The 121,896-nt window shown below is 47.7% G+C and overlaps 4 protein-coding genes across 8 annotated transcripts; 2 read left to right on the forward strand and 2 right to left on the reverse strand.

The window, feature by feature from the left end:
- Positions 1-21,792: 21,792 nt before the first annotated feature.
- Positions 21,793-27,607, reverse strand: LOC135890522 (zinc finger protein 70-like). The gene is made up of 3 exons (XM_065417946.1): positions 27,545-27,607; positions 24,562-24,663; positions 21,793-23,860 (listed from the first exon to the last, which is right to left on the reverse strand). Exons 2-3 carry the CDS (start codon positions 24,638-24,640, stop codon positions 23,409-23,411), a joined length of 531 nt encoding a protein of 176 aa, XP_065274018.1. The 5' UTR covers positions 24,641-24,663; positions 27,545-27,607; the 3' UTR covers positions 21,793-23,408.
- Positions 27,608-27,790: 183 nt separating this feature from the next.
- On the forward strand, positions 27,791-61,832 carry LOC135895182 (tetratricopeptide repeat protein 38-like). Its single transcript, XM_065423255.1, has 14 exons — positions 27,791-27,862; positions 31,483-31,560; positions 34,939-35,020; positions 37,466-37,637; positions 38,792-38,965; positions 40,016-40,091; positions 41,350-41,469; positions 45,061-45,120; positions 45,806-45,844; positions 46,807-46,888; positions 47,852-48,017; positions 56,924-57,083; positions 57,369-57,442; positions 60,171-61,832. The coding sequence occupies exons 1-14, from the start codon at positions 27,839-27,841 to the stop codon at positions 60,262-60,264; spliced, it is 1,401 nt and encodes a 466-aa protein (XP_065279327.1). The 5' UTR covers positions 27,791-27,838; the 3' UTR covers positions 60,265-61,832.
- Positions 61,833-70,921: 9,089 nt separating this feature from the next.
- Positions 70,922-111,516, reverse strand: LOC135885257 (zinc finger CCCH-type antiviral protein 1-like). Of its 5 annotated transcripts, XM_065412886.1 has the most exons (14): positions 111,184-111,516; positions 100,950-101,082; positions 94,595-94,856; positions 94,338-94,469; positions 92,149-92,250; positions 89,973-90,096; positions 88,078-88,246; positions 87,428-87,475; positions 84,416-84,536; positions 83,223-83,319; positions 82,274-82,352; positions 75,218-75,348; positions 73,799-73,950; positions 70,922-73,056 (listed from the first exon to the last, which is right to left on the reverse strand). In XM_065412886.1, the coding sequence occupies exons 1-14, from the start codon at positions 111,468-111,470 to the stop codon at positions 72,773-72,775; spliced, it is 2,121 nt and encodes a 706-aa protein (XP_065268958.1). In that variant the 5' UTR covers positions 111,471-111,516; the 3' UTR covers positions 70,922-72,772. The 5 variants fall into 5 exon arrangements, with proteins under 5 accessions (XP_065268958.1, XP_065268964.1, XP_065268973.1 ...); XM_065412892.1 differs by lacking the exon at positions 87,428-87,475; XM_065412901.1 differs by lacking the exon at positions 73,799-73,950 and having other exon boundaries at positions 70,922-72,648.
- Positions 111,517-112,730: 1,214 nt separating this feature from the next.
- On the forward strand, positions 112,731-120,138 carry LOC135883575 (large ribosomal subunit protein eL38-like). Its single transcript, XM_065410816.1, is given in 4 exon segments — positions 112,731-112,739; positions 116,272-116,390; positions 116,392-116,445; positions 120,010-120,138. Coding segments are annotated over 4 exon segments (249 nt in total). The 3' UTR covers positions 120,077-120,138.
- Positions 120,139-121,896: the final 1,758 nt, after the last annotated feature.

Genomic DNA, 121,896 nt, shown 5'->3' on the forward strand with positions numbered 1-121,896 from the left:
ACTATATCTCCCTTCTCCGTCATTTTCATAATCTCTTTTCTGTATAGGATACAAGCCTGTCTCAAAACTTTGACATCTGCTCACAGTAATACGCGAGCTCTTTCTGCAAGTCAAACATCTCATACCTATGGTCCCGATACCAGTCAAGAAACTCTGCTTTTTCCCTGGGCATCATGCTTTCTACACCACAGTGCTCCACGCCGGGCATAGGTCCCATGTAATTTTGATTTTCTCAAGTGTTAAAAAAATGTGGAAAATACCCTTTGAACCCTTCAAACCCCATCGCCTGTGGGAGCTTGCTAAGCTTCATGGGCAAGAAGTTTAAAGAGTCTATAAAACGAATGCCCAGGACCTTAACTTCCACATACATTAGTTTACTGTCCTGAGTGATCAATTCTAGGCACATCTTTTCCTTCAGTAACTGTCTAACGATGAAGTACACATCGTAACCTTTGGAATTGTGCACTAGGAATGTGTAGTCCTGGAACTCTTTGCCAATAAAGGTCTTAACAACCATAGAAAGACACTCATCGCCCTTAAATTCCCAGGACTTTTCCGGCTTTAGGGACATAGCAAAAATGTAATTGGGAGTGTGCAACCCAGTCTCCTGCGTGTATTCAAAATCATAAAAAAATATACTTTTCTGAGGATTCAGGCTTTCTAAGGCTGTCCCCTCACCATTCTCTAACTTAATCCTATTAGATTTCTTACAAAAAGTCTTTTTCTTAAGCAGGGTTCTGTCACTTTTTGTGCGGACCAGACGGTCAACATAACGCTGTAAGCAGGCATCTTCCGGTTTGGGCATTTTCTTTAAAACATGATCAGGGTCTCCACTGAATTGCACAGCATTTATCAAGGTCACCCCTTGTGTTAAATGTTCTTGGGTTAGGCACAGAAATTGCATAGCATAACCTATGGCAATAATAGTGTTCAATAAGCTTTCCAAACACAGCTCAGCACACAGGCCCTGGAGCTTGCAGTTTATATCCATTGAAGTCCAAGTCAAATGGTCATGGTGCCGGCGGGCTGGTGCATCTATAACACAGCCCTCAGAATCTTCAAAAAGCTTTTCCCTAAGACAGTGATTAAGAACAGCACAAACAGCAACGCGTACAATAGTCCGCATAATTTTTTACGCTCACAACGTGGCACTGGCTCAGCGAGTTCCATGCCAAACCTCCTCCTAAACTACTCATAGCCATCATCCTCGGAGTTCATCTTCGCTGCTTGATGCAATGCTGACCAGGGCCTCCGGGTCCTCTAGAAAGGCATCGTCGAGCTGTCAAGAGATTTTCAGACAAGAAACAAGTGTAAGTTCCCATTGCTTGTTTTTAGATTTACACAAACCCAGGTTCCTAACCCCATTACACCCCATCATCGACTGTCGCTTCTTAATCATTCATTTACCTGAGCGATGTCTTTTCCATTCACCTTGTCCACCGGTGACTCCCCCAAGCCATGATCCCCTTCCTCCTCCAGGGCGGTGGACGACGAGAGGCCACCATGCTCATCGGGGTGTCTCATGAGTGGTTGGGCTTCGGGTTTGGCTTCTGGCATATCCATTAATGGCTGGGCCAAAGGAATCCCCTCGGCTGCTCCCTCATCCTCTTCGGAACTGTCGCTGCTGTAACATTTTCTCCACACAAGTCCAAAGGTCCTCGGGGTTAAAACAAAGTCCAAAGTTCTCATGGGGGTGGCAAAGGAGTCCATGTTTCCTTTCAGCCTTTCCACGATTTCTAAAGCACGTCTTCTTGGTAAGAGATGGCCTCCTCTGCCCAGCGCTGGGACTTATGGGGTGATGGTGCTGCATTCTGATTGGCAGAGGGCATTGGGAGGAGTTCTTAGAGGGGTCACACGACCCTCTTCTGGGTGGTTCACCCCATCCCAGAACCTGTCCTATTTTGGTCAAATCTCCTTTCGGGGCAATCCTCTGCAGCCGAAACCCATCGCGATTGGTAGAGAGTGTTGGGAGGAGTTCTTAGAAGGGTCACATGAACCACTTCCGGACTGGTCACCCCACCCCAGAATTCCCCCCAATTGGTCAAATCTCCTCTCGGGGTGGTCCCCAGCGGCTGAAACCCCTCCTGATTGGTAGAGGACAGTGGGAGGAGTTCTTAGAGGGGTCACATGACACACCTTGCTTCCGGTCATGTGTCCGTCTTGACCCCGTGACTTTAGTAGTAAAGGTGACTTTACTACTAATCCCACCCCTATTTATGCACCTACATGTGATTGTTAGGAGTCAAAGTTTAGGTATCCAGGTTTGGAAAATTCACTCACCTGGCATAAAGTTGTCTGATGTCAACCAAAGGACAAATATGCCTATAAACATCAGTCCCCTTGTTTTTCAAATATCTATTTTAAACACCACAATGCTGATAGAGATTTAATCAGCACGGCTGCAGGTGGCTATAATGAGTATTTAGGCATCTAACTGCAGATTTTAGTGCTTAACTTTAGTCACCCAAGGCCTTTGTATTTGTATTGCCCAATCCTATGAGTTGCTGAGTGTTCTCAAACTCCCACTGATGTTATTGGGAGATAAGGATGCTCTGCCCTTCAGAGAAGGCGCTCAGCAGATAGAACTCATCCTCCAAAGTTAGCTACTATGATCCTCCACCTCATAGAAAAAGGTCACTGAATGATCAGGCTTCTAGTCTCCATCACCACCTCATTCTCCAGTTTACTGTCCCCCTGGGTTCAGGGCCTGTGGGGATTCACCAGGCAGCAGTTAGCAGAGGAGGGCGAAAGGCAGAGGGAGTCTGGGATGTTATTGCTTATAGCTCTCAATGGGGAGACAATGTTCCTGTAACAGTTGAATATTGGAAAGAAATCAATAGAGATCCCTGCTGAATTGACACATTCCGCTCATTCAAAAGCGACTATATTAAGTAATATGCGTTCCCCATATCTTGTAGTGTTTCCTGTTTTGGTGATTGCTTTCTATACCGTATCCAGCAGCTTATTCCCGGTCCATGTTATCAGATTGGTATTCCCTAGTATTCTCCACTCTGTTTATGTGTATTAAGGGGCACTGGACAAATACTCATGACTCTTCACATTTCTTTTCCAGGTGCTGGCCAAGTATCTCACAAAGAAGGTCATATGTAAATAACCCAGCCCCAGATTTTGGATTTACTGTGCACACATTTCCTACTAAACTGTTTGAAGTATCTGTTTCAATTGCTCAGAGGCCTGATTTCTTCTTTCAGAGAAATTGGGGCTTCCTGCATGTCCACTGTAACCATGATGTGGGGGCTTCCTCCCTTACCCTTTCTCTGCAGAGATGGAAGAAGACCTCAGTACAGTGCCTCTCTGGGGTTCCTAACCACTCTTCCAGGATCTCCACTGTGACGAAATGGGGGATTTTCTTATATTTTTGTGGTTTTCCAATGATTTGCATGCAGAGGGAGTGGGACTCAGTGCCCCTGGGTGTTACTGGTTTAACGAGGTGAGGGGAGAGGGAGTTCGTTGTTACAGAGGACCGGAGAGGGAACTTGGGACCCCAGCCGATGGCCTGGAGGATGGACACCCCAGCGACCGGTGACCTGAGACCCTGACCCGGAGACCCAGCTCAGGAGTCACAGCCGGTTCTAGCCAGTGGGAGGACAATGGGCTGTGAAGAGAGGACCCCATGACCCAACCAGCCGGTTCCAGCCAGAGGAGGGCAGAGAGGAAAGGAGGCCCAGACGACCCTGTTTACCTGGAAAGAAGACAATGGACAGAGGGGGGCTTGGGGCCGGTGATCTCAGATGCAGCTGGGAAGCAGGGGGGCTCTGGGCTGGAGAGGAGGGGCAGGCAGAGCCCACCTGGATGCAAGGAGACTGGGATGTACTGGGCTGAGGGAGGTCAGGCCTGAGGCCCTGAGTGTTTCCTGTGTTGTGTTCAATGCTCAATAAACCTTCCTGTTTTACGCTGGCTGAGTCACTCCGGTCTAGAGAACAGGGTTGCATCATCCCCTTCAGGGGGAGGGAGGCCCGGGGGGGTCCAGAGCAAGTGGACTCCCTGAGGGGGCCCACGGCGAGAGACAGACGTGTTAAGGCTCAGAGAGGTGTGGCTCCAGGAGGTGGAGGGGCCTAACCCCGAGAGAGAGTGGACCCCCGAGAAGGGCTGTCTCACTGAAAGGGGTGCCCCCCCCCCACGGACCACACAGGGCCATGAGTGGGCACGATCTGTGAGTCCATGACACCAACAAAGCTAGATCTAATCCCTGTAGTTAGTGATCTGGGGTCTGGTTCTTAATCATATTCTCATCTTTGTTTTTCTGGGAATTCAGTGTTGCTGATGAATTCTGGGTTGTAAGTGGAATGGACTGTGTTCTGGTGAGAACAGCAGAGAATCCTAGAAATGTAGGGCTGGAGGGGCCTAGAAAGATCATCCCGTCTGGCACTATACTTAGACCGTCCCTGACAGCTCTTTGTCTAATGGGTTCTTAAAAACCTCCAATGATGGGGATTCCACAACCTCCCTTTGAAGCCTATTCCAGAGCTTATCTATCTTTATAGTTAGAAAGGTTTTCCTAATATCTAACCTAAATCTCCCTTGCTGCAGATTAAGCTGATTCCTACTTCTCCTACTTCCAGTGCACACGGAGAACAGTTGATCAGGGTCCTCTTTGTAACAGTCCTTAACATATTTGAACACGGTTTGAACATATTTGAGGTTTGGCTAAGATAAAGAGGCACCTGGAGGAGGGAAAGCAGGTTACAGGGGTATGTGTGCAGCTTTCTTGGGGTGCCCAGGCTCTGAGTCACCTTGTTACCCATCTGGCTAGAGGAAGATTTTCTCAGGGAGCTGATATCTAGTCAAGCATAACATCACCGGTCTGTTAGCCAGCCTACCAATCTCCACAGGGCTCTGCCAGCCCTTGCTCTGCCTTGCACGGTAACAGTAGTTGCACCGCAGCCCCCAAGCCCCTCTGAAAGTGTCCCCCAGTAGCATCGGGTTACTGTCACAGGACACTCACAGAAATTACCAGGGAACAGAATCCAAACAGCTTGATTGGTACAGCTCAAGATCAGATCGTTTATAACCTCGCAGCAATGAGATATATGTATAGTGGAATAATCCTAAATTTATTATCAAAGATTAAGATTTAAGAGGTACTGAGTCAGGATAATGGAAACAGAACTGGTTACATATAAAATGAAAATCATAACATGCTTCTTAGAGTCTAAATTTTACATTAACAGGCTAAAATCAATTATTACAGCAGTTTTTCACCTAAAGCAATCTCCCAGCATCCTCATTAACCAACATGCCTGGGATCCAACTTTCCTGAGGAAGGAAAAAGGCTTTTTGCATGCTGTTACCAGATGTGCCTGTCACTTTGGGTAGGCTCATTGATTAGGGTTACTCTTCTGGGGGAGGGGGTCTGTAATTCTATCAATGTGCTGCTTATGTCACTTGTGTGTTCATATGGAGCTCTACTCCTTCTTTCTACAAGTCCCCTCCCAATGGAGCTATCCTGCAGGACCTAGGTTCCCCAGGGCTGGGTTCCTCCCGCCCTAGAACTAGAGCGTCCCCTACCACATTGGCTGGGAGAGTGCATGCAGTGAGCGGTGAGTCTGAATGCTGAGCTGGTGTCTGCCCGAGGGAGAACGCCCCCTACCGCCTGGGCTGGGAGAGCACATGCAATGAGTGGCGAGTCTGACAGCCCCAGCTGGCACCCGCCCTGGGCTGGGACACCCCCATCCCCAGAGCACCCGGGCTGCTCTCAATCCAACATCTGCAGCCAGGAAGGGATTGAAGTGAGGTCAGCCCAGGTGAAAACCTGAGTCCCATGGAGGGGTCAGAGGCAGCTGGTCAGGTCTTGCCTTGCCCCTCTGGAAACAGCACGGCTGCTGGCCTGGACAGCGCCCGCCCAGAGAGCTGGGATGCCTGAGTCATTTTTGCTGCAGGAAGGGCATAGACGAGGCTGAGAGTAACAGGGGTGCCCATTACCCTGGTGCAGAAGGGGTTAAACACAGCAGGGAGAGTTGGTCCCAGCTGTGCCCTGGGCTAGGCAGAGAAACTGGGGTTCTCCAGCCAGGGTCTCCCAGCACCCGCCCCCCCAGCACAGGCCTCACTCTCCTGTACAAGGCCCGTCCGGTCTCCACTGCCATCCAGTCGATGGCAAAGTCCATCTGGCGCACGAATGGGGACAAGCGGGCGGCCACAGTATGGGCAACACTCAGCACCACACTGGGCTGTTCCCGCACGATCCTGGGGAGAGAGCGGGCAGCTCGTCAGTGCACAGGTGGCCTCGTTGCTGCCAGTGCGCTGCTGACTGCAGCCGCCCCATCCCTGAGTCACCCACCTCCTCTGGAACAGAGCCAGCCAAGAAAACATGGCACCAGGACAGATCACAGCCCAGGGCAGGAGAATCCAGGCCCATGCAACAGGTGCACGATTGGAAGACTGGGACATGGGGCCTTTCCCCTCTAGGGGGAGGCAGCTCCAATCCAGGCCAGGGCAGGGGACTGGCTGGTTTATGGGGGTGGGGAATGGGACACGGTGCCTTTCTCCTCTAGGGGGCACTGGTCCCAATCTGACCCAGGCCACCAGCCTAGATGGAAGTGGGGTGGGAGGTGGGCAGAGCCTGCCCACAGGATGTGGAGGGGAAGGGGGACACCAACTCGTAGAAGTCCGACGTGGAGATCTTGAGGAAGGTACAGTCACGCTTGGCCTTGATGGTGAAGATGAGGGGCTCCCCGGTCAGCACAGCCAACTGGCCCACCATCTCGCCAGGCTGCGGCAGAAAGAGGCACAAATCCTCCGCCTTGTCAATCATGTGCTGGTAGACGTGTAGGCAGCCCCACAGCACGAAGTGAAGGCTGACGTCCTGTTGGGGGGTGGGGGCGGAGGATAGAGAGGAACGTCAGCCCCAGCACCAGGGTGAGGGGCAGGCCTGCCCCCAAGGTGCGCACCCACAGATAGGCGGCCAGGAGACCTGGAGGACAGCCTACAGCTCCGGCTGAGCCTGAACTCTCTGGAGCACCCCACTAACCTTGGCAGAGCCACAGCCCAGCATAAATTCCCCCAGCTCCCTGGAAACCAACCCCTCCCCATTCCAGCTGTGCGGGGGTTTAATGTTTCCTAGGCCTGAGGCCCAGCACGCGGGGGGGGGGAATGAACAGGGGGGGCTGCCATCCCACCTGCCCAATAGGCATGTAGCCTGGGGGGGGAACAAGCGGGGGGGGCTGCCATCCCACCTGCCCAAAAGGCATGTAGCCCGGGGGGGGGGGGAGCGCACAGGGAACCTCTGGCGAGGGCGCTGCCAAGCTTCCCTCCCCGCCCCCCTGCCCCAACTCACCTACACCTCTGCCTCCGCCTCCTCCCTTGAGTGCGCCAGGTCCCTGCTCCTCCACCTACCTCCCAGCACTTTGCCGCCGCAAAACAGCTGTTTCACGGCATAACAAGCTGCAGGAGGAAGGGGGAGGAGCGGGAACACGGCACGCTCAGGGAAGGAGGCAGGGGTTGGCAGGGGATTTGGGGAAGGGGTTGGAATAGGGGCAGGGAGGGGGCGGAGTTGGGGTGGGGACTTTGGGGAAGGGGTTTGAATGGGGGCAGGGCATGGGCGGGAGGGAGCAGGGCAACGGTGGAGTCAGGGCGGGGCCGGGCGCAGAGGGTGGCAGCACCCACCGGCGCCAGCAGAAGTCAGCACTTATGGCCACAGTGCCATTGACCTCCGCAAGGAGGGACTCAGCGTGAGAGGCTGAGGAAGCAGCAAGGCCCTGTGACGCTGGCAGACCAGGTGCCAGCTCATGCCAAGGCCCCCAGGCCTCACTGAACACTGACAAACGCAGAGCTGGTAACCAGGCTGGCTCACCAGTGTGTTCGCACTGTTAGAATAGATGTGAAGTTGATGCGAATGTGTTTGGTGTTCAGAAATGCTGAAATGCTTGTAGGATGCTGATCTCACTTATCACATCACTGGAGCCCATGGTGTAGTTACATCAAGCGTTAGCATTGTAAACCTCTTATTGTGTAACTCAACTTTCTTGATCCCACACACACCCCGCCCCCAGACACACTCATGAAGGGGAGCCAAGCACCGACCGACACTCGTTCCATCTGTGTGAGCTCTGGGGGAAGGAAATAAGGCCTGACCAGAAAGATCTGTATCACTGCCGGGGATTGGCATTCAGGGAAGGCAAGATTTCTAAGCATAAGCAAGGGATCCACAAGCAGCTTAGCTTGGGTTAGCCCTAAAGGTCGCATAGAGCAGCAGTTCTCAAACGTTTGTATTGGTGACCCCTTTCACACAGCAAGCCTATCAGTGCACTCCCCTTATAAATTAAAAACATTTCTTATATTTAAAACTATTATAAATGCTGGAGGCGAAGCGGGGTTTGTGGTGGAGGCTGACAGCTTACAACCCCCCAGGTAATAAGCTTGCAACCCCTTGAGGGTTCACGGCCCCCAGTTTGAGAACCCTGGTATAGAACTTGCACATTACAGCAGCTTCTACTGCCTTTTGGAACCTGACTATACCTCACTTGTGTGCGTCTGTTACCTGCTTTCACCTAGTGAATAACTCTCAGTTTTTTTCCCTACTTAATAAATCTTTAGTTAGTATCATAGGATTGGCTACAAGCATTGTCTGTGGTTTGAGATCTGAGGTACAATTGACCGGGGGTAAGTGACTAGTCCATTGGGTGAGGGAGTAACCTGAATACTGCTGTGATTCTTGGTGTAAGGGCCCATCTATCACAAAGGCCGGCTTGCCTGGGTGGCAAGCTAGACCCAGGTGCAGCCAAGGACTGTCTGTGACTCCATGGTAAGGCTGTTATAGTGCTTTAGGAGTTCACGCTTGTTACTTGGTGAAATCTTTACAGAGCACAGAGCCTGTTTGGGGTTTGTGCCCTGGTTTGTACAGTCTGCCCTGACGTTGGCACACACGTTCGTGAGCCACTCCAGGCAGCTTGGCAGCCCCATGACCCTGCTCCTCATGCAGCCATCAGCACCGGTGCAGAGTGGGTGAGGTGCCCCCACCCCAGCAGGCAGCATGTCCTGCCCACTCCACACTGGGGCTGCTGCAGGGCAGTGGGGATCAGGCCCCAGCTGCCAAGAGACAACAGCAGCACCAGCTCAGAGCACCTGCTACCTGCTTAGCTTGGGTTAGCCCTGAAGGTCGTATTGGTGACCCCTTTCACACAGCAAGCCTATCAGTGCAATCCCCCCTTATAAATTAACCTGGTCCCATCCTGGCAGAGTTCCACTTACCTGAGATATCAACTGGCATGGAGATGCAGCGGCTCAGCAGTGGCACTGCAGAGGGCTCCAGGGACCCCAGCTTGAGCTGATCAGCTGTGAGGGTGCCACACACATCCCGTTACACTGGCACAGCGAGCACACGGAGTCCAGAGCCTCCCCTGCCCTGGGTCGGACCCTGTAGCCAGGCCACCTCCAGGGGCAGGATTGGTGATGAGAGCCACTCCACAGCTGTCATGGCATATGGAAGGTGTGGACCAGTTCCGTGCAAGGGGAGTGCCCGGGCCTCCACCCCGCTCCCTGCAGCACAGCACCCCGTACTGAGCCCTTCTGCACCCTTGACTTCTTTCACCCCTGTCCGGTCCATGCCCAGCTCAGTTGCTCTGAGGGGGAGCACAGCTGCTGTGTTCCCCTCCCTGAGCCAGGGCAACCCTTACCCAGGTCCTTGGCGCTGGCATCTGGCTGCCTCCAGAGCTCTCCTTGTGGTGGTCGATGGAGGAGACGCTGATGACGCACTTGCTGTGTCTGACAGGGCTGGTGCGCGAGGCATGGCTGGGCTGGGGGAAGAGCCGCAGTGGCTGCATCTCCTCCATGACACAGCTGGCATCAGCACCAGGCCAGGCTGGGCAGTGCCAGCCTGGGGACCAGCCACACGCACCACTCAAGGCCAATAGGGGCCATTCAGAGCTCTTGTCTGACCTCCCCCATCACGCAGGGGGCAACACCTCCCCCAGCGAGTCCTGCCCCCACCCCAGAGCAGAGCTGAGGCAGAGGGACGGGGACGGGCAGAGGGACGGGGACAGGCACAGGGACGGCTTGTCTCCCCTCACTTGGCTGATGGCCCAGGAGGGAACATGCTCCACGCCAGCAGCCGCATGGCTTGTGTGAGGGAGACCCGTGTCCATGGAGCTGCGTAACGTGGGAGGGGCCAGATGTGCCACTGTAGACAAGGAGAGCGCAGAGCCCAGCTGAGCCCAGAGCGCCAGGTGCTGCCGCCACACGATGGCCCCGCAAAGCTTGCTCTCGGCTGCTGGCTCCCTGGCAGCTGGGGCACAGGGGGTCACAGCGCCAGCCCAATGACCCATCTGAACGCTGGGCTGGTTCCTCTGGCATCAGAGGATGGACCCGGCTGTTCCCACAGGCCTTGGCTCCACCCTGAGCCAGGTGCTCCACCCAGCAAGGCAGGGAACGCTGCTCCAGCAGCCAAGTCTGAGGGCAGAGCAGGGCTGTGCCGGGGGAGGGGTACGGCTGCTGGTGCTCCTGTGTGAGAACCCGAGTGCCCATGGGTCCCTGCACCAAGGCTGGGGTGCCCCCGCCTCCTCCTTCAGGTACAGCAGCCTACCAGTGGCGGGCACTGCCAAGGACAGCCAGGGATCCGGGGGATACCCCACGGCTTCAGGCCAAAAGGTCCAGAGAGCAGCCTACAGCCATGTTCACCCGAGCCCAGCAGCCAGCCAAGGCCGAGATCCAGGCCCTGTGGAGGAAAGGTTCATCTCCTCTAGACTTCGTGTGGGGCAAAGTGGCAAGCACGGGGCAGGGTGATGGTGGCATGTCACCACCTGGGACCCAGGCTGCAAACCCATCACGGGATGAGGGGTCAGGTGGGCTTAGCACACACATCCCACAGGGCCTTTCTGGTGTGGGAATCTGTGACCAGCTTCCAAGTCCCTTCTGCAACTTCCCTCCAGACTCCTGCTGGGGAGGGCTGTGCGTGCCATGCAGGGGTAGGAGCTCATCCTGAGGGGGGACCTGGGCAGGGCTGGGCTGCAGCGGCTCATGCTGGGTGGGGTGGGGGGGAATTGCCCGCTGAGGGGGCTGTGCAGAGGCAGGGGGTTGTGTATGTCGTGCAGGGATGGCGGCTCGTGGGTGGCGGGGTGGGCATCTGTGCATTTAGATGGGGCTGTGTGTGCTGTGCCGGGGCGGGGATCATTCCACCGGGGAGTTGGCTTATTCTAGGGGCCCTGTTCTGTCCTTGCAGCTGGAGCAGATGCTGGAGAACACAGCCGTGCGTGCCCTGAAGCAGCTGATTCTGCTGCACCGGGAGGATGGCCCCAGCCCCTCCCGTACTGTTGAGTGGCTCAACATGCGCAGCTGGTGCTCAGGACACCTTCACATCAAGTGCCCACGCCGTGTCTTCTCCCACCGGAGCCCCAACAAGCTGGTACTGTCCCTCTCGTCCCCAGGACCCTCTGGGCTGGTGCAGCATGGTGCCACACGGCGAAGCTGTCTGTGCTAAGGAAGACAAGACCCCATGGGGGTGGGCACAGAGCTGTTGTCTCAGAAAAGACCCCCAGGCCAGTCTGGTCCCTGTGGTGCCTCTGCTGCCTTCCATGGCATTAACCTGGGCAGAGCCTGATGCCAGCCTGGCCTAGGTCTGTGATGGCATCAGACCTCTCTGGAGTGTGGGGTGCAGAGCCAGGGGGTTCCCTGTTATAAGGGGGTGGGAGGGTGCTGTGTGTGTGGGAAGGAGTTGCTGTGAGGTGGGGAGTGGGCTCTGGGGGTGCATGCGAGCTATATGGGGGTTGCTTTGGGGGGTGGCAGCCTGTCTGACTCTCGCTCCTGGCCCTGCAGAGGGAGATGTACGCAAAGGTCTTTGAGAAGGACGCCGACCAGCACAGTGACTGGCACGGGTCCTGGCTGGCAACAGCATTTCCCGGGTGCTGGGAGGAGGAGGGGCCAGGTAGGGGCTCAGACAGGGCCTGGCTGGGGCACTGAATTCCCATGGCACTCCTTTGCACCCAGGCGCAAACCAGCCCCAATGGGGGGCCATAGACATCCACAACCCCAGCTTTACAGTGGGCAGGGGGGACAAACCCAGGAATAGAACCCAGGAGTCCTGGCTCCCAGCCCCATGTCCCTGGGGCTGGGACAGTGACCCTGCCGCCCACCACCCTGCCCGGAGCAGTGCATGCTGGGAGCACCATTGCAGACATCCTGGCCGCCTGCCCCGTTGGAGGCATGGCAGCTGCGTGGCAGGTTGCAGAGTTCGGGGCCATGTGATGGCCCCTGGGGCAGGCTCCCTGCCTGCCATTGGTCTCTGACCCACCTTAGGGTTACCATACGTCCGGATTTTCCCGGACATGTCCGGCTTTTTGGGCCTCAAATCCCCGTCCGGGAGGAAATCCCAAAAAGCCGGACATGTCCGGGAAAATAGGGAGGGAGGGAGGAAGGGGCCGGCGGTGCTCGCCCGGGGGCCGCGGGTGCTGGGCCGGGGGCCGGGGGTGCTGGGCCGGGGACCGGAGCCGCTGGGCCGGGGGCCAGGGGTGCTGAGCCGGGGGTGCTCGGCCGGGGCCCCAGGGCCCGAGCCGAGCCGGGCGGGAGACGCCGGGGGCTGGCGGTGCTGGGCCGGGGGCCGGCGCCCCAGGGCCCGAGCCGAGCCGGGTGGGAGACGCCGGGGCCAGAGCCTCTTGGCATGGGCCGGCTGGCCGGTGTAGCGACACAAACAGACCCTGCTCCCGTTTCCCTACTTTGGGTGTACACCGACCGCCGGAGGGAGCCGCTCGGCTGGGGGGGCCGGACTGAGCCGCGCCCCCCCGCCCCATCCCCATCCCCATCTTAACTGCTACATGCCTGCTTCAGGCTTCCCGCGAATCATATGTTTGCGGGAAGCAGGGGAGGGGGAGGGGCAGGGGGGCGAAGCGTTCAGGGGAGGGGGCGGAGTTGGGGTGGGGCCGGATACCATATAGGGATACCATATTTTAAGTGTCCAAAAAGAGGACCCTGCACGGGGCCCCGGCCTCGCCCCAACTCCGCCCCAGCCCCGCCCCCTCCGCCCCAGCCCCCTGCCCCTCCCCCTCCCCTACTTCCCGCGGTGCTCGGCCGGGGGCCGGCGGTGCTTGGCTGGGGGTCGGGGGTGCTCGGCCTCTTGCAGACTCAGAGGGGCTGAGCTCGGAGCTGGGGGTCAGGGCTGTGAGGGGGATGGGGTCGGGGGGGTGCCCAGCTCAGAGGGGCTGGGCTCGGAGCTGGGGGTCAGGGCTGTGGGGGATGGGGTCGGGGGGGTGCCCGTCCCCATCCCCTTACCATGCCGCTTACCCCCTCTCCCGGACAGTGCAGCAGCCGCATGGTGTCTCCAGCGGGGCCTGAGTTCCCGCCGCTCGGCCGCAGCTCGCAGCCCCGCCCCCTTACCGGTTGAGACGCCGAGGGATGGGGGAAGACGGAGGCGGGGGGAGCCTCGGACATATTCGTGGGGCCCCTCCGGGGTCCGGGGCAAATTGCCCCACTTCTCCCCCCTCCCCCCCGGGCAGCCCTGACTCTGGGTGCCCCTCTCGCCGCCGCCGCAGCCCAGGCTCAGCTCCAGGGGACTCCGCTTCCCTCCCTCCCCGCTCCTCACACACTCTGGGAGCCCCTCTCGCCGCCGCCGCAGCCCCGAGCCCGGGCTGCAGCGGCAGCGAGAGAGGCTCCCGGAGTGTGTGAGGAGCTGGGGGGGGGGCGGGATGCAGGGCGGGAGATGGGGTCCTGCTGCCGCTGCTGCTGCTGCTACGAGTCTCCCCAGGGCTGCGCGGCGTTTCCCGAGTGGGCTGTGCAGGGCGCCGCCGGGCTGGGCAGGGGGCGCGGATCCCGGCTCGCGCTGACAGGGCGAGTGGCTGGGCCAAGGCCGGCTTCCGGCAATGCCGCCCCAAGCAAAAAAATAAAAATAAAAAAAGGGGGGCCGGAGTGCCGCCCCTTCGAATGTGCCGCCCCAAACACATGCTTGGAGGGCTGGTGCCTAGAGCCGGCCCTGGCAGCAGCCATCTTAACACCCTCCACTCACATACACCTGCTCTCCTTGTCTCAGCTGCTGTCCTGCTGTGCTCCCCTCAGCTCCCAGTCTGTAACAGTCACTGTCCGGTCATTGTTTCTCCGAGGCAACTTTGTCCATGTGGGGACAGTTCTTGATAGTTCATTCAAACCACCCCAGACCTGCCTGCGTAACACCCACACCCCATCTCTCATCTCCCCGTCCCTGAGGAGTGATTAACCCCTTCATACCCAGGGGGTGGCATTACACAATAGGGAAACTGAGTCACGCACTTTCCAAAAAATATTACAAAAACTTACAGGGAAGCCTTCAGCCCACGCAGTACAGCGTATGGTTGGCCTTGCCATGTGGCCCACCCAGGGCCTTGGGCAATGGCTTCTGTTTAGTTACCACACTACATAAAGAGGCTTCATTGCTCCTTCCATGCAGTCTAACAGAAGAGACTGCACCCATTGGCAGTCACAGACTTGGGTAAAGCCTTCAGCAGGTCTTTGACAGACAGCCATTTACACACTGCTCCAGCAGCTGTGCTCTGCCTCTGGAGCTGCACTGGGCCCTCCCCAGCACTGTGACGGGCTGTCCCTGTCAAAGCTCCGAGTCCAGAGTTCAGCATGGGACAGTCCTGCTGCAGCCTGTCTGGCCAGGGGTCCTTGCATGGGACGACTTGCTGGTTCCTACTGCCCTCTGAATGTGCCATGGAGGGGGAGCTCCCAGGCAGAACAGAGCCAGCAGGGGCAGGCTGGGTGAGCTGGACCTGCACTTCACACAGAGAAAGTCAGAGGGGGGATGGGGAAGATCTGGCCATGCTGGACCCTGCACTGGGAAGCTCCCCACCTGGCCAGCTGGGCAGTGCTAGTGGGAAGGGGTCCCTGGACTCCCTGGTGCAGCGGAGCCACCCCCACCTACCCCGCCCGCTCTCATGCTGCTCATGCCTCCCACGCAAATGGGGATGAGGGGAGAAAAGTGGTTGCTGCAAACCTGGCTTTGCTCCCCACCTCCTGCTTGTGGCTGGGGTTCTGCTCTGCTCCCCAGCTGTGTTTGAGGGTTGGGGCCTGGGGTGGGGAGCTGCCCTAATGGCAGCAGGCAGGAGCATGGGGAGCCGGCAATGCCGCTTTCTGCTGGGCCGCTGCCCCCGACGCGCTCTCTCTGACACTAGCGGACATTGCCCGGAACCTGGGCCCCAAATCAGTGGTCACCATCGACGTGGGCAGCCAGGACGAGACTGACCTCTGCGACTACGGGGACAGCCTCTCAGGCTGGTGGCTGCTGTGGAAACGCCTCAATCCCTGGGCCCAGAAGGTTAAGGTGAGCCCTGCCCTGCCCTGCTCTGCCCTGGGGGCTTCCGTGCCCGAGAGCCCCCTCCAAGGGGAACCTGCCCCATCTCTCCTGCTACCTCTGGGCACGTCACCCCGGCCACCTGTGTAGAAGTGATCAATGAAATTGTTTTTAATTGTTCACTTTATCAATGTAACTTCATAAGTCAAGTTTTAAGAATGAAACCACATTCATTTTATGAATGAACCACATTCATTGTGAAAAGAAGCAGGGGCGGGCAGGCAGCACCAGGTAAGCTGGGGTGGCGGGGGGAGCGAGAAGGGCTCTGGGGAGGCGCGGCCCAGTCCGGCCCTGGTTCCGGCCGAGCAGCAGGCCCCAGCGGCTCTGGCCCGGCTTGGCTCCAGCCCGGCCCCCGCGGCGCGGCTCGGGCCCAGTGCGGCCCGGCCAGGCCCCCGCGGCCTGGCCCCGGCCCGGCCCCCGCGGTGCGGCTCTGGCCCGGCCCCCGCGGCGCGGCTCGGGTCTGGCCCGGCTCGGGTCCCGCGGCGCAGCTCCGGCGCGGCTCCGGCCCGGCCCCCGCGGCGCGGCGCGGCTCCGGCCCGGCCCCCGCGGCTCCGGCCCAGCCCCCGCGGCGCGGCTCCGGCCCGGCCCGCCCCCGCGAATCCGGCCCGGCCTTGCCCGGCCCCCGCGGCGCGGCTCCGGCGCAGCTGCGGCCCCCGCGGCTCCGGCCCCCACGGCGCGGCGGGGCTCCGGCCCGGTGCGGCCCCCGCGGCGCGGCTCCGGGCCGGACCCAAGCCCGGCAACCCCGGCCGGAGCGCGGCTCGATTCCTGGGGGCAGGGCTTGCAGCAAGCCCCGCCCCCAGGAATCGGGCCCCGCTCTTGCTAAAGCCGGCCCTGATTGCAGGCTCCCCACGGGGTGCTCTCCACACTCCCCCCCTCCACGGGGGGGGGGGTTCCCATTCACACTCTCCATGCCAGCTCCTGGGCTCCTTGCTCTCAGGCTGTGTCACGGAGTGTGGGGGGACACAGGGCCCGGCACCCCCGGCTTCCTGCGATTCACCATGACTCTCAGCCAGCCAGTAAAGCAGAAGGTTTATTTAGACAACAGGGACACAGTCCAAGACAGGTCTTGCAGGCACAGACAACAGGACCCCCTCAGTTAGGTCCATCTTGGGGTCCCAGGGCACCCCAGCCCCCTTGGGAGGTCAGAGCCCCGTCTGCCTCCCAGGCATTCCACCAGCTAGCTCTGAAACTCTCCCCCCACCCTTTGTTCAGTTTCCCGGGCAAAGGTGTCACCTGGCCTCTAACCCCTTCCTGGGTTCTCATGTTACATGCTCAGGTATCTTCCCTCGGCCAGTCTCCCATCCCCCCATGCAGACCATCCTAGCCACACTCCCCTGCCTTCCCAGCCAACACTCCCCACTCAGCATTCAAAGACCACATTAAGAACAGTCCCAGTTCATCACAGGCTGGCATTGCCCAACTCCGGAGCCCAGAGAGGCCAGATCCTGGGGGTGGGGCTAAGAGTCGTGTGGGAGAGGGTGGGAAATGGACCTTCCCCTCTTGAGGGGGGGAACCAGCACCACCCACCGCGACATGGGGCTTGTCTGGACCCAGATGTTGCCCTAGATCAGTGGTTCTCAAACTTTTTGTATTGGTGACCCCTTTCGAACACCAAGCCTCTGAGTGCGACCCCCCTTAGAAATTAAAAGCACATTTTTGATATTTAACACTATGTTAAATACTAATTTTAAACCCTATTGCTTAAAATGAATTGACCTTTGTTGCTTCTTCTCTGTGTTTGAAAAAATCCGTTTCAATTTTTATGCTCAGGATGTTTAGTTTCAAGATGTCACTGCAGTTTGCATGGTTGCATTGATTCAGCAGACAAAACTTCACAGCAAATGACACATTGTGATTTTTCAATACCAGAGGTGATGATCCTGGTAAAGCCAAGTTTAATGTAAGACTCGAGATCCTTTCATTTTTTAGCGGTTTTAGGAGTACAAGTGGCCATTATTTTCAGGAAAAAGTTTGCACTTGTGTCTCTGACTGTTAATTAATAAAGTACTTGTTCAGCTGCGAATCAAGCCCTCTAATGTTGTCTCAGTACCAGGGCCAGCCATAGGAAAAAGGGCGCCCTGGGCAAACTTCTATTTGGCACCCTTTCTTTGGAGGCGGAGCAGCGCTGGAGGTGGAGTGGAGTGGAGTTGGGGGTGGAGCTGGGCTGGAGGAGCTTGGGGCTGGCAGCCCAGCGCAGGGCTCGGGGTTGGAGCTTGCAACCCCCCACATAACCGGGTTGTGACCCCCTGAGGGATTGCAACCACCAGTTTGAGAACCAATGCCCTAGATGACCCTGGTGTGCTCGGGAGGAGGGGGGCTCCTGGCCACGTGGCTCGTCCTTACCCAGCTCTCACTAAACAGGCCTGAATCGTCCCTGCCTCGGCCTGGGAAGAGGCAGGGCGATTGCCCGGGGGGCAGCTCTCTTGGGGCACGGGGGTCTCACTCTGGACTGGATGGAGGGACGGTGGGGGGTGTTCTCCACTCAGCCACTGACTGGACTCGAGTCTGAGTTCACAGTCATCCTGCTGGTCCTTCCTGGCCCTGAGCTCTCTGGCCTGGGGGCAAGGGCCCATCATGACAGCAGCACTGCTGCCCCTCCTGCCGCTTGGTGGCTGGCCGGGCCCCATTCTCCCCGAGGGCTGGGTCTGTGCCATCACACGGTGTCTTCTTCCCGGATGAGGAGAAGAGTCTGCGGCACCGCAACTCCCCACCCCCGGAGCGAGCCCAGCCGCCTGCTCCCAGACTGGGACAGATGGAGCCTGCAGGCCCAGGGCTGGCACTAGGAGACTGCAGCCTGCATGTGGCTGGGGCACTGGAGCACATCCTGCGCTGGAGCCTCCGGCCTGCATCTGCTGCTGGAGTCCTGAGGCCAGCCTGGTTCCACTCGGTTAATGGCCAGGGTTCTGCTGGGGTCAGCAGCCCTTCTACATCTCCCAGTGTGCAGTGGGACCTGGCCCGGGCTCACCTCAGGGTGGAGTGGCGGCCACTGGGCCCAGCACCCTCCACCAGCCAGTACTTGACCCAGGCCAGTGCTGCTGCAGTTCCAGGGGGGCTCACAGCTACCCGCTGTATCAGCTACAGGCCGCTGCTGCTCACTCCAAGGCCCTTCATTTCTCCAGGGACAGCAGGGCCCAGTCCAGCAGCCTCCACTGGTAGGGGGTGGGGATGAGGGCAGGATACTGGGGCAGTACTACCCCAGCCCCCTCCCCGCCACACACACGAGGGCCCATGGCCCTTCCTTGCTGCTCCCTTCGCTTGCCCTCTGCCTGCCTCATGGAGGGCCACGGGGCGCAGCTGGCAGGCAGGGCCCTGCTCCCTTCCCCCATGGCCCTGTGCCTGCACGCTCCTTGCTGGGTGCCAGGGCTCACCTCCTGGCCAGGTGCTGCTGCATGACCCATTCAGGTGAGGTGGGGTTCCCAAGAGGAGGTGCCTGAGGGGTGAGGTAAATGCCCCCAAGCCCTTCTAGGTCCAGCCCCAGCTTCTGCCAGCTTCTCTTCCCCTGGATCGCCAGCTGGGGTCCTGAACACTGCACTGAGTCCAGAACCTGGGAGTCCTGTATCCCCCCACCCAGGCTGAGTGCTTTGGTGAAAACACTGCCTCTCCCTCCTCCCCTACATGCACTGTGTATAGGGGCAGTGTCATTTCCCTCTTGCCCTCCTCCGCATTGCTGCTGTGGGACATGCCCCTCAGCATCTCTCCTGCAGCTGCTTCTCCTTCCCAGCCCCACCTGCCACCCCTAGAGAGGGCCTGGGCTTCCTGGGGCCATGGGGGGCAGGGCTGGGCCCTGCACTCAGGATCAGGGATCAGCAGGGCCTGCTATAGCCCTAGCTTGCCTGGCCTGTAGGGGAAGCCAGGGGACCCACAGCCAGGGGGTGGTGGGTGATTTAGGCCAGAGCCTCGCTCCCTGGCTGTGTGTAACTCTGCCAGCTCAGGCTGCTATTCCTGGGGCAGCCCCTTTCCCCAGGGAAGCAAATCCTGGGCTCAGCAGGCATGGACACCTCCCATCCCCCCAGCTCCTGGGCACCCCCCCATTCCTGGCTGAGCTGCTGTTTGCACCTCCCTCCAGGCACCCCATCACTGTCATGGAGCCCCCACATCCCAGCTGCGGCCAGGGTGGGAGCAATATAACCCTAGATGCTACTGATTGTTAAGTTATTGTTGAGGGTGGGAGCTGCAGGGGGGGAGGGGCTGGCACGGAGAGACCTGGGCACTGGGATTTTGTTATTTATTTTTTATTTAAAAGAAACCTGCTTGTGGCTGCCCGGCTGGGGCGGGGTCTGCCCATCCTGCCAGAATAAAAGCTTCCACTGGCCGGGCTGACAGTCACTTTCGGCCAACTCTCTGATCAGCCCCCAGCTCAGCCTCCTCCCGGGGAGGTGTTTGGGAATAACAAGAGTGGGCCTGTGGCTCCACTGGCCCCAGCTCAGCCCAGGCTGGCTCCTGCAGGAGAAAGCAAGGTGCTCAGGAGCTGCTGCCCCTGCTCTGGGCAGCCTGTGGAGCCGCTGCTGCTGGGGCAGGGGTTGGCTTGTTTTCCCTCAGACCATGAGTCCTGTCCCACCAAAGGTGGGTGCAGCCCCTGCCAAGCTGTGCGCCCACTGAGCCCTGCATGGTTCCCTTCCCCTCGTGGGCTCCAGCATGTAGGAAACTGGGGTTGGGCCTGGCCCCCCAACTCACTGCAGGGGGAGGTGCCTGGTAGGTCAGAGGAGGCTCCAACTCCATCCTCTGTGCTGCACTGGGGCCTAGCTCCTGTGCTCAGCAGGCTCTGTGCCTGCTCATGCCCTTCTCCCTCCCCCCCTCCCCCGCCATGTGGTGCAGGATCAGCTCCCAGCAGATCCATGCTGTGTGGGACTCTTTCCCTTCCGCTGTGCCCACCTGGCTGCATCCCCCATGGGCCCTGCAGCCTACATCCAGCAGCTGGGAAGGTGAATCTACCCCCCTCCCAGCCCTGCAACTGCTCCCAGCTGGGCAGCCCAACCCCCAGGCCTGAATTCCCAGCAAAGCCCTGGGGGCTGCTCCTGTAGGTGGCTTTGGCCCTGGTGCCAGCTCTAGCTGCAGGACGCCCTGGCCTGGGACCGGCTGCAGCTCAGGGGGTGCACATCGGCCCAGGCTCTTCGATGAGATCTGCTGGCCAGCAGTCACTGTCACTTCCCAACCCAAGGAGCAGGACCCATGTGGCCCCAGCTTCTGCAATTAACCTTGGTCTAGTAGCAGCAAGGAGTTGGCCATGGCTGCTGCTTGGCCTGGCTCTCCTGTCAGCTACTCCCCAGTTACTGCCCTTGGATCACTGCACTGGTGGCCTCCCGCCTTTGCAGCAGCACCTCCCACCTGCTCTAAGGGCTTCCCTCTGGCCCGGACCACTGCACCAGTGACTCCAGCCACCCAGGAAATGCGGCCCAGTCTGGCTCCCAGCAGGGGCCAGCGGGAGTCCAGGAGCTGCCCCCCGGCTTTGCTCTAGGAAGCCTCCACTATATGGCAAAGCTCAGGCCTGCCCAGAGACCCAAACTGCAGGCCCCACCCCCCCTTACTGCAACCCCCAAGAGCCCCCTCCCCCAGGCACCAGCCCCCTAGCAGAGAGACACCCCTCAGCTGGGCACCCGTGATGCTTACACTAAATCCAGGGCCAAGGCACCATGCAGCATGCAGGCCCCATTACCGGGAATCGATGCTCCAGGGGTTAACGGCCAGGGTGCCGGCTGCCAGTGACCAGGCCCACAGTAGCATGCAGCAGAGCTGGTGCCCCTCAGCCTGCTGCCTAGCAGAGAGTGTTCAGGTCTAGGGAGCTGGAACTAACAGGAGCTGGGGCTCCTAGGAAAGCCAAGACCCAGTCGCTGCCCCTCTCCACCAGACCTGGGCACAGACCCCCTGGCCTGAAGCCGTCTCCCCTCTGCTCATTGTCGGCCGCATTGCTGACACCAGGCTGTATCCGCCCCTCAGCACTGGCTGCCTGGCCATGCTGCTGCAGCCATGTCCCACCCCACAGGGGGAAGATGAGGCGTAAAGCTGATCTGGAGCTCTGGGCCCATAAGCAAGGCCCTGAGTACCCAGGCCTGCTGCAGGCCGTTCTGCAGCAGCTTTAGACACTTCCAGGCAGAGGAAATGCAGAGCCTGCTCGGGGCCACAGCGTGCTAGTGATTTCCAGAGGCAGCTGACAATGGTGTCCTCATGCAGGCTGGTCTCGCAGCACAGCAGGATTGTGACCAGAGCCAGCCTAGCCCCGTCCCACCTGGCGGCCGGAGAAACTGGGCTGGAAGAGAGGGCACGCTTTGGGACTGCACGCTGAACAGAAACCTCCAGCTGCGGTGCTGAGAGGCTGGGAAGTGAAACAGTTACTGACAGTGCAAAGGATCGTGCCCCGCTGAGATGAGGGAGGCAGCTGGCTCCTCTCAGAGTGACTGGCGCAGACCAGGGAGGTGGCACTGCCCATGTTCACACACAATGTGGTGGCAACAAAAGCCCCCAAAGAGACATGTCTCCAAAATGGAGCCAGGATGCCGCGGCACAAATGAAGCCATAGCAACACCGGGTGCCTGTGCCCAGCTGGCATTCCCCTCCGGGGCGCTTGGTGCAGTCAGGCCATGGGGCCCAGTGCCTGCCCACTGCAGACACGCCACAGCGCCCCTGGGAATGTCACAGGTTTATTTTCACTTTGTAACAAAACATTTTAGAAAATTCATTAGAAGCTGCTCCCGCAGCCCAGGCCCCCATCCCTCCACCCAGCCCCTCCCGTTTCCCACAAGCCTGCATTGAGTACTGGCATCCCCCTGCTTCTGTTCCCCCGCCCCGCACACATCTGGGCAGCTGCAGGGCGGGTTTTGGCTTGGCTGGGCCACACGGCAGGGCCCAGGGTGTTGGAGCAGCAGCCCAGGCAGCACCAGCCAGCAAAAGGGGAGAAAAACAGGGTCTGGCACTGCCTGGGCACAGTCCCCATTCCCTGAGCCCCACCCTGCAGGAAGCTCTGCCCCCATGTTTACTACCTGGGGCTGGAGAAACCATGACTGGTGGCAGCAGCTTCACTCACACTCAGTACCTGGCCAGGCAACGCAGGCCTGGCCCAGCCACCCCCATTCCTGGGCAGTGGGCGGGGGAGTGGCCATGCAACAGTGTGGACTCTGGTCAGGGCCAGGCCAGGACCATCCCAGCGTGAGGGGTGTGGGAGTCACCAGATGCCGGTGATGTCCTGGGGGCTGGGATGTCACTCAGCAGCATGCACCCGCTGGTGCAGCAGGAGGTTGGAGCTGCGGGTGTAGCCACGACCGTACTTCCCGCAGCGGAAGGGGCGCTCCCCAGCATGGGTGCGCTGGTGGCGAAGCAGGGCTGAGCGGTGGCGGAAGCGGCGCCCACAGTGGGGGCACTGGTGAGGTTTCTCGCCCGTGTGCCGCCGGCGGTGCTCCACCAGACTGGCAAGCTGGGCAAAGTGGCACCCACACTGGGTACAGGGGTAGGGGCGCTCCCCACTGTGCGCGCGCTGGTGCGCAGCCAGGGCTGAGCGGTGCCCAAAGGCTTGGCCACACTGGCTGCAGCGGAATGGCTGCTCCCTGCTGTGTGTGCGCCCGTGCTCCCGTAGGTGTGCCAGCTGGGCAAAGCACCGCCCACACTCAGCACAGGTGTGGGGTCGGGCGCTTGTGTGGCCCCGCTGGTGCCGCAGGAGGTTGGCACGGTCAGCAAAGGCACGGCCGCAGTCAGGGCAGGTGTGGGGGCGCTGGCCAGCGTGGGCACTGCGCTGGTGCTGGCGCAGGTAGGAGCTCTGTGTATAGCTGCGCCCGCACTCCCCACAGCGGTAGGGGTGCTCACCCGTGTGCACCAGCTGGTGCCGCAGCAACGTGGCACTCAGGGCAAAGGCTTTGCCGCAGACCGGGCAGGGGAAGGGACGTTCACCTGTGTGCGCTAGCCGGTGCCGGAGCAGGTGGGCTCGCTGGCGGAAGCGGCAGGGGCAGTCAGGGCAGGCGTGGGGGCGTTCGACACAGTGTGTCTGCAAGTGCCGTGCCAGCGTGGAGCGCAGCCCAAAGCTCTTGCCACAGTGAGCGCAGGCCTGGGGGCGCTGGCTGGCGTGGGCGCCCTGCTGGTGCTGTGCCAGGTGGGCACTCTGCCAGAAGCTCGGCCCGCACTCCCCACAGCGGTAGGGACGTTCACCGGTGTGCACTCACTGATGCACCAGCAGCGCCGAGCTGCCAGCAAAGGCCTTGCCGCACGCCAGGCAGGGGAAGGGGCGCTCACCTGTGTGCGCCCGCTGGTGCGTGGCCAGCGCTGCGTGGTCGCAAAAGCCTTTGCTGCAGGTGGTGCAGATGTAAGGCCTCTCGCTCGCATGGAGGAGCTGGTGCCTTGTCAGCGTGGCACTCTGCCGGAAGCTCTTCCCACACTCACTGCATTTAAAGGGCCACCTGACGGTGGGGCCTCTGTGCCGCGCCGGCTCTGCATCAGCGCTACCTCCTGGTACAGCCTCCTCCACCCTGGCACTGTCTCCTTGCACAGTTTCCTCTGCCCCCGCAGCAGGGTCTTTGTGCCACACTCTCCCCACCAGCTCCACATCAGTGCTGGTGCCGCCTCTTCCCGGTGCAGCATCCTCTGCCCCAGCCACGCTCGCCAGCCTCTCACCTGCAGGAACAAACGGGCAATCAGGCCGGAGCCGTCCCCACAGGAGGCCGGCTAGGACAGGGCCCCAACTACGGCAGTCAGAGTCCGAGGCACCACTCAAGTGGCCCCGCCCCTCCCCGGAGCCGGTTTCCGAGCTGGGATTGAAGGAGGCGGTCACACCTCTTGCAGCTTTTTCAGGCTGCTGCAGACTCAGGCAGGTGTCAGCACCACCCAGCTCAGGTTCACAAGCCTTTCTTTGCCTCTGTGTGGGCTGGAAATATTATTTGCTTTTTCAGTGAGAACCAAGACATGGCTCTCATATGGTTCTGGGGACCCTGGCGCAGGTGGTGCGATGGGTGCAGTGGTGCAGACAGATCAGGGAGAGGGTGGTGACAACCTCTGAGAGGAGCTGGGCCAGGAGGGCTTGCAGGGGTGGATGTGGGGGCTCCCCGCTGCCCAGGACCAACGCCAGCTTTTTTGCTGCCCCAGGCGGCAAAAAAGGATGGAAGAGGACAGGAGAGGGGCGGTTCCGCGAGAAGCTGCCACTGAAATGCCGCCGAATTCCACGGCAGCTGAAGCGTCGCCGCCAAAATGCCGCCAAGGGACCCAAAATGCCGCCCCCACAAATCCTGGCACCCTAGGCGACCGCCTAGGTCATCTTGTGGTTGCGCCGGCCCTGCCGCTGCCCCCACCCCTCTCAGCTGGACTTATTTATCCCTCACCTGTTTGGGGGCCCGGCCAGCTCTCATCGTCCTCGCCTTTGCTGAGATCTGGGACGTGCAGCTCTTCCCCTCGCTCCATCCAGTATTGGGATTGGGGCCCTGCTGGGTGAGAACAGAGCAGGTGGGATCCAGGTAAATACCCGCCGAGCTCGGCGTTCATCTGCTACTCGGGGCTGGCATGGACGGGACAGCCAGGAAATGCCCCTGGAAACACAAGAGGGTCAATTCAGACACAAACAATCAGAGTGGAGGGGAGACGACCCCACGGGCTCCCCGAGCCATGGTGCCAGCGTGGCCCCACAGCTGCTCACTAACACAGGGGTATAAAAGCCCACTGCCGGCTTCAGACTTGAACCAAACTGGCTCCGTGCGGCGCCAGGACTGAGCCTCTGAACGGGACTGGTGGGAAACAGCTGGCCTGGCTAATGCCACCCTGTGTGGTGAACACCAACTCTGTGCAAAGGAGCAAGCCCGGGAAGCGCCAGTTACCTCAGCCCACATCCCGTGAGCCAACGGCCCCACCGGGGACCCCACTGCATGGGGCAGAGAGCCAGCGATCCCCTCGGTCACAAGGGGGTGGCAGAGACTCCTGCGCTTTCCAGAGCAGACTGCGTACACAGACCCTGCAGGGGAAAGCGACCACGGCCTTCCCGAAAGAGCCCCAAAGCAGCTCAGAGCTCACAGCCTGGCCATCAGAGCTCTACAGGGAACAGCTCTGTGGTCTTCTGAGCCACAGAGCCCTGAGCGTGCTCCTGCTGGAAACACTTGACAGCATCACCCCACTGGACTCGACCTAGGGAGGAAGCGCCTCACACTAATGAGGAAACCCCCCTCACTCCACAACACGCCCAGGGACCCCTGCCGCTGGGACAGCGCCCCAACTCCTTGGCACAAGGAGCGTCTTCGTTCTGTGCTTGTGCAGGGCCCGGCGCCATAAGGCCTGATCTCCAAGTGGCTGTGAATGCTACCACTGGCCAAAGAGCAATCGCCAGCTGGTGCTGCCATTGCAAAGCAGCCCCTCTCCCGACTCCCCCAATCACAGAATTGGAAGGGACCTCGGGAGGTCATCGAGCCCAGTCCCCTGCACTCATGGCAGGACTGAGTATTATCTACCACCCCTGCCAGGTGTTTGTCCAACCTGCTCTTAAAAACCTCCAATGATGGAGATTCCACAACCTCCCTAGGCAATTTATTCCAGTGCTTCACCACCCTGACAGGAAGATTTTCCTAATGTCCAACCTAAACTGCCCTTGCTGCAATTTAAGCCCATGGCGTCTTTATCCTCAGAGGTTAAAGAGAACAATTTACCTCCCTCCTCCTGGTAACAGCCTTTTGTACTCGAAAAATGGTAGCATGTCCCCCCTCACCCTTTTCTTCTCCAGACTAAACAAACCCAGTTTTTTCAATCGTCCCTCATAGGTCATGTTTTTTAGACCTCTAATAATTTTTGTTGCTCCTCTCTGGATTTTCTCCAATTTGTCCACATCTTTCCTGAAAGGTGGTGCTCAGAACTGGACACAATACTCCAGTTGAGGGCACATCAATGTGGAGTAGAGCAGAAGAATTACTTCTCGAGTCTTGCTTACAACACTCCTGCTAATACATCCCGAATGATCTTTGCTTTTTTTGCAACAGTGTTACAGTGTTGACTCATATTTAGCTTGTGATCCACTCTGACCCCCAGATCCCTTTCTGCAGTACTCCTTCCTAGGCAGTCATTTCCCAGTTTGTATGTGTGCAACTGATTGTTCCTTCCTAAGTGGAGCATTTTGCATTTGTCTGTATTGAATTTCATCCTATTTACTTTAGACCATTTCTCCAGTTTGTCCAGATCATTTTGAATTTTAATCCTATCCTCCAAAGCACTTGCAACCCCTCCCAGCTTGGTATCGTTCACAAACTTTATAAGTGTACTCTCTCTGCCATTATCTAAATCATTGATGAACATACTGAACAGAACCAGACAGAACCCTAACCCAGAACTGATTCCCCGCCCCCACTAACACACACACCCCTGCACAGACACCAGTCACTCCCCGCCTGCCCACACAACCCCCTGCACAGACCACCGGTCACTCCCTGCCTGCCCACACAACCCCCTGCACAGACACCGGTCACTCCCGGCCTGCCCACACACACCCCTGCACAGACCACCGGTCACTCCTGGCCTGCCCACACAACCCCCTGCACAGACCACCGGTCACTCCCGGCCTGCCCACACAACCCCCTGCACAGACCACCGGTCACTCCCGGCCTGCCCACACACACCCCTGCACAGACACCGGTCACTCCCCGCCTGCCCACACAACCCCCTGCACAGACACCGGTCACTCCCTGCCTGCCCACACAACCCCCTGCACAGACCACCGGTCACTCCCGGCCTGCCCACACCCTCCCTGCACAGACCACCGGTCACTCCCTGCCTGCCCACACACACCCCTGCACAGACACCGGTCACACCCCCCCACGCACACACACAGAGAGCTCTGCACAGAGAGCAGCCAACCATCCCCCCCCCACACACACCCCTGCACAGGCACTGGTCACTCCTCCCCACCCCACGCACACACAGAGCCCTGCACAGAGAGCAACCAACCTCTCCCCCGCCCCCCCCCCCCCGCACACACACACCCCTGCACACACACACCCCTGCACAGACCCCGATCACCGCCCTCCCCCCCCGCACACCATACCACCTCTCCCGGAGCTGGCTGGGGGTTGGGGCAGATCCGCGGGCTGCAGCTCTGCACCCCCGTGTAGCGGCCTGGCTGATGGAGGGCTGCTGTCCGCCCCACAGGCTGAGCCAGCTGGGGCCGGGGGAGCGGAGCGGACGGGGCTGGCTGCAGCGTGCCCAGAGCGGCCCTGGAACAGGCTCGGGGCCGCTGTGCTGCTTTGGGTGTACTGAGCATGCTCACCCGAACTGAGCATGCCCAGTAACCTTCGCTGTAGCCACTGCCCTCTCTCTGCCCTTACTTCTGCTTACGATTTGCTGCCTCCTCTTTGGAGGGGTTTAAAAGGCAGGCAGTAGCAAGGAGCCCAGGTGGTCGCGTTGCTGGCAGAAACCGCGCCCAGTTGCAAAACGGGAGGGTTTCTATGCGTGTCGTCACACCTGTACACCGGCTGGGGGCGCGGCGCTCTGACCCCCGGCGTCCCCAGGGCCGCTGCCCGCTCAGCAGAGCCGCCCGTGCCCGGCCCCGCCCGGGGAGGCGTCTCCCTGCTGGGGGCGGGGAGACGGGCCCGACCCTGCAGCCCGAGGGGCAGAGAAGGGGCCGGGAACATGCTGCCGCTGAGAGACTGCAAGGTGAGGCGGGAGCGGTGCGATGGGCTGGGGGCTCTGCAGGGTGCGGGTATGTGGTGGTGGGGGGTCTTTCTTCCAGTTGGCGGAGCATCGCTCAGCCCGGCTCCCTGCAGAGCTTCGCCCTGCCCAGCCCCAGTTAGAAGCCCTCCCGTGCTGGTGTGACAGCCCCCCCGCCCAATACACACAGACTGTCACCACTGCCCCGCGCCCGTGTTTGCCTGGTGCAAATCGGGGGGGGGGGGGGGGTTGTGGTGGTGACTGGGAGCTAAGGGTCAGGACTCCTGGGTCCCTTCCCCAGCTCTGTGTCATGCAAGTGCTTCCATGTGCTTCAAGCTCCCCGTCTGAAAGTGAGATCTGTGTCGCAGGGAGGCTGTAATTCTGACTTGTGCGTGTGAATGAAATGTTTTGAGATCTTGGGTGGGAAATGTGTGGAGCTGAACTTGTGGGGGAGAAATGTTGGTCATCGGGCACAACCTCGGGGGTTGGAGAGGAGAGTTCAACATGTAGCATACAGTGCAAAACTATTACTCTGATGTGATCTCAGAAAACATTATTGGCTGAAACTGCACTGCTCAGGGTTAACAAAGGAGTCCCTTGGTGCTGTTAGGCAAAGTGAACATGTCAGGGCACTCTTCTACATAAAGGAACAGAGACTCCCCATATTTCTCTCCTATGTTTCTATAAACACTTAATTGCACATGTTACATTCCTTCAGTACTAATCAGTCTCTGTTTCTTAAAAGCCAGTGGACATTTATTTCATTTTTAACCAGCTCTGATTCTGAAGGTGCAAATGCTAATTACCAATAGTGTTCACATTTTTATTTATTTTGCTATTCTTTCATTGCATGTCTCAGATTTCACATTATTCTTCCAAATGCAAGTTTCACAAAGTTGTAGTTTGTTCAAGCAAGTATTTAACATTTATGAAAAGTAGCCAGTTGTTTCATTAGAATCTGAGTGTCTGGCCTCTAGATAAAGCTGCCGCTTGTGTAATTCAAAGTAAACAGTAATCCTATAATCAGTTAAGATAGGGCAAATTAAACCTTTTTTGAAGCTTGAAAAAAAATCTGTTAGAGAGACCCTTTCAGGAAATACTAAGGGGATCAGAAGCCTCCAGCATGATTTCCGCTGTCTCCACTACGGGCACAGCCTCATCAAGTTTTTCTCTATTATATTTGCTACCCTTGAATTGGGGCCTTGCTGAGTTTCTTTCGCATGTCTTGTCTCCCCAAATTCGTTACTTTCTGAGATGCTTGATTGTGGTGTAGGTCCCAATATCTTTATGCTGCTTTTAGGGCCCTGATTCTGGCTTAAAGTATTGCTATATCCTCAGTCATGGCTTTGTTTAAAAAAAGTGAGCTTCAGCGTCAGTTATAGCCCCAAGTGGGCTAATATAAAGGGGAAGGGAAGAAAAAGGTGCCATGCTGCTGCTGCTGTCATGTATTAATGAACCCTGGAGGCAGGGGCTTCTCTGTCATTTTGGAGGCCTTTTGAAGCACATAGGAAAGGGAGAGAAAGCAGAGGATTCATCTGCCCAAACCCTGCCCGCACCCCCTTCCCCCCCTTTTCACTCCAGCTCCCAACAAAGTTTGTGGCTAGCAACACTTGGTACCGGCTTCTCCCCATAGGTACTGTCTAAACTAGCCTGCTCCCTGGAAAGTTTCCTGTCATTGCTAACACTGATGCAGCTCTCCCAGTGTTAGCAATGTTGGGAACACTAGGGCAGACACTATGTAACATTCAGTGGTTATAATGCTGCTGCTGGGGGCACCTTTTCTAAACTAGTGTTCTCATGCTTGCTACCGCTAATTGAGGTGTATTAGCATTAGCAACAGTGGAATATTTTTCTGAAATGAAGCTAGTGCAGGGAAAGCCTAAGGGCTTGTCTATGTGAACCTTGATTTTTGTGACACGCTGGGGTGTCAATCTACCCTACCTGTTGTGTACTATGTCTGTCACTGACACGCAATACCATTTCCTCAGTGTGCTTTGATCTGCTCCCTTTTCAAAGTTGGGTTAGTGTCTGTATGTATACTGTAATATACAGCCTAATCGCTTTCCTGCTCCTTTTTGCCATAGACATAATACAAACAGTAAACAAAAGATATACATTTACATTCCAATATAGCTTTTTTAGACTTGTAGTTTAAACACTCAAGTACTTAAGTACTTGCATGTGATCCTTTAATCCAGTCATGATGAGGAAATCTTGAGAATGCTAATAAAAATAGATGTTACTGCTACTTGCTTCAGATTTTCACCCTTGAGTTTCACAGCTGAAATCAGAAAATAGTTTAAGCTGTAAAATGAAACTAGACAAACAATTGCAAAATATGGTTCATTCACAGGAAAATGGATTAAATGGCTCCAGGTCTTTCCATCTGTATTTTTTGTAAATTCTATGTCATGGAAGAAAAATTGGTTTTGACTACTGTTATTTGTCTAGCTCTTTAAGTTTGCCTAGCATTATACAGTGGATAAAATGTGTAAGACATGAATCTTTGCCCTGAGGAGCTTACAGTTTTAAAGGCATTAGTGAGATCATTCTAGAAACAGAGAGTGGGAAGTGGTCAGTGTATATAGATTACATACAAAAAACTAAGTTAGATGTTTAGGTTGCAAAATCAATCATTTGGCATATTTAAGGTTTCCTATGCAACCTTAATTCTGCTCCCTTGCGCATGCATCCTGTGGAAAAGAAATAGTATGTAAGTATGCATATGAACAAGGAAGCAGAATTAAGGTTGCTCAGGTAGTCTGATGGCAGATGAGGGATTTTTGGAATGATCATTGGATTTTTCATCTGATTATTGGGATTCTTGTAGGAATATTCTTAAGGACAGTCAGGAAGCAGTTTGCACAGCCAAACACACCATTGTGTAAAGCATACATCACCTCATCCAGACAATAAGAGGTGTTCTTTCAGTCTTCCTAGTAATAAATTGCCATGGTGGATCTAAAACTTCAGTCATCACAATGAGATGTTTACCATGCAGTTTATATAATGAGGCTGTTATATAATCTGTTTGCAAAACTGTGCATGGCCTAATTCTTTCTTTGTTTGTGTGTTGTATTTTAGCCTTATCAAATGTCCCTACTAGCTCCTATAAATTAATCCTTAGGTCAAATTCTCTGCTGGTGTAACTCAGTTGATATCAGTGGACTTAAACTAGCAAATAATTTGGCCCCAGGTGTCATTGGGGTTGTTGATTTCGACAAGTAGCAAAGCAAGAATTTTGTTTTACCACATATCCGTTTTGAAAGGGGTATATCTGAAGTGATGCGACTAGCATACTACTGCGGTTTATAGAGAGAATGGTACTAAAATTAAAAGAACTATAGCATATCTGGGTCCTTGGCAGATACACAGTATTGTGCAATTTCCCTTGTCTTTTTTCCACCACTACCATTCCGGCCTCTCTATCCCCATTAAGAGGATTCCTCAAACATAATTTTAGTGGAGTAAAAGACTTACATGCGTCTCAAAATGTCCTGTAAATTTTTTAGGTAGATGAAACACTTGCTAGAAATCTACTGTTCTTGTTCTTAGAGCTCAGCTAACATGACCGCTGGAAAATCAATGTATTTAGTAAACAGTCTCACTTTTTGTTTTTTATATAGGCCTGGCAGGATGCCGGACTTGCCCTATCCACCACTAGTAATGAGGCCTGCAAAATGTTTGACGCCACACTGACTCAGGTAGGGGCTGGTTTTTTCTGGGGGCCCCCAGTTGGCCAGGGCCCTTGGACATGGGTCCCATCGGCCCAGTGGCTAATCCGCCACTGGGTATGGCCGGGTTTTGACAAAATGTGATTTGAAGGGACTTTCAAGTATAAAAATAGTGTTTATTGCAGCTAATTTTTAATTTGCTTATCCTCTTTATGAATCAAAAGGAGAGTCTGGTTAAAAAAAATCCTATTTTAAAGAAACAGATTCCCTTATGCATTACTGATGACATCTTAGGCCCTGTCTACCCTACAAACTTGGTCGATGCAAGTTACGTTGCTAGAAAGCCACCATAGTTAGCATATCGCTCATGTGCATGCATATTTGGCTACTTGCGTTGGTAGTGCGCATACTCACCTTGTATCGATGCACGGTGTGGTATGGTATCCCACTGTGCAACCAGCTACTGTCCAGCGCAGTGTCTTTTGGGAAATTTTCGCAATGCATGGTGGGGTAGAAACAAGTCATGCAGGGGTGCCTGGGAACAAGGGTCAAGTTCCCATCATGCAAATTTCTCCATCCCATAATGCTATCCATAGCCCATCATTTTCACACCATTTTTAAAATCTCAGAAACCCATGTGGCACTTTTTGGTATCTGCGGTCTCCAACAGAAGCATGGAGACCCCCAGAGCTCTGCACTATTGTTATGAACACTGCAACCACAGGACAAACAATCCTCCAGTATTTGCAGAGCTGCAGGAAGAACCGTAACAGGAAGGGGTATGACAGTTTCTTTGAGGACAGACTGCTGAGATATATAGTGAAAAACAATTCAAGGTTGTTGGTGGCATTCATGGAGCATCTGCCTATTTTGGCACCAACCCACCTTGCCACAGACTACATCAATAGAAAGGGCTACTTTTCTATGGTTGTGCAATTGGTGGATCACTGGGGATGCTTTGCTGAGATCAATGTGGGCTGGTTCGGGGAGGTATGTGATGCTGGCATCTTTAAGAACATAGGACTGTTTAGAAAGGTGCAAGCAGGGACTTTCTTTCCCGATCGGCGGATTACGGTTGGCGATGTTGAAATGCCAGTAGTGATCTTGAGGGACCCAGCCCTAATCTTTGCTCCCCTGGCTTATGAATCCACTCTCTCAACACCTTGACAGCACCAAGGAAAGAGTCAACTACCTGTTCAGCAAGTTCAGAATGACAGCTGAAGATGCTTTGGGTAGATATAAGGGACAATGGTGGGGTTATTCAGAAGATTAGATTTCAGTGAGAAAAATATCCCGAAGATTATAGCTGCCTATTGCGGCCGCATAATATGTGCGAGGCAAAGGGGGAAATGTTGCAGCCAGGATGGAGGTGTAGTGGCTGTCTGCTGGTGTGAACAGCCAGAAACAAGGGCCATTAGAACAGCTCAGTTCAGAGCTATGCCGCTGAGGAAGGCCTTGAAAGAGCTCTTTAATGGTCAACCACAGTAATATGGTGTGGTGGACTGTGCTTTACCTGGCCCTGAAGTTTTGGGAGGCTGTTGGGGATTGTGTAGTGCTTGGTGTACATTTCTGCATGTCACAACTGTCTTTTAATGCACCTGTGAATTATGCAGTGCTTGCTGTACATTTATAGTTGTTTACATTGTGTTTTTTACTGATCCTGTGAGTTCTATACAATTATAAGTAGTGAGTGCTCTGAGTAGTGCTAGGCATTCTGCAGTATATGTTCTGAAATAATAAAGATGAATTTATTCCAAAAAAACAGACATTTATTGCATACCAAAAACAGTGGAAAAATAATGTGCAATTAAAAAACAAATATAATACAAGCTTCTAAAATAAATTAATGGAACAGAACTTTAAAACTAGAAAGGTAGAAAACATTCCTGTCCATTTCAGTCCTTTTTGGCTACACCCCTCTTTCCCCTCCTCCCCCCAAAATTACTAACCGTACATAGGAATGAAAAGCAAATAGCGATACAAACTGAAGTAGAGCTGGAACCTCTTCTCATACAAGTAAAACAGTGAAAAGTTGATATCTGTGCCCTGCTAACTGGGGTTGGGCCGGGTGCTATCTTCACATTTTAACATGTAAGGAAAAATGCATGCACACACTTACTTGAGTTCTTACCCATACTCAGCTGGTAGGACTGGCTTGACTATGTATCAGAGGGGTAGCCGTGTCAAGTTTCAGAGGGGTAGCCATGTTAGTCTGGATCTGTAAAAAGCGACAAAGAATCCTGTGGCACCTTATAGACAGAAGTATTGGAGCATAAGCTTTCGTGGGTGAATTTCGTGCGTCTGACGAAGTGGGTATTCGCCCACGGAAGCTTATGCTCCAATACTTCTGTTAGTCTATAAGGTGCCACAGGACTCTTTGTTGCTCTTGACTATGGTGGAGTCTCAAAAAGATTCTAGCTCATGGCATAATTGGACCCCCTTCTCCTCCTCCCCCTCCTTGCTGTTCATGGCAGGAGTCTGTGTCTCAGGGTTCTCAGAAGTATCCACAGTGGTCTACTGGGTGCTGGTGGGGTGGCCACCAAGTATGGCATGCAGCTCATTGAAAAAGTGCCAGGTCTGCGGCTCAGCACCAGATAGAATGTTGGCCTCCTGGGTCTTGTCATACACCTGCCACAGTTCCTTCACTTTCACACAGCAGTGCTGCTGATCCTTGTCATACCTCTTCACTTTCCTCCCCTGTGCAATCTCTTCATAGATGTCCATGTTTCTACGATAGGTCCATAGTTGTGCCCACACAGCCTGCTCTTCCCTCAGGCCCAAGAGATCCAACTCATCCTCCCTACTCCAGGCAGTAGCACATCTAGCGCGTGGCGCCAGCATGGTCAGTTGGGCAGTTGCATGCAACAAGGGAGATATGCTAGATGTACGCACCAGCTGGGCAATCAGGAAAAGGCATTTCAAGAATACATGGAGGTTTTAAAGGGGAAGTGGGTGGCTTCCAGTCTCTGACTCCTGATCAGTGGTGTTTACAATTGTGACCAGAGCTGTCATTGTCGGACATTATGGGACTGCTGCTGAGGACTGTTAAGGTTGATGTAAGTCACACAGTGTCCACATTTGCACTGCATCAGCCTCAGTAGGTTGATCATGGCACAATACTGTTTAGGAGGTGGTGTCACTGTGCCGCTGTAACAGGGATAAGCACCCTGCTTATGTTGGCTGGAGACAAATTTGAGTATAGACACATGCACAAATAGGTCGACACAAGATAGCTTGCAACCTAACTTTGTAGTGTAGACCAGGCCAGAGATGATTACTTCTGAAAAAAATTAGTCTCACTTTTTTCCATTGATCTTGTTTACTTTTGAATTTCACTCAGCTGGGACCATGGGGGGTGGGAGGGAAATTTCATTTGATTTCTAGTCAGTTTCACACTCTATTTTACAGTATGCTACATGGACCAATGATAAGAGTCTAGGGGGCATTGAAGGATCTCTCTCCAAGTTACATGCAGCAGATCCAACTTTTAGTAAGTATAACTTTTTAATTGCTGGATATGCAGTACAGTAGTTGTATATGGTTAACTTATTTCATACACACAACTGAAGGACTGGGTTAGTATAACATTGATTGTTTTCATTTAGAACTTTTTTTAGACAGCCATTTTTCTTCCCTTGAGTATTCTCACTTTTAAAAAGCAAATATGAGAAATAGTAAATAGGTTGGAAAAATTGATACCCTATGAACTAAGAAATGTCACAACTAAAAAGAAAAATTCTTAGCTGTCCCAGTAACTTGATGGTACATGTTGAAATGAAGGAGAATTTGGTATTAGAGCTCAGCCTTATTATGGAAAGTATATGGTTAGGCCTTTAAAGGGACTGGAGGAGACAAACCTTGCTATTCATGCTTCTCCTTCTGGCATATGAGCTTGATATGATTAATGAAAGGAAAATTAATGCCAGGGAAAAAGCATATGAAGAGGAAAGTGGTGAATCTCAGATTGAAGGCACTGATGAAGGGATATCTTCTGATGCTCACTATCTTCTGATGCTGAACATGAGGGTTGAGACTTGCAGGCATTTATTTTATTTTAGCTAATTAAACAGAATACATTCAGTATTACAGTACACTTCATTTAAAGCTATCATCGTTTATTTTACACCTTCCTGCGCTGTATCAAGATTTTTTGACATCTTTGTACATATACAAAACAAATATGGCTTCCCTGTTGGGCAGTGTGTGTGAACATTACATCTGCGCAGAAATAACAAGGCAGGGGATGTACCAGAGGTAGAGTGCCTCCCAGTAGCAAAATAGCAACTTTAATTGCCAAATTTCAAAGACTTGTCCCCAGAAAGGAATGCTGGGGGGAAAATTCCTGTCTCGAGACAGCCCTACCCTGTGGAGAGACAGTTGGGCCTATGCAGCCCCAAAGGAATGTGCTTCTCTGTGGGCATGTGTACGCTGCAGTGGGGAGCGTGCTTCCCAGTTTGAGTGGACAGGCATGTACTAGCTCTGCTCAACTTACCATGCTAAAACTAGCAGTGTAGCTGGGTATAGCACGAGTGGCAGCTCAGGCTAGCTGCCCAGGTATGTACCCACAGGTATGTACTCACAGATAGGTTTGTATTCAGATGGCTAGCCCGAGCCACTGCCTGTGCTACCCCCAGCTACACTGCTATTTTTAGGGCACTAGCTCACGCAGAACTAGTGTGTGTCTATCTACCTGAGCTGGGAAGCACTATTCCAGCTGCAATGTAAATGCACCATGTGTGTTATACATCACAGCCAATGAAAGTAGCTTTATGGTCCACAAGTCCTGAGCCACCTTATGCCCATCTTCTTGCTCCACCTCTCTTAATCCTTTTGCACATCTGCTTTTCCTCTTTTCATTGTAAAGTAACTCTTAGAAGTGCCTTGCACTTAGGTAGGGTGTTCTCCACCCCGCTATTCTGGTGTTGGGCAAACTGTTAATTCTCCTCTGTTGTTGCCTCTGGCCTGTCCTAAAATAGTTTCTGTGGTCTTTATTCCATCCTGTTGTACATGGGTCATTATAGAGTACAGTGAGAAATTAGGATCACAAGCTCTGCTTAAGGAGGGGACAGAGGCAGCATTGGTTAACTGCTCCTAATAACAAGGTGGTTGTTTGCGGGGGTTTAGGGGTGTTAAAGAAGAATTTGAAAGTAAAAGATTTGCTTAAAAGGAAAATGCTAGATTCCTGCTAGTAACTTAGACCTAGTCTATGCTAGAAAATTAGATCAGTATAACTACATCACCCAGGGGTGTGAAAAATCCACACTGCCAGCAACACAGGTAAATCTACCTAACCCTCAGTGTAGACGGCTCTAGGTTGACGGGAGAATTCTCCCACCAACCTAGCTACCGCCTCTTGCGGAGGTGGATTACCTATGCTGATGGGGAAAACCCCTCCCATCAGCATAGGTAGTGTCTTCATTGAAGTGCTACAAGCCCTTAATGTATGGTTGTTCCTTAGCTGCCTGGGCTTTCTGTGGGATCCTAACCAGTCTCTAGCACTATTGCCATCTACTACCTGTGGCTCTCATTTAAACTTATCTCAATAGTTTAGCCTAGAGCTTCTGCACCTGCTAAATTACCTATAGCAAGGGTCGGCAACCTTTCAGAAGTGGTGTGCCAAATCTTCATTTATTCACTCTAATTTAAGGTTTCACGTGCCAGTAATACATTTTAATGTTTTTAGAAGGTCTCTTTCTACAAGTTTATAATATATAACTAAACTATTGTTGTATGTAAAGTAAATAAGGTTTTTAAAATGTTTAAGAAGCTTCATTTAAAATTAAATTAAAATGCAGAGCCTCCCGGACCCGTGGCCAGGACACGGGCAGTGTGAGTGCCACTGAAAATCAGCTCGTGTGCTGCCTTCGGCACACGTGCCATAGGTTGCCTACCCCTGACCTATAGTGTCTAAATTTTTCCATGCCGCTTTCTTCAGCAATGGGACACGTGATTGCCAATGGCTTGGTTCTGATTGGCACTGGGAGTTCAGTGAGGTTAGACAAAGAGCTGGACGGTGCGATGAAAAAGATGATGGTACTCTCAGAATCGCAACCACTGACTGAGAGGGAAAAGCTACATGTGTCTGCACTAGACATGTTTGCCAGTGGGTAAGTGGTTGGTTTTTAGGGGAGGGCTGGAGAGGGTTTGGTTTTATCATTCAGACGATGTACAGCATGGTTGCATGTTGCCCTTTCTGTTCACATTTTTACTGTTATGTTGGCATCTTTCATTCCACTTAAATGATTGATTAAATGCTTAGTCTAGAATGGAAAGCAGTGTCACTCAGTAGTACAGCTGGCAAGAGATATTGCCTCCTTTTATCTTGGAGATTCACCACAGGTTACTGTCACAGTGACACATAGAAACTGGTTCTTAAGTTTAGCTCTCCCAAACTATATGCATCTAATTAGCCAACAATACTATAATGAAAAATATTTTTATCATGCCAGTATATTACATGTAATTAGTTTAGTTTAAAGTCTTCTGTATTTTAAAACCTACCAATAATTCCACTATTGGAATAACTATTTAAAACTAAAACCACTCGAGGCTAAATCTTTGGCCATTCTAAACATTGAGCCTAACTTTCCACAGACTTGGACTGTAGAAGCAAAAATACAACAGTCTTGTCTTATTCCATTTATAGACTCTGTTTCCTCTAAAAAGGTGAGACGACATACAAGGTGTTGGAAGCCCTCCACGAAAATGAGGACTTTGGGGAATTGAATGTTTACAGGAATATATTGAGCTTGCGTATTCTCTAGACAATATCAAACACTATTAACTTTTGTTATTTGTTTATTATCCACATGGGAGATATTAGCAGTAAAAGTATTTGATAACAAAGGTAAGAAATGAGATCACTAAAGCTCTGACCCATGGTGTTTGGTTTGCATGGCTGGACCCCAATACCTGTGTGGAGCCACATTGACTTTAGTGAGGCTCTCTGCAGAGGTAATGGTCTTCCCACATGGATCAACATGCAGGATCAGGGCCTAAAAGGAACTCCCTCCCCTCTCCCCGTTGAGGTGCATTACTAGTAACAAACAAAGACTACCATATACGGGTTGTCTAGAAAGTGTTCAACTGTCTTCACGGTGCAATCATGTATACTAAGAATTCAGAAGTATTCTTGCAAGCTAGGGAATTGTCAGTAGATTTCCCACTTGCCACAGTAGTATAAATTTAGAAATAATATTAGATTCAGGCAGTTTGGTCATGCTGGCCTTGTCAATGATTAATATGTGTTTTTTCTCTCTAGGCGTCTTCCTAAAGCTTGTGACATATGGGATAAGATTCTGCAGGACCATCCAACTGACATGTTAGCTCTAAAATTTGCCCATGACACTTATTTTTATCTGGGATATCAAACACAGATGCGAGACTCTGTTGCCCGTGTATATCCTCACTGGACACCTAATATTCCACTTAGTAGGTATGCAAGAGTTGATCTTCAGATGATGTCTGTGGATCTCTACTTCTGGTGTGCATGTGCTTTGTATGCATAAATTCAGATGTCTCTGGTCAGCAATGTCGGTAGGGGCAGCACACAAACCCTGCTTGTTCTTGTAATCTCTATCTGAGGACAGATAAGGGAGTTCTAAATAACCAACCTGGCTTTAAAAATATGCATGTAAAAATTAACATCTCTTCTTGCATTCCTACTGATTGTTTTTAACTGAGCTGTTTCTTTGAATGTCCTCCATGTTTTTCCACTCATGGGATGTGCCAGCCGGTACAGCCTAGATGGTGAAACTTTCTCATAGCATTTCCAGATAGAACCACTCATGTGCCCTTCCTCTCCTTCCCCTCAGTGTTCCAGAACATTCTGAGGGTGAGGATATAAAAGGATGCATGGCGCTTTGTGCTGCCTCAGTTCCTTCCAACTGTAGCAACAGAAGGACATGAACCTCTTCAGATTCCTTGTATCCACAGCTCGCTAACTAGTTTCCTAGCTTAGTTTAGTTAGTGTTTTTTAGTCTTAAATTAGGTTAGTTAGGGTAAATTTATAAGTTTCCTGTAAATTGTTAGTATAATCCTAGATATGTCTTTGGTGCCATCTACTAGTTCTGTAGCAGGTCAGAAGCTATAGAGGCTTTCATTGACTTCACTGGGGTAAATTGCAGGACTTCAGAAGAGGGAAGCAGAGCTGAGGGGGAAATGCAGCCCTGGGATACAGTTTTAATTGTTATCCAATAGAAAATCAATAGTACTCTATATCTTACAAAGGTCTGTGTGATTTTGTAGTTGGCACAACACATGAATACATGTCTTCTCAGTGTTTGCTGGGAAAGAGAAAGTTGGTCATTTCCTGCATATGCTAATTTTTGTAGGGGAAAACAATTAGATTCTGTGCTCTTTTTCCTTCTTCCACTATTTGGTATTACTACTAACAGTGTAAGTGTTATTTTGTATTAAATTATTTTAATGTGTTTTGCAATATTAGCTTCATCTGCTTACTGCTAAATGGGTTTTTCTTGTTTAGCTATGTGAAAGGCATTTTCTCTTTTGGACTGATGGAAACTAACCTTTTTGATCATGCTGAAAAGCTCGCCAGTGAGGTAAGCTGGACATCATTGGTACTAAAAGGTTTTAAATTATTAATCTTATTTAGTATGCAAATGTTTGTTTGAGAGATGGTTTATGACCATTTAAAATTAACTAAACAAAAGTAAGCAACTGTACTGAAATTCATAACTATTCTTGTGCTACATCCTCATAATAATGACTTTGCCATTACAGGTGTTAGCTTTTAAGAACTCAGAAAAGGAGATTTCTCCTTTTTCTTCAGTTTTTGCTGGCTTTTTTAATTCAAGATTGGTCGGGGAGGGGAAGAATGAGAGTGGAGATCAGAAAGAATCTTGCTACGCAAGCTGGAGAGACTAAAATGGAAACTTGTCATTGAGAAATGCAGCATATATGAGACCTGTGTCCACTTGCCATCAAATCTTGGTGAAGGTCACAGAATATCAGCAGTATTCTGATCAGTAGGTTAACCTGATGAGCAACTTGTATAATGCCTTGGTAAATTGGATATAGCTCATTCACGCTTTATAAAGATGATCTCATTATTTGCAGTGGGAATGAAAAGCTGGCAACATATCCATATGACAAAGGGCCCCTGTAATTTGAGAAACCTATGTAAAGTATAGCACAAATAGAATCAGTTGACACCTTGGTGTATTTTCAAAGGTTCATTTTTTTGCCAAACTGCTTTTACATGTCAGATTGCTGAAAGTAATAACAAAAATTAAATCTTTTATTTTATATTAAATTGTCAATAATTGAAATTGGGGAAAATTTTACAGATGAGTGGGAATTGTTGGAATGGTAAAGATACATGTATCTGATATTCAGAAGCTAGCGGAGCCTTTGTTCTTGTTATAGGAAAAGTGGTTAACTGCAAGGAATTGTATTATTATTTTCTTTTAAAGCAAGCGATCAGCTCATATGCTCCCCATATGGATGGCGTGGGGATGGCTTTGTGCTGGCCATGTGACTCTTCTGAGGCTGAAGTGTAAGAGTTTGTAGGATGAAGTGTAATTTGGTGGTCTTGATTAAGGCCTTCATTCTCTAAAACTACTGTGTAACTCTTAATCATTGTTAAGCAGATGCCAACAAGTGAACTCCAGTAAACATTTTTCCCGTTTCTGCTGAAACCAGTCTCACAGGATATGATTGAAGTTATTAGCAAAGATATACTTAATACCTACCGTACCTGAGAAAATAGTCTTCAATTTCTGTACTAGTGACAGTTTGTACAGCTATTTGTAATCTACCCAGTACACATCATGGTGTTTTCTCTTTTCCCACCATCAGGCTTTAGCTATAAACCAATCAGATGCATGGTCTGTCCATACCATAGCACACATAAATGAAATGAAAGCAGACCTGAAGAATGGGTTGACATTTATGAAGCAAACTGAAAACAACTGGAAGGTAAATTTCCTTAACAGTTCCTCTGAAATTGCTGGCCGTGGGGTTTTTCCCCTCCCACTAAATACTAGTGATTCCTCTTTACGTGCTTTTCATCAGATCTAGTACAAAATGCACAGGAATACTTTCACAAAGAAGAGGAAGCTGCTGCTTCAGTGTGGAACCTTTTTTCGTGGCACTTGGGAAACAGGCAGAAAATGCAACCACAGTTCCATGTTTCAGAAATTCACTCTGGGTATTAATCATGAAAAAATTAGCCTCAGCACTTATGGCTGAGATTGGTAATGCACAATTAAAAAAAAAAATAGCTACCCCTCCTCCCTCGATATTTCTATTTTCTTGGCCCGGATAAAGACACTTAAAGGAAATAGATGAAATCCTGGTCTCATTGAAGTCAATACAAGTTTTGCCATTGACATCTATGGAAGTCAAGATTTCCAGCACGCCTAAGAGAATGGAAAATTATTTACCTGTAATTCTACTTCCCTGAAGGCACCATTCACAAAGGATTCTCACTTCTGATTTAGCCCTAACAGAAAACCAGGAGTAAGAATCCTGTGTAAGATGTTGCCAGAAAACAAAAACTGAGAACTGCTTTTTCATTATAAAGACTTGATGTAGAATTCTAAGATTTCTAATTCAGCCATTCAGAATTTGTCCTGAGATGAAACATTGCAGACAAGGGGCCAAATTCTCCTCTTTCACACCAGTGTAAATCTGAGAGTTTGTCTGCATGGAGATCTCAGAAAAATTAATCTGCATTAACTAAAGGTGTGAATTTAAAATGGATTAGTTAAACTGTATTAAATGCCTGTATGGACACTCTCAAAGTGGTCTTAATTTGGTTCAGTTTAATTTACTTTTTAAGAGAATTAAAATAAACTGAATTTCTTTGGCCATTGACTTCAGTGGGGTCAGCATTTCTATCCTCTCCTCAATTCATCTTATTTTACCTAGAAATATTGTGGTAAATCCTGGTCTTCAACCAGTGTCTGATCTTACATATAAAATGTTTTACAATTCATAAGCACAAGAAGATTAGACATTTTAAGTCTTAAAGAGACATGGCCAATGTTGGTAGGTCAAACATTTTACATCCCACTTGTGATTTGGATCTTGAGCAACGACCGCCCTGCAGCTTTAAGCAGGGGGATGTTTGGCTGGCAGGCCGAGTGAGAGTGAAGGGAATAGTGCTTTGACTGGGGGTGGGGGAGGGGATAGATGAAAACTGCTGCAAAAGGGGCAGAGTGGTCACTGACCCATCCCCTGGGAATGCAGGGTTTGAAAAGGGGCAGCACGGTGCCGCGATCCTTTTACACAGACCAAGGCTGAAGCAGGACCCACCCTCCCTCCCTTTTAAGTGAAAAAGACCAGGTTTGGTCAGTGCCTGCTGTGGGCATTACGCTAACAGCCCCATTTTTAGAGGGGCTGGGAAGGAATTTTTCCCTTACCACCATATTGGCTTGGGTGCAGTTGGGTTTTTTTTCGCCTTCCCTGCAGTGGGTTCAGGAAGGGCTCTGTTCATGCATGACATGACGGGCAGTAGGCCATATGTCGCAACTCATTATTTAAATGTAGGGCGGATGTCCAGTGCAGGTACTCCGTAGGGAAGGTATACACTGACCAGATAAATGGCTTGGAAAAGGACTTAAAAAGAGGTGTTCAGTAAAGAAATGAACAGGGGGCGGTTGGACTCCTACGATTGGTACGGCAGGGCCTTGTACCTTTTGCTGTTATTTGATTCTTATACAGTATTCATCTGGCACAGGTCTAGTCCAGTGCGCCTTTTGGACAATCAACAGATTGCTGTGGGAGAGGTCCGTGAATTCCCCCTCTTTGTTTAGCTTCCCTTGGTCTCAATAGGCTGCAGCAGTGTTTCCCCTCTTTGGACACATTTCCTGAGCACCAACTCTCAGTCTCGTACCTCTTTGTGGAAACGAAGCCCCAGAGGCCACTTGACTTATGCCCCCAAGACCACCACTGACCTCCAGAGTACCCCCCTAGCTTAAGCACACCCTTTCCCAGAACTCCTTCCGAAAGTGGGAACCTTCAGGCCCCTCTTCAAGGGGCTATGTGGTAGGTGTAATTGCTTAACACACAAACAGGCAGACACTTTGCATACTGTCCCTCCAAGCACTAGAGAGTTCCACTATACACAAGGAGCAGAGTTGTATAAAAACGGTCTAAAATGTTTTTGGGTTGTTTTTTGAAGTTAGAAATATTAGGAATATCACGATTGGAACTATAAACAGAAATCTTTCTGAGTGCTCATTCAAAGTTCAGGGATGTCATTTTAGAAAGCGCTTTTTAAATTCCCCCTGGCAGAACGACTTTAACAGAACAACAACAAAAAAACCCAAACAAACAAGAACACCCTAAAAATGTAACAATAGACAATTTGAGGAACATTTTCAGAAGCACCTAAGTGACTTAGGGGCCTTAGTGCAGTTCACTTTTGGAAATAGGACTTAGGTGCCTACATCACTTAGGTGCTTTTGAAAATTTACCTTCTATCCTCCCCAGCAAGAGAGGTGTAGATTTTGCATGGACTTTCTTGCTGGTTAGTTTTATTTTGACCAATAGATTCAGGAGCTGCTTGGCTCTGTATTTTATTGTTTTATTCTCTTCACCCAAACTGATCCACTAATGAAATAAAGCAGTTTGCCCTTTTTTTCCTTCCTCTGAATTAGAGCAGCCCACAGGACTGCACTGCCTTGGGCAATTACAGTTTACTTGTGTCTGACCCTCATAATTGGCAGCACTAAGCAGCTATGTTTTATTCATGGAGGGGGACCCAATAATCTTACCTGCATGACATTTGAGACAGATTATTGTATAGGCCGAATTTAGTAATGTCATTTTTTATGTCAGACGCGTAGCCACCTGACTCAGTAGTCCTTTTGCAGCTTAATATTAAACAAGTGATGATAAACTACTGGCTTATGTAAATATCATAAAATGCTGACATCCTGAGAACACGTGTGCTTCTCAGAGGTTTATATTGCAGTGGTCACCTCTTAAATGAGCACATTGTCCTCCTTGTGATAAGATGAATTTTAACCGCCCTGCTGTGCAGGAATAGAGGGGTTTAGAGTCTTTGTGATTTTTGTGCTTATTTGAGTTGTCATAGATGTATTGTTGATGCAGATTCTTGGCTGTTACACTGGTGGAAGCCTGCTGTTTCCAATGGGTTTGTGCCAGTGTGATGGAGAGGAGTATTTGACCTTCTACTGTCAGCTTGTGGCTGGACAGAAAGGTGTGAAATTAGTCCTGTCAGTTTGGAGGTTTTCCAATAAAGATGTTGCAGAATGAGGTAGAGTCTGAGTCAAAGTGCAGTTCTGCTCTGAAAAGTGGCTCTGTAGAACTTGTATTGTGAGATTCCGTGTTTGTGTGTCTCTACCCACAAAGAGCAAGTGTATTGAATAAGAGGGTTCCATAGTTAGTTTTCAGAATGGAACAATCGTCTATGCTCCTTGGTTCCAATATCCACTGATCTATTATGCCCTCTGATTTATTGCAGGAGAAGAGTGCCTTATAAAATCAGCTGGAATATGAGTTTATATTGGAAGTAAAATATTTTCTCTCTTTTCTCAGGACTGTGACATGCTTGCTTGCCATAATTACTGGCACTGGGCTTTGTATTTCATTGAAAAGGTAGGAGCACACTTCTACATCTATTCATCCACCTGGAGCATACAGCATATAGTCTCATATTAGCAGGCAGTCCTGAGCAAAAGGGTATGGACTGCTTTATTCCCTTCTTAATATTTGGATGTATTTATGAATATACTGCAGTATAATTTGTGGTGTTTGGTGCTTTACTAAAGTGTTTTCAAAAGTGATATTTTAGAAGGAAAGAATCTAAAATAATCTGTACGGGAATGCAGAGAAATTACTGAGATGAGACAATTAAATATTACATTAAAAGCAAATTCACTAATTTTGTGATAGAAAGATGAACCCAGTTCTGTAGTTTTTGCATATGCAAAATTCCCATTGAATTCAATAGAGTTTGCCAGCAAAAAGAACGTAAGGGGCTGGAGTTTGCAAAAATTACCTGAGACTGACCAATAGGGCCATTATGTTAAAGAATCAGAGATTTTATGTTGTTAAATTCTCCCTATTAAAAGTATTTCAGATGTATTGAAACCCTTTACAAACATATTTCTGTCGAGCGTATTGGGTTGCAATACGTACTATGTTTTTATGTAGGATGATTTCGGGAGCTCTTTTTTCAGATACTGAGATTAGATATTGGGAAGAAGAAGAAGAAATAAGCCAGTCACTTATGGACACTGTATCCTAAAGGTCATCACACAATCCTCCTTTGCTTTTACAGGGTGATTATGAAGCGGCTTTGACAATTTATGACAATCATGTGAGTCTAAATCAATTTTGTTTTAATTAAACAAATTTCCAATGAGAGAGGGTGCACCTGCCTCATTCTTCATATGACACAAAATATATAAAGGGGTGATACCATTTTCTGGTTTTATTTTTAAGTGTTTAATTGGCATTTTAGAGAAATTATTCAACTCAACTGGGAAAATTACATACGAGTTATACAGGTCATCCTAAACCAGTGCCAAAAAAAACCTTTCTATCACACCATCATATTTATATTTTGTTCAGACCACATTTTAGAAACTACTAATTTTTTTAGTGTTTTCCAATTATTTTTATTGGTACCACTTTCATATCCTGTTATCTTCAGTCACGTTGTCTTAGCTGCTATGAAGAGGCCTTAAGGGCACCAGAAAAAAATATAGATAATTTTTAAGTTTAACATTTTGTAAAATAGTTTTTGTATAGGTCTAAGGTATCATGACTAAGACTGGATCTCACAGATTAACTACCAAGCCAGTTACTAGTTTGGCTCCAACTTCCTTTGTCATGTCTTTTCCTTTTTAGGTGACTTGTTGAAGTTCTCTCCTGCTTGAACTTTAGAGGAATTTTTCTAAAATAATTCACAGTAAATTAACTAGGAGTCAGCATAACAAGTCTGTTTGGGTGTTAAACTTTACAAAAACATCTTGTCCTACCGAGTAACTGTTGCAAAGTATAGTAGAACTTACGGGAAAGCAGAGCTCATAGGAAAAAGCAGTTTTCACACTCACTGTATTTGATTTTATAAATGGGAAAACAGAGAGAAAATAATATGACTATTATGTGTGGATTGTTGTATTTCTGAAAGATGTGATTAGGTTTGTTACAAAATAGCTCTATCTGGAAGAGTAAAGAGACAGAATTAATTTTGAACTGTCATAGTAAGTTTGACTCTCAAATTAACTTCCCACCTAAATATATGTAATGCAGTTTAAGAATGCTTTCTGATTGCAGATTGCTCCCAGATGCATGTCAAGTGGAAGTATGCTAGATGTAGTAGATAACTGCTCCATGCTGTACCGACTTCAGTTGGAAGGTAAAGAACTGTTAGTTTTTACTTCAATTCTACTTGTTCTTCTTCAAATAGTAAGATAAAACTCCTCCTTGTGCTCCAACATGCAGAAGAAGATTTACAAAAATATATAGAGCAACTCTGAGCAGTGGGTTATTTCAAGAATAAATACTTGAAAGAGCTGCTGTTCTTGGGAGCTGAGTTTTAAGTTTCTATTAACATGCATTACCATTATTTCTCCCTAGAGTTTATTACTTTCCTGTGAGTACAGAGTTCCATTCAACTAAGTTAACATAGATCACGTTCTTTTATTTTGGCAAATTTCACTTTCTCTGTCCCCAGAGATCTGTTTTTCAGCCTCAGTTTAAAAGGTCATACATATAAACTGTTAAACAGCTATTGGCTGCTCTTATAGTCAATATCAAGCCAACACTAATATTTAGTTCTTAATTTTGATATTTGAAATAAGTAGTCCACTATAGGTATTGCATCATTCGAACAGTTCCATGAGACTAAATATACAGCCAGCAGAGTTTTTACTTTCTAAAGTAAAGATGAAGTTAGAGTTCCAGGAAAAAAATACTAGTTCCTAAATTGTAAATAATAATTTTCACAGAACTCTGCTACAGCCAGTCATGCTGCACATATTTATAAATGCAGTCAAGTATTAGTAATCAAATGCCACAGGCAGATCCAGAATGACAACTGTGGGCATTATCCTCCTTCATCTGTGTTTGGGGGAAGTCATCTATCCCATGAACCTTATCTAAAGGGGTCCAGGACATCAGTGACCGAAGGTGTTTTTGGAGATAAGCAATAAAGTACTTGCTCAAAAGTGGGAGATACGACACTGAGTGGTAGTTTACAAAGTCTGCTGTATTGAGAGGTGGTTTTTAAAGCTTACAAGGCTGAATGAAACTGGAAATATATGCTAAAGAAATTGCTTTGCAGTGGAGTCTTATTTTAAATCACGTATTTTATTCCTAGGTGTAAAGGTAGGAGACAGGTGGAATGAAGTTATCCAACTCACAAAGAAACACTCCAAAGATCATGTTCTGTTTTTCAATGATGTCCACATTCTCATGTCTTCGCTAGGGGCCAAAGACCACAAAACCACCAATGAGCTCTTAACAACTCTTCAGGAACTTGCAAAGTAAGCAAGTGAATTAAAATGTTGTTCTGAATACATATTTTCCCATTACAAGGTTTATTAGTATTATAATTAATTGCTTCCAGTTTGCTAGGTACCATAATATATTTTTTTTTTTTGGTTTAGGCTGTTATAACCTGAACTCTGGTTTCAGCAGGGTGTTGTCTCTGAAGTTATACAATAAGGATTTCCTAATGGTTACTTTTTACTGTGAGTGTGTGTAATTGTCTAGAGTGTGTATTTAATCTTGTCAGAGAACAGCATACTCATCCCAGCACTGTAGGTTTTTTGCTTTGAGTGGTTGTGGCATCTTAACCTGTAAACAGGGTTGTTTTCCTTACAATGGTATATACTAGAGATGTAAGTGTTCATTGCTGAACAGAGGCATTTCTCTTGTAAAGTAGTGAACAAACTTTACAAAATAAGCCAACTACCTATAAGGGCCCTTTTTGCTCTGCTGCATCAATTTAAAACATTGTTCTGTATTCATTACCAGATATCTATAAAGTGTCCATATTGATAATCCTATATTTGCTATAGGTATACAACAAATTATCATTTTTACATGAAATGGAGTTTAAACTGCTGCCAAAATAATTTTGCTAAGATTTGGTAGTTTGATTCTTCAATACTAATTTTAATATTTTTGTATTTCATCAAAATAGAAAAATATTTATCACATCCTTGTTTATGTATGGGGAAAAAAAATATTTCTTGCTCTTATTTTGCTATTGATCACCATCACAGGCAGTATGAGAATGACAATCCACTCTTACATTTTTCCCGATTTTGTTTTATGTACACAAATTTTCGGTGGGTGAAACTGATTTCCCTTCATTCTTCAGTGTACAATCTGAGCCAATTGGTGCTTTTTACTTCTTACCTTTTGGGGCCAGATGCAAGACATTTGTGGCATAAAGGTACCTCAGAACACTTTGAAATGGACAGGGCTAGTAAATAGGTAGCCACCTACAATGGCAGCTGTTTTCACTTACAAAAAAAAAGGGAGAGCATGTGATTTGTCTTTCAGTTTGCAGAAGAGTAGAGTATTCTGGAGGGAGAAAAACAACAACCCTCCCACACCCTACCCACAGCTTACTAAAAATAGAGATGGTTTATACATAGCATTAGAAAAATGATAGGGCCTTTATATTATGGTTCCATTTATAAATGGTGTATAAAAGGTTACTATGTGATTAAATGATGTTAAAAGCATGTTACAGAGTTATGTGTTAAAGTTGATTATAAACACAGTAGAAAGTGTTTTAGATGAGTCATGGTTATAAGCAACGTATTGAACTCTTGGAATCACTAACAATCTTCCAAAAAAAGAGTAATGCCTGCTACCCTTTTTAGAAATGGAACCTTAATATCAAGTGTGACGGATTTTTGTTTTGGACATAAAGTTGCAGAACAACTCTGATTCACATTCTGTGAATATGATCCACTGAGGCTTTAAGAGATCAAGCAGAAAATGTGAGAAATGTAGAGTTGAAAAACCGCGTAATCTGGTTTGCCTACTACTAGCAGATCATGATGGACTTCTTTTCTTTTCTATAGCTACTGTCTGAGCTGTAGAACTTAAACTTTAGTGGATGGATATTTTGTAGAACATTTAATGAGTTTACACTTAGTACTGCTAACCCTTCACCCAGTGCTACAGTACTTTGCTCTGCTTGTCTGCCTATCTTTACATCTTTTATTGTAACCTTGTCATTGTTGTAGTTGCTGTGCAGTGCAATAGTTTGAACCATTATAACACTTATTTTTACTTTATTTACATTGTAAAGCATATTTGAAAAACTAAATATCCAGTTAAACTTGATGTTTACTAAGCCAAGATGTATTAAACTGGACTAGTTACTCATGTCAAGAATATAAGTTACATTACCTATTTTAGAAACTATTTGTATTTGTTTAGATAACCATAAAATTCTAAGCAACCAACAGCCTGCTCTATATTTTCAAGACTTTCTATTATAGACATGGGATGAGTTTGAAGGTTTTAAAGATATATTTGTCTATTCTCTTTGCTTGCAGCTGTACATTGCATATACATTTTTACCTTGTGAGTTTTCATAAACTTAGTGTGCCTCTTTATCATTATTCATTTGTATTATAGTGCCTAGAATCCCTAGTCATGAAACAGGACCCTGCTGTACAAAAACAAAACAAAAAGACCAGTCCTGGGCCAACTAGCTGACATTCCAAGTAGTTTAGGAGTACTGTCTCTCAGCTATTTGTTGTTAGCTCCTTCATCAAATTCAGTAGCATAAATTTAGCACTCCATTTCCACAGGGTTAAGCTGTTTTATGTAGTTATAAAGATTTCTAATGGTCATATACTAACAAATCTAGAGCTAAGAAAATGATTCAACTGACAACAGATAACTATACAAATTAAGTTTTAAACAGAAACCTATATTCCATAAGACAGACAGACAGGCACAGCTTAATTTCGTTTCCCTTTGTTTTATACTGGGAATTGGTAATAAACTGGATTAATGAATAATCTGTTCTACTGGGTCATTAACCCGTTGACTCTTTCCCCTCTCTTGGGTGGATCAGTGTGCAAACAAAATTCTCCATTGTGTTGTGCTGGGGTGGGGTGAAATCTGTTGAAGTTGCTGGGTGTAAAACCTGCCTTTTATTCAGGATAATGTAAGAATCAGTTAGGCTCGTTTTGGAATAAGATAACTGAAATAACAGGAGCCATTGCCCAAATCACAGGCCATAAGCAAAGCTGATCAGAAACTGAGCTTTGTGGATGCAAAGGTTTGCTGGATATTGGTTGGTGGGTGGGTGTGAGTGGCACTCTGACAGAGAAGGCAATCAAAAAGCCAAGACATCCAGAAAAGCACTTGTAGCATGACTCTGAGGAAAAATCTGAGAGTGCTTTCTGGGTAGAGTGCTGGGTTGGCTGGAAAAAGAGGTTGGGAATATGGAGCAAAAAAACTGGCTTCTGTTGTATGTTCGTTTCCTATTGTGTTGAGGGAAACAGGAATCTGTGTACATTCTTGTTAATAAACAGGTTTGCATCAGGAAATATCTGACTTTATCATTAAGGCTGCAAGTCTATCCTGCAGGTCACGGAAGTCACAGATTCCGTGACTTTCCAGGATCTCCATGACTTCTGCAGCTGCAGTGGCCAGCGTGGTTGACCCCTACAGGGGCGGCCCCGGGGCCAGCTGTGGGGTGCCCCTGGGGCCAGCAACACTGGCTGCTGCTCGGGCGGTCCCGGGCAGCTAACTCCGGAGCAGCAGCGGTCCCTGGAGGCAGTGAGCCACCGGAGCAGGGGCCAGCCATCGGCCCCCCTGGAGCCACAGAGCAGCGGTGCCCGGGGGCCCCCAGAGCAGCTAAGATTCAGTCAGGGGTATTTATAGTAAAAGTCAGGGACAGGTAACGGGCCATGCTTTTTGTTTATTGCCTGTGCCCTGTCCATGACTTTTTTACTAAAAATACCCCTGACTAAATCTTAGCCTTATTTATCATCAATATCTCCTCTGAATGGAAACAACCTGCAAGGCCCCTGATGATTGGCTAACTACTCAGGTCAAAAGAGGTTATAGAAAGGATGTTTTCACTTGTCCAATTAAAATACTTAAGATTTCAGAATTTTTAAAGTTACAGCGAATAAGGTTCTTCTTTGAGTATATGTCCCCATGGATTTTCAGTAAAGGATATGTGCGCTCCCCGGCACTCTTGATCAGAGACTGCAAAGTAGCGTCTATGGGCCAGTGCCTGCGCAGTGCAGTGTCTTGTGCTTTGAATGAGGGCAAATAAGGAGATGTGAGGCCACTGCCACTTAGTTCCTTCTCAAACACCTGCAGCTCAAGGTGGAGCATTCTGCTGTCCGCAGCATTCAGCTTCCTGCCTTTCACCTTGGGAATCCTTAATTTCTTATTTACTTCATTATTTTATAGTTTCTCTATTTAGTTTCATTTGGTTACTCTTTATTTTATTTAGCACTATTGTGCTTGCAGGGGCAAGGAGGGCTTCCTGACTTCTCCTCTCTTTATGGACCTTTCTTTTGTGCCAGAGCACAACTTGTTACGCCCAAACCCCCAGGTTTTAAGCCCTGTCAGACCTGCCATCGGTCCTTTCCCCATAGTGACAGACACTCAAGTTGCCTGTGGTGTTTGGGGGACTCCCAGGATCCTTCTAAATGAAAAGTTTGTCTGGGTTTAAAGGGTAGAGTCAAAGACGGGGAAATTAGATGTAAGTTCCTGTTAATAGAACATGATCTAACTCTGGAGAGGTCTGCTCCCCCCCCACTCATGCATTGGTCTCTGTCACAGGTCGCCTTGGTCTCCATTGTAGTCTTGGTTATGGCCCCAGAGAATAAAACTCGAAAGAAGAAACATACTCCTTTTCCCTGCCTGGAGAGGTATAAACCATTAAACCCGCTCTCGGGAGACCTCTTGTCACTGTAAGGTTACAGTAGAGGCACCGACTGAGTCCGGAATGGAGGGATTGGTACTGTGGAAGAAGCCCCACTTGGACAACCTACCTACCACCAGAGTAACCGCCACGGTTGCACCACTGACAGCCCTGTGTGTATAGCAGCACTGCAAGGTATCATCTATGCCCCAGCACCGGCAGCTCAGTATACATCTAAGGCGGGAGATGATTCTACAACCACCTCCGTACTGCAACAGCCTCCGTCTCACCAGTCAGCATTTCCACCTCCAGTACCGACACACACTTTGTCTGAAGGCTATCAGAGACCTCCACCTCCTTCCAGGTTCCTTTCTTCAGAGGATTTCATAATCTCTGAGCCTGAGTCTCCAATACTGAGTTGATTTATTAGAGCCACCTCTCCAGTACCACCCTGACAGCTGCAAGTTGAAACTTGCTTAAGTCGCCAGCCTGGTTAGGACAATAGAGAGCCACCCCCCCCTTTAGCTCAGAGGAGGATTCGTGGGACTCAGAGATCTCGGTACAGGATGTTATCCTGGTACCGTACTATCCTACTCACATGAGTCCCTTTCATGAAGAGGATTCTAGGGTACTACCAAATACCATAGGCTCAGTGACTATGATTTTCATTGGAGTCCCTTCCCTTATCCCCCTCCCCAGTGGGGTTGCTGTGACTCAGAGGATCCCTACAGTGACCAGTACTATTGGATACCTGAGGAAAAAGTCATTGGTGTATTGTACCTGCAGACTGTCCTCTGGTGTACTGTACATCACGGTACTGCGCACTTCTCAGGTACCAGATGATATACAGGAAGAGAAGAGTTTCAGGTCAAGTACATCTCACCTCCCTCTGTAAGGTCATCTCTGGATGAGGCAATAATGCCACCACTGCAGTCCTACACTGGTGATTTCAAAGCCTTTCAGGACTTCATGAAGAGGCTAGTGGATTCTCTTCAAATCCCATTTGAGGAAATCCAGGAGTTGAAACGTTCCTTGGTGGACATCCTGAATATTAACCCATCAATGAGGCATTGTTATCGCCCGCATGCGCCCTATGGCAAACATCTGCCATAATGCTATTAACGTGTAAGTGGGCAGATAAGAAATGTTATTAAAGCAAATGCTAAAATTATATAATACATAGGTTAAGAAAAGAGTGTCTGTCTGTACAGCTGGGTATAGTGCTTAAATTATCCAAAAGTACAAAGGTTGGTTTAAAAGTAATACAATACATATAGTACATAATCAGCAATAACCCAAATAAGATTAATAAATTTAACGATACAATTTAGATATTAGCATCCAAATATTCAGGTACATCACTCATGAAAAGTTATACAGAGTTGGTTGTGGAAAGCAAATATATCAATAAGTGAAGATTGTCCCTCAATAATTGAGAATTTAGGATAGGTTGTCCGTTAGAAGATGCAATCCATCAGGGAAGTATTTCAGTTACTTTCCCGACTGCGCTTCTCATCAGCACAACAGCTCATCTCTCCTGGTATTGCCGATGTCCGGTGGTGTGTTCTAGATAGATGTCCCTTGACCACCTGATGGCATCCGACACCATGAGTTGCCACATCAGCTGAGCGTAGCGTTGACCGATTCCGTATTCTCTGAACACTCGCGCGTTGCTGGGGTCCCATGCACTCAGGGCTCTGACGATCAGCACGTGAGTTTGAACCTTGTAGCCCCTAGCTCTCAAGGCACATCACCTCAAACTACATCCCACCGAAAGGAATGGAGTACTACTCCCACCCCAGCCCCAATTCTCTTGTAGTCAACGCAGCCAACGAGAGAAGCAGTCAATCTTTCTCTAGGCCTTTTCCATATGACAAGAAATCCAAGCGGCTGGATTTGCTAGGAGGAAAGAGCTACTCAGCAGCTGCTCTCCAATTTTGTATTGCCAACTACCAAGCCTGAATGGCAAAACACAACTTTAACACGTACTCCAAGTTTACACACTTTGTTGAGCACTTGTGACAAGACCAGAAAGATTCAGTTTATCCCCTGGTTGCAAAAGACTTCCTACCAGCTGGTCTACTGCAGCTGAGACAGCCTCCAGGGCCATGGTGGTGATCATGAGAAGAGCATCCTGTCTCCAGTCCTTGGGTCTTCCGAGAGAAGTACAGAATAACATGGAAGACCTGCTGTTTAAAGGGCCTAAGTGCTTCAGTGAACACACAGACTCCTCCCTCCATACACACACAGATTCCAGAGCGATGTTGCGGTCACTAGGGATTTATGTGCCTGTGATTAAAAGGCACTTTAGTAGATCCCAAACTGCTCAAAGATCAAGATCATTCCAGTACCATCAGCACACTTTCCTTAAGTCTCAGGAGCGCTTCTGGAGACTGCTGAAACCACAAAAACGGGGGCCACTCAACCAGACACTCCCTATAAAAGGCACTTTTGACACCTCAGTTGAAGGCATCAAGCAGCCCACTCCATCGGATCAATTATTGTGTGACTACCCTGCCTTTTGGAGACCGACTGTCCCACTACTTACCAGCCTGGGAATCGCTCACCTCAGACAAGTGAATATTGGAGGTTGTCAAAGTGGGTTACTCTATTCACTTCCATTCCACTCCTCCCTCCCCCTCCCCTTTAGGGATGCTTCTCATGAGGAAGTCCTAAGATAAGAGGTTCATTCTCTTCTCCTCCTGGGAGCAATAGAGCCAGGTTCACTAGAGTTCATTGGAAGAAGGTTCTATTCCTGTTACTTCCTTGTTCCCAAGAAAGATGTAGCGTGGAGACCAATTCTTGACCTCAGGAACTTGAACAACTGTGTCCTAGCACAACACTTCAGAACAGTGATACTAGTTACCATAATCCCATCCTTAGATCCAGGAGACTGGTTCATTGCCCTCAACCTACCGGACACCTACTTTCATGTAGCCACCCACCCCTCACACAAGCACTTTCTGTGTTTTGTAATAGGGGCAGATCACTGTCAATATTGAGTTCTCTTTTGGACTATCCACAGCCCTGAGGGCGTTCACAAGGATTCTTTCAGTGGCAGCCACTTGCCTCTGCCACTGGGGACTATGGGTATTCCCATACTTGGACAACTGGCTCCTCAGGAGCCGGTTGCCCAAGAGGTCCACTTGGCAATGTCCAGGGCATTAACACTATTCCGATCTCTGCGCCTCGTATAACTCTGTCCTTATAAAAGGTGGTGTATGGTAGGTCAGCCATATGCGCTCCCAGCTCCCCCATTCATCTTGCTGAGGTGATGGCAATTAGGAATGAAGTTTTGAGGGTGGGGAAGGGAGCAGACAGCCGCTGGTTCAAAGAGGGCTCTCCTTAGGGCATTTAGAACCAGGCTGAGGTTCCACTGTGGAACTGGGTGTCAAATCGAAGCAAACATATTGTGTAGACCCTTCAGGAATCTGGCTGCGATAGGGTGGGCAAAGACTGAGAAGCCCTGGATGGATGTGGGCCAGATGTACCCTGACAGAGGCTCATACGATGCCCCCCTCACTTTCTCCCAAGGGTGTCCTTTGAATATAATGTTAACCAGGAGCTTCCCCTGTCAGTGTTCTGCCCAAAACCGTATGCCTCCATTCCTTGGACATCAAAAGAGCCCTTGCCTTATATCTAGACAGGACTAAAACCTTTGGGCCTCTCCTGGGTTATTTGTGTCATTCATAGAAATGAAGAAAGGTCAAACCAATTTCCACCCAAAAGCTGTCTAAGTGGGTTTTGGGTTGCATCTTGACCTGCTGGTGTGCAGCCTCCTTCCTGAGTAACAGCACATTCCACTGGCACTCAGTCCACTTCTGGAGCTCTACTGAAGGATGTTCCCATAGCAGAAATCTGCAGGACTGCTATTTGGTCTTCTGTCCATACTTTTGCCAAGCATTATGCCGTCTTACCTCTGCCAAAGATGACACCACCTTTGGTGATGCAGTCCTACAAACTGTACTGGACTTCAGTCACTGTTTGGGAGTTTTCAACCATGGAGCACCCACAGGGACATGTACTCGAAGAAGGAGCGGTTACTTACCTTACAGTAACTTGAGTTCTTAGAGAGGTTTTGTCCTGATGAGTGCTCCACCCTCCTTCCACGCTGCTGTGGATCTTCTGGCTTCATGGTCAAGAAGGAACTGAGTGGCAGCCGGCTTGCACCTCCTTATATACCCTCATTCAAAACACAAGGCACTGCTCTGTGCAGGCCTGCACACTACTTTGCAGTCTCTGATTGAGCGCGCACAAGCGCATGTACATCCTGCAGAGCAGCATCCTTGGGGATAAAACCTCTCTAAGAACACAGTTACTGTAATGTAAGTAACCTCCACATTTATTTAGCAAAATGTACAGAGTGTGTGTTTGATTTGGTTCCGTGTAGCACTGTTCCTTAAACTCAGTGAAACTAACTTGCGCCGACAGTATCATGCTGCAGGAGATGACAGAGCAGCACTAAAGAATACAAGTGCTGCAGTCTGACCTTCTGCTTAGTTGGCAGTTAACTCCTTTCCTGTTCTGCAGAGCACCTGGTGAAGACCATGAGCTGGATCTGGCTCCGAAGTTGGGGTTGCCACTTTGCCAGGCTTTGGTAGAGTTTGACAATGGAAATTATGACAAGACAGTAGAATTACTTTATCCAATTCGCTACCAGCTCTTACAGATCGGAGGCAGCAATGCTCAGGTAAAGGGGTTGAAGGGTTTTTTTATAATTGCATTTGGGTAGGGCTTGTTTGTCTTTCAGTAGCATGTGTTACACTTCCCTTTTAGTTTTTTTCTTTTCTAAATTTGTGATAATTGAGACAAATTTACAAATAATAAATACTGTGTCTCAGCTGCTTAATGTTGTTGGGAGAAGTAGATCCCTCCTCGATGGGTTTACCCAGCCCCTAGAAACCAAGCAATTGTTACTTGCAGCATTTATTACTAAATATTAACTTATGTTCATTTTTGTGACTTCTCTTGTCAGAGGGATGTTTTCAACCAGCTATTGATCCATGCTGCTTTAAATTGCAAATCAAAAGCCCATCAGAACCTGGCCAGGTGAGTACCACTTGCTAAAATACGGACTTCTGGATTCCATGATATATATCCATAGAAATAGTATTTATGAAAGCAGAAATTGTCAATGTTTTTAAACATTGTAAATTGTAAGTAAAATTATATGCTAGCAAAACTAAAGCTATGTAGTATTACATTTAATCTTTTAGGGCACAATCTGCAGCAATTGTCAAATATTAACTTTGTTCAGCTGCTACAAACTGGGCTGGTCAATGTTGTCAGTTCATTGGCAGTCAATAGTTCAGCTACAAGAGACTGTGGTGAAGGCTGGGATCCTGGCAGGGCACAGTAGAGACCCCCAGCTCAGGCTGAGAGGAGGAGGATGCATCCCCGGCCACGGAGGAGGCTGCTCTGCTGCTGAATGGCTCCTACCTGGACATGGAGCTATTCAGCAACAGAGTGGTCTCCTCCTCCTCCTCAGAGTGCTGACTGGAGGGTCTCTGCTCCACTGGGCCAGGACTGCAGCCTTTCCCGCACTTTGTGCCTGTGGGGATCGGGTGTCACTGCCCCATTCACACACCAGTCAGGAGTGTGGGAGCTGTCCCTGGGCAGGAGCTGCTCAGCAGTGGGGTGACTGGGCCAGCACGACCACAGCCTCCCCAACACCTTCTGTCTGTGGAGATTAGACTGAGTGTGTCACTGGCCCCACATAAATGCAGGGAGCCTTCTGCTGCTCCACTCTCACAGCCCCACTCTCTCATACCCGTGACAGTGGAGCTGCAGAGGGCTACCTGCATGACCACAGGACCAGTGACACCTGATCCCTGCAGGCTCAAGGTGTGGGCAAGGCTGCCGTCCTGGCAGGGCAGAGCGGACGTGACAGCGGGGCCGCAAAGGACTCCCTGCATTTTAGCAGGAGCTATTCAGCTGTGGAGTGGCCACCCCCATGGCCAGGGGCTCCTAGTCCTCCTCCTCGCAGTCCTGGCTGGCGGTCTTTGCTTGGCCCCGCCAGGATAGTTGCCTCCCCCCACACTTTGTGCCTGCAGGGATTGGGTTTCACTGGCCCTGAGGCAGCCCTATACAGCCACGCTGTTCTGGACCTGCTCCCTCACTCCCATGACAGCAGAGCTACAGAGGCCTCCCTGCGTTGCCACTGGGCCAGTGGCACCCGATCCCTGCAGGCACCGACTGTTACCAATTGATTCTTCCTCCCCCACGCCCCCAATTTCAGTGTGTCAGCTGAAATCAATGTTTGCCGACAGTTATCAGTTAAAGTGGAATGCTGCCAAGCCTAGTTATTGTCGAGCCATATTTCAGCTCTCCGTTGTGCAGTCTGGCACAAATTACAAGAGCTGCTCACGTGAGCAGAGTAGCAGACGCGTTTCCCCATATTGAGGCCTATTGAAGGAGGCTACCTGTGCAGACCAGCAGAAAGAATTGCAGCCTTAAGACCAGATTCTCTTACTCTAGTCTGACACCAGAGTAGCTCCACTGACTTCACTGGAGTTAGTCCTGATTAACACAAGTGTGTAAATGAGTGGTGAATCAGACCCCTAGCTTCTAAGTAATGAAAATCATTCCAACCTCCCAGGTATAAAGAGATTCTTGCTCATTTTATTCTTCTATCTCCCTGGGCTAAGGGGGCCCTGGCCTGTAGCTCTAAAGCCCCTTTTGGAATGCGGCCCTGTGAGCATGGGCCAGAGGACTCAGGAGGAGCAGGGGCAGCCGCACAGCCAGCAGCCGGAGAGAAGCAGCGCTTTCCCCTTCAAAGCGCCGCTTCTCTCCGGCCGGCTTTGAAGGGGAAAGCGCCGCTTCTCTCCGGCTGCTGGCTGTGCGGCTGCCCCTGTGTCCTCTGGCCCGTGCTCACAGGGCTGCATTCCGAAAGGGGCTTTAGAGCTGCAGGCCAGGGCCCCGGGGCCCCCTTAACCCAGGGCCTTGCAGCCCATAAAGCCCCTGCGTTCCGGGTGGGGGGGGGCAGCTTCCTCCCTCCCAGAAAGTCCTAAGCGCCACCAAACAGCTGTTTGGCGGTGGGGGAAGCGCTGGGAGGGAGGAAGGGAGGGGGAGGAGGCAGAGAAGAGGAACTTGTGCAATGCTCCCTTGTAAAATCAGCCAAACAACGATATAAGGGATCATTGCACAACTTTAAACGAGTATGTTCCCTAATGGAGCAGCGATGTAACTTCGAAACAACATTAAATGGGAGGACGGTAAGTGAGGAGTTACTGTAATATGAGCGGGTAGTCTATGTATGAGACCTCATAACAAACATTTGAAATAAGGTTAAGGATTATGAGGTATCGGAGCAGGAGTGGATGGTTAGTGGTAGAAGGTGAGCTGGAACAAGGGAATTTTTAGGATCTTGATGGGAAGAGAGCAAGATTATTTAGCACAACCTCACAGAGTTCTTGTGCTTTGCTATTTTCAGTGCCACGTGGCTGTGAAAACAGGGAACATGTGAAACAGGGTTAGAAATGGGAAAGGGAAGGTCACTGTCTTAGTATATGTCCTGCATTGTGGTCAAAGCATAAATACGGGCATTTAAAAACATAGCTGTTCTGTTTTCTACACTGATTTTCCTTGAATAACTCATTAAAGTGCCAGCGACTAAAATGTTGACCAGCCTATTTGCTGCAGCTAGTTCCTTATTTTCAGATGACACATGACTACTAAACCAGGAAACAGAAAAACCTGCTGTTATGATTTTGAGCACTGTATTTAAGGTCTTTTTTTTTTTTTTTTTCCCCTCCTCCCCCTCCCTTACCTCCTTCAGATGCCTCCTGACAGAACGTGATGGGTTGAGACCAAATTCACCATTGACTGAGCGACTTATTCGGAAGGCATCAGCTGTTCATGCGATGGGATAAATCTTAAATCTGTTATTCCCGTGGAAATAATAATTAGCACTATAATCAGTCGCTTTCTATGACATTAAAAGAACCAAAATAGGGAAAATATTGCATCAGCAGCCATATCAGATCTTCTAAATATCTGAGCTTTGGGAAACTTGTTGTGGTGATTCAGCATCGTTGCTTGAGCTTCTGGACACCTCTGATTCTAGCAAGATTCTGACCTAGCTGTGTTTTGCAGGGCAAAACAGTAGCAAATGAAGTAGATATCAATCATTTGTTTAAAGCATGCTGAGCCATTGCTTTTCAGGAGAGCGCATCAGTCTTATGCTTATCAGGTTGTGGGATAATACTGCTATTATAAAGTTGTGCACTGCCAAAGTAGGCAGTGGTGTTGCTATTCTAGAACATGAGGGGATGGGTTGAGCTGTCACATAAAGAGCCTTTGAAAAAAGATGACATGTGGGATGTACTAGGGAGGAATAAATGGTGCCAAAATGTGTAGAAAGTGAACTAATGTGTTGGCTCAAAGTGACTTTTGGGCCTCTCCCCCATGACCATAGAAGGCCCTAGCTCCACAGAACCACTGCTGCAAATAAGGGCAGTATTTGGGAACCCTTTGCTTCCATGCAGTTCTGCTCCATTGGGCTCCTAATGCATGTAGAGGTGGGGGAGGAGAGCAGGAATTTGAACCAAGGAATCCACTGACAGTCTTCTCCTATAGACCGGCAGTAGCTGCAGGGGGTGCTTCAGCCATGGAGTTGCAGTAAAGGTCTGGGGGAAGGTGAATGAGGGCTTCTACCACACACATAACACAGCCATACCAGAGTGACACTACCCAGCATGCAGCTAGGTCCTTTTGGCCTGCCTGCAGGTTCCAGGATTTGGCTTCCAGTTCCTCAAAGGCATAATTTTGTATCATTTGCTATTAAAGTCATACAGATATGAACTGATCTTGCAAGTCAACTGTTTCACAGTTGTTAATCAAATCTTCTTACTGCTTGATGTTCTTATTGCATTTTTAATGGAAGTTATATCCTAATAATGCGGCACATTTTTATAACATGAGTGGATAGTGTTAGAAAAATCTTTGGGCAATCTATTAAGAATTGTATAGATCAAGGGTCGGCAGCCTTTCAGAAGTGGTGTGCCGAGTCTTCATTTATTCACTCTAATTTAAGATTTCACGTGCCAGTAATACATTTTAATGTTTTTAGAAGGTCTCTTTCTACAAGTCTATAATATATAACTAAACTATTATATGTAAAGTAAATAAGGTTTTTAAAATGTTTAAGAAGCTTCATTTAAAATTAAATTAAAATGCAGAGGCCCCAGACCGGTGGCCAGGACCCAGGCAGGGTGAGTGCCACTGAAAATCAGCTCACGTGCCGCCTTCGGTACGCGTGCCATAGGTTGCCTACCCATGGTATAGATCTTTTTTCGTATGTAACTGTGTTCCTTTGATTAGCATTGAACTGATACCTTACTTCTACATTGCCATAAATTTTGCTCTTACATTTGTAATGTGATTTATGGCATTCCTAATAGTATCCTAAAGAACTTCATTAAATTCAAGGAGATGGTGATTGATTTTTTTTTTTTCTTCTGAACTTAGGCATCACCAAAGTGACTAATATATGAAACTGTGCAGTTTTTGAATATTTTCCATACTGGGTTTTATTTAGTGTACATCTTTCTTTAGCAGAACTGGAGTCAAGCTGTTCTATACGCTCCACCTGTACAAGGAAACTTAAGAATTTAAGGTATCAAGTGGAGCAACATTATTCTCCCTTCCTCCCCCTCCTCAAACAAATCCCATTTTAGGACTCATTTTCAGAAGCGGAATTGGCACCTGAACCGTCTTCCTTAAACAGGTGTTAGGCATTTTTGTTGCCAGATAGAGAAGATTATAATTTACATTTATCTTTCCCTGCCATCACCCCACTCCTTTATTCCTAGAATGAATCTGCAGTGATTTCTTTTAAGTGTTCTAGATTCATAGTTACTCTTTGCCTAGTTAATCTTTGTCAAATTGGAGTGAACTGTAACCACATTAATACTTATGAGTTTTTTATGCTGAACAGTCCCAAAGTGCTCTTTGAACTGCAGACACAGCACCAATGAAATGTAGCCATAGCTGAGGTGGAGAGAAGCAACTACCCCATACACAGCAGGGGAGTGAAAACTTGTCCAAGGACACTGGCGCCAGCTGTGCCTCCTTCTGCATGGATATTAATGTTGACACTTTTTGTAGAACAAACAGAACCTCTCTTTAAGGTCCCATACAGATGAAACTGTGTGGTACTACCTTTATCTGCCTCGGAGGGAAGTTGACCCTACACTGAACTTTGACTATAGCTGATGTAAGCACTTCTCCAGCTGCTGCTTACATTTTATGTTGTAACTAAGCATCATTCCTCCTACCACCACAGCCCACAAGTGTTGCACAAGGCTACAGTTCTGAACTTGTGCTCTCTCTCCACCAAATACCACTAGTGTTCATCTAACAGGCAGACTTCTATCACAAACAAGGACGTTCGTTCATTAGAGAGATGGTTAGTTCAGGGAACAGGTGTGCTAACAGTACTGTGGTCACACCCAAAAGCACTAGGTTGATGACAGTCCTGCCTTTTCTGTGCTTAGTGATGGCTACCACATTCTGACAGTAGATTTGAGACTGAAACCTATTTAACAAGGAATATCAGGCAAGGAGGGTGGTCTCTTCCTTCTGTAAATTACCCTGGCAACAGTCACAAGATGTAAAAAAAGAGGGGGGAGGGGAAAGACACAAGTGGTCCCAACTTTAAACTATCAAACAGCTGTTCAAAGAATTGTCTAAATCCTAAACACAGTGAGCTGTTTCAGGTCTGTTTTGCCTGTCAGGCCTTGATTGTGATACCACCTTGGCCTTGTTTGTGCTTTCAGAGCATTTTAGTTGCATGTTGTTTCTTTTAAATTAAGCTATGCTGCTAAACTTGCCATTTGAAAATACAACCCTAAAGAACAAAGGCTCAGATCCTCTAAGCTAGTTTGGTGTTGAAGTCCACCATTTAAACCCCACTGAAATTTCCCAAATGCTGTAGGCATCTAACTTTGTACCAACTGGCATTTTCAAAGCCACCTAAGCCCTGACATCATCCCACAGCTAATGTGCAGCTCAGGCCTGAAGCAGGATTCTCAAAATTAGGCAGGGGAATGCCTGTTCTGCCAGCATGGCCTTATCCTGTAGGCATAGTATGACCACACTTAAGACCTGTCAGTCCCTGCAGAAGGGCTGGATGCAGGCCATAGATTTGGTGGGAGGGACACAGCACCTGCACAAATAGAGCCTGGGGTGCACAGGGAAATGGGGCAAGCTTGAGAGAGGTATCTAGCATGAGCAGGAGACAGAAAGAGATTGTTTTGGCTATTAATGTAATGGCTGCCTTACTGGCTGACGATGCTTCGGTGCCTAACTGCAGGAGATGGCTTCTGGCTGAGGATCCCAAGCATAGAGAGCTGCCTGTCTCTGGCCCATAAGCCAAGTACATTGTCAGCCATTCAGGTGCCTGCACCCCTCTCCCTGGCATTTCACTCCTGGCTCTGCACTCGGCTTTCTGTCTTCCAAGGATCTCGTTTCTAGGTTTCAAACTCTCCCCATGCACATATTGTGAGGGGAGCCTAGGTGCATAGCTCAGAGCTGAGGATTCCACTAGTCAGCAAGCCAGACAGGGCGTAGGCATTGCAACACTGAGCAGAGCAATGCCTCAGTACCTTTGAGGCCTGGTCTACACTACAAAGTTAGGTTGATATAAGGCAGCTTACAGTGACCTAACTCTGTAAGTGTCTACCCTACAACGTATCTCCCACCAATGTAAGTCGCCCACTACACCCACCTAATAACTCCACCTCCGCAAGAGGCGTAGGGCTTAGGTGGAGATAATTAGGGCAATGCAGTGGATCTGTAGACACTGCATTACTTACCTTGCTTGTTGGCTATCAGCCCCCCCCCCCCCTGCTCACAGGTGGACCCCCTGCTGCCCGGGGTTGTGAGCGGGAAGTGACTTAGGGGCACAAGTCCCAATGAAACAATCATTTAGGAGCTTTTGAAAATCCCACTCTTAATGTAGTTGATTTTTTTTCTTAGGTGAATATTTTGAGGCACTGCAGCCTAGGGTAGGAGGCATTCCTGAAAGCCATGATTATGCCAAGTCTTAATAAAAAAAAAATCTAAAGCAGTATAGCCACAGGCAGATCTCTTGAAGCGCAAGCGAAGAGGGGAAGGAGCTGACTGTGGAGACCACAACTGGAACACTGTGTTCCCTTCTGAGCACCTCATCAGTTGGATATAAATTGGAGAGTTCAGAGAAAAAATCATACAAAGTGATTTAAGGGGCTAGCAGGATGAAAGACACAAATTCAGTTATCCCAATAACTTGCTTGACTGTGGTTACTTTTGTAATGTCTAATAAAAGATTTAGAAATGTCTCTTCACGCTGAAAAAAACCCCCATGATTTATTCCCAAACAATTTTCTGTTTAGCTTTCTAGAAACATATTGCTTAATTGTTCCCTTAGTTTGTCCAAGGGAAATTCCAAGCAGAAACATGTGGGACCATGTTGTCACAGAAGCATTTAATACATGGAAGGGAAATGCATGCACAGTTCTTATTTACTCCAGCAAGGAATCACAGAGGATGGACTTGAACTCTATGCTATGCAGCAATAACTCACCCCTGAGAAATAGGTTACTATAAACTCCAACGCCTTTGTTCTTTACAGCAGGTATTCCTTTACAGCTAGATACTGTGCCTATAAAATAGTTTGCTACAGTGTTCTCGGAAATATTTTATGTGAGCTTAGAGTATTTGCACAAAGTGACTATTACTCTCACTTTAAAGCTGGGAAAACTGAAAAAGAGAGAAGGTAAAGTGACTTGCCAAACATCAGAGTGCATCAATGTCAGAGACAATGACAGAAGCCATTCATGCACCTGCAGGCAGAATCTCACCCATATATCCTCAAAAAAAAAAAAAAAAAATTATGACAATTTCCTGTATTTATTTACTTTAGCTTTCAGTGAATAAATTCTTACCCTTCTCTGAGCAGGTAAAACAAACGGTATTAAGAAGCTTGCTCTTCTAGTCACCATACCCATGACTGAAAGAGTCCAGTAATTTTTAATCTTTCTTCTGTAAGATCTACAGCTGTAAAAATAGAGGTGCCACTGGATCCAACATGTTATTGCTAAGCATGAAGTTAGTATTGAAGAGGGAAAGTGACACCTAGTGACCAATTGAGGTAATCACTCAATACTTTGTGAGCTAGCTCAGCCTACAAGATAAAGGCCAACAAATAGATACCTAAAATGAGGCACCTAAATAAAAGTGGCTGAAATTTCAGGGGTACTGAGGAGCTGTAGTTCCCACTGAAGTATGCCATAGAAACTGGCACTTACAGTACCTTACAGTTTTGAATCCTTGTTTGTTCCAGTGAGAGTTGATGTCTTAGTTCTACGCTGGAAAGGCAGTGTCTGCTGTGTGGGAGCTCTCATAGGTCACATTCACAGAAAGTCACTTTTGGCCAACATGGAATGAAGCTAACCGTATTATCCTTAATATGACTGCCACTCAGCTTTACTGTAGAGATTCTGCCTTGACCCTTTCCCAGCATTCCCTTCCACCTTGTTTCCTGCTTAAGTTTTAACGAAACCTTATACCTAGCCGGCTAGCCTCCGTGTTTGGCAGGTGTTGGATGTCAAGTGCTAGGGAACAAGGGTGGGGGCCATGAAGGGCATTAGGATACTGAGCATCATGGCACCTAGAAAATCACAGGCACAACACTGGGATCCACAGCCTGCATTAGGTGCCTAGGTTCCCTGTACACTGAAGGGGGAGAAGAGTGAGGTGCCTGAGAATGTGACCCACAAAGCCAGCATGATAGGTGGCACCTTGCTTAAGTGAACCAGTGGGAAATGCTGATGATAGGGTTGTGTCCTATGCCCTGGCTCTCTTGCAGACCTAGGTGACTAGGGCTACATCTACCCTGCAAAAGGAAAAAAAGACTGGGCCAACTGACTTGGGATCGCAGGGCTCAGACTATGAGGCTAACATATAGCAGCCCCCCTGGGTCTCAGAGCCCAGGCTGCAGCCTGAGCAGGAACCACTACCCTACCAGTTTTAGCCCCCGCAGCACGCACCTCACAAGCCCAAGTCACTTGACCCAGGTTCTGAAACTTGCTTCTGTAGGCTTTTGGTTTTTTTGCATTGTAGAGGTCCCCTTAGTCTGGGCTGCTGTGAGGCACTTAGTGCTGCTAGCAAGCCCTGATCTGGGAGACATTAGGTGCTCCTCCACCTAAGTTGTGTGCAGGGCCTGAAATAAAACCGTTGCGGGGAGCGGGACCGCTTATAACCTTACCTGAGTAGTGGAGAGGGTATGTGAGTGACCCTGTCCCAGTTCAAGCTGCCCCGCCCCCACTTTCTCCTGAGCATGCCTAAGGGATCAGCTCCTCCACCCCCCTGACTTAGGTGGAAGCACTATCTTCCCCAGTTTGTGAATTGCTCTGGGGCGCTAGGTGTCTAGATGCCTAGTGTGAGGCAACAGCATGCACACCCAGAGGCAGAAACATTGGTGCTCAAGCAATTTAACTGCAAAAACTTAAACTCACCCTGTGCCTAGGCACCTATGGGGTAAGGTGGCAGCCAAACAGCAGTTTTATAGCTTGCAGTGGCACCTAAAAAATGGGACTTAGTGCCGAAGGACTTTAGTGGGTGGCACCCTAACTATATAATTAGCTATTAATTTACCACTTTAAAAAAATCTTTTTAGGGAGTACCGTTTTCTGTTACTGCATGTTTCCTTTAACGGGGGTGGGGGAGAGGAGCTGTATTTGCAGCTAATGTTGCCAGATTGAGCCCAGGAATAGTTGGACCAAAAGGCTATATTCAGTTAAATGAAGAAATTTAATTCCAGATTCCTTGACCCATGCCATATGCCTGTTCTACAGCCCAGCCTCTGAAAGCAAGCCAGTTAGCCTGAGAACCAATCCAGCTGTGTTTCATAGCGTGCCATTAGCCAAATTGAATTACTGAGATGTAATGACCCCTTTTCTTTCTTTTTTCATGTTCTGGCTTAGCTACGGTCACTCATTTTGGAAGCAAAAGTCTGAGTAGTAGCCCGAACAAGCATCTGCTTGGTTTTATGTTGCCTGCAGAAGCGATTCTGGGGTTTCTCCTTGTGCCTAATGCATGCTAGGTGGCAGTAGAATTCCATAGTAGGGGAATGCAGGGCTCTGTTCGTGCTGCCTATGAATTCTGTTCACTACTCTTCTTTGCCAGTGGCTGGAGTGCTGTGAGAACACCCCCAAGACTCCAGCTGATGGATGTTATCCCCATTTAAGCTGATGTCACAATCAGCTAGTGAGTGGCTAGATAAACCCTACAAGAATTTGTCCTTGTCAGCCTTCCCACTTGCTATTTATTATAGACTTTCAAGGGGGAATGGGATAGTGTGCACCTGTTACTCATGGTATTCCTTTCTTGTAAAGAAGCCCACTTACCTTAGCCTTTTGGTTACACATGGCCAGTAGATGGGAGGTCAGACTTTTCTTCCTAATTCTTTGTAAGACCAAGGCCCCATGCAGCAAGATACTGGTTTATGGTTGATGTGTTCAGGTTATCCAGAGGTGCCAAGAGGTTGATGTGATTTCTTCCCTCTTCCTCACACCAGTTGCCTATGGAGGATTTTTTGGTTTTGTGTTTTTAATTCCCCAGGATGATTTCTCTAGATTTTGAAATCCCCTGCAGATCTATAGTCAATACTATGTGAACTTAGTAGCAGAAAGCACCCAAAATACATGCCAAACCCCTCCTTAAGTTATGCATAAATGTTAATTTATTCTTGGATGCCTGCTTTTTTACCCCCCCCCCCCCCCCAGCATCCTACATTGGCCTTTGTTTACAGTCTTAACCGGATTCCAGCCCACAGCCAAGCCCATTTGAATAGAATTTTATTTGAATTTCTAAGGGAGCAGGGGGAAGAGAGAGGAAGACCGTACTCAACTCTTAGCCTAGCTAGTGGTTAGACTACTACCTGGGATTTGGGAGAGCCCTGGTTCAATTCCACCCCCCCCACACACACACCCATCTCTTCCCAAGGGGGAGAAAGGCTTTGAGGAGGGGTCTCAGGCTTTGAGGAGGGGTCTCAGGCAAGTGCCCTAGCTGCTGCGCTATAGGATATTTCTGATGTGACGTTCCCTAAATCTCTCTTGTTGAAGTTATTCCACTGTGGCTAAATAATTAAGTCACTGGACAAGGGATCCTGGTTCTCCTACCTCTCAAGTAATTGCGTTAACCCCCAGGCTACCGCGTCATTCTCATGTGTGCTCTTTCTCGCTCTCTGGCCCAATGATTCTTTCATCATTTAGTCACAGGGGAATAGCTGCAACAAGAGAGACTGAAGGGGGTCCCCCCCTCCCCACAGCAGAATATCCCATTGTTCATTGGTTAGAACACTCCCCTGGGGGGGGGGGGGGGTGTCAGAGATCCCTATTCAAATCCCTTCTCCCCCTCAGGTGAGACTTGAACAGGTCTCCTGCAATCCAGGTGAGTCTCTGCCCAGTGGTTAGAGAAGTTATGGTCTCCCCTCCCCCACCCTGCTTTCTTGCTAAAACAGAATAGGGGCCTAACACCAAGAAGGGATTCTCAGCTGCAAATCCTAAGCAGAGGGAGGCATCTCCCTCCAGCTCAGACGGAGGTCTAGTCTACACTACAGACTGATATCGGTAGAACTACATCACCCAGGCATACAAAATCCACGTCCCCAGTGATGTCATTGTACCGACACACCCCCACCCCCGTGTAGACAGCGCTATGTCAGCAGGAGAGCTTCTCCCACTGACATGACTACCACCTCTCAGGGAGGTGGATTAACTATGCCGATGGGAGAGCTCCCTCCCATCAGTTTACAGCATCTTCATTGAAGTGCTACAGTGGTGCAGCTGTGCCAATGCAATATTTTAAGTGCTGGCCTGCCCTTCGGCCCCAAACTCGGAGGGGGTGGGGCTTAGAACAAATCCATCGCTCTGACATCTCCCACTAGCTAACTTAGGCAGGGAACTGCCTAGTGTGCTAGCTTTTGTGAATCCCATTCTGAGGCACCTATCTCCCTCCATTCATCTTGCAGGGAGCTGAAGCACCAAACTCAGACTTTGTGAATCCCAGTAATTTTTCAAGATGCCTTAAAGTGAGGCACAGTGACGCTCACCATCACCACACCCAAGTTCCTTTGTGAATCCAGCCCTTCCGCACCTAACACTCATTGACAGTCAATGAAACTTAGGTGCCTAAATCAAATCACTAAGGCACTTTTGCAGCTTACAAAATGAATCTACACTGCACTGTATTGATGACAATAAAAAAAAAATCAGCATTGTAGTGTGTGTGTGTGTGTGTGTGTGTGTGTGTGTGAAATCTATAGCAAAAGAGTTACTTGTTGACCAGCCCTTGCCAGAACATTTCCCCCCTTCTGAACAGTGGTTGCTTCCTCTCAATCTTTTGCTTCTTCCATGACTGTCTAAAGCAATTGCTCATAGAAGATAGTGTCCCCAATGTCACATAATTAAACAAAGGATATCCAACAATCATAATTTGATATTCAATTTATTAAAAGACATTGTGATTACAAAGCTCAGTTACACACAACTTCTGTACACAAACCGTTCTGTTTGATGCAGCCCTTCATATTTAGCTGTGTATGTAGAATTATCTGAAGTCTCACTACAGTTGCCCAGATCAAATCAAAGTCCAGAAACACAAAAGTAAAAGCCTGGAATAGCAGTATTAACGGGCTATATTGCCCAATCTGTTTGATTATGGCATAGGCTTACATTACAACATATTACATTTAGGGTGACCAGACGCCCAATAAAATCGGGACTGTCCCGATATTTAGGTGTTTGTCCCACGTCCTGACCGATGTTTGGTCGGGACACAATTTGTCCCGATATTTCGCCCTCCTGTTTTGTTTTGGTTCCACCGGCGGGACTCCGCCTTTTCCCCCCCCCCCCCCCCTCTGCCAGCAGGACTCCGCTTTTCCCGCCCCCCCCCCCGCCCCTTGCCGGCAGGACTGCCCCCCCCAAAATGTGTCCCGATATTTTCTTCATCCTATCTGGTCACCCTAATTACAATACACATTTAACAAAAGACAAATAGAAATATACACTATGTGAAATGTGGCAGAGTTAACATTTCTTTTGGAACTTTAATGATGAGCAACACAGGAGAAAATGTAAATTTGTCTCTCCCCACCCCCACCTTTCTTATGTGTAAAGAGGGCCTGAAAGGTATGTCAAATGTTTCTCCAGCTTTGTTTTTTGCATTATAAATGAAGGTCTTGTGTACCGTGGCTGACTCTGTGGCAACTAAAGGTCTAGTGACATTAATTAATTACAAGAGACAAAAGCTGAGTAATAGAACTGATTTTTATACTCGATCAAATAGGTGTCTAAAAATACTAAACTCCAAAGCCTAGTGAACATTTGGGAGAAATTAGTGTTTCAGAATCAACCTCCACCTCTTCACCCTTCAGCTAAGGTGTCAAAGCGCTCAATACACATCTTGGAATGCCTCCAACAAGTCCTCCATCACCATGGATAACTAGATTCTGTATTTCTGATTTTTTTTTTTTTTTTTTAAAAAGGTTGAAAACAAAAACATTCTTTGATTGTATAAAGGCTTGAGACATTTACTGCATTTTCATTTCCTAGTCTTACACTCTTCTCCCTCAGTGGAAGCTTGTCAATTCCCAGCAGCTCACATGAGCATCTCCAGCCTGGAATTTGTTTAACTCCCATGCCCAGGATGTGGTTACAACTTGACTAAATTCAAAACCAGTTCCCCCTCGCCAAGCCTAGCAAAATGCAATAGTCTTCAAACATGCCACATTATAAACTTCAGTAGTTCTTGCTGTAGCAGTGTTCCCCTCCCACCAGCCAAGGGAGTTTGCTCACTCTTGCCAAAATGATTCACCTTTGAGCAGAGGCATTTCAGCCCAAAAAGGTGAGCTCTTAGAAAGTTAGTAGGGGATGATGGAAATATGATCTTCATTACCAAAAAACCCCTTGAATGAGAGCTCAACAGACTGCAGATCTGTTATTAAAACATGCTTGGTCACTATTAGGAAAGTTACCCATTGCTGACATGGGGTAATGCTAAACATGGTTTATAAGAAAATGTAGACCAGAAAAATCTGGTAAGTCCCAAACCACTTCAGAAGCAATAGTTACAACACTGTTATGACTATGCTTGGCTCATCATTGTCAGCAGTGGGTAATTTTCCTAGCGTACAACTGGCCATAGAAAATGAAGATGACATAGTTAACGAGGAACTAACGAGTTGTCAAGTGAGCACGTTCTTTCTACTGCACCAGAGTGATGAAGAACATCTTTAAAGACGTTCACTCTACACAAGTCATGTGATGTCCCTGGCACAACGAAAATTACTGTCCATCCTGCATGACAGAAAAACATCAAAGCACCCCAAGACATTACTTCTGTCCTACAGCATTTGCTGGACAACTATCCACATGTGGAAAACGTAATACACTAAAGGCAAGGGTTTCAAGTGAATCTCAACCAAGCCTTTAAATTTATGCATGTAAGCATTAGCAACTGAAACAACAAATTCTGGGACATGCCTTTTTCCAGACGGTCCATTGGTATGGTCTACCTCCAGCTTTCCTACCTACAGATCAAGTTGCACAGCAAATCTGCTATAGAGTTGGAAACAGAACCATGGCTGACAGTATTCTGCTCTAACCACTAGGTTGACATTGCTTGTGCAGCAGGAGGAACTCCTCCTTTTGAGACCTTATTCATTACACCAATTTAAAAGAACACAGACTTTTTATTTGTCTAGTTACTGATTTTAATCTAAAATATTGACATCGACATACAGTACTCCAAGAACACCACCCTGTCAAATCCACAGTAAACTAATTCACAGGTCTCTTGGAAATGATAGGGTAGGCAAGGGAAAGAGCCACCTCAGTAAAGTCATCAGAGTTGAATGACTCATCATTCGGAGCGCTACAAAATCTAAAAGCCGTAAGCATACAATCAAGTTGTCAACTATATTAAACTAGAGTTGACAATTTTTCTCTCAGTTGAACGTATTTCTCAAGAGAAATCCTTTCTAGTCATTATTTCCAAAGTTTATTGTTGCTGCACAAAGAATCACAAAATTCCACTCCCACATCCCCAATTCTGACCCCTCCTATGTGGGGCTACCCTAAGGTTTACATATTATGAACAAGTGAAAGTCAACAGTTTGATGAAAAAGAGTAATCGCCTAGTGTGCAGGACGTTCCTCCTGCCAACCTCCTTCAAGGAGCAAATTCTTTGGATGTAGCAGTTGGAAAGGTGCTCTATTAAAAATGAGAGATGAGTATTAGACAATCTAATGGATTGGATAGGATAGGAAACCCTTAAAAACATGTAAAATTAGGTCTGAATGCTGCAGTGAGAGATACAAACGGCTCTCTCCCTTATTTAAGATACAAAACATTTTTTTCCCTCTTCACTATAGTCTATTATATACTCTGGGTAAATCTGATGCTTCTCAAAGACTACAAAAATGGAGGGAACCAGCACATTGTCCACACAGCTGTCGTAAAAGGTGAGCATATCAGTAGCTTTTTGTGGGGGACGAACGTAGGTTGGGTCTCCTCTAACAAAGTCTCCAACTAGAACTCGAGCCACAAACATGGTGTTCCTTTTTGCAGCAGATTGACTATAACAGTGCGCATACTTAGCATCTCTGGCGAAGTAACTTCCTAGGAATGACAAAAAAGGGCACTGTAAGGATACTGGATGTGTATGCTGTACTTTATACATCAGGCACAAAAGAGTTAGCACACCACAATAATTAGGATGTATTTGACTCAAGTTTCAATAAGTGAACTTTCTGTTTAGTGGAGATTTCGCACTAGACAGCTAAAGGATTTTGCCATACAACTCCCATTAATTTCAAGAGGAAGTAAAGAGCAGGCTGGATTATGAAGGAGTGAGATAGAAAGGGAGAGTAAAGAAAAATAGCCTAGGAAGAGTAAGACATTAGATCAACAGGTATAGCACAAGGGGAAAAAAATAATGTTAAGAGTTGAAGCAAAGCCAGCATCATGGGGGGATAAGGAGGAGAGACCTCTTGTCTCCATCTGACAGAGAATTACCATCTTCTTCAACTCCCCCCCTGCTGAGGTGAAGGAGGTAACGGACTGGCAAGTTTCCCTACACTTCCTAGGAATCAAAACATGCCCCTCTCCCCCCCCCCCAAATATAACAATTCTTTTTCAGCCCCCAAATTAATTCTCTCAACCCCATATCAAATTCTCCACCCACGCAAACCAATTCCTTTCCAGCCTGAAAGAACACTGGAGCTTCCCTCCCCCATTGCTTCCCCCATGCACGAAAAAACAAATCACTGCAGCTTATAAAGACCAATTACCACTGTAACATCATCACTGGGTACTTTAAAGAAAGTCTGTGATCTCATATACGCAGTCACTTCCTCCTCACCTTTTCCATAGTTTGTTCCATGGACCCCACAGATTCTCCAGTCAAAATTGTGATTGCAGATGGTTTCCAAATGGGAATTGTTGGTTCCATGGAACAGAAGCTTCTCATCTACATCTTTCCCTCCATTTTTCTTCTTCATCTGCTCTTTTTGCCTGATGTGAAAAATATATTTAAAGACACACTATAACATGGATGAGATTTCCAGCCACCTTCGGTATTCCACTGGCAGTCAAATTAGAGTTGCTAGTCTGGGAATGGCAGTGAAAATTACTTGGAAGATGGTAAAAAGAGAGAGTAATTTTAAAAGTGTGAACATTTATGTTGTCAAAGCCTCATCTGGATTTTCAGAAATCATTTTACTGTGCAAGTCAGCAACACTGTATCCTGCAGAAAGGGCTCAAAGTTAAGGGGAACAGAGAGACTGGGTTCTTGCCTCCCTACATTTGATAAAAATCTAAAGGGAACGTGGAAAAAGCTACAAGGCAAATGGATTAAGATTAGTTTTGAGGTTGTGTTAAATGCTGTCAGTTATTTTCAAGGTCTGTTCTGTTAAAACAAACCATTTCTAGCAAACTCTTTTTTGCTGCTTAGCAATTGCTGTTATTGCTTGGTTAGACTATTAGCTCCATCGTTGCCAAACCCAAACTGTTTTTGAGGGGGAAATGTTCTCTGTCTATCTAGGTAAGGTCTTATATGCTCTCCCCACCCCTAATTGCCACTGCATCAAAGCACTCTCATTAAACGTTTCTGCTGCTGTTCTTAATTGGCCAACTATGCTGTAGATATTTAAAATCCAAAAGGAACTAGAGCACATCAGTAACAAATAACCCAAGCCTCGGGGATTGTAGTTCAATGTAGTTTGGCTGTTTTACACCAGAAGCCCCTAATATGCCTTCAGGAACCTGAGAGGAGTGTGACACATTTGTAAAATACCCATTAAAAGAGACACTCTAGATCCACTGCAGCAGACTTATTAAGGGATACAGTCTCCTTTTGAACCTGTGCAAACAGTGAAGACTCCGCTATCGGGGCAATTCAATATTTAGTAAACACAGATGTACTTGCATCCCAATTGTGTGTGCCAGTCCCATCTGTTAATTTTCATGGAGTAGCTACTCCATGCAGAGTCGGCAGCTTTGCCTAGAGGGAATGTTACCTTTTCCAGGAGGGGGCGCTAAAGCTCAGCAACAATAGCACATCAACAATGAATAGCTAATTAGCCCCAGAAAGGACTGAGGGATATTTCTGAGAGTTCCTTTAAGTAACAGAGCTAAAGTAAGCTTCAGCACCACACTGGGTAACCTCCAGAGTTAACGTCAGTCACCAGCTTGTATGTCCAGGAGACAGCCTTGGAAGTTATGAGACTCACTCCCCTTGTTATTGCCGCAACTAATGTAATGTAATAAAATAGATACAAACCACTGAAAGACTTGCCAAAGGGAGGGGTTCTGAATCCTCCTTATTCTCTGGATAACATAATTGTTCATTGTCCTTTTAAATAGGGTCTCGATTTCAGTGTATTCAGAGGATGGATTAGTGATCGCCACTGCCTACAAAATACCAAACCACAGCCAAAGGTTACAGAAAGTTTCAACTGGGTGTAAGGGGTGACCACGCTTTCATAGGCAGAGCCAGTGAGACCAAAGGTGGATCTTTTGAATGTATGTAGTGCTTGAAATCCTATTCACTCACAGAACAGGAACAGCCCAGATAGTTGCTGTGTGAGCTCCCCCATTCTGTTCTGTGCAGCGTACCTCTCTCTCTTTGGGAAGGACCTCTCAGAGAGAGGAGAGATGAATTCAAGTGTTTGTATACGTTCCATACTTCATCTGTTGAGATGGTGACCTGTCAACTATAAACTAGGCTGAGACTACCAACTCCTGTAACACAGGGCTACCACACAGACATGAGTTGGTAACAATTTTTCAGTCACTGCTGCCTAGGGCAAATATGAAATCAAAACTTGAAGTGAAAGACCCCAGTTCCAACGTGTCAACGGTGCATCTTAAAACGGAGCAGTAGCTGCTCTGGGAGGCCTGGTGAAAGCAGCAGCTTTGTCAGCTCTATCATAATCAGAAATGAAAATTCAAGCAGGTCAGTGATTTTGTAAGTTAAATCTGATTGTGCTACATCTAAATCCTATCTGTATACAGTTTACTTTTGTTTACTAGATATTTATATATTGGACAACCTCTGAATGGACAAATCTTTTAAATCAGTTAATGGGATTTTAGAATGATCCAAGCTGCAGTGGCTAGAATTATTTTTTAGATTTATTAAAAAGCCTACCAGTGTGAAAATTGCAACTCAATTTTCTTTTATGCAAAAAACACTTTACAAAGCCATATATAACTTCACAATATAACTCATCAAGATTACGCAAAACACACTTAACGAATTAGAACTTCCCCTAGGCTGAGCCCGGTGTATTTCACAACGCAGTAGATCCATATTTTGTGACAAGAGAACTGCTGGACTGTGCAGCAATGTGAATCATGTCACTGTATTCTGACACCTTGCAACCACAATTATTCATTTTGTTCATGTATGAGAATAAAAGCATTTTTGTGGTCATCCAGACTAACAGCATCTTCCATACTGCTCATTTCATGAAGGAATTCCCACCCCTTCCTTAGCCTCAGTATTACCCAGAAAGCCTCTTTCCCCCTCCATCATGCTACCATCCCAGGCTTTCCTGGCAGCTCCCCTATTCATGCACCACTCGCTGCTTTGGGTGGTTCACTTGCCCAGTGCTCTCTGCCTTAGAAGTAAGAGAATGGAACTCTCAGTTGCATCTGGACAACAGAGACCAGAGATACCTGGGAGAAAAACAGCTAAAGCACCTGGAGTGGGGTTTGCACAGCCTCGACCTGAGCAACGGAGCTGCTACAAGTTCCCCGGTTCCTGGGCACACATGGCTGGAGGTGGGGAGGGGTGGCCTGAGCCAAACTGGCCCTGAATAACACTGGTACAGCTGGGCCGAGGAGCTCCTGGCACTGCCTACAAGCTCTCTCCCCTCCCCCCCGCCCGCCTCCTTCCCTCTCTCACCCAAACACGTGCCACTTGCCAGGAAGCAGTGAGTGCTGTCAGGAAAGTGTTATGATCTTGCAGAACATATCGGAGTGGCAAATCCTAACTTGCCCATATCCAGAAAAAACAAATACATTGATTGCCAAGCAGCAGAGACACTGGTTCTCATTTGTCTGGATTTTATAGAATCATTCCCATTTCACTGGAGTGGTTCAAGCAAAAATAAAACTAAATTTCAGGCCGGCAGAATGCCACCACATCTAAAATTATAGGCTGGCATGTTCTGTGGTATCACAACAGCTTTGCACTTATAAGCATTACTATCCCCATATTAGAGATGGGAGTAACTGAGGCAGAGAGGTTAAGCAACTTGTCCAAAGTCACAATATCAGTGGCAGAACTAGATCTTCTGACTCCCAGCAGCCCTTTCATCTCATAGCACAGCGACTTCTCTCTGGCATGACAAGAGTCCACAGACCTAACAGAGACACAGAATGGAGACTGGCCTCTGACATGGAGAAGAGAGAGACCAAAGACCTCTTGATGCCAACTGGCAGAGGACACAGGAGTACATAAGCTTACAGGGATCCCCTAGGTTCACCAAAAGGTATCATGTTATGTTATATTCTTCATGCTTTGCAGTTAAAGGCTGAGGTAACCTGCATTGGAGACAGATTTCTCCAGACAGGAGGTGGGAGACATTTATCTCCCTGGTTGACCACTGTGTATTGTGCATCTTACAGTGGAAGTCTATTTGCATACGGAGCCAAATGCTAAGGAACAGATTACAAGTGCTGCAGGAAAAAAGCAAAGACAGCAGGGATTATCCTGTTCATAAGTAAAGACAATGAACTTTTGGGAATATAACTGAGGGCACGGATATATATCTGGCATCCTTCAATCTGGAAAGCTGCCAGTGGGCTTGATCTTATAAAATGAAGATCTGAACCGTCCTGGTTGAAAATGCTATGAAAAGGATTTGGGCTAAGCTATGCTGTCGGAGACAGGGAGTTAAGTTTAGGCTTTAGTGAGCATGTTATGATTTTGTTTTATATGTAACCATTTCCATTATTCTTTCTTATTATCATTTGAATCTCTGTTATTCTTGTTTCCACTATAAATATCTCTGCTCATCACACAGCAGTCAGAGTGATGATCCTGAGTTAAAACTTGTCAGATGTCTGTCCTGTTCCTTTAAAATCTGAGAGTTCTGTGAGTGTTCAGTGGGTCAGGGCCTGGGCACTCAGGAGAGGGGTGCTAGGAGGACTCAAGAGGTTGGTGTGTGCTTATCGCTAACCTGTACAGAGAGGCTTGGAAGGCCTCATGTTGCCAGAGGCTGGTGGATTCAAGGAGCTGATCCACAGCAGGCATGGACAAGGCTGCCTCATACTAAGGGCAGGTGGTATTAAGGTGCCTCGCAACCCTGGGAAGCACCACAACGCGCTCGGACCCTAACATACATTTCCAGATTTACCATTTCTATGTTAAAAGTATAGCGTGCTAGAATATAGACTACAAATTGTTGGGATATGTAAGGGTTAAGTAGCGACCTGGGAAACCGCTGGTGTGCAGACATGGAATTAGGGAGTAGAGGCCCGAGCAGACACCGCTTCTGTGCTTGATAGATCAAGTGCTACCCCTCTCCCTTCCCTTTGCCTTGTTATGGCTTGATAAGCATTGCAGCTGCATAAGGAATGTGGGGATCTAAAGGATAATCTTTGTGTAAAGCAGTGTTCTCTCCCCTCCTCCCTTTCTTTCCCAGCTAGAGCTCGGGGTTATGGCCCCTTCCTCCCTTCCATGAAAACTGCTAATCAAGGGAATTTGTGGCTGCAATTACTGCAAAGAAATGTATCTTCAAGGTAAAATTATTTGTAAAACATGCTAATGCTGTAAACAGTAATTGGGGCAGGATAATTATATTCAGTATATAGCTATTAATATTCATTGTATGGGCGTTTATATTACTCAATAAGGGTTTTGGGGGTATTGTAGTAAATGTAAATATTTACATACTAACAAATAAAAAAAGTGTGCTGTAACTAATTCAGGGCTTACTCGACAATTGGGTCGAAAGGAACAAGTACTGCAATAAAGAAGCCCGTCTACTCAATCCGCCTCCGGGTCAGCCTGCTTATTCTCCAACACAATTATATTATATTCATACATTTTAAGACAACATCACAATTCATTTTTTGCCACTTATCTCTCTTCAGCTACCAATTCCATTTTTCTGCCATTACACAAAGTAAAAAAAAAAAAAAATGGAGGGGGATTCACAAAATCTGATTTACTAATCCTAAAAAGCTATCAATATCTAACAATATAGATCAAGGGTGGGCAAACTATGGCCTGGGGCCTGGATCTGGCCTGTCAGGGCTTTGGATCTGGCCCGCGGGATTGCCACCCCCATGGCGCCACAGATCCCGGAAGTGGCCGGCACCACATCCCTGTGGTGCGGGGGCAGAGGGCTCCGTGCGCTGCCTTCACCTGCAGGCACCACCCCCCACAGCTCCCATTGGCTGGGAACGGGGAATTGCGGCCAATGGGAGCTTCAGGGGAGGTACCCGCAGGCGAGAACAGCGCACAGAGCCCTCTGCCCCCCTCCCCCAGGGGCCGCAGGGACATGGTGCTGCCCACTTCCGGGAGCGGTGCGGGGCCAGGGCAGGCTGGGAGCCCATCTTGGCCCCACTGCGTGTCGCTGCCACCCTGGAGCCGCACCAGGTAAGCGGCGCTGGGCCAGAGCCCGCACCCCAACCTCCTGCCCTGAGCCCCCTGCCGCACCCCTCCTGCACCTCAACTCCCTGCCCTCAGCCCCCCTGCCACACTCCATACCTCTTTCTGCCCCCCAAACCCCTGCCCTTAGCCCCCTTGTACACCTCGCACCCCTCCTGCGCCCCAACCCCTTGCCCTGACCCTTCTTGCACACCGCACCCCCTCCCATACCCTGCACTCCCTCCCCCACATTCATGGCCCTGCATGCAATTTCCCCACCCAGATGTAGACCTCGGGCCAAAAAGTTTGCCCACCCCGATATAGATTATAGACATCTAAACTTTTACTTTGCATAGGATTTTTCATGTCTCAAAATGCTTTACAGAATAAATACTGCAATCTCCAATATTATGTGGGAAGGAGGAAGAAAATAGAAGACCTTATACTAAACAGGGAAGACTTTAAAAAAATAAAATAAAAAATAATAATAATAATAATAATAATAATTTTAAAAAAAGCATCCTTTCCAGTGTAGCAAGATTTTCCACAACAGTTTGCAAGGCCAATGTCTGAAGTGTAGGAAATTCATCAAGGCTGAGGTGTCAGATGTTGTGAAGGCCACCACAGAGGCATGCAGAATCCCAGCCAATCATGAAACAGTGAAAGCGGAGGATTACTACTGTGAAAGAAAAGCCTTATGGTCAGAGAGGTAATGATCAATCTCAGATCAATTATGCTTCTACCTGGCCTACACTTTAAGATGGAAGATGTTAAATAACTGCAAAGTATTATCAATTCTTAAAGCGTCAACTGAGACAAGGTACTTGACTGAAACGCAAGCTGGATTCTTTTAATCTCTCACATCACTAACCACCAGTAATAACATGTTTCTGCCAGTCAAATTCTGTGTGCCTGTGCAACCCCATTGTCTCCAGTGAGCTTAGCACAGGTGTACCTGATTGGATTTTAGGCTGGGATTTGAAAGGGAAAAGGAATTAGGCTCCCAAATCCCATTGGAGTTTAAAGGGAATTTGGCACTTAACTACCTTAGGCTGCTTTGAAAATCCCAGCCTTTGTTAACAATTCCGTTGATAACACACAAGGAGGAATTTCCTAATTCCCCCTCAGCTGCAGTGGCAGGGATAATAGGAGCAAAGACTTATTTTTTTGTCACTGATGTCAACTTTACTGCAGGCCCAGATTCTGATTCCCTTACTTGTGTTGAGTAGCACATTACTCCACAAGTTATTCATGGTAAACGAAACCATCCAACATGAATAAGAGGATCCGAATCTGGTCCATACAGCCTAAGGGACAGTTGGCATAGAACTGGCATAGTCTGCTCTTAAGTCACTCCCCACTACAGCCTGGGAATACGGGGTGAAGAACTGCAAAGAGCGTGAAAGCTCTGCTCTCTGGCTATCACCAGCTGGCAGAGTGCCCAAAAACTGCTTTTAGTGCTATGGAGCTCGGGCTACAATAAAAACAGTCAGAATCAGGAATCCATAACCAGCTCCTGGATGCCTCCCACTTATTCTGTGCCCAAGTGACTTGGCCAATTTCACATAGGACATCTGTGGCAGAGCTGGTAGCGGAGCCTGCACTTAAACCTCCTCTGAAGGAGGAGCTACAAAACCACGGTGTATCCAAGTGCTTGACTCTCGGTCTGTTCCTTAGCCACATAACTATTAGCTAGATGATTCCAGTATTTCTTTTGATCCATCTGTTGAAGCAACATGCAAATACCATCAAAACTGTTAGTAAAAACTCCTAGATGTCCAACAGCTCTGCTCTTACTTGTTAGCTTCGTTTCTTTGTGTATATATTATATGTTTAATACTGTATTTGTTTGAATAGATATGAAAACAGAGGGGCAACTTGACCTAGTAATGACCATATCGTCATCATATGATGGTTCTTTGGCGGCCTATGTGGCAAGAGTTGGTAATCTCAGTCCAGTTCCTATTGAATAGATGTGAACTTCAGGGTACATCTACACTACAATTAAAAACCCACGTTTAACTGCAGTGCAGATGTTCAGGCTCTGGGACCCTCCCACCTCACAGGGTCCTAGATCCCAGGCTCCAGCCCAAGCCCAAACATCTACACTGCAATTAAACAGTCCCTTAGCCTGAGCCCCGTGAGCCCAAGTCAGATGGCACGAGCCAGCCGTAGGGGTCTAACTGCCGTGTAAACATACTGTTTGAAAACCCACCAACTCAACTAGCACCCATATTGGCAGTCTCAGGACACTAATACCTTTTTAAAAATCTGGCCCAGTCACCTAGACCAGTGGTCTCCAAACTTTTTTGATCGTGCACCCCATCAGTAAAAAAATTTTGATCACGCACCCTCTGCTGTGCCGGCTCTACCATTTTTGCCAAAGCAAAAAAAAAAAAAAAAAAAAAAAAAAAAAAAAAAAGTACTCCTCCTGCCGTGCACCCCCAAGGATCCTCTTGCGCACTCCACTTTGGAGACCACTGACCTAGAGATGCAGATGAAATCAATGAGAGTACAGTGCCTAGTGGGGTTTTCAGAGGTGCCTAGACACCAACCTGCAACCTAAATATCTTTTAAAATCTGGCCCTTTGTAACTATATTCCCAAATGGCAAATGTTTCACTAGACATGGACATTTTAATCATGTTTCTTTGGGCTCAGTGCCTTTCCATCAAAAGAACCTGTATAGGAACAACCCAATCTCACTGGAGCAAAAAGGAGAAAACACAAGTACCTTGTACCCCACGTCAGGCAGTGCTGATTTGTCCCAGTTTCTAGGATAGTTTTGATCTGGAGTATCTGTCACTCTTTGGCTGTTTGCAAACAAAAAGAAAATCAGGAATGAGTCTACGGTACTTCCACTCCTGTCATGAACCTTCTCCCAAACTGACAGGGTCCCCTTGGAATAAGTCTATTTTGGTCACTTCCCCTGTAAGAATTTGACAACACAGATTTAATCTTGCTACTTACTGCAGATTGCCAATTAAATAACATCATGTAACTAGGTTCCCAATAGGAATTAGTCCCCTGTTTCTGGTGGGCAGCATTTCTTAGGCCTGATCTATACTAGTGATGAAAGTCAATCTAAGTTATGCTACTTAAGCTATGTAAGTAATATAGCTTACATCGACTTAAAGCGGTGTCGACAACATGCTATGTAGACGGGAGCTTCCGCCTCTCATTGAGGTGGATTAATTAAGTCGATAGGAGAGCGCTCTCCCGTTGACGTATCGTGTCTTCACCAGACCCGCTAAATTGACGTCACTGCATCAATTGCAGTGACACCGACTTAGCGTGTAGTGTAGACGAGGCCTTGGTCTCTTACTATGCTTTTGTAAAAGACAAGTTCCACCTCATCAATGATCCCATCTCCTCTTACACCATATGCCACAGGAACAGGCAGATTCCTGCTCATGCAGCAGAGAACTGCAGTGTTGCACACTGATTGTGGCACTGCTGCAACTATCTGTAAACCAGCAGCGTGTTATATGATTCCACCAAAGCATGCAGTATATTGAGGTGAACAAGAACAGTTGCATTGCAGTACAACCAACCGTTATGGCAATCAGCGAACCAGAATTATCTATGAGAATCAAGAAACTTCCCCATACGCAACCACCATTCCATACGGTGCATTTCGTTTTACAGTGAAAAAAACAAACAAAAATGAACGCATCGAGTACCCTTTCTTCATTTTTTTCACATCTTCTGAGGACACGAACTTTGGTCGCCTGCGGACTTCTCTTTGAGTTTGATAGCGGACATTTTTCTGGACCATTTCTTGAAAGAAAAAAATTTATTTTATGTATTTTTTACACACACACACACACACACACACACACACACACACACACACACACACACACACAAAGAAGAAATAAACATTCATTTGTTGATGGAATGTGGCAGTTGAACTTTTTGTCTGTTTTGCAACCACTATCTCTGCAGCCCTACTACTTTGTTTCAATCTTCTTCCCTATGACACTCTTACTTGAGCTTACCTATCTTTCCAGAAATCACTTGCTCCTTCCATCTCACTTATGCTCTTTCTTCATAGCATGGAAAATGTTCAAATCTACCAGACAATTCGTGGCTTTACTATGTATTTAAATAAGGGCTCACTCCCTCATCTCCTGTCTTCTGCTCCCATTTTAAGGCTGCAGTGAAGTCAACAACTCTGTAGTGGAGCGCTGAAAGAGGCTGACAGACTTTCTGTGCACCCTCCGTGAGCCTCTGTAATCCTTCTGCAAAATGGGCATTATAATAATAGGCCACGGGAATGTTGTGAGAATTCAGAAATAACTAAACCATGGAGATCCCCAGACAGAACTACAGATGTGTGATGGGTTACAAGTATTCCTATCGTAGACTTGTCAGAAGCTCAGAATTCAGGCTGCAGGATCTGGCAGAAGAAAAAGCTGCATGGGATGCTCTCAGGCAAACAGAGCCATCTTAAACAAAATCATAAGTAATAATCATAGCAAAAAACCCAACCACCGGCTGGTCAAGTATTTCTTTTTTGGTTAGATGAGGCCTTCCACATGTTTACTCTAAAGGGAAAAGCTGTCTTTAAAATCTCTCCTCCCCCCCCCCACCACCTCATGCACCTTACCCTGGTCTCTTTGTCCAATTTGTACCTTGTTCTGTCATTAATTTGCCCACATACTTATTTACACCTTCTCCCCTTACAATATTCCACCCTGCATATGTGGACTATTTTCCCTTCTCCGTAAAACTATCCAGCTAGCCCTATTTGCAGCAGTCTCCCTCTGTACACTTCTCCCAGAAAAGTACTGCAATGTAGCATATCAAAGCTACCAGACTAACTATAAACTATAATGCATTGTGTTCAATTGAAATGAAAGGGGAACAGTACCTTTAAAATTGATCTCGTATTGTTGGGCACCAGCCTGAAATTGTAGGAGGTCATTTGGATTCGCCAGAAATAAATTCTCCAAATCATCAGAAGCTAGCGCAGAGGCTCCCTGCAGTCCATCCTATAGAATGGAAATGTGGGAGAAAAATAATGGTTAAACCCATCTGGAAGGACAAAAGATTGCACAACTGCCTTTTTCATTCATTGATAAACATGAGCCATGATTCTGACCTCTGCTAGTAAAAAAACTGTATTGCTTATGTGTCATTAGTGGGCCTGGGCCTACACAGGTAAATAAAGTGACAGCTCCCTGGCCACATCTATATCACGTATAACACAGGATTGAGAGTGGGAAAATCTAGTGGGAGGAGTGGAGGTCAACTTTGGAAAACTAACTGAAGAAGCGACTTTGAAGGAAGCACATGGTCAGGAAGTTTGCTCCGGGCATAGAGGAAAATACAGAGTTGATTGTGGGAGAATGAGGCTGAGGAAAAATAAATAACCGGATAGTAATACTTAGCACTTACAGTGCTTACCGTTCATAGATCTCAAAAGTGCTGCATAAGGAAAGGATGTCATCACCCTACCGCACCCCTCCAAAAATCTATACAACGAAGAAACCCACCCGGAATAGTTCTGGACATGAGAAATGCCACATTCATCTCCATGGGGCATTATCTTTGAAATGTAATGATGCCACGTCCAATGTAAAACTGAACCATTTCACCATTGATCACTAGCGTCCCACAGACCCAAATTGCTTTCCGTGCCGTCCGAGGTTCCAAAAGCCCCACCTGTCCTCTAACCTGCAGCTCCCATTGACTTCAATTGGAAATGTGCTCTGGAAGTGATACTGGGCCCCTACAAGCTACCTGGTGGAGTTCAAGCTGCTCCTGGTTGGGAACAAGCTATGAGAACATTTCTATTCCTGTGCCAGGCTATAGCTGCTTGTGCAGAGATCTCTTTATGATAGATGGAGCTGGCTGGGACACCATAGTTTAGGTTGCTTGAACACTTAGGTTATAGACCCTTTTTTTCCCCAGTTGCTTATAACTTTAACTGTTCGGGCTGAACTTTCCCATGCTAGGAGTCTAACGGAGGCTGAACTATTCAAGGTTTAGCAAAAACAGCTCAGCCATTCTGGAAAATTAGATTAGGATGGGGGGGAAACATTTTGCCATTATTAAAAACTCTTAAAATCATTTTGTTGAGAAGCTCTACAGCCCTCATTCTTTGGGAGCAGAGACTTGAAATTTGGCAGGGTGGGGGACAGCCCTGGATCAGAGAGGTTCCTTTTGTTGTCCTTGTGACAATCCACCTGAATTTGGCCAAGTTTATAAGCTTCTGAATACTGCCATTTTTACAAACTCACATGTGCCATAGAAGTTTGTAACGAGTTTGGCATCTAATTTCTTCAAACATTCTGTCTGAACAGAGCATGCTCCAACTAAGGACTACAGGGGCTCAAAGGGTTTTCCTGCAAACCTTCCTCCCAGATGTCAGGGTCAACTTTGGTGCCAGGCATTTGAACGAGAGCGACTTTCTCCTGCACTCTCAATGCTCCACTGCTGGTGCCCAGGTAGGATGGAGGAAGAGGAAGCAGCCTGAATCACATGCAAAAGGGAAGCAGGGACAAGCTGTGAAGAGCAGAGCGGGCGGGGACAGGTGTGGGAAATATACTAGGGGATGGGCTGAGGGTGACAAGGCAAGAGAGTCTAAAATCACTAGGATACACTCCTTTCCACAACCTGGAACAGAACTCAGGACTCCCAAATCCCAATGTTCCTCTGCTGTCTAGAAAATGCACGTGTAATCTGTTGGCAAAGTAGATCTTTCATTGCCTTCTATAGGGTGGTCCATTTATAAGGCTAACAGCCTACTACTGCTGCCAATTGCTCCATTAGCTCAAGTGGTAGAGGTCTGTGCTGTTCCAACCCTGTTGTAGTCTGTAATATGGGGGTGTGTCGGCATCCCCTTGTGGCAGGACTGGGAACTACACCCACTTGGCTCCCTCCCCCTTATGCTGCCAAACCCAACTCTGCATTTGTCAAGTCCTCATTAAGACCCAATCCCTCCTGGCCACATCCTCAATAGTCTTTTCCCCCATTAGGATAATGGGACAGCAGAAGTTCCATGGCTCCAGTAGGGGCTAATCAGCCCTAGGTCTCCTGGGTTTGGGAATTTCTTCTCTAAAAATCCCTGGCCGAGGTAGGTAGCGGAACCTAGACCTGCTTACTCCACTGGGTTCCAGCTCAGGGACCTTGTTTGGAACAGCGAGAACCAATCCTTCTCAGTCCCATGCTGTTCTCTCAGCCACTTCCTACCTTTGTAATCTTGCCAGCCTCCTGCCCTGTTTATCGCTCTTTGGAGCATTGGTTTGTCTGGCAGCTTCTCACCAGTCTGCTGGAGGGATCATCTCTCTTGCAGCTGCCCCACCCACTTACCCTGCAGCCCTTTTATCTAGCTGCTTTGGGGCTGCCAATCAGCTCTGGCTAAGCAGGCAGGCAGTTGCTTTGTTAATCCTTTGGCTGATGAACCAGCATGAGGTGTATAGACCCTATGACAGACTCAATATGGTTTCATATGGTGAAATTTTTCTTTTGTCAATTTGCCTTTTTTTCCCTCTTTTCTTTTTTTTTTTTTAAATAGGAAATTACATACAGAAAATTACATAAAGAGAACGTTAAGGTTACAAAGCCATATATTAAAATAAATTAGGAAATGCCAGTATAAAGATCAGTGGACACTTGACAATTTTAGTTTTAAGCTCTCTGACCCTCAGCTCCCCATCTGTAAAATGGGGATAATATCCCTTCATCTCACAGGGGTCTTGTGAAGATTAATTCATTAATGTTATGAAGCATTCACATACCATAGTCATGAGAGCCACAGAAAATCCACAGAGAAAATTTAGAATTCTTTATTAAGTGCCGGGTTTGGACAGTGTACAGTAAATAAAACCTCGTCCCACAGATTGAATAAAAATAATATAAATAAATATTGAATAACTACCCCTTCATTGACCACCATCCATCCTGAGCACTCTCTGAGGCTGAAGTCCTATGGGAAAAAATAGTATGTGGTCATGTTGTTAAAGACTGTATCAGTTCATACGTACAAGAGGGCCAAATTACAATTGTACATGCAACTTTCATTCTGGCCTTTCTTAATTTTGGAGTGCTTGACTTTGCAACCTTAATAATGTTCTCTTTGCATAGTTTTCTTCTGTATAATACATAAAAAAGGGAAAAAGCATGCTACTGGAAGGGCATTCTTCATGAATGCTGCATAAATCTTGTATATGATTCCCCATCACTAAGTCTGCTAATGCTTAGATCTCTTAGCCTCTTGGATATGATGCAAGTCTCAGGTTCTCTCATGTTATTTTGGGAAAGGGTAGAGAAATTGGTACAAGATTTTATCAGATGCCTTTTTGAGGGAACATCTATAAAAGCTTACAGTGCTTGCTTTGCCAGAAATAAATACCCACCCACAGTCAATCTGGCTTTATTAATTACTAACTAAGCCATGGGACGGGGCCCATTGTTTTATAAATCAAAAGCAAATAAACAATATCTACAGGTTACTATATAGCAGAGGAGACTATTTGTGACATCCCTCCAGAAGTGGCTAAGAGGGGATGGATGTTACAAGGTGCTCACCTGTTTCCCATATTCAATCCATTGGCCTAGATCATTTTTCCAATACCAAATCCATTTTGTTGTCATTATGAATTTGGGGGGTTTTGTAACCGATGATGGTGTGGAGAGGCGTCGAAGCAAAGCAGAAGAGGAGGTAATTGACCTGAAATTGATGTTCTGATCTGCTACGCTAGAGAGAGAAATTCAGAGAGTTACACCAGTGCTAACTGTGCATACTTATCCTCTTTGATCACCAGTTGAAAGGGCTTCCAAATTTCTACATTATAGGTGGAACTGGTAGCACTGCCTCTAGTTAAGGTTGCTTAAGAAAGGCAGGCAGAAAATTGCCCCACGCAGGCATGCTCTGATTCAGGAGCTTCAGATCCTTGTGACTAGACTCCCCGCAAAAAGAGCTAACACGGTCTATATCTCCAACACAGAGCATGCAAACTACGTGATGCTAGGGGCATCACTGCTGACTTTCTAGGAAGTCTGGGGCTACACCTAATTTATTGATACATGTTTTTTGTAATGAACCACAAATGCACATGATGCTAGTATTTGCTTGCGTTTGTATCCTCCTTGCCAGAAGAGTATAAATTGTGTAGTGTTGGAGCTCACCAGCAATAAAAACCTGCAGTTGATCAGCATTCTTCTCATGCTGCAGTTATGGAGGGAATGGCCACATTTGAGGACTCTGTAGGCTGCATCTGTCCCTCAAGCTGCACTTGGACATGCCTGATTTTAATCCTTAAGACGCTTTGGAATTTGACTTAAAATAAGCCTGGGCTGGCTCAGGCAAAGTGCCTCGAAGTGAGCTTTGCCTGACAAAGATGGATAAAAGCCTCCTGTTCCGGGCTGCCTGAGAACAGGCGTTATAAAAACAGAACAGAAATCCTTTGTTCCTGGATAGGCTATGGCCAGAACTCTCAAGCAATCACATTTGGCCACGCCTGAGCTTCAGAGAGCACCAGTGCTCCATGATCAGAGTGATGTGTCAGTCGAAAGTGGAGCTTGCAGAGAAGGAATGAATAGGATAGTGGGTGAATCTAGAGAACACTCCTATTGCATCCTATATCTATGACTATCTTATCTATGAATAAGATCTACCATCCTTCACAATGGAGAACTTCATAAAAGATTCCTCCAGGCAAGTTCCAAATAATGGCTGTATAGAGGACTGACAGCCATAAAAACAGTCTAGGACAGGGGTTCCCAAACTTGGTTCGCGGCTTGTTCAGGGTAAGCCCCTGGTGGGCCGCGAGATGCTTTGTTTACCTGAGTGGGCCACCACTTCCCACAGCTCCCATTGGCCGGGAACGGCAAACCACGGCCATTGGGAGCTGCGAGTGGCCATACCTGCGGACGCTCAGATAAACAAAGCGTCTCGTGGCCCGCCAGGGGCTTACCCGGAACAAGCTGCAAACCAAGTTTGGGAACCCCTGGTCCAGGAGAAGCTTGGTAATAACTTCAATATGAACTCTATGTTATTAGACACCCAGTCGGTGCACCAAATGCTACATGTTTCGTTAGCCTATATAATCTCAATAGCAAGGCAGAACTCCTCTACGGGTTATTCCACTTACCACAAGAACAGGTAAACATTTTCATGAAGTTATCTACGGTCTATCTTCTCTCTCTTTTCTTATGCACGCTCAGACAGTCTCTCTGTATATTCTCAGAGATCCTGTTCAGCAACCATTTATGTTACTGAGAAGTCTCTAGCAGAAGCTTAAGAGGTCAACACACATCTTTCAGGAGAAAAGTCTTATCTATGGGCATCAAGCATTCATGCCCTAAATTCTCTTGAGGAAAGGAGTTAACCAGAAACTGAGAGATGGACTATCCTTGTGCTACCCCAAAGCTATGTAACCCCTTTACGGAGCTTAGCAAAGAGGTTTTAAGCATTATTATACCTGTCGTTTTGGGGGTCACAATAGGCCTTTTCGACTACCTCCATTCTGGGAAGATCAAGCCAATTGACTCCATCAAACCTCTGCCATCGATAAGGCAGATGATAATGAATCATCCTGCAGTCATCTGCAAAGAGAGCAAACATGCTAAGGAGCTCACATAACCTTAGAGCAGACTGATAGCAGGACACTGAAATGAACCAAGAGAGGAGCAGGAATAAGCAGCAAACCCTGCAATGCATTTTTATCATGATCTCTTTGGCCTTCTCCCCTTCCATTTGATTCTGCTTTCCATGTACACTGGGGTAAATCAAAAGTTAGTCCACTGAACTCAGAGCTAGATTAGAGTAAAACTGAAGGAAGAGTTGAAACATGCCCTTTCTAACTAGCAAAGCAGCGTAAGCTCTTTACATTATTGATTTTAAGTCTGAGTCCACACACCTTTCTTTGCTTAGATATTGCCCTGACAACTGACACTGGCATGTGTGAGAGCAGTGTTGTTTATCACTGTGTCACGTAGGTATGACTCAGCATTTATCAGCTCAGCCCCAAACACGCAAGGGGAGTAAGCACAGTTTCTCTCACAAGGTTAAGCACGCAGGTTACAGCAGGGAAACCCTGGCGCTATTTTTGGTTTTGTTTCTCCCTCCGTTTCTTAAAAAGAGTTTCAGGACCAGAAAGGTGAAACACACTGAAGGCTTGACTGTGCCTTTTAGGCATAGCCCAAAGCACAGGGCAGTATGAACTGCAACACCCAAGGGAAAGCACCAGCAAGAGCGCAGATTACTAATTCATAGGCAGTCAGCTTGCTCGGCAGGCAAAAGTGTTGGGGCTGGATGGAGCCATAGGCCTTGCCTCTTCCCTGCTCTCTTTGGGCCACAATGTGCCCTCAGTGGAGTAAGGAAAGAGAAGTCCATATGAGTCCCTGAGTGCAGGACGGGCAATACTGCCACGTCCATTATGCAGCCAGAGCAGGAGTGGGGAAAGGATTATTATTTGCATCACTGTAGTGCCTAGGAGTCCCAGTCATGGACTAGGCCCCTTCTGTGGCAGGCGCTGTACAAACACAGAAGCAAAAGATGTTCCCTGCCCCCAAGAGCCATTATGCCCATCTCTTTATGCCCAGAATCAGAGCCCGATCAAGGAGAAACTCCCCATTCAGCTCGGTCTCCTCTGCATTTACATCAAACCACTAAATTCAATCTCACTCCTCAATCTCACAGAGGCAGAGTGAAAGTCAAGTTCCTTCCTGTAGCCAGCGCTTGCATTGGTCTTGAGACACTCCAGAGGGAGTCATGGCTAGTCATTCTTGGACGGAGCTAATTTCTAGGACACGATGCTGTATGTAGGAAAGCTTAGAAGGGGTCAATCCTTTAAAGGCATAATATTTTAAAAACAAATGCTGGAATCCTATTACCAAGACATGGAGAGGGCTGTCTGACTCTAACTCTGCATACTAGACAAAGAGCCTTAGTAGAACAATCTTTCACATCTTTCCTGGATTATGAGTCTGGCACAAACAAAAACATAAATTCCCAGGCAACTTACTTCAGTATTATACAACTTTAATCAGCAACATCAGTAATAGAAGCAGCTTGACATAACTCAGCTGGTTCATATAAAAGGAACTAGGTGTTGTGCTACTTCAGGCCATATGGTAAAGGGCTTAATGGGAAATGAACATGGCTGTAATCAGACCCAGGTACTGGTCTGCAAGGACTTATGCTTCAAGTCTGACAACAGCATCTTTCTCCGATTTTTATCTTTTAAAAAAATTAACTCACCAAAAGTATTAGGTTTAGCAGCCCTGGAGACTGACTTACTCTAGCCACAGAAACATGCAAGCAATGACAGTGCAAGCTTCCCCCACCTAGGCCCACCAGCATGACTCACCCCTGATTGGGAGTGCCCACCTCTAAGAGAGAGGGCGCATCAATGTTTCTCTATTCAGCCTTTGGCTTTTCCTCTGAATCTCTTCACAATTGCGACAGCTTTTAGTCCATGTTTTAGACCAACTCACCTTGAAGGCATTAGATATGGGATGGAGAATCATTACCACCAACATTAGCCAGTGATCCAGATATGAAAGTTTCCATATCCCATTACTAGTAGAGATATGAAGTCTGCACAGGGCAGTTCCTGTTGACATTCAATGGATAACACCATTAGTCAGACTTACCTTTATGTTTGCAGTACCTCCAGATATAGTACAGGCATATCTCATCACATTTTGTAATGTCATTGGTCCCAGAAGCATTAATAGAAGGAACAGCTTTGACACCTGTGGGAAAGAACGGTCTAGATCACATCAAACGTATCTCCTCATGCCAAACAACAAAACACCCTGCAACAGAAAAAAATAGATGGTCTTGATTCTCGGTTCTGTCTGAGAGGCAGCAAGGAGCTGGTTGCAGCTTCCTGATTCAGAGCCTGGGCCTGGTGCAAGTAAGGGCTGCCCTACACAGCACTAACTGACACCACTGGCATTAACTTCAGGAACCTGGAAGGGAGGTTTAGTAGTAGTTACTATTTGTAGGGGAGAGAGAGAGAGAGAGAGAGCGCGCGCGCGAGCACGCACGCACCTGGAACACGGGGCCTGAACCATAGTCAGCAAAGTCAGGCCATATATCAAAGCAGATGTTTACGAGTTCACTGTCCATTACATGAACTTTGCAATAGTATGGCTAGTGTTGCTAAACCACAGGCACTCCTAAGTAGTACTAGACACTGGGTATTCATGCAAACACATTCCAGAAGGTTAGCACAGGCCTACCTCAACATAGAGTTACGGCATAAACACACTCCTTGAAGATGGTACAGGGACGCATCGAACCCTCCTAAAATAAGGATGATGGGATAACGGATGGAGATGTTTTGTTCGAACCAACAGGTACAAGGTGCAGGCTGGTAACGAATCACGCCAGAAGTTTAATATGTAACTTGTTTGTATCGTTGTCAGGTGTGTGTGTGTGTGTGTGTGTGTGTGTGTGTGTGTGTGTGTGTGTGTGTGTACGCGCTCTCTCCTTATTCTGTCCCAGCCCTGCGCGTAGTCGGTTTAGCAGACCTCAGCAGTACCACCCAGAAAGCCCACAGGCTTGGTTCAGTGGCGAAGGCACTAGGCCACGTTTATTGTCGATGAAGGACAGTCCTAGTCCTCTATAGGAGTTACAGGTACACTAATACACGTATGCCCATGACAATGGTACCAGGTCAGTCAGCAGCAGGAGTCTCTGCTGTTCCCTAGGTTGGACAAAGGTGCCCCTCCTGTGATTTCTCTTTTATACATTGACACAAACAAGTTACTTATGAATACCCAGTGTCTAGTACTTCTTAGGAGTCCCTGTGCTTTAGCAACGCTAGCCATACCATTGCCAAGTACTGGACAGTGAACTCATAAGCATCTGCTTTGATACATGGCCTGACTTTGCTGCCTGTTCAGGCTGCATGTCTTGCACCAGGTCCCGTGCTCCAGGCTCTTTCTCTCTACTACATTATTCATATCCCAGAGTGGGCTTCAACACAACCTCTCAGCTAACAAAGATGTATAACTATATTTTATACTCTACTTGTTGGGGACAAGAGATGGGGAGAACAGAGATCCACAACAGTAAACCACAATGTGGGATGATTTAACTGACATACTAACAAGCTGCCAAACCACCAACAGATGGGCTATAATGAAAATTAAAAATGAAGAAGTCTTCAGCCTCAAGGGTGAGGAAAAAAGGTGGGAAGGGAGAGCAGGACTCTGCAATAGCCTCTACTAGCTCCGAGTAGTTAACAGACCAAAAAGATAAAAAGTAGTTATCTTCGCTCCAATCACTTCTCAGCTCCAGGTGTCGCTCTAGCACTCCACCACCCCACCGTGACCCGCATCATAACACAATGTAAAACAGCCACTAGACTGGATCCTCCCTGGTTGACTTCAATGGAATCATACTGGTTTACATGAGCTCATGACCTGGCCTTAATGTTCAATGCAAATAAACTGTATTTTTCCCCACCACCATCCTACTACTTATATAATCTATCATTAGTAATTGTTACAAATGAACATGCTCATTCCAGCTAGTGAAATGGAAATTCTATTACTAGCCCTCAGTAGCAGCTTCCTGTACAACAATCACTGGCCAGGGATCTATTATGTGTATAAAAAGATACTGATGCATATTGCCTAGAAGTGCTCTCCGATGCATGGTCTGTGATAGGGTCTAGCCACTGTCTGATCTATTCTTGTGAGCAGAACAACTATTGAAGGCAGAGGAGGGAGTGAATGTCAATACCCAGCCTACGCTCAAGAACTAAGGAAATGGGAAGTCAGAAAAGATGGTTCAACATACAAACTAAGTGGCACGTGTATAGTTTTACCTGGTGGGGTAGACTCATGTGATGTAGAGGCTGGTGTAATGGAAGTAGGCTTAAGTCCAATTTCTTCTGGATTCCCAGCATTTGCTTTCTTTTTATCTCCAACTGGTGTAGTTATGTTGTGTAGGGGAGGCACTGAAAGCAGAAAAGGATGGTGAAATCCCACAGAGATGTAGGTCAAGAATAGCCTCCAACACATCCAAGGGAGGAGGAGGAAGCAACATTCATGCTACAATTTACACTTGTTTGTTAACACTTACTTCTCCTCTGGCCCACATCCTTGCTGAACTCGATATGCTTGTGATCACAGATAACCTGGATGTTCTTTGCGACACAAATATTTAATCCTTCTGCTAGCAGCAACTTCAGCACATTGTTGTCCAGAATCCTGTGGGATCTGTTGCACTTGGAAAACCTACACTCTCCTCGGAGGAAATGTCGGCAAACATGAAGTTTGTTGCAATTGTCTTGCTGGCTGCAAGTCCCATGCGGTCCTCTACCTTTGTTATAGAATTGGCATACCTGGGGAGGGAGGAAGGAGAAATGTCTAAGAGAGACTTTTTTTTCCCCCTTCCAGTCATTAGGCTTTTCTTAATCCAACCTGCATATGGATTCTGTAATGGAAAAGTTGGGAATAAAACAAAACCCATAATCAATTTGATTTTGTAACCTAGGCATATTTCTGGAGTCGAAGGTCACCGAGAACAGACATTTTAAAGAATTTTCATGGATTTCAAAGTCGTGTGAGGTTTCCAGAGGGCATGTCAACCTTTCTAACAATGGCACTTTTGGCCACACCAAATTGTTTTTTATATGTTGTTTATTATTTGTGTTGCAGTAGGGCCTAGAAGCCCCAGTCACAGACCAGGCCCCCGTTGTGTTAGATGCTGTGCAAACACAGAACAGAAGATGGCCCCTACCTCACTCAGCTTACAATATGTTGCATAAGAGTATCATTTCCTGAGGCAGGGTCTGTCTTTTTTTCTGTTTGTGCAGCGCCTAGCAGAATGGGGTCCTGTGATCCATGACTAAGGCTCCTCAATGTTACACTAATTAAAAATATGAAATTCTAATCTGCAAAGGCCAAGTGTCCTTCTTGCTCAGATGACTGCATTTTTAACAGGCTTGTTCTACGCTTTTTCTAGGTCTTTCTTACGTTGGACTGAGAAGTAAATGAGCCACACCTTACAAGTCATACACATATGATGTTGTCTCCCTACTTAACACAGAACGCTATTCGGTCTCTTACCAACATCTAGTATCAAGATCATTGGATGGGAAAAGTGCTAGAAAATGCCAAGTATAACTAGAGTATGTTCTTGTAAAGCAGTATTTCCCAAACTTGGGACGCCGCTTGTGTAGGGAAAGCCCCTGGCGGGCCGGGCCAGTTTGTTTACCTGCCGCGTCCGCAGGTCCGGCCGATCGCAGCTCCCACTGGATGCGGTTCGCTGCTCCAGGCCAATGGGAGCTGCTGGAAGCGGCGCGGGCTGAGGGACGTACTGGCCGCCGCTTCCAGCAGCTCCCATTGGCCTGGAGCAGCAAACCGCGTCCAGTGGGAGCTGCGATCAGCCGGACCTGCGGACGCGGCAGGTAAACAAACCGGCCCGGCCTGCCAGGGGCTTTCCCTACACAAGCGGCGTCCCAAGTTTGGGAAACACTGCTGTAAAGAGTTAAATAGTACATCAAATAATTAGAGAGAAAACTAATATTGCCAAAATAAACTAAGAGAACATTTTGAGATGCATTATCCTTGTTTTCTGTCTGCTCACTGAACAGAGGGGGCACTCAATGACTTGGGGCCAGGATACCCACGGCCACGGCTGAAAGCTCTGCTCCTCTGGCAGAATGGAACTTTCCACTCTAAAGGTGAAGCTAGCAGTGGGATCACTTGATAATTACCTGTTCTGTTCATTCCCTCTGAAGCACCTGGCATTGGCCACTATCAGAAGACAGGATTCTGGGCTAGATGGACCATTGGTTTGACCCACTATGGCCGTCCTTATGTTCTAGCCTGTGCAGGAGACAAAGTTTTCTTGGAGACCACTCCAAGGCTAAACAATAAAATCCCACAGGATCTTGGAACCATCTTCTGCTCCAAGGGCAAGACATTTCTACAACACTGCCTCTGTGTACAGAGATTGCAGAAAAAAATCCCCACACAATTTATCCTGAAAGAGGAAGGGGGGGGGGGGGGGGACAAAAACCAAACAAACAAACAAAAAACAGAAAACATGTGACAGATGCCACTCTTCTTGCTTAATGGCAGAGTGGCCTAATGCAGTGGTGTGCAAACTTTTCCAGGCACCCCCCCCCCCCCATTTACCATTCATGGAATTTGTTGCACCCCCCTCCATTTCTTGTAATCTGAAGTAATCTCTTCTGCACTGCTGCTAGCAGCGGAGCTGCTTTCAGAGCTGGCAGGATGAAGAGCAGCAGCTGCTGTCCAGGGCATACGTGCTGTTTGCGGTGCAGCAGGACTATTGTTTTAATCCCGCTCCCATCCCACCCCGCAATACCCACTCTATTTGTATCCCGCTCCTGCTATTACAGTAGTGGGTCCTGCGGGATCCCAGTTTCTTCACTCTCCCCAGAGAACCTCCTGTGGCCCCCCAAGGGGGGGGTAGGGGGGTCAGGCCCTCTAATTTGCACAACACTGGCCTGATGGATAGAGCACTGGACTGGGACCCAGGAGACATTCCAGCACTGCCACTGGCCTGCTAGGTGACATTGGGCAAGTCACTTCCCCTCTCGGTGCCCCAGTTTCTCCATCTGTAAAGTGTGGGTAATGATACTTGTACTCCTTTGTAAAGCGCTCTGAGATCTACAGATGAAGAACACTATAATAAATTATCTAACTCTTATAATTATTAATACACTTTCAGAAGATGCTCAGTGATGTGGGCTATATACAAACCAGAAAAGCTGGAATGATTCACGGATTATTTTTGGAAGCCTGACCCAGACCTGCTCGGTATAGAGAAAGCTGTTAGGCTTGGAGTGGTACATGTCTGATCTGACTGCCTAAGTACAGAGCTAGAAGACCCTCAGTATTTTCTGTATAGAATGCTCACTGCTACTTGTTTTCCCTCTCCAGATAGGAGGATCTCTCTTCCCCACCTTCCGCTGCTAGGGGCAACATATTTTTGTGTTTCTGTCACTTTCCCATCTCAGACTCACTTTTGCCCTCTTTAGCAGTTCCACCATCTCACTCCATCACCTTATTTACTCACAAAACTGCCTCTCTTACGTGTCAACCAACCTTTCACAGTACTTTAAAATGACTCCAGCACCAGGCTAACAGACATTCATGCTTCGACAGACATTTATTGAAGCCTCCCATTTTGAAAGAAGTATCCTTAGGATTTTTTCCCTGAAACTTCTGCTAACTGGTTTCAGCTGACAACTAGATTTTAGAATGGATCAACCAGTCTATCACAGCATAGGGATTCTGGGGGCTAGTGTCCTCCAGCAGAAACTGACAGACCAGTAAGAAAAGTCTAATGAACTCCAGTGCCAACTAGGGATGTCCTTACACAATGTTGGATTAGATTTTTGCTTTGGCAGATGTGTGTATGCCTCTATAGCACAGGACTGGAATTGTTGAAGAGGCTGCAAGTCATGACTATATACTGGAGAAGCTGTGGCTGTATGCAGAGGGGAAACCAGACATCATGCTGGCCTACAGTCTATCCTTCACATGTTGCGATTACACAAAATTTGTACAAAGTAAATTCATGGCACCAGTTACCACAAGAGGAAAATTGCAGGCAAATCATCTGACTTAGTCTCCACAGCAAATGCAAACACAGCATCAAGGAGATAAAGTAACCAGGAAATACAACAGCACATCTCTCACAAATATGACAAATAAAGCACACATAACAAGTCTCTGGGGACAAATTAAGGTCAAAAAGGATAAAGAACATTAAATCCATGAGACTCACAATCATTCTAGGATTTCAAGCTCATTAATAGTAAATAGACCAGGTGCTGGTATCTTAACTCATTCATAAATGGGTTTGATGAAAGGGGGGAGTGTGGTTTCTCTTCAAGTTTCTGTCCCGGTTGCTGCTTGTTTAATAGATTCCAAGGCCAGAAGGGACCATTAGATCATCTAGTCTGACCTGCTGCATAGCACAACGTATACATTTTGGCTCAGAAAGCCCAATGACTTTAATTAGACCAAAGCATTTCAGTCCTCAGGAAACTGAACTCCTGTGGGCCCTATACCCAAGGCCTTTGCAATGGCAGGGAATTGATTGAAGACACTGAATCAGGCTGGGTCCAGCCTTTGTTTCTATAGTCACAGTAAGAATTAAAATGTGGTGGGGAGGATATGTAAAACAGATATTACTCCTGGGGGCATTCTGCAACAAAACATTAACAATTCTGCACACAGATATTTTAAAATTCTGCAAATTTTATTTGTGAAAATAACACTATATAATCATGCCAGTTTCAATTATTTTGGTAATTTACTTCAAAATACCTGTCAGCAAGTATGTCTGTAACAATACGGACACACACAAAAATTCCCCCAGAAGTAGAGAATTAAAGGAACTACTATAACAACCCAGTTCCTGTTTCTCTGTCTCCTCCCCCCTGCCCAGAGCCAGCCAGGGGGCCAGATACCCACAACCCCTCATCCCCAGAGCCCAACCATAGGCCCTCCCCCCAGAGTCCAGCCAAGGCTCCCCCAGCCCAGACACCCACCCCCTCCTTTGAATCCCTGGGTTCTGGGGGAGGGAGAAACAGCCTGATGCTCGGTCCCAGGCTTGCACGGAGTTTCCTGCGTGCCACCCTCTGCTTCCCTCAGGGCATGCTGGGAACCCTCTAACTCCCTTTCCCTCCCCCTGGCAGCGTCTTCTACGTGCAAGCTGGGCTCTGCCAAGTCCAGTGGTCCCTCGTGGCGGCTAGCAGCACTACAGCCCATTTCTGTAGGGGAAAGGAAATTCTGCGCGCACAACATTAACTTCTGCAAAATTCTGCATTGCACAAGTGGCGCAGAATTCTCCCAAGAGTAAGATATTTGTATGCAAATATTGATATTCTTTCCAAGGAGCTAAAAATATTCAAATATATTTCTAACTCAAGTGAGTGCATATTCATTGTCCATTGCATCTTCAGCACAACCCCTTTTTGTTTTGCAAGATGGCTGAATTTATGGAGATGGCTACACAGAAAAAGTGTCCATGATCTGGTTTGTATGGGTTGAATGCTAACTGTAAAATTTGAACTAAAGAGGTGGAAGTGTTTGGGCTTTTTTGTTGTTGTTGTTAGGGTGTTGGACAGCCCTAAAAACGGACCCTTTCTATTTTTAAAATTATTGTGCCCCTCCTAGAATAGAAACTTTTCTGTCATCACTTCCTTGCATAACTTCAATACTGAATAAGATGTAAGCAAACTCCCCCCGCCACCACCTTTCCTCGCTAATCTAAACCTACTGTAAGCTTTCAGAAAGCAATAATATTTTTACAGAACCATCTTTGGAGTTCAAAGTACTGTTGGCCTTTTTGGCCCAAACAGTTGTCGATATTTGGGGCTTGCAGATTGTTTCCGTTAGGAGGAGAAATTGATGATGAGCGTCAGATGTGTCTTATAGGGTGCAACCCTGTTTATTTACAAAGAATGTACCCAAAGTCCTGGTTCTCTGAACATAGCAGGAACAACCAACAACAGGCAGTTTCCTTACTCACAATTCCAAGCCTCTTTCTAGCCAGCATGCTGCCCATAAGACGCTCTCTTGGCTTCCTTCCAGGGCCACCTACCAGTGCTTCCCTGGCTGTCTCCTAGCTTTTTCTTGTCTTGTCTGCTTCGGACATACATAGCCCCTGTGTTTCCAACCAGCTCCCAAGGGAAACCCTGCCATCCACATTGATCAGCTTCTGATCAGACTTGCATGTAGCCGAGTCCCTTGAATGGTGGCATCCACTGTCCCCAGCTCTCTTACTCCATAAAAGGAGTTTAATTGCTTTTTCTATTTATCTTGAATGAAGGGTAGCTAACATGCCCATCAGCCTCAATGCTCACCTATAGTTCAAAGACATGCCTGCTTGTAGCCACCAAGCACCCTCCAGCAAAACTGTATTTTACAAAACATCACTAAACCTGGGTCTACACTACAAAGTTTCGTTGGCACAGCTGTGTCAGCCGTGGGTGTGAAAAAACACCCCCCTCCAGCCAACGTAACTATGCTGCCAAACCCCCACCATAGACACAGCTATGCCAACAGAGGAGGGCTTCTATCAGCATAGTTAAGATCATTCAGAGATGTGTTACTATGCTGACAAACAAAAACAAACTGCTGTTGGCATACGGCCTGTCTACACTAGAGGGCTCTGCTGGTACAGTATACTGGCAATGCACTAGTAATGTAGACAAGGCCTCCCAACAGCCCTTCATGGTAGGTATTCTTATCTCCAATTTACATAGGCATGGAAACTAAGTCAGAGAGTAGATGATTTAGCCAAGGTCATACAGTGAATCAGTTGCAAAGGGAAAAAAAAAAAATAGGTTCCCTGACATCCAATTCCATGCTTTAGTTTAGCATCATCTCTCACCTCTTCCATCCCTATTTAGCAAACAGCCTTTCCTTAAGAAATCAGTACGACTCACATCAGGCAGGAGGAAAGGGTCATTCTGGAGGAGCAGGACCCGCAGCTCATTCTCGTTGAGGCCACTGACTTCATGGGTCTTCAGCACTTTTCGGTTCCCATCCGTGAAGATATCATGGGAGTATTTACATGCCCTGGAAAGGAACAAACAAAATTCAGATCAAATACACTGATCTTTAACCTGGGTGGCTTACAAGAGCAACCACACCTAAGGGACAGCAAGGAAGGTGAGAGTGGAAGAAGAAAACAGAGAGGAGACTAGAAAGGAAGCTTGGCAGAAGATAGGAAACAAGGGAAGCCTAGCAAGAAATCTATCTTAGTTATATATAATGGCCTCCATTACCATAGACTGTGAAGTGCTCAGTTTCTTTAATAGGATTTATCCTCACAACACCCCTGTGTGCTAGGGAAATGCTATAATCCCTGTTTTGTTTTTAAAACAGATGGGGAATTGAGGCACAGAGAGGCTAAGTGACTTGCCCGAGGTCACACAGGAAGTCTGTGGCAGAATCAGGTTCCCCAAGTCCTAGGCTAATGCCCTAAGCAGGGTGGATAAAAAACAAACAATGAATTTTTTAAAATTGTTTTATTTAAATCTGATTTAAATTAAATATTAGGTTTATTTTTAAAAATAAACCTATTTAAAATTGTACAGTAAATTTAGGCCTTAACATAGATTGTCATAATTTAAAATAATCTATTAAAATCATTTAAATTAAAAAAATAAGTAGTAAGTTTCCTATCAAATCACTGAGCTGATTAAAGTCACTGGCTAAGCACATGCAACCAGCATTTGTTGAAGTGCTAAACCAGCTTTTGACACCAGTAGCCTCTTGTAGGTGCAGAGAGAATTCTCTTTCTTTCTTTCAGTTTATTCAACTAGTTCATTCAAAGTTAAGAAACCAATCTGGAGTTGAAAATGCAGGGATGCTTGTTTTCTTCTTACAATCTATGCATAAAAACGAGGTGTGAGAGGATAAAATCTACTAAAAGCTTGAAGGGTGTGATGACCACAGAAACAATTAGTTCAATTCACTAACAGCAGATACTACTGCTTTTCTTTAAGAAGTCAGTTTTAAAAGCAAAACTTGTTTTGATAAGAAAAAAAATTATGTACCCAGCACATTGAAAGTAGTTTGTTGGGTGCCTCCATCTGGCTGTGTCACATGTGCCAGCTGGGCACATCTTGGGGGAAAACTCTGCCCCTCCAGTCTTTTAATCGATTCTCATTTTTCCGCCTTGCACCCGTAGGGTTACCATATAGAGATTCCCAAATAGAGGACACTCCCAGGGGAGGGGAGAGGAGGGAACTGGGGAGGTACAGTTGGGGGGGCACTGGAGGGGTCCATTGTACTGGGAGGGGGTATTTGAGGAGTTCAGGTTAGCTTCTCTGGCCCTGGTGGCTGACCCAGCCCCCATACATGCTGTTGCACCCCCTGGCTTGAAATGGTTTCCATCATACACAGGGTTTACAGTTTGGTTCTATGGCTCTCAGCACCCCCATTATAAACATTGTTCCAGCACCCCTGCCAGCTCCTGCTCCAGGACCAGCTCTGGCCACTGCTTCTGCCCCAGTCCAGCCCCAGCCATTGCTCCAGTCCTAGGGGCTGACTGCTGGCCAGTGACCCAACCCTGGTTGCTGCTCCTCCAGCGGGGACAGACAGCTGCTCCAGCCCTGCCATTGCAGCGGGGCTGAAGCTCAAGAAGTCACGGAGTCCATTAAAGTCACGGAATCCCATGACCTCTGTGACAAAATTGTATCCTTACTAACAAGAAACAAAATGAACTTGTGCAGAGCTTAGTCAAGGACAAGGAGCTTGAAAATAACATGGATGATGAAAGGAAGCTTGTGAAGTGAGTCAGAGTGACATGGTCAGAACAGCAGATGGGGAAAGATTATTTTAGAAAAAAAAAAAAGTGGCTAGAGAAGGTGGTGGTTACAGAGTACAGAGAAGGACGTGGCAAAAGCAAGGTTGCAGTGGTATGGAATGATTGCACAGAAAGAAGCAACAGTTTGTCAAGAGCTCAAACGTGCATTCAGAATAGAGAAAGGAGTTGAATGGGACAAGGACAGTGGTGCACCTCGCTGACAAGGAAGGTAGAGGAAAGATTTAGAAAATGTTTAAAGAAATATAGAACCCAATCTTATGGGTTGTGTACAAAGAAAGGAGGGGAGAAATGGTGGAAGACATCAGGACTATAAAGTATTAAAAGGGATCTGTTTATCTCAGAGCAACAATAGGCCATTTGCAGTGAGAATGAATGACAACGAAAGATAATCAGGAATGCTGAGGAAACTAGGATAGATCCAGAAACAATGCTAACTGTTAGTCTGAAATGTGACTCAGTAAAGTCCTTTACTATGTGTACCTCAGTAATAAAATATATAAAATAAAACTTCTCCTGTCACTGCTCAATTTAACTACTCTTCAGTGCTTACCCTCCGACGGTCTCATTGACTTTTGAACCATCTGTTCACATGCTGCCATTGATCTGCCCCTTCTCCTGTACAAGACTTGATTCCTGCAGTTTTTTCCCCTCCAAATATCAACATTATAGAACGCTACAGGTTTGCCTGGTGTTCTATTAACAAATTGACTTTATTTTCTGTCTTAAGGAGTTTATGATCTAAGACCCTAATTCCGCATTAGGGCCTGTGAGTATGGGCTCCTGGGCCTGCATGGAATCCTACTTGCACTGAATAAACTGAAAACAGTAAAGTCAACAGAGCAACAGGAGTGTGTGTAATCAAGAGCAGGATAGGTTCAAAGGGTGATACTCATGCAAATTTAAGTGTACATTTTAGAGTAGGGGGGCGGCCCGCGGGGCCAGGCGGCGGCTGTTCTCCCCCCCGGGCAGCGAGACTCGGGAGCAGCCGCTGCTGCAGCTCCCACTGCGTCTGGGCCGGCTGCCCAGCTGGTGCAATCCCGCGGCGGAGGCACCGGCAGCCCAGCCCCGTTCGTTCCCCTGCGGGACCCGAGCGGGATGGGGGGGGGCTGGGGTCTGCTGCCCCCACTCCGGGGTCGCCGCGGGATTGCACCAGCTGGGCAGCCAGCCCAGACGCGACTGGCCAGGGGCTGGGCGCAGCGTGCGCGCTGCTGGGTCCCCGCAACAGGCCGGGGCTCGGGGGGTTCGGGCCCGGGCGCCAGAGCCGCAGCCGCCGAGCTTGGCCATCGGCCGCTTCCTCCCCCCGTGGCAGTGGGAGCTGCAGCAGCGGCTGCTCCCGAGTCCCGCTGCCCAGGGGGGGAGAACAGCCGCCGCCTGGCCCCGCAGGCCGCCCCCCTACTCTCCCTACCGCCCGACTGAGTCCTGCCTGCTCGGGGCCAGGCCGGACTCTCACTCACGGCACCGCGCTTCCCCTGCGTCTCCCGGGCCTCCCTCCAGTGCTTGTGGAGGAAGGGGAGAGAGATTGTTGGGTTTGTTTTTTTTCCCCTCTGCCACTTTTTTTTGTGCCCCACCCCCCCGTCACGCCCTCCCACCTCCACCCCCACGTCCTGATATTTGACCTGGGTGATCTGGTCACCCTACCTTAGAGTCAGCACAAACCCAAAGTAACCTACCTTTCCAACAGAATTTGGATAATTTATTGTAGAACAAATCCCTGTTAAAAATTCCTATGTTAAGAAAAAGTTTGCATTGCCTAAGAAAAGAGGAACTATTTACCCAGGAACAGTTTTTATCCACATTTTATCAAAACGTTGTCTACTTCTTTATGAACCTAAAGGAAATGAATAGATTTGAATATCACCCTATATATGTAAAACAACAATAATGTTATAAGATGCAGATTGTGGGACTTCCTGGGAATGTGCAGTGCCACTGCCAGGACAGGCAGCCAGCCTGCTTTAGCCCCACTGTGCCGTGGACCGGGAGCCGCCTGAGGTAAGCCCATACCCCAATCCCCCGCCCCAGCCCCCTGCCCCACCCCAGAGCCCCCTACCACACCCTGAACCCCTCACCCCACCCCAGAACCCACACCCCCTCCCACATCCCAACCCCCTGCCTCAACCCGCAGCCCCCTCCTGCACTCTGAACCCATTTCTGGCCCCATGCTGGAGCTCTCACCACCTCCTGCACCCCAACTCCCTGCCCCAGCCCAGTGAAAGTGAGTGAGGGTGGGGGAGAGAGAGCCACTGAGGCAGGGGGAAATGTAGTGAGCAGGGGGCGAGGCCTCAGGGAAGGGGCGGGGCTAGGGGTTCAGTTTTGTGTGACTAGAAAGTTGGCAACCCTAAAGCAGAGTCATATCAGGGACACAGTGAGCATACAGCAGGAGCCCGTTCCTTTATGCACCTGTGCCTGGGGCAGGAAAACCACAGCAGAGTGGAGCTGTGGTGGGCCCCCTGGAGCAAGGAGGCTGCCCTGAGGTGGCTGCTGTCCCAGAGAGGAGGCAGAGCTGGTCAGAAGAGGGAATCTGCCTGAGCGGGATGAAACGTCTAAGTGAGGACAGAGTTGAAAGATTGTTTATCTGTTTGTTTACTTGGTTTTATTAAGAAAATAAACCTCCTTGAAAGACACTGCCTGAGGCAGTGTGTATTTTGGAACTGGGGAAAAGCTGTGCCGTGACATACACCCTCATCTAGAGTGAGGTGTGCAGTAGAGGTCACCACATAGGGAGGGTTCAGAGCTGGTCAGTGAGAATAACTAGGGAGCACAGAAAAACTCTCATGAGGAAGGATTGAAAGGAATGCGTTTATTTACATTAGAAAGGAGACATGATAAAATTATATCACATAATGAATGATCTGAATACGTGGGTCAGGAAAGTCTGTTGGCCCAGTCTCACAACACCAGCACAAGGGACATTCAATTAAATTGAAAGGTGGTGCTAAGCTAGCCTTATGGGCTACAGTGGCAAATTCGACACTAATAAAAGAAAAACTTTTTCACACAATGTGTGATTCATGCCCACAGGATGTGATTTAGGCCAAGAATTTAGCAAGATTCAAGGTGGGATTGGATATTTATATGTAACCCTTTTGGGGTTTAGAGAGCATGGCCCCTTTAAATCTTTTTCCTAAGGGGGAGAGGGAGAGTAAGAAAAAAGGAGGGAAACTCCAGGGGGCAGCGCTGGAGCTCCAAGGAGAGGGAGAGGCAGCCTGCAGGACATGGAAAAGTGAAGGAGGGAGAACCTGCCTGAAGCCTGGGAAGGACAGGGCCGATCACAGCCCAGGACAGGAGCCAGGAGGAGCACTGTGCCAGGGAGGAATCACCCGAGAAGGACAGGCCGGAGCTGGACCCAGTATCACGGCTGCCCAGAGCTGCATGGGGCTGTGAGTACTGGGGCTTGGGACTCTGCACTGGGAACAAGGAGGGAGGCTGTAGCTAGTTAAGTGGGGAGGTGGTCGCTCTGTGTGGCTTTGCAGAGCGGCAGAAGAGGGCACCGGAGGGGTTTGTTGGGGAAAGTTCACTGGTGCCAAAGACGACCAGGAGCACCCAAGACTCACCACTGGACTGGAACTTTGCTCAGGACTCCTGAACTCTGTGTGCAGACACATTGCTCGGTGTCTGCCCTTCCAGACTGTGCTACCACTGGGCCTGTGGGGCCTTGGCTTGGATGCAGCCCTGTTTTACTGCTCCCCCTATATTCCCCCTTGTTGTTTTTCTCCTCATCCCTCTGTAAATAAATATTTTCCTTGTTATATCCACTGTACTTTTCCTGTGGGTGTGGGTGTTCACTCTGGGGGGTTTGGAACAGGTGCCCCTGGGGTGGAAGGGATTTCTCCTGCTGCATTCCTGCGCGCGCCTTCTCTTGGCCAGAGCTGCCTGCAGAGCAGACTCCATCTTGGCCACGAGGGTGATAAAGTTACATATATGAACAACAAGAATATCCAGAGTTGTTATATCTTATGCTAAAAACCGTATGGGAAGAGAGAGAGGTTCATGCAGCAAGGATGCAACCAAATTTAACTATGAGAGATTAGAATGAGACCTAATGTGGGGCAGATTGTACCATCTCTGCCTACTGCAGGCTTCTATCTCTTCTCAAACATCTGGTTTTGGCCACTGTCAGAGACAGGATACTGAACTAGATGGGTCTGCTCTAGTATGGCAATTCCTGACTCTACATAAAGCAACCTTTCCATCCTCTAAATTTTGGGCCCTCCGTGTCTTATTTTAGAACAGGGTGGATTGATTTAAATCATCCATTTTTAATCTTGTTTTGCATTTTTTTAAAAGTTTTTTTTCCCCTGAAGATAAAGTTGATTCTCATTAGATGGTGTAATCTGGTATTTCTTTTTGCTAAGAAAGAGGGTACACTACATCTATACACATTTAAGACATTATATAGCTTAACATACTTTTTTCAAATCCATAACATACAAATCATAAGTAACAATTATAGTCTAGTAAATATGAACTGTTATTTACCATTTTATATCAATAAAATGTATCAAGTTGCAGTTAGATGAAAATTGGAATTCAATGCATCTACCTAAAATATGCTGGATTCATAAGAAAAATAAGTTTATCAAAACAGGTTTGTGTTTAAGACTAACTGATTTATTAAACAAAGGAAGTTAGTGAATCCTCAGTCAGTTAAATGAATTGTTTCTGGTCACGGTGACCTTAAAGATTTTAGAACTGGTAGATCTCGTGCTCTTACAAACTGGATTTTATTCAGATTGAAAGAGAACAAGCTTTCCTGCTTTTTCAACTCTCAATATGTTTCTCAACTTTGAATTAACTAGCTGGATAAACTGAAATGAAGAAAATACTCTCTTTGCACCTGCAGATGAGGCTCCAACTATCAGCAGGTCATCAACAAACACTGGCTCCAGTTTAGCTAGTGACTCCCACCCATTCAATGGCAAGGGCGCCAAGTAGGGAGTTTCATACAGGACAGGAGGTGGGCTCCCAGGCAGAATGCTTAACTGTACAGCATTAGTGTGGAATGTGAGTTCTGCAGAGAGGTGCTTCTCCCAGCTTGTGCCCCTGGGGCAGGGAGTCAGTTTTTTGTTTACAAACAGAGGCAGGGTGATTAAGCTAATGTAATTACCAGCCCTTTCTTAGGGGTCTTTTTTAAGGGTCTGGAAGTCCTTAGATGAACCTGTAAAACAGGAATCCCTGGGAGAGGAGGAAGGTGTTGAAGAGAATTTCTGCAGGGGACTCAGAAGAAATACAGCTAAGCCTTCTGAGCCAAGTTTACATTCAGAAAAGAGGGAGATGGGGGAGGGAAAAGAAGGGGCCAAAGCCCAGGGGAGGGATAGCAATAGTATAGAGAAGTTCCCACTCTACCTGTGGTACCCCATCACCGTAGTATCTGAGTGCCTCACATCATAGCCCCACGGTGAGGCAGAGCAGTGCTGTTATCCCCATTGTATAGATGGGGCACTGAGGGGAACACAGACCAAAGGACAGATTTTCAACGGTTTTTAGGCACCTACTGGGATTTTCAGAAGTGCCTAGAAGGTTAGGTGCTTTGTAAACCCCACTAGATGCCTAACTGCATCTTTGGGTGCCTAAAAACCTTTGAAACTCTGTCCCTAAGGCCTTGAACTGAGGTCATACAGGAAGTCCAGGGGGAGAGGAGTAGAACCCAGGTCTCTCAGGGCTTTCTCTCTGCTGCATGTTGCAAAAAAAAAAAAAAAGAGAGGACTCAGATGGGAGCAAAACCAAGGAGGCCAGTTCTCTGAGACTCCAGCAATTGATCCCAGGTGATTGAGAAGGATGTCGTGGTTGAAGCAGCACAGAGACAGACAGACAGAAAGGAGAGCACTTAAACGCCAATGGATGGTAGGTTCTGCCCCAGGCTGGGTTGTACAGCAATGCCTGCTGTGCAATTTTAGATTTTAACTGAAAACCATTTTGTTTTGTCATTTTTTGTTCTGAGTTTGAGAAAAGGAAGGAATGAGAAAGTGTCGTCTGAGTATCAGATGTGATTATACCTCAACTTCTGAGTGTTTCAGCTGTATTCAGGCCAATTTCAGAACAAAGAACAGAAATTGCATCCACAGAGTCCATAAAGTCAACAATTATTGTCATGATTTGTATTATTCACTGGGCACTATCTGTGTGCTCAGCACTGTTCAGGATATGCCAGAAAATGTAGTCCCTGAGCCAATGCATACAAGATATGCAACTCTGGATAAGATGGCTCAGATATATAAATATTAAGTGTATAGTTACTGATCACATATTAACATCACAGTGAACATGTGATAACATATCTATAAGCAGAGGCGCTGATGGCGATAGAAGTTTTACTTGATTAAGGACTAGAAGATTGGACCCTCCAACTTTCTTTCAAGAGGAAAGCTGCCCAGAGCTCCTGTGCCTGTTTATTTTCCTTTCCTGCCTTCAGTGGCCACGATATACCTCAGAACTCTCAATTTTTTTCCTCAACTTTAAAACATGAAATTTTGTTGGTGTTTGGTTTAAAATATTCTCCTGTGAAAACTGCAACTCAATCACTGTAGTGTTGTGTTTAAGACCCTTCTGGAAAGTAACTAGCCTTTAAACAGAAGTGAAAACAGTGTTACCAACGCTCATGATTTTGTCATGAGTCTCATGATTATTGTTTTCCTTAAAGCCTCAACTCCTGGAGTCAAGTGGCTATGTGATGATTTCAGCCGTCATTCTTAAAGAAAAATGAAGTTTCTAACCCTTGTGGCTGTGGAGGAAGCTTCAAAATGTGACCCCAGCGCACCCTAAAGGCTCAAAAAGCAGAATGTAAATAAAAAGATCAAATCTATTATTTTTACATAATCTCATTATTTTAAAGCCAATCTCACGATTTTTGGTGAGCCTGATTCATGATTTTTGAATATTTGGGGTTGACAATACTATGCAAGAGACTATGAGTCAGTTTCACTCCTATTTAAAGTCAGTTTCTAGTCTATTTATAGTGAGGTAACACACCAACAGTCCCAGGAAGGTGCAGTATAAACTCATGGGGACATGCCCTAGAGGAAGATGTTTCCAAAAGTTAAATGAACTATTCCAAGCTTAATGAACTGCAAAAAAGTGATGGAAAGTAACCTAGATTTTTCTACAGCCGTTTCAATTGTTGTATTCAAGAGTTAGTAACAAAGTAAGAATATACATCACATTTGTAAACCTAACCAGTGTCTCTTAAGTGAATTGACACAAGATGTCAGAACATTCAGTATTAGAACTGAGTGGATCTAATATTTATTTAGATTTCTTTCTTTATATAAGAATTAGAAATTACCTGATAGGAATACCGTATCTAAGTTATCTGCAAAAAACCAAGAGTTTTCAGGTGCCCAAGTAGCCTCTGGAATCACAGTTAAAGTTGCGCCCCTTCCCCCACCAAAATCTGAAATGGCGCCCCTGTTCAATGATTTCACCGAATCTCAGAAATGTAGGGCTGCAAGGGACCTCGTGAGGGCATCAGTCCAGTGTTTCTCAACCAGGGTCTCAGGCCCCATGGGGAGCAGGTTTCAGGGGTACACCAAGCAGGACCAGTGTTAGACTCCCTGGAGTCCAGGGCAGAAAGCCTAAGCCCTGCCATGCAGGACTGAAGTCTGGGCCTCTGCCACCCGGGGCTGAAGCAGAAGCCTGAGCAACTTAGCTTTGTGGGACACCCTGTGGGTTGGGGCCCCAGGCAATTGCCCTGCTAGCTACCCCTTAACACCGGCCCTGGCTTTTACATGCAGAAAACCCTTGTGGTGGCACAGGTGGCCCTGGAGTTTTTGTAGCATGGGGGGGGGGGGGGGGGAGAGGGAGGGCTCAGACAGAAAAAGGCTGCGAACCCCTGGTCTAGTCCATCTGACTTTCTTTAAAACTTCAGCTGCAAACATGCATGGCTTAATATTATTTGTCACTTTAAATTTAAATGAACAGATTATACTTGGGCCTTAATATAGGTCATCGTAATTTCAAATATTTCAATTTTAAAAAAGAAAACTATATTTAAACTAAAAAGCCTGATTTTTATGTATATAAATAATCGAGTTTTATCCACCCTTGGTCAGCACAACCACAGGGGTTCCCTTAGTTACATGCCTACCACACTATCAGGAGTGCAAGGCACAACAACCAGGCCCTCTGCCTGTGTTGCCAGAGATCCCCTGCCCTCTCCCTCACTTTGCACCTTGGTGCCTAGCCCCCCCGCTATTGCTCCTGGAACAACCCCCTGCTCCCTTCCCCTCCCCCTCTTTGCACCCTAGTGCCTGTCCCGCTACTCCCTCCCCCACTGGTGCCCCCGGTGCCAGCCTCCTCCCCTCCCCGCTTTTCCTCCTCGTAGCTCCCGTCCCCTCCTTTACACTCACCGGACTCCAAAGTTGCACTTGCCCATGAGGTTGAGCTTGCAGAAGTGGAGGCGCTCGCAGCCCGCACACTCCTTGCGAACGCAGAGCCGCAGCGGGGACACAGCGAACACCCAGCGGGCGCCCCACTCCTGGTGCACCAGAAACCTCTCGTGCCCCACATCCTGCAGGATCTGCTCCAGCTGCTGCTCAGAGAGCCCCACGTGCTCCGGGATCTTGCTGTACTCCAGCCGCCCCCCGTTAGAGCACAAGACCTTGGTAATGAAGCTGCAGACCGCAGGGTCAGACATGCTTGCTCTCGAGTCCAGGAGATTACTGACTGGGCAGACCCTCCCTCCGCTCGCTCGGTTTCGTGGGCGGATCAGGCTCCTCCTCCAGTCCAGCTGAGAAGAAGAATCGAAACTGAAGGCAGAAAAGTATGCCTTTGGGGGATGGGCGGCAGGGCAGTGGTTTAAGGCAGCAAATCAAAAAGTTATGGCGTGCAAAGTATGTAGGAAGAGTGAAGGACATTTTATACCCAGTATTTCCTTTTTTAATATGGAGATATACCTATCTCATAGAACTGGAAGGGACCTTAAAAGGTCATTGTGTCCAGTCCCCTGCCTTCACAGTAGGACCAAGTACTGTCCCTGACAGATTCTTTGCCCCAGATCCCTAAATGGTCCCTTTAAGGATTAAACTCACAACCCTTGATTTAGCAGGCCAATGCTCAAGGTCCTGAGCTCTCCCACCCCCACTTTTTGAAATACAGTTGCCTTTGCCCTTTTCTGAGACATGCGTTTAATCATTCCCATTTGTATAATTGAGGGTGGGGGAGACATTCTCCTCTCATTTACAGAATAAAGTTATCCTGGATCTAAAGCTAAGGGATACAAGTTGCAAACCAGAAAGATGTTGGTATCAGCTTGAACATACAGTGTAGGAGGCACAGCAGAAGGCTATTTAAACTGGGGGGGGGGGAAGGGGGTGTCAGAGTTTTGCCCCTTCTGCCTGACCCTCCTCTTCCCCTCTCTGGCACTGACCACCCCCAGCAGCAGCCTGACCCTCCTGGCCCATGCGTCCTTACACCCATCCCTTCTGAATATTAATGAGTGGCATTGCAACCCGGGGGCATGGCCAAAAAGTAGTCAGCGCCACGCCCTGGGTGGACCCTGGCCTCATGGCCTCTGCAGTGAAGATTAGGATAAACATGTTTATATGCAGGTAATGGGTGTGGTAAGATGAGGCCCTGAAACATAAGCCCTTGTATCAGAGGCCTGGTATGAGACCTAAGACCTGAACTAAAGTAATGGTCAAGACTTTGCTATCATAAAGCAAAGTTAAGCCGTGAGCCAGAGGCTGGCCCTGCTCACAGAAGCTGGCAAGAAGAAGGCTGTTGCAATTATACACATACCTAAAAGGTACTAAGAACTAGTAATATAAACATGTTCCAAGAAAGGTACCAGAACATTCCAGTACAAGCACATTCCACATAGATAACAAGGAACAGCCTGACCCATCCTAAAGATAGGGGCAGGAGCGTAATATGATAGAGTTTTGTTCGAACCAACATGTACAAAGTGAGAGGCAGCACCCTAACACGTAGAGGGGTTGCACCTCTATACGTCAGGAGAGATGTGTAAATTGTTTGTACCTGTGTATAAAAGTGTACCCCTGAAGAGTTGTCTTTGTCTGGCCTAGGGGACAGTGGTAAATCCCGCCACTGACTGAGCCAGTCCATTGTCAGGGAGCACATATGTACTAGCAGAACTGTAGACATCTGATCCAGGGAGCTAGAGACTGTGTTTCGTTTGGCAATAAACCTGGCCGGGTGCCTTCGTACCTTATCGGAGTCTGTGGTCATTGGGGGTTCTCTCGGGGTCTGCTGTGTCAGCTATCTGCACAGAGCCAGGGCAGCACACAGGGAACACACGCACGCAGCCGACTGTTATCAACACTGAACAGAGCAAAACACCACACCGGTGATGTCTGATGACAATGGGTGAAAGCCCAGAATAAATGTAAAAATCCCATTAGTCCCGAGATGGTTCTTTTGAGCCAGTATAATATAACCAACAAAAGCTATGGCACACGTGGCTTGTGGGTCGCATGTATAAGAGTGTAACCAAAAAAACAAACAAACCCAAACCACACACTCTGGCTTCAAATGCACCACTGAAGTCAATGGTGTTATATTCATCTAATGTATCTCTTTCCATAGCCACAATCCCCAACTAGACAAATTATTGTGATGGACTCCTTCAATGAACACTAATATAGTCAGAAATTTCCCCCAGGTTTTGTGTGCGCACATGCATGTGTGTGTGTGTTTCAAAGCTATAACTTAAATAAGAAGGAAGAAAAGAGTGCTACCATTCCGAAATAATATCATTGTTTATGTAACTGTGATGGGTTGGATCACAGAAACCCCCTTGGGAGCTGCCACCCGATGTGCAAAGACTACTCCTGCTTCTGTTTTCCCTGCCAGCTCAGGACTCCAGCACCCTGTTTTGCTGAATTAGACACTCCAGTCCACTTCAACACAGACCCAAGGTCTGAATCACTTGTCCCAAAGCTGCAAGTTTACCTGAAAACAGCGTACAGTAGTGTGCTTGTCTTTAGCACTCAGATGCCCAACTCCCAATGGGGTCTAAACCCAAATAAATCCGTTTTACCCTGCATAAAGCTTATGCAGAGTAAACTCATAAATTGTTCGCCCTCTATAACACTGATAGAGAGATATGCACAGTTGTTTGCTCCCCCAGGTATTAATACATACTCTGAGTAAATTACTAAATAAAAAGTGATTTTATTAAATACAGACAGTAGGATTTAAGTGGTTCCAAGTAGTAACAGACAGAACAAAGTAAGTCACAAGCAAAATAAAATAAAATGCGCAAATCTATGCCTAATCAAACTGAATACAGATAACCTCACCCTCAGAGATGCTTCAGTAAGTTTTTCTCAGACTGGACACCTTCCAGGCCTGGGCACAATTCTTTCCCCTGGTACAGCTCTTGTTGCAGCTCACGTGATAGCTAGGGGATTCTTCATGATGGCTCCTCTCCCTCTCTGTTCTCTTCCACCCCTTTATATATCTTTTGCATAAGGCGGGAACCCTTTGTCCCTCTGGGTTTCCACTCCCTCCCCTCACTGGAAAAGCACCAGGTTAAAGATGGATTCCAGTTCAGGTGACATGATCACATGTCACTGCAAGACTTCATTACTCACTTGCCAGCACACACATATACAGGGAGACTCACAGGTAAACAGCCATCTGCAGACAATGGGAGTCATCAAGATTCCAAACCATCATTAATGGCCCACACTTTACATAATTACAATAGGCCCTCAGAGTTACATTTTATATTTCTAGTTTTAGATACAAGAGTGGTACATTTCTACAAATAGGATGATCACACTCAGTAGCTTATGAGCTTTGTAATGATACCTTACAAGAGACCTTTTGCACAAAGCATATCCCATTTGCATTATAGTCACTTATTATCAAATTTTTTATAAAACTATCCCAGTTACATTATATTCACTTATTATCATGTTTTTATAAAACCATGTAGACTGCACAACGTCACAATGTAGGACCTACACCACACTGTGTTCTTGCAATTCCTTCTGCTGGCCATGAAAGCAGCAGTTAATTAACATAAACTATGTGCAGAGCGGAGCTGATATAATAAATGATGGTGCAGGACCAAGCAAGTAAATAAGTTTTGTTAATTTCCAATGGGGTTTGTTTGGGGGGAAAGAGAGAGCAGTGGGAAGGTAAACACGCATTGAGGAGAAAAGTCATTTGTGGTTAAACTGAAAATTTAGAGTAAATCCATAAAGGAAGAAATTTAAATGTTAAACATTTAAACAATGCAGAGTTATAAGATTAAACTAATGAAGTTAACCAGTCATTTAGTATCAAGAAGTTACACACACACACACACACACACACACACGAAATAATACTGAGGGCATGTCTTCACTGCGGCAGTGCTTTAACATGGCTGTGTAGTCGCAGCATGAGCTCTCTCCCAGCCAGGGCCGGCTCCAGGCACCAGCCGAGCAAGCTCGTGCTTAGGGCGGCAGATTCTAAGGGGCAGCATTCCGTCCAATCTTAGGGCAGCATGGCTGCCCAATTTTTTTTTTATTTTTTTTTTGCTTTGCCTCTGGGTCCAGCCACCCTGCACCCAGGGTTTTGGGTTTTTTTTTGCTTTGCCTCTGGGTCCAGCACACCCAGGGTTTTGGGGGGTGGGAGACTAGGCGCGGGGGACGCGCGCCGCATGTGCCTGGGGCGGCGGGAGGCACGTCCCGCCCGGGAAGGAGCCGCAGCCATGAGTGGGAGGGAGAGGCGCGGGGATCCCCAGCAGCAGCGGGGATTCGGCCCGCACTGCCCACCCGGCCCCTGCCCGCTCCACGCTGCCCCTGCCCAGACCGACCGCACGCCGCATGTGCCCGGGGCGAGCATGGGGGCGGGAGGCTCCGTGGGGAGGGCAGAGTGCGTGGCCGGGGCCTACTAATGCCCCCGACCCCTTTGAAACTCTTTTTTTTTTGCTCCGCCCCCCCCCCTTTTTTTTGCTCCCCCCGACCCCTCCCCCGCATCCCGATATTTTATATCTCTGATCTGGTCACCCTATTTATAGTGCTGAAACTTGCAGCGCTCAGGGGGGTGTTTTTTCACCCCCCTGAGTGAGAAAGTTGCCGCGCTCTAGACAAGGCCTAAGTCACTTGTACTATTCGATGCAAACCAATTAACCTGTTTGGCATGTGAAACTGCTCTAATCTCTTTTTCTTTGAAAACCATTACAGTGCAAATCACAGTAACTAAACAGGTGTTTGTTTTTTGTTTGTTCATGTTACAGCTGAAAGTTAAACAGGGACTTCAGCAGGAGACTACATTGTTCAGGGCTGGGTTACATTCCAGAAATACATACATCTTCAGGGTGTCTATGTTGAGAAATTGTTGAGAAAATTCAGACCCGTAATTCACTGCTGCTGCAGTTTCAACAAACTCAATAGTCCAGTGATAATACTAGTATTTTGCTATGTCTTCACACTACTCCTCCTTTTACAAGCTTTTCACCATCATGTCTGTGGCTGCTTGAGCAACAACTGCCTGGAGCTCTGCCCATCACTACGCCACACAAAACTGAAGAAATTAAAGACTTCCTGATCACAGCCAGGAGGAAGGATGCAGAATTTGTTAATATCAAAAAGAACAAAAACCATGAAATTCAAGATCTGCTGAAGCCAGTACCTATATACACTGCTCATCACAGACAAGGGACTTGGCTACACTGGCGAGTTAGAGCATATTAAAGCAGCCCTGGGTGCCCTAACTCATGATGCATCCACACTGGCAAGGCACGTAGAGCACCCGGACTCTGCGGCTGGAGCACTCCTGGTAATCCACCTCGATGAGAAGCAAAACGCTTGATGCACCCCGGCTGGAGCACTGCAGCACCAGTGTGGACACCCTGGTCTGTTAATGCGCTCTGATCGGCCTCTAGAAGTGTCCCACAATGCCTGGTCTAGACACTCTGGTCATCACTTTGAACTCTACTGCCCTGCCCTCAGGTGACCATCCATCAGACCCGCCCTTTAAATTCTCTGGGAATTTTGAAAATCCCCTTCCTGTTTTGTCAGCAAGGCATGGAGTGCTCTCAGCAAATCTTTCCAGGTGACCACACCTCCACACGTCAGGCGAGCCCCAGTATGGAGCAATGGCAAGGTGCTGGACCTCATCAGTGTTTGGGGGAGGAAGCTGTCCAGTCCCAGCTGCGCTCCAGCCATAGGAATTATGATACCATTGGGCAGATAGAGGAGGTGCCCAGTAAGCGGCTTTTATTTTGGGAAGGAAGTTGTTCAGTGCAGGCTCTTGGGGCGAGGAGGGTTAGGGCTGTATGCATGCCTAGATGCGGAATAGGGCGTTGATGTGCTCTCTCACATCGCGGTAATCAGCCTCAGTGATCTCTTCAAAGGTCTCATGCAGAAACTGGGCAATCTGCTTGCGCAGGTTCCTTGGCAGTCAGGCTAACATGTCCACACCACTGTGCCATGAGGGGCGGGGGGACCATTGCTGCACATAGGCAAGCTGCATATGGGCCAGGGCTGAAGCCGCATTGTAGTAGAAGACCCTCCCTTGCTTCCCAGGTCACCCTCAGCAGCGAGATATCTTCCAGGACGAACTCCTGTGGAAAATGTGGGGACAGTGTTCAGTATAGGGGCCCCCTGCAGCTGTTGACTCTCTCCAAGACACAGAACCCCAGAGGACAGTACGGCCGTGAAACTTGCCCCTGTGCTTACTCACCTTTTGGGGGGCTCCTGTGAGTTATGTGCACTCGCTTTGGGATGGGCAATTTCTGCTGTTGTGTAGACTGTGCTTGCCCTTAAGTATGGGGGAATCATTGCTCTGTCTGGTGTGAACAATGCTGCCTCTGTTAAGTGTTGCATTTTGGCTTTACAGATGCAACCTTGAGATCTCAGTTGTCTTTGTTATCAACAGCCGAAAGACTCCAAAGAATTAGGAAGTGGCCACATAGAAGCAAAGAAGACATGCTGCATGAAGTAATGCAGCAGTCCCTTAATGAAAATCAAAAAGCGCAGGAGTGGCAGGAGAGTGAAAGGAGGGTCCGCCAGCAGAATGCGTATCGCCGGCACGAAAACACAGAGCAGCTGCTAAGCATTATGGAGCGCCAAGTGGACTCAATAAAGGCGCTCGTAGCAATGCAGGCAGAGCACTTCCACGCCTGCGCCCCCCTCCCCTGCAGCCTTATCCCCAAACTCTTTCCTTTGTGCCCCCATGTCACCTCCAACCCACTTCCCTCAACATCCAGGTTCTTATCACCACCAGCTGCCTCCAACACCTGAAGCTTCACCACCCAGCCCTGCAAACTATGACCCCTACCCACTGCACTCAACCCCCATCACGATGCATTTTAGCCAGCCAGAAGTGCAGCACTCATTGCACAGCACTCCAGAGAGGAAGGCTGAGTATGATAACAGGACATACGCAAATCTGTGATTGTACCGTTCCCCACCCCACCCCCTTTCCCTTTCTGTTCCCCAAGCGGTTGTGTTTCTTTTCAATAAATGGATTTTTTGGCTTTGAAAACATTCTTTATTATTGCATTAAGTAAAAGATACCTTAGCCCAGGAAAACAACAGGCACTGCAAGTCAGTGTAGCAAAAACAGATTCCTACTAACATTGGAACCACTGCACTTCACTCTGGTGCAGGGCACCAAACATTACTGGTGGCTTTCAGCCTCAAATTGCTCCCTCAAGGCATCCCTAATTCTTGCAGCCCCGTGCTGGGCCCCTCTAATAGCCCTGCTCTCTAGCTGTTCAAATTCAGCCTCCAGGTGTTGAACCTCCGAGGTCCATGCCTGAGTGAAGCTTTCACCCTTCCCTTCACAAATGTTATGGAGGGTACAGCACACAGATATAACCGTGGGGATGTTGTCATTGGCCAGGTCCAGCTTCCCATACAGACAACGCCAGTGGCCCTTTAAATGGCCAAAAGCACACACCACAGTCATTCTACACCAACTCAGCCTGTTGTTGAACCACTCCTTGTTGCTGTAAAGGCTCTCTATGTAGGGTTTCATGAGCCACGGCATTAAAGGGTAAGCGGGGTCTCCAAGGATCACAATGGGCATTTCGACTTCCCCTACGGTGATCTTCTGGTCTGGCAAAAAAGTTCCGGCTTGCAGTTTCCTGAACAGGCCAGTGTTCCGAAAGATGCGTGCGTCATGCACTTTTCTGGACCAGCCTGCGTTAATGTCAGTGAAATGCCCACGATGATCCACAAGCGCCTGGAGAACCATCGAGAAATACCCCTTTCGATTAACGTACTCAGAGGCTAGGCAGGCTGGTGCCAGAATTAGAATATGCTTCCCATCTATCGCTCCTCCGCAGTTAGGGAAACCCATTTGTGCAAAGCCATCCACAATGTCAAGCATGTTGCCCAGAGTCACGGTTCTTCTGAGCAGGATGTGATTAATGGCCCTGCAAACTTGCATCAACACGATTCCAACGGTCGACTTTCCCACTCCAAACTGGTTAGCGACCGATCGGTAGCTGTCTGGAGTTGCCAGCTTCCAGATTGCAATAGCCACCTGCTTCTCCACCTTCAGGGCAGCTCTCAATCTCGTGTCCTTGCGCCGCAGGGTGGGGGCGAGCTCCTCACACAGTCCCATGAAAGTGGCTTTTCTCTTCCGAAAGTTCTGCAGCCACTGCTCGTCATCCCAGACTTGCATGACGATGTGATCCCACCACTCAGTGCTTGTTTCCCAAGCCCAAAAGCGGCGTTCCACGGTGGAGAGCATGTCCGTGAATGAGACAAGCAATTTCGTGTTGTATGCGTTACTCGAGTCGATATCATCGTCGGACTCCTCACTGTCAGTTTGTAGCTTAAGGAGTAACTCAACTGCCATTCGCGATGTGCTGGTGAGGCCCATCAGCATATTCCTCAGCACTTTGAGGTCCATTCCCGCAGACCGAAAGGGAAGACAGGGCGCGTAGTACAAAAAACATTGAAAGATGGCGCCAAATGTGGATGGAAGCACAGGGATTGCTGGGATGCGAAGCGATTCATCACGGGGAGTTGGGACAGGACCCAGAATGCCCTTCCCACAAGCCACAGCACCAGAATGGGAAGAGGTGCTCTGTGGGATAGCTGCCCATAATGCACGGCTCCCAATGCCGTAGCAAATGCCGTAAATGTGGCCCCGCCAGTGCATTTGCAGCTGAGAGTGTGGACACACGGCAGCGCTTTCCCTACTGCGCTCTCCGAGGGCTGGTTTAACTCACAGCGCTCTACATCTGCAAGTGTAGCCATGCCCAAGGAGAAGACTGAGAAACTGAAGGAGTCCCAGCCACCTGGTTTGGCTGTGAAAGAACTGAAATGAACCAGTCATGCACAGAGCTTTTTTCATGTATTATAATAAAAGAGGGAACTGTTTAAAAAAAAGCAGAAGCTTCAATGTAGAGAGAGCACTGGAGATTGTACCAAGGCAATATTGCCCAGCCCAGAGATGACCTGTACCTGCCAATAGTGGGGGGGAGGAAGGGGGGGAGGGGAAGGACACAGAGTGAGGGCAGCCAGCTTCAGGAGTGTTACTGAGCATACCGCTCCATGAGACACCTCTGGCCAAGCCGAAATGTTTAAAAAAATCATGAGAGAGACAAGGTGAATGAGATAATATCTGTTACGCCACAATGGCTAAAGAACAGAATAAAAGAAGCAGGTAGAGGCAAAAATACATTCTTTAAAAAGTGGAAGTTAAATCCTAGTGAGGAAAATAGAAAAGAGCATAAACTCTGGCAAGTGAAGTGTAAAGATATATTTAGGCAGGCCAAAAAAGAATTTGAAGAGCAACTACCAAAAGACTCTCAAACTAACAGAAAAAAAAATTAAGTAGATCAGAAGGAAATCTGATAAACAATCAGTGGAGTCACTGGATGATCGAGGTGCTAAAGGAGCGCTCAAGGAAGACAAGGCCATAGCAGAGAAGCTAAATGAATTCTTTGTATCAGTCTTCACTGAAGAGGGTATGAGGGAGATTCCAACACCTGAATCATTCTTTTTAGGTGACAAATCTGAGGAACTGTGGATTGAGATTGAGGTCTCAATAGAGGAATTTTTGGAACAATCGATAAATTAAACAGTAATAAGTCACCAGGACCAGACGGTATTCACCCAAGAGTTCTGTCAGAACTCAAATATGAAATTGCAGAACTATTAATTGTGGTATGTAACCTATCACTTAAATAAGCATCTGTACCAGATGACTGGAGGATAGCTACCGTAATTTAAAAAAAAAAAAAAAAAAAGGCTCCAAAGATGATTCTGGCAATTACACTGGTCTACAATTTTTGAGAAATCGTCTGCTTCAGAGATAAAATGTGCTATTTATTATGTATTTTGATGTGCTGAATTCAAATATGACAATTAAAACAACTGATTGGCTACTGTTTCTAAGATATTTAAGTTTTTACATGTCATGGTCAAAGACACCCACGCAGTGATTTTAGTTCAAAGACTCAAGCCTGAGGCCAGTTTATTGACATACATACCTGTGCACTGGGGTGCAGTCCGAAGACTGACACCCCGAGGACCGCTCACAGGCGGCTTTTATTTCATTAAACCGCAAGCAAAGTACAAACAATACGTCATGAGTTAAGAAATTGGGGTTGGGGTCAGTCCCCCCCTTCCCGGTACCTTCCTCATTATTTTCCGAGAATTGGGTGTTTATTTGGGTAGAGGGGCGCTTGGTGGTTTTCCCCAGGGGTGGTACTTGGCACCAGTTTGGGTACATTTCTCAAGGCACATGTTATTTTCCGGGGTTTTTCGGTTAAAGATTGAGGGGGTTAACATGGGACGCCTAAAGAAGATCTATGATTGGCTAATTTTGCAGATAGCTGGAATTGGAAAGTTTGCAGATAGCTGCAACTGCAAGAGTGATCAGCTCTTTGCAAAAGCAATTTCTTAATGTATTTCATAAACTTGCGGTTATTAGGTTGCCGAGGCCTTTACCACTGTTACTTCCTCCCCCCTCCCTCCTCTGGTCATGACCCTTGACCGAGTTTGGCAGGAAATTGTACAGTTTAGTCCTGTACCGAGCCTCTGTCAGAGGGTCTGAATTTGGGCCTTCAGTGTTACTCAGGTTATTAAAAGGAAGGCCCCCCAGTTCTATTTCCCCACATACATTTTATGTCTATGTATATT

Source organism: Emys orbicularis, chromosome 1 (genome assembly GCF_028017835.1).
Source record: "Emys orbicularis isolate rEmyOrb1 chromosome 1, rEmyOrb1.hap1, whole genome shotgun sequence".
NCBI lineage: Eukaryota > Metazoa > Chordata > Testudines > Emydidae > Emys > Emys orbicularis.

What these genes read in the sequence shown, in the direction of transcription:
- LOC135890522 (XM_065417946.1), bottom strand. Translation starts at nt 24,640, where the DNA reads ATGGAGCGAGGGGAAGAGCTGCACGTCCCAGATCTCAGCAAAGGCGAG. An exon ending in CTGGCCGGGCCCCCAAACAG is followed by an intron (nt 23,861 to 24,561) that starts GTGAGGGATAAA and finishes TTGTTCCTGCAG; the next exon opens with GTGAGAGGCTGGCGAGCGTG.
- LOC135895182 (XM_065423255.1), top strand. Translation starts at nt 27,839, where the DNA reads ATGCTGCCGCTGAGAGACTGCAAG. An exon ending in TTGACGCCACACTGACTCAG is followed by an intron (nt 31,561 to 34,938) that starts GTAGGGGCTGGT and finishes TCTATTTTACAG; the next exon opens with TATGCTACATGGACCAATGA. An exon ending in GTACCGACTTCAGTTGGAAG is followed by an intron (nt 46,889 to 47,851) that starts GTAAAGAACTGT and finishes TTTTATTCCTAG; the next exon opens with GTGTAAAGGTAGGAGACAGG.
- LOC135885257 (XM_065412886.1), bottom strand. Translation starts at nt 111,470, where the DNA reads ATGTCTGACCCTGCGGTCTGCAGCTTCATTACCAAGGTCTTGTGCTCT. An exon ending in ACATGAGTCTACCCCACCAG is followed by an intron (nt 92,251 to 94,337) that starts GTAAAACTATAC and finishes TCTTTCCCACAG; the next exon opens with GTGTCAAAGCTGTTCCTTCT. An exon ending in TGCCTGACGTGGGGTACAAG is followed by an intron (nt 75,349 to 82,273) that starts GTACTTGTGTTT and finishes GGTATTTTGTAG; the next exon opens with GCAGTGGCGATCACTAATCC.